Source organism: Cryptomeria japonica, chromosome 1 (genome assembly GCF_030272615.1).
Source record: "Cryptomeria japonica chromosome 1, Sugi_1.0, whole genome shotgun sequence".
Taxonomy (NCBI): domain Eukaryota; kingdom Viridiplantae; phylum Streptophyta; class Pinopsida; order Cupressales; family Cupressaceae; genus Cryptomeria; species Cryptomeria japonica.
Window position 1 is genome coordinate 463,260,892 of NC_081405.1, and position 144,179 is coordinate 463,405,070.

Below are 144,179 nucleotides of genomic sequence, written 5' to 3' on the forward strand. Positions count from 1 at the left end.
TTATTTGAGACCACAATAGTGATGTAAGAAGTAGAAGGAGGGAGAATGGTGATGAGGTCTCCTCTAGGTACACCACCTCATGATAGTTGATCGATGGTCCCATGAGGCCAAGGGGGTGTAGACAAAGTCCACCACTCTTGGGCCTGGAGAGGAAGGACGCTCAAGTAACTTTGTTGTATCTTTCAAAACTCTATCATGGTGGACTATTGAGGGAATTCCAACCACAGAGAGAAAGAGAGGTATGAGATGTAATAGAGGGGTGAGGAGTGGCTCAAAGGTAGGTCGCTCTAGAACAACCCAAGTGACATCTATGACCTTGAGGGCCTTTACCTTAAGGATTCAAGGAACCCAGTTACATTTTCTATAGAAACCCACAAGATATTGTCAACATGGAAGAAATAGGACATGATTAAATTAAGCTAGTACAAGCCGCCAAGTAGAGTGAGAGGATTGTAGAAGGAAATCTCTCTTGGGCTTGGTGTAGGAATGGCTCTAAGTATACATCCATGTCTCTTTCTCTCCAACTCTTATGTATTATAATTTTTGTGTTTTGACTAACCCAAACTTTAAGATGGATATATATTTGTACTTATTCCTATGTTTTATATGCAGGATCTACATGCAAGAGTTCATTATGTCTAGCAATCTATTGATTGGATCTCAACTCTATGGTTGAACCAAATCTTCTCATTTGTCAAGAGTGAGGCCAGTCATGACATCCATTTTGATGGAATGTAGACAATGAACACTCCCATAAAGGTTCAAAGAGGCAACTCCAAGTTAGACAATGAGAATTAAATTACTAAAATCAGAATGGCACAACATCAACATGGTAATTGTTCACAAGTTTAATTTGGAAGCTTGAATCAAGATGTCTTATGAAGAGGATGCTAGAGTATTCGGGTCTTTACTTAATTAATTAAACAATATTTGTTTAATTATTTAAGTTCCATTTATCTCTTTTACATTTAAGCTAACTTTAGGTGCATAATAATTAATTCTTTTATTAATTATCATGTGCAAGTCTAGGTTTTCCTTTTTAGGGTTTCTTGACTTATTAGAGGTTTATTCTTTTCATTGTATTGTAAGGATTATCACATTACACATTTTGTGAATATTGAGGTCTCATCTTTTGAGCATATTTTCTGTGTATTGTTTTTTCTATTATTTGCTTCCTTGCTTCTCCTTGTAACAGGTTATTCAACTTGCAGAGATCTTTAGGCTCCTGTGGTGTTGTATTTCTCAACTCTTACATGGTATCAGAGCTCCAGATCTGCAGCTATCTGTTCTTGTTTTGAGAATTTGTGCATTGGAAGCAGATCTGGGGTTTCAGGAAGTTTTTTTATGCACCTAGGGATAGGCTTTTTTTTTTTTTTTTTTTTTTTTTTTTTTTTTTTTTTTTTCTGAGCACTTTGGGCCTAAACAGACCTCACCATCGTGCTCAGAAGGCCCAAAAACCCGTATGGTCATACAAAACTTGACCATTTTTGGCTCCTGAGCCTCTCGGAGTATTTTTTTTCTCCATTACTAGGTCGTACGGCCTTGATATGCAGTTCGAGAAATTTTTTTCAAAAAAATAAATAAATAATGTCTTTTTACGGCATGTAGGCCGAATGATTGTTTTTTGAAAAAAAAATCAAAAAACAATCAAAAATCATTTAACATCGACAAAGTGTTTTTTTTTTCAAAAGCAAAAATCTTTTTTGGGGGGGTTTCCCCATGGTACGCAGGGTACCATGGGGCCCCCTGGCTCCGCAGGCCCTGCTGCAGGTCTGGCGTCTCCAGCGGTTCTGACACCGCCAACCCTCGGCTCCCCATCGACCCCTGTTGCTGCAACACCCACTAGCCGTCGCAACAACCCACTGGCCGCCGTAGTACCCCACCGACCTCCCTACTGCCGACCACCACAACAACCCTGTCGTCGTCGCCGCCGCTCTTCGTCATCCTCGTCGGAAACAACCCCACCACTGCTGCCCTTTTCGTCGACCACCCCTGTGCTTTTCGACCGCTGCCACGACTCCTCCACCGAAAACCACAACAACACCGCCCGACCACCACATCGCCACCGGAGCACCGCCCACGAGCCACCTCCGACTGACCCTACCCCCGTTGCACCTCCCTCTTGTCTATTTTAGGGGGGGTTTGTTTTTTTGCCATAACTTGGGCAAACGGAGTCATTTTTTCAAAAATGAATAGGCATCGGAAAGCTGGTTCCGAGCTAGACCTAGTGGTGCTGGATTTTTTTTTCCAATTTTTTTGTTTAACTATGTTTTTTTTCCAATCAAAGTGGGGTCTCTTTTTTGCACTTCGGGAGCCATAAAATGAGCATCTGACCTCCGTTTTTTGAAAACTTTATATTTCTGGAAAGCTTGTTTTGTGTACTTTCCAACCATATGGGTTTTCTTTCCAAATTCTGCTCCAGGAATATTTAATTCAGTTTTGTTTTTTTTTCAACACTTTGGTGGATATCTTGGTTGTTTCAGGTCCTGGGATCTCTTCTCTAAGTAGGATGTCTCGGTTTTGGTTCTTCTTTCTGTTTCCAATCTTATTATCATTGTAGCATTTCATTTATGCAAATGCACTGAAATAAAGTGCCATCGTGTATTTTTTACTTGGGATCTTGCACATCTTGTGTCGTATTGTACATGCACTACTTTTAAAGTGCCATGAGGGGGTTGATGTTTGCCTTGTTTGCCATCTACCTTTGTCCAGTGAGTGTTCCTTCCACAACACTATGTACTTTCTTTGCGCCTTCTATGTTCTGGGTTCTTCATCGTGCAATTCTTGTTGGCCATTCTTTTTAGTGTCCCTGTCCTTCTCCTTTTTCAGCATTATGGGGAGGTTGGACCTATTGGTTCTAATGCTTCTGTGGTTTGATTGATCAGCTCTTTAGGCTTTGGTTTCTCATGCCATCTGTATCTTTGAGTTTAGTTGTTTGCCTTTGTTTGCCTTCTAATTCAAGTAGTGTCATTTGAGGGAACTCATACAGATTACAGTCTTCTCTACCTGGCCATGTTTTATTTCAGTGGAGGTTCTTCAGAGCAGCAGTTATTGTTCGACAGTGTTTGCAGGTTCTTCGTGCTTCAGTGATTCTTCTGATCTTCTCTTGTTCCTATCTTTTTGGAACATTCTTGTTTGGAGGTTTTTTCAGACCTTCTTCTTTCCTTTTCCATCTCTGTTTGGAGTAGAGTTTTTCTCCACATGTTTTTTTCTATTTCTCCGATTCATAGAGATTTGGTTGTATTTGGGCACCTGGTCAGGCCTTGTTGTCGGGACCCATCCTTCTTGCTTTTAGTAGTTGTTCTAGGTTTTAGCTTCTCCCTAAGTCTAGCTTAAGGGGGGGTGTTAGAGTATTTGGGTCTTTACTTGATTAATTAAACAATATTTGTTTAATTATTTAAGTTCCCTTTATCTCTTTTACACTTAAGCTAACTTTAGGTGCATAATAATTAATTATTTTATTAATTATTATGTGCAAGCCTAGGTTTTCCTTTTTAGGGTTTCTTGACCTATTAGAGGTTTATTCTTTTGATTGTATTGTAAGGATTATCACATTACACATTTTCTGAATATTGAGCTCTCATCTTTTGAGCATATTTTCTATGTATTGTTTTTTCTGTTATTTGCTTCCTTGCTTCTCCTTGTAATAGGTTATTCAGCTTGCAAAGATCTTGAGGCTTCTATGGTGTTGTATTTCTCAACTCTCACAGAGGATAGTCAGAGTACTCTTACAAGGCTTGAGGTTTTCGATGGGAAATCTCCTAAAGGTTGTATACAATATGACCTAACCCAGAAGATTAATCAAAACTACGTTATGCATAGAGGGCATTACCAAGTTTGGGACCCAAGAATCATGATAGTTTAAGAATGCTTGAGGGCAAGCATTTTTCAAGAGGGGGAGACTACAATGTCCCCATTTTGGACTTGTAGACAACTAGATTCGATAAAAGATTAAATAAGTTTTAATTATTTTAAGTAATCATTATGAGAACTAGCATGATATTTAATACATGGTATTAAATATTATGAACTAGCATGATATTGAGGAACCATCATGATTTTGATATACAACAAATAGTTGAGAAAGCTCCTTGTATTATCTTTACTAAGGATGATAGCTTGTACAATACATGAATAAAGCCAATACAAAGAATGACTCGTGGCTAAGGTAGAGGGTTGAGATCATCATTGGTGGTTAACAATTAACAAGGATAGGCAAGTTAGACAACTATATGGATAAGATCAATGAATACACATTATGGAAAACAACTAGAAGAAGAGACAAAGCAACATTTAACATCAACTAAGTATACAGAAGATAATTTAACACATTTTGCCTATGTCGAGCTTTCAATCAATACAAAGATCAGATGAGTTTGATTAGACTATCAAGAAAGTGATTCAATAAGTGGGTGGATTGAGCCAAATGATTAAAGTGGCCAGCCAACTCATCAAGATGATATACATGATGAACATTATAATAGTGGTGGGGTGATCTCACAATAATGGGTTACACTTTTTGGCCAACTTTGACACTAAAATGAATATTTTGAATGAAACCTTCACTTTTCGACACCTATTACTGCTAAACTGTTAAGAATTTGAAGATGATGTAAACTAGTGATTTGTGACATTTTGTTTTTAGATTCTAAATATATTTTTTTCAAAACTATTTGAATCAATTGTATTCATTTTTCCATCTCCTTCGATAATTAGTTTCTAACAACGAACAACATTTTTAATGAGTGTTATGCATTCTATATAATGCATAACTTTCCTTTTTTTTTCTTCTGCAAATGGTAAAAAATTGTTTCTTTCGAATTCAGGTTTGTAACATTGATATCTAGGGCATGCAATTGGTTTCAAAATGATATGTTAAATATTTTTTTATTTTATCAAGTTTTGAATTCAAACTAATTATAATTTAGACATAGGTATATGTTTGAACTCATAATGTGTTTTGTATGTATCAAATTTTTTGTTGTTGTTGTTGTTGGAAATAGGACATCAATAGCTAGGGCATGAATATTTTTCAATTTTTTTTTAATTAGTTTGCTATTTTTCCATATGTGTTGAATAGGGAATTTGATGTTCGTTGAAAAACATATGTTTAGTAAACTAAAAAAACAAATTCTAAGTACACCCAATATGTAATAAAATTATAGTCATTGGAAAGCTTTCTTCGAGGACTACCACCCTGCATTTTGGGTTATCAAGATTGTTCCATTTGAGCCTTCAACCAAAGATTTGAAGGCTGAAAAACTACATAATTTTTTAGAAAGTTGCAAAGAACTGCAGAAGAGGGGGTTTAGAATGAAGGGGGATTTGAATTAACCCCCCTAAATACCTTCGAATGAAGGGAGGTTCAAATGAAACCCCCCAAAATAATTAAAAATCTAGTCAAAAAGGCCTTCGAATGAACCCCTCCATGTTGAGCTGTGGGGTGTTTGAGTGAACATGAAAAGTTGTTTAAGTAAAGGTTCCCCTTCATTTGATGGGCCTTAAACTTTTTTTTTCAGCAACCGACAAATTTTGTTCATGACAAAAAGTGTAACCCATTATTGTGGGATCACTCGGTGATATTATGTAAAGACAGAGACAATACATAACATTGATTTGTTTATATCAAACGAACAACAATCAAATGGCCATGTGAGATTTGTTAAGATAAGTCAAATAAATGATGATAGCGAATAATATATGGGTAGCAATATGATTAAAGAACAAAACCGATCATTCATATATCAACTAATATCTCGTATGTTTTAGTTGATGTCTAGTGAGAGATGAGGTGTAGCTGATCAATATTATATAATCAACAATTTTTGTTATACTCTTAGGTGAGATGATTCATGTGGAAACATATACGATTTATTTAAGATGTATTGGAAACCATCAACAAAAGATAGAGATGATATAGGAGAAATGTAAGAGAAGCAACCATAATTATGATCGATTCCCACTAAGTCAACAATCACCATAAGTGATTAAGTTCTACAGTGAGATTAAGCTGGTGATAACCGACCAATATAATTGTTGAGAAAATTTATTATGTTGAAATATATTAGTCTCATGAGGTTTTAGAGATAACATAAGTTACATCAAACAGATAAGGAAGTGATTAAAAGAAGATAACAAGACCCACCAACAAGCTATTGGGTTGGGACTAGCCAACACCTTATTTCCCTAAATCTGCAGTTAACCAAAATAAGTAGTAATAAAGAAGTGTGTTTATCAAGTTAATGCAAGTCTCTCACTTTTACCAAAAATCCATGATTAGCTAGAGTTGTGATCATGTTTATATAAAATAATGCAATTAAATAAAGGATACAGTACTCTAAAGAGTCACAACTCTTAATGAAAGAAAACATGGAGATATATAAGGTAGATCTAAACCATTTGAAGGGACATATTGGATTTTTCTTCTATTTTCATTTATATCCATTATTGGATTTCTCAATCGAGCATTAGCCTTTAAAGGCCAATTGGGTTGAATATATTCAAAGTCAGAAATCAAGAACAACATCATCACACTTGCATGTTCCCATAGAAAAATCAGACACACCAATATAGCATCATTGTTACTAGCAATAAGGAGGAGGCCCACAACACATCTTATATCAATATATTAGGAGTAGTAGAGATCATTCCATAATTGCAAATTGGATCAGATTACCATTGCATAATCCCCAAAGCTATACTAGAGACACCAAAGACACTTCATCCAATCAATTAAAGTTCATATCATAGATTGATATACTTGAATATCATATATTGATGGTAATTGTATACCTAATATATCTTTCTAGCATATCATCAATTGTCATCTATTAAGAGGTAACTTATTATCAACAATACAATATTCATAAGGATTTTTTTAAATTTTTGATAAGAAAAAAGTCTCTTGCAATTGATTTACAAGTCAACTGTTCCCTTATTCCTAAGTACTAACATAAGGGGCAATTGCATGGACAAAGCAACCACAAATTTTCGCTTACTCATCCAACTTTTTGCACTACCAAAAGTTGTGAATACATATCCACTAGTGGATCTCTTGTTGTATCAATCAAAATCCACATATCCACAAATACTGAAAGAATGTTGAGGTCTATTAGGAATACCATGAAAACATAGGAAATACTCAAAAGTAACCCAAAAATATCTAAACACTCTCTTCACAACATCCCAATGCACTTGTATAGGATTAGCCATAAACCTACTGAGAACTTCCATTGCTTGGGCATTGTTTGGCCTCGTACATACCATAGTATACATTAACTTGCCAACAACACTCATATAAGGAACTTTGGTCATGTCCTCCATCTCTGCAGGAGACTTTTGGACAATCCTCCATAGAAAGATTCATTCCCTGAACAACTGGAACTACTAACTGTCTGCAAGTTGTCATTTTAAACCTCTCCAACACATCCTGTAATATCCCCATAATTTTTTTTTTATTAATTTCCAATTACTACACATCAAGAACCCGTTAAGGTTAGGAAATCGAAAATACAATAATGCTGAAATTGTAACCCTTCCACTTTTTGATCACCAAGTGCCCAATATGGGAAGGTGAGAGCATACGGTGTTGAGGAGATCGTTAGCTTCAAATAACTAGAAATATTACAATGCTTGGGTGGCAAGCCAACCCCTTCCACTTATACATCGGGTGACAAAAATATTGAAGAAATCACCTGGCGGTAAACCAACCAAGGACAAACCAAGTAACTGAAATAAAAATCACTCAACCGCTTATCCAGCGAAAGGACTGTGAATGAAATTAATAATCAACTCTACCGCTTATGCAACAAGAGGACAATAATATAGAATAAGATATAGGTGGCAAGCCAACCTCTTCAACTTGTTTAGTGGGAAATGAAGAGCAATTCCAAATATACCTTGCTAATAGTACTACTATTCAACATTACAATAATTTTCATGTCTACAACAAAGGTAAATCATTGAACACAACTGCACATATTGCTCAATCAGCGCCACAAGGTATAAGGGACTCTCCACACAATAAAATCTCTCCAAACTCAAAAAATTCTAAATCTGATAAACTTCCAGCACTCTGAAAACACACAGACCAACAACACCAAATCCCACTAAAACACTCACAACTCCCTCAAATATTAACCGGATGACATGAGACTGAAAGCATATGACTCCTAGGAGGTAGGCGATCAAGTCTAGAACAAAAAACTACAACAAACTAACCCAAATACATTACACACACATCCCCAAAGCACTCAGCCACATGGTACGACCAGCTAAGGGGGCGATTTGCAAAGATAAAATCCAAGGAACCAAATTAAGCTCTATAAACTCACCAAAAGTATCACCTAAAAGAAACAAAGAGATAGAGGAAATACCCAAAACAAGAAGAATAACACACTGAGACTTACGAACAAAAACCTTCTTCAACACACCACACAAACAACAACCTAGACACTCTAAAACACTTCCAAAAATCAGAAAACAATACATAAATCTGCGACATTATCTTCAATCCACTCCTCTGAGATGAAGAGAAAGCTCTGGCTCGACTAGTTGCTATATTGCAAGCAATAAATCAAGTAATGGCTAGGAGGTAAGCGTTCCCCGAAGCTTCACTTTGCATTTTGACAACACTTCATTATAATATTTGCAAAATGATAGTCTCAAATGAAGGCCGAGGCACTTATTTATAACCTTCTCCCAAATCGAACTTCCTTTTCCCTCCAATGTGGGACTAAGCAATGGCATTCAAATTCACTTTAATTTGCTTATCATTTCATCTCTTTCACCAAGTCGTCCCATTTTGCCTAGACAAGACACTTTATTAAAATGCAAATAACACATAATGTGAGCGCCCAACATATAATTGAGAAAATGACTTTAATATAACTTAAGCAATCCCTTTAATAAATCGTCCATATTTCCTTAAGTTATAATCCAACTTTAAACAACATCCTCCAACAAATCGACGCCCTCAAGGTAGCAAATATACTTCATAAAAATATCAATAAAGTGTGTTATGATGTCCAGGGTAATAAAGTGAATTATTTCATAAAATTAACTTATTTATTTCTAAAGCGTCTATCATGCCTTATAAGTCATTCACTTATAAAATATTTTTCCTCAACCATGAAGTCGCCCAACATAAGCTCGGACTTGCCAAAATAGCTCAAAAAATGTTGGAAGACCAATTGCTCAAACTAACCTACCAGAAATAGCCATTTGAACTAACTTGCTGAAATCCTGCTAAAAATAACACTACTAAAAATAAAACTTACTAAAAATAGCATGCTGCTAAAAATAGTAAGTGTGCCCAAATGCATTTTAACCACATTTTGAGCAGTTGTCACAACTTACTAAAAATAGTAAGTTTGGAAAAGTCTTCGGATTCATTTGCATGTCACACCATCACGAGGCTCTCTGAAAACCCCAAAAAATAAGTTGTCCTTGCCCCCACTTACTAAAAATAGTAAGTTAGGAAAAGTCCTCAGATTCAGTTGCATGTCACACCATTGTGAAGCTCTTTGAAAACCCAAAAGGAATCCAGAATCAGAACTATGAAATTCCAACATGCAAGCATGTCACACCATTGCAAAGCTCTCTGAAAACCCAAAAGGAATCCAAAATCAAAATTGTGAAATTCCAACATGCAAGTCACCAAAAATGCCAAAACACCCTCCTAGAAAATAGGAAACCCTTATTCTGCCTCTAACTGACCAACGGGTCTTGGAATGGGCCAACAGTTCCCAAAATAAACTAGAGTGGAAAAGGGGACATTACACATCCTAATGCACTAGTCTAGGATTAGCTAGAAACCTATTGAGAACTTCCATTGCTTGGGCAATGTTTGGCCTCGTACATACCATAGTATATATTAAGTTGCCAACAACACTCATATAAGGAACTTTGGTCATGTCCTCCATCTCTATAGGAGACTTTTGGACAATCCTCCATAACAAGATTCATTCCATGAACAACTGGAACTACTATCTGTTTGCAAGTTGTCATTTTAAACTTCTCCAACATAGATTTCACATATTTGCTCGCTAATCCAAAGATTTCAATTAGCTCTATCTCTTTCGATCTCCATTCCTAGCATGTATCTTGTTGCATCTAGATATTTCATCTCAAACTATGCTAACAATAGAGACTTCAAATTTGAAATCATTCTTTTAACATTCCAAATGAGCATCATATCATCCACATACAAGACAATAATGAGAATGTGACCATTCTTGGATTTGAAATAAACACAATGGTCAAATTCAAACCTGAAAAATCTCAAAGACACACATAGGTGTAAAAATTTTGGTACCACATTTTAGGAGGTTTCTTTAAGCCATAAAGAGATTTCTTCAACTTGCATACCAACTTCTCTTTACATTTCTAGATGAAGTGCTCTGCTGTGACATGTAAATCTCTTCCTCCAAGCCACCATGAAGGAAAGTTGTCTTCACATCTATTCGCATGAATTCCAAGTCACAAGCTACTGCAAGTGATAATAAGAACTGAAAGGATGTTAGCTTAGCTAAAAGAGAGAAAATCTCCCCATAATCAATTCTCTTCACCTGAGAATGTCGCTTAGCAACCAACTGTGTTGTATGCTTCTCAACACTGCCATATGGACCTAGTTTCTTCTTGAACACCCATTTACAACCAATGGGTTTCCATCCCTTTGGCAAAGGTACCAAATCCTATGTAGCATTCTTCTTCAATGCAACCATCTATTTGTTCATGGCTCTCATCTAGGAATCTACATCATGCATGCCCGTAGCCTCTTTAACATTCCTAGGCTCATCGGTGTTAGCAATCAAAGCAAACATGCAACTAGAATCTAATAGTGAATAACCAAACCTTTTCGGTTTCTGGCTAACCCGCATAGACCTCAAAGATTGAGGTTGAGGATCTTGTTCCTCTTCAAAACTCTTAGAGCCTCTAGAGCTCTCCTCATCATCCAGTCCAATAGGAGCACACAGTTCATCTTTCGGGAGTGGGTGGAGCCTGAACTACCTCCTTCTTTTGTTTGTCTTCCTTTTATTTTTGCAAATCAATTGTGGAAGGTTTCAACTCATGAAAGATTACACTTCTACTATAGAGCATCTTCTTTACAATTAGATCCCAAAGCTTGTACCCCTTCACATTGACACCAACAAGACCCCGTGTTCTACTTATTATCTCTATGCGAGGATTATGTTTGGGGAGTGGGTAGGCAACCACAAGCCTCAATGAGAGTTGAAAATAGTAGTTCAATAGGATTGATAAACCCTCCCAATCTACTATTCCTATTACTAACCCTTATAACACAATAGCCTATTGCTTTCAAGTTGTTGCTTGTTTTGTCATTTTTGTTTTCATTTTCAAGTTGCTTATTTAGAGGTGTTGTGCCACCCATTGCCAATAGAAGGAATAAAATATGTAAAAAGGATAATAACATAAAAGGTATGAATAAGCCCTAACGATGTTTTGGCCATTGCCCATGACGCAACTGTGGATAATTTTAGGATGTTTAAATGGGCATTCCATGAAATCAAGGATGTTAATATCAAACTCGGGGCAATCACTAGCAAACAAGATATCCAAGGTGCATATTAGTGGACTGTGGACCAAAGGAGATCAATTGTTGATTTAATGTAGAAAACGGTGAGCACAGTGAGTGATTTGAAAAAAGATTATGATTGTAGAATCTCAATTTCGGAAGACAAACTTAAGAAAGAGTATCAAGGCAAACTGATTCAACTGTAGAGTAAATTCTAGAAAGTTAATGAGAACCTAATCTCTCTGGTTAGCCACAATCACAAGGTGGTAAAGAACTCAGTTGAAATCATAAACACCATGGTTGGAAAATTTGAAATTCTCCATTAGGAAGGGGCTATTCTAGATATGGATATCATTTGACATTGAGAAGAAACAGGAGGAGACGGTTAGGCCCTCTAAGAGAACTAGAGCTAACTTGAAGAAGAAATCTTCCAATCAAGATATACAGGAACTAAAGAAGATTGCTCTCTACATGACACAACTAGAAGTTGAGGCTGCAGAGGCCCTAAAAAAAATGTACTAGATCTTCCTTTTTGTTGTCTTTTTGGTGATTTGTGGTTTTTTGCTGGTCTTTTGCCGACTCTTGATTGCTATTTAAAAATGGGTATATCTGTACACAACATTTAGTTTTAGATCTTTGTTAAAGGGTTTTGGGTCCCTTCAAAACCTATTTGTTCCGTAATCAAAAACATAAAAGGTATGCATATGATATCATACATGCTTGGAGGCCCCCACAAGGAAAAAGAGTGGTTGATCACTTGCTATCCTAGGTTTGAGAGAAAACACACCGAGTCCATCTACTTGAATCTACTTGACACACTCTACTGGTTACTATTTCTTTCTGGTCATTGTTTATGCCTCAAAAACCCTACTAGAAGCCTCAAATAATCCAAATTCGTTTGAATGACCTACACTAAAGTCAAACCAGCCTTGAAAACCTTCCAAAGAAATAATAAAAGCGGTATAACAAGATCCTATTAAATAATAGAGTAAAAGGAAGAGATAAAACTGTCATAAATGATTAACTATACATTTAATTTTTCAGTATGAATCGTTGTATGATATTTATAAATTTTATACCAACATTTATTCAATCTTTTTTTAATGAATAGTGCATTATGTATATATAATATATATTAATTGAAATAAAACTGCTCTAAAGAATGATATAAAGGTTTACAAAAGCAGTCATAATAAAAAAGAAAAATAAATATTTTTCAGAAAATCAAAAGCTGAAAACTGAGAACACCGTATAAAATCATCCAAAGTAACACCTAAATGTGTCTTTCCGTCGTTAGCAAACCAGTAAGCAAAACAGGGCTTACTGAAATTCTATGCGGGATGCTAGTAAGTCTGAACAAGCTCAAAGGAGAGTGCTTTGTACTGAAATTATAGGAATGAATTGGTTGAAACGAACATATGGGTAAAAGTTCCACATCTAATACAGAACATTATTCGTTCCAAAAAACAAAATGCAGTTGGTGAGGATGAAGGGGGCTTTAAAGCAAGTGCTAATCAATGGAGGGAGATTCTATATGAATAACCAACAAAGTATTCGTTCATTTTTTGTCTGAAATTCAATCTAAAATGCTGCTCTTTACTTACAGCGTCAAGTCTCAGTCGCAGTCCATTAACGTTTTTCTGTATTGAGTTTGTAGGTTACACTGGTATTTTAAGTACCTGGTCAACAAGTCAAGGATATTCTGTATACGAAGTTAAATTTGAGACGCCCACTACAGCATCGGCTCCCTTTGTGTTGCAACCTCGCGTGGTGGTTTATGATGGAGTCTGCCATCTTTGCAACAGAGGTAACATTATTTTCTTGCTAAACCCATCTTGATTCGTTTGCTCTTCGTATTTGCATTTTAAATTGTACGCACCAGTTCAAAAAATCTTTAAAGAAAAACTTTAGAAAGCCATTTTTAGTTTTGCAGCCTTTTTTCTCTGTAATTTCAATTGCATTCTGGAAATACAAAATTTTCAATAAATAACATCTTTTGATATTGTTGAAAAGTACGAGGAAGACAATTAATTAAACAGATTGTTTATAGTCATGGAAAATTTGGTGGTTTCCGTCTTTTGGTACCTGATTTTTTGGTTTTCGGTTGGGAGGAGGAAGAGGGTATTACGAGATAATGTCACCCTGTGTCAATCTAATATGATAGAGAAGGGAAATGGGATGCGAATGGGGAAGCTCATGTACAGTTAAAGCTTCTAACGCTTGGCGAACTGCATTTTTGTTGGTGTAAATAGGGGTGCAGTGGGTTATTAAAGCAGACAAGAACAAGAAGATTAGGTTCTGTGCTGTTCAATCCAAGGCTGCAGAGCCATACTTGATAGCTTGCGGACTGGACCAGAAAGATGTTTTGCGGCGCTTTTTGTTTGTAGAGGGACCTGGTTTATGCCATCAAGCATCAACAGGTATGTGCATTGCTTAAACTATCCTCATCATTATTTGTTTGGTCCAAATTGATACTAGTGCACTATGTGTGTCTCTTCTCAATAACTTTCTAATAACAGGTTATTCACTACATAAGTTCAGCTCGAAAAAAATAGCTGTTTTGCTAATATAGGAGATTATGAGAAATGAAATAAAATGCAAAAGTTCAAATGGGCTATTCAAAGAATTGCTTGCATTAGGTCCAGTACTTCCAAGGTTTCTACAAAGAAAGGAAAGGTTAGGGATGCTATAATTCAATGCATTAAGGCATTTCAATTAATAATGGCTGAAGTGTTATGTACACGATTCATGAAATTTTTTCTAGTGCTTAAACAAGTTCTATTCATATTGATATTCCCATGATCTCAGTTTAGGGTTTCCTAATCAAATTATAGCTTCATTTTCTTAGAATTTCAACCTTTTAGTTTTCTGCTGTGAATTGAAATACTAGAGTATGAATCAAAATGGAAGAGACTTAATTTGTTTGGCTTGTAGAGGAAATTTTTACCAATTGAAAGATTCAATTATTTTTGTCGATAATTGCTTCCAGTTTAAAAATAACTAGGATTTGTTCCATAATTGGAAAGTCATTTTTCCAAATATTTGTTGAAAAAGTACACCGATTCTTTTTTAACTGTCTTGCATGCTGTAGATAAATTCAATCTTTGGTGTACACTAACCAACATCATATCTCAGAACAAGCATTCACTATCTCTACTTAAGAAAAATTGTCTTAAGTCTTTCAGTAGAAATCTTATTAAATACCCAAGTATTGTCCACAGCACAACTAAGTTCAGAAACAGGTGGGCTCTGATACTTGAATATTTTCATAGTTTCATAGGCCTATTAGTGTAGGAGCCCCTAAGGAAATATCTAATGGTGCTGACAAAACAGGAGACTGGATCTGAGTCTTAGGTATATTTTACATCAGAGAATCCCCCAGTCACGACATCTCAGCTAATTTGCTTTCCTTTTTTTAAGCAAAAGCACAAACTCAAAGGAAAAAACAAGTATTAAAGGCCAGGGAGGTTTTAATTCCTTACATGCAATCAATATAATACATTATCTCACCTAAATTTTCTTAAGATTTTGACACATTGTTTTGGATCTTCAGCTATGGCTATTTTGTTAACATCACTCCGTAACCAGAGATATTATTAGTTAAGTCACCATGGTTAAATGCTAATAGATATTTCCAATGACAACCTGTATTGTCCAAATCACAAATGCAACAAAGAAAGAGATGAAATAGGGCTAGGGTTATATTTTTACCAAAATTAAATATCCTTCTTAACAAGATGATCCCTGATTTAAACCCTGCAACCATAACCAAGGATATGTATACTTTTCAAATCACTAGGGTTAGATGATATCATGCAACAATCTCAAATCAATAAATAGACAAATTCTATTTTACTCCCTACTATTAAAACACATTAGGGTTTGGAGGAAGAAGCATGATAGGTCTGCCTGAAGCCATCCCCACACTAAGCCCAAGAGCAGACACTTGCCCTCTTGGCCCCAGTGGCAGGCAACATGAGCATCCACTTGGGGTGGTCTACCTAGTGGGGTGCTTGTACCTGCTTTCCCTATCCATGCCTCATGCCCTAAGGTCAATATTCATTCATTGTAGGGTTAGGAGAGGAGATCGCAATAGGGGCCATTTAATCTTCCTATCTAAGCCCAAGAGTGGATCTTTGCCCTGTTGGCCCCAGTGGCAGGCAACATGGACATCCACTCAGGGTGGCGTACTTAGATGGAGATCTTATCATTACTCCCCTTCTTACATCTTCTTCCTCCCCTATGTGATTGGGGTTACAAACAGATTCATGATCAGACATATGCATTTAATAATCAACATATATACATGAGAGATTGTATCATAAATGCTGATTAATAGTGCATAGGCTAAATATATACCACAAGTAAATGTTAAGATTATTAGATGTTGGATATAACCGATCTGAATCAGATTAGGGAGAATCTGATCTCAATAGTGTATCTGCTGTTTACACATTTTCTGATCTGGTTATTGTCTCCTTTCGTTGATTGCTATAATTGTTTTGAAGTCGATAGTGATTGATTATGGACTGAAGAAGTCTTCTCTTAAGACTGCCCCTTATACTAAAACAGGTCTGCCCATTGTGTCTGATCTGAAACTTGCTCACGAAGGCTACTTAAGTCTGCTTTTGAGTTCTGCTTATAACTCCCTTTTTAGGAATTATATTCCATCCAATGCCGCCTAATAAAACTAAAAGGATCTTTTATTTATACCCATCCAAGCAACTCTTCAATCAAAGGTTGCATCTCCTCAACCACGTTGGCCAAAGCAGTTTGTATTATGAGGTTGGCTAAGAGAGAAACATACATATTTTATTTTATTTCTTTGTTGACTTGCCCAAGGTGGGCGCTCAAGCCAAGGATGGGTCGGCCAAGAGAACTATATTTTATTGAGTAAATGTATTTGTTAACGATGCGATCTGCCTTGGGTTGGCCCTATTGTGTGGCAATATTCTTATTGGGGGTGTGTATATATATATATATTTTTTTTTTATATTTTGTTTTATTCATTCTATATTGTCTTTTACCCCTTAGGGTCGGCCCCAAGCATTCCTTTATTTGCCTATACTTGATTATATAAAGCAGCAACTAGGGTTTTTGAATGTTGCAACTAGGGTTTATGAATGCCGTGACCTGGATTTTTGAATGTTACAATTAGGGTTTTAGGATGGGGCATGACAGTCCACCCTTCTCAATATTGCTTGTCCTCAAGCAATTTTAAAACTGGAATGACTATGTTGATGTCTTAATAGGAAGATGAAAATTGATCACCTAATTCACTCCTGCTGCGCTATTCTGATTGATTTGTACAGCTTAACCAAGGTATTGAAAGTTTGCAATGTTTTTAATTTTAAGACAAGTTTTCTCTCGTCTTTATTTTCTCATCAATTGAGAACATAACATATATTAAGATGAGGATTAGAAGCATGACACACATCTATGACCCTAAATGCAATGTTCTTTTCTAAACAAGTTCATATTCTTTTGGTTCACTCCCCTTATTCTCATATTCTAGATCAACCAAAATAGAAATCTCATGATGTTAGGAATATGTGTACTGAATCCTAATTGTTTGGGTTGTGAGTTTGTCTGTTTAATATTTATAAACTTGACCTAGTGACAAATCATTGCATACAATTTGGTTCTGATTAAATATTAGTTATTCCTTTGCAGGAACCTATCCTGTCAAACCGTGTTTGGGGGTTGGTTTCCTCTTATTTACTTGAATTATGTTTACATTTATATGGTTGGTTAAGTCTGTTATGTTTGGAGGAATCAAATCCTCTGTTGAACAAAACCTGTACTAGTGAGAGCTATCTCTCTTAATAAGCTGATCCATTCAAAATGATATTGTTCCCTGTCATTCTTGATTGAGTCTTTGACCATGGTGTTTCACCGTCTATTCCCTTTTCAAGTCCAGGATGTATATAGGTTTCCAGCCTATAGATTTTTATAACATATAATTATGTTTACATGATTTTGAGAATTTGATTTGTGGAAGTTGTCACCCTGAGCTCTTGTTCTGTAATTTCAATCAATATCTTTCCATGTAAAAGTTTTACAACTAAAATGTTTTTGAAATGACCCCCTTACTTTTTTTTCAATTTTAAACACCACAATGAACCTGTTAAGGTTAGGAAAGAGAAATACAATACTGCTGAAAGGTAACCCTTCCACTTTCTGATCACCAAGAGCCCAGTGTGGGTGATGTGAGAGCATACGGTGAATAGGGGATCGTTAGCTCCAAAACAAACTGAAGTACAATGTTGGGCTGGCTCTCCAAAACAAACTGAAGTACAATGTTGGGCGACAAGCCAGCCCCTTCCGCTTGTCCAGCGAGCAATAACAACTTAACGTAAAAATCACTCTACCACTTTTCGGCGGAAGGACAATAATTACAATACTGAAAATAAGATCACTCAACCACTTATTCAGTGGGAGGACTGTGAAACCAACTGAAACTAATAAATAGGCGGCTAAGCCAGCCTCTTCCACTTCTTCAGTGGGAATACAAAATATAAAATGCAATAAAACGAAGGCTGATAAGTACTACTGATTTCAGCGTTACAATGAGAGCATTAGCTTACAGATTACAATAGGAAATTGATACCAAAACACACCAAAATGTTAGGAATTGATCCTCTAACAAATATGAGCCATCCAACATATGAAAAGTATCCAAACAGGTAAATAACTTGGGTCTGATATAAAGAACAACAAACTGAAATAATAGACCAGCAAGAAGAGAAATCACCTAGATGCTCATAACTTCGCCCACACAACTCCAAAAGACTTGAAATCAAATGTAAATGATCCCTGAAGAGGAGGCGCTCAAGTCAAGACCAACCACCAGCAGCAAATCTGATCAACACACTAATGCATGCTTCCCAAGGCATTCACATACATGGTACGACCAGGTAAGGAGGGCAATTTTGTTAATAAAATCCAAATCAACACCAAACAGCATGAAACTTAGCAAAAGGAAACGCCTAACCAAGAGGAAAACATAGGAAAAATACCCAGAAGCAGCAATTGAACTCTCAGAGACTTATGAATGAATTTCATGATCAACTCCATAACAAACAACAAACTCTAAAACTGAAAACAACACTCCAAAATTAGAAAGCATCAAATACCTTCATCTTCGTTGAGCTCAATTTGCTCCTCTGAATGAGAAATAGTCACAATGTTCAGTTAGGGGCTATCTTTCAAGCACGAAACTAAAGGAGGCTAGGAGGTATGCATTCCTCGAAGCAAAAGTCTGGAATGATTTCGATAGCACTTCGTTATGATAAGCAATAGATAGTCTCAAATTAAGGCCAAGGCACTTATTTATAACTTTCGCCCAAATCGAACCTCCTTTTCCCTCCAATGTGGGACTTTACAATGGAATTCAAATTTACTTTTTTTTAATTTGCATTTCATTTCATTTCATCCTTCACCAAGTCGTCCCATTTTGCCTAGACAAGACACTTTATTAAAATGCAAATAATTCATAATATGAGCGCCCAACGTATAATTGAGAAAATGACTTTAAATATAACTTAAGCAATCCCTTAATAAATCATCTTTTTTTGACTTAAGTTATAATTCAGCTTTAAACACCATTTTCCATCAAATACTAACACGCCAAAATAAGCTCCAAGAATATGGGAGATCAAACTTAGAGAACTGCCCTGCCAGATATAGCCATTGCACTGAGCTGCAGAAACCCTTCCAAAAATAGGACTGCTATAAATAACACTTACTAAAAATAACATATTGCTAAAAATAGTGTGTCCAAATGCATTTTAACCACATTCTGAGCAGCCGTCGCAACTTACTAAAAATAGTAATTCCGGAAAAGTCTTCAGATTCATTTGCATGTCACACTATCGTGAAGCCCTAAAAAAACCTAGAAAAACCCAAGAAACTGAGCCATCCTCGCCCCCACTTACTAAAAATAGTAAGTTTACTAAACTTTATTGCTTGTTATGCATGTACCATCATTGTGAAGCTTTCTGAAAACCCAAAAGAAATCCAGAATCAAAACTGTAAAAATCCAACATGTAAGCCACCAAAAACACAAAGACATCCCCCTAGAAGTAGGAAACCCTAATTTCTGCTTCCGACTAGCCTACAGGTCTCTGGAATAGGCTAACGACCAATTGAACTGATTATTGCTAAGAAGGGGACATTATAGTCCGCCCTCCCCAAGATTGCTTGTCCTCAAGCAACTACAAGTCTGGATGCTGCAGAATCTCCTCATTCTCCCAAGTAGTATCTTCTATAGGCAAATTCTTCCACTTCACCAAATACTCCTTGATTGCCCTCCTCAAAGAGTGTTCTTTGAAATCAATGATTTCCTCTGGAATCAACACCAACTGTCCTTCCTCATCCAAGGGAGGTAAGTTTGAAGAGACCACAACATTGTGTCCAAGTGCCTTCTTGAGGTGAGACACATGGAAGACATTGTGAACCTTGCTAGTTGCTGCAAGCTCCAACTCGTAAGCCACTGCACCAACTCTCCTGATGACTCTGAACGGCCCATAGAAACGTGGCTTGAGTTTCTCCGCTCCATTCTTCTTGAGAGTGGATTGTCTGAAAGGTTGAAACTTAAGATAGACCATGTTTCCAACCTCACATGTGCGCTCTATACGTTGTTGATTAGCGTACAACTTCTGCAGATTCTGTGCAATCTGGAGGTTATTCTTTAAAGCCTTCAAAATATCCTAACACTGCTGCACCATATCCTTTGCTTGGGGGGCTTTGCTATCACCAAACATCAAATCAGCAAAGCTAGGGGCCTCATAACCATAGAGTGCCATGAAAGGAGACATTTTGATGGACGTGGTAGTGTTGACGTGTATTTTGTACACAGCCTAACACAGAATAAAATACCTAAGGGTATCTTATCCTCTCTTGAGAAAATAGTCTCTAACTGCTGAAGATTCGCGTAAAGGATCAGTTAGGTAGACTCCAAGGTTCTTTTAGTAGGGTCTCTACGTGTGGACAAGCTCCAGTGGTATGATGTGATTTGCTGGGATCACAAGGGGACTTACATGTGATGATTGAACTTCCGATCTGCTTTGCTGGACACAGGCTCTGACTAACTTAGATTAAAAAAAGGGAAAAAGGAAGGGGGTGAAGAGAGGATCTATTCCTAATACTAAGAATGTAGGAGCAATGATTTGATTTTTGATGAAACTCTAACTAGATCTTGTTTTGACATCAATGGAACATCTACACAAGACTAGTGCGATCTTCTAAGGGAGCTTTATGATGTTCAAATCATCACCGCAGGCATAGATACCATCCAAGTTGATGCATATCAATGAAGAGGCAACAATTTGAAATTGAGCTTAAGCTGAACGATTCCAGTTGACTACACAAGGCAAGTCTGCAATCAACAAACTGCTAGTAGTATGGATATACGAATTCCACCATTAATCAATCACATTTCCTCCATTCATCTAATCATCTACCATCTAGGATTGAAGACTCAACAAGAAACCATGCAAATTGCAAGAAAACGACATATTTCACCATTACTTCAATGAAAATGGAGTTTGTTTACAATCAATGGCAACAATTTCTTGCCTTGTCCTCCTATTCTACTCTAATTGCTATTCTATTTCTATCTTCTAACTATTCCAACTATTTACATACTATCTCCAACAATTGCTAATTAATTTTTACAAATGAAATGCCTGGGCTTATATAGTACCCACAATACAATTTGATGGCTTAGATCAATTCAAGATCAATGGCCAAGATTTTACAATGAAAACCCTAATTAGGGTTTGTTACAACCATTACATAACATTTAATGCTCGACCAATGATAAAATTGTATTGCTTGGACACATGTCCCTTCTAGAAAAATCGACCAATGGATAGCCGGGGTAGGTACATCGGAGTTTGTGCCACCTTCCATGAGTTAAGTACATTGAATCTGGACATGCTGAGGTGGACCTCACTGATTGGAGAAATGACGACTAGGATGCCACCTCATTTGACACTTGTAACTTGGTAGATATTCATCTTGATGTTGTTGAGAAACTTGCTTTAATTAATTCATCTGGACCTATTTTGCTTCTTCAACGAGCCCTTGTTCTAACTCCTTGCGTCCTTGATGTGTAGGAAGATGATGTACCTCGCCTTGGAACGTTGGATTGAAAGAGGTTGCCCATGTCCTGGCTAAGACCATCCTGGCGAAGACCGTCCTGGCGAAGACCGTCCTGGATCCAGCTTGATTTTCCTTGAAGAGACCTCCATTTGATGCCTACACAACATTTCAAAATTAGTACCATGATTTTGCAATACATAACATAAATTAGAGAGCAATTTTTTAGGAAACTTAATGATAAGTCCTTTATTAATCATTTCCTAAAAACGATTGAGCTAAGGAAAAACAAAATTTCAAAATTCAAAATTTAAGCTATGACGATCAAAATTCAAAATCAATAAAACAAATATCGCCATACCTCAGTAGAGAGCTAACTCTAAAATGCAAAATGAAGAAAATCGCCTAGGCAAAATTTGAAATTAGATAGTCTTGATGTGATCTTCAAAAGAACGTTCCTCTTATCAACTTTGCCACCCTTCAAGTCTTGGACGTGATCTCTAATGCCTTGGCAAATTCGCTCAAATGTTCATACCTCCTTGGATAGTACTTCACGCCACCTTGCTTTGAAATGAAAGTTCGCACCTCTCAAACACAATTCGCACTATTCCCTTTGTCTTCCTTAAATCGCACTTGAGATGATAAAATGACAATGTGAAAATAATGATCTTCACCACCCTCTTTTATAAGCGCTTACCACCAATTTGCTTAGGCCGACTTTGGTAAAAAAATAAGGCAATTTAAATGATTTTTAAAACAAATAACAAAGGCCGACCTCTAAAATACCAAGCGCTCCCTTTTGATTTTTATTAAATTAATAATTAATTATTAAATGCCTTTATTTTTAATTAATAAATTTCGATTTTTTACAAAGGCAAAAATAATTAATAAATACATACCATGCGCTATTTAAATGCTTTTAATTAAATATCGATTTTTTCCAAGCATTTAAATAAATTCAAAAAATGTGTTTGAGCGCCAAATTTTGAAGATGAAGGATACGTACCTCATCGCCCTGGTCCCTGACTGAGGGACAGGAGCGATCCATTACCTTGGTCATGATCCTTGCATATTTTACGTCCAAGGTCTTCATTTCTACGTTGAATTTGCCATTTTCCTTGGGATCTTCGAACTTGATTGACTTATCCTTGTGATTGAATGTCCTTTTGTGGTGATATCGCCCTAGTCCCTTGAAGAGGGACAGGAGCGATCCATGTGTTCTAGCTAGAATTTGCCATCTTTCAACCTTTGTTCCTCGTTCATTATCTTTCAAATGGCGTCCTCGATCTTGCCCACCCTTGCATTGTCTTGATTTTGAAGGAGCATAAGTGTTTTAATAGAAATCGCTTTGGTCCTTGTCCAAAGGACAGGAGCGATATGAGCTTCTTAGCATGTTTGACAATGTTTGGACGTTCGAAACTTTGGCATGTGATCTTCAAAAAACGCCTTGGACCTTGTATAACCTTTTGAAGTCCTGACTTGGTATGAACTTGAAGCAAAACGAAGAGTCCAAAGCAAATCGCCCTGGTCCCTTGGAGAGGGACAGGAGCGATATGGTCTCCATGTTCAATTTGATGATCATTTTACGTTCAAAATCTTTGTGTATCGTCTTCAAAAGACACCATAGACCCTCTAAGACCTTGCAAAACTTTGACCTTACGTAAACCTTGCATGAGTTGGCCAATATATCTAATATCGCTCTGGTCCCTTCCTGAGGGACAGGAGCGAACTTCATGATTTTGAGCTTGTCATTGCCTCGTTCAACTTGTCATTGCTATCATCGTGCAAAATAAAGTTCCTTGATCCTTCGTGATCACTTGATGCTTGATAAACTTTCAAATTTTATGCCTTTATGCAAATTTCGCTCTGGTCCCTTCCTGAGGGACAGGAGCGAACTTAAGCATTTTGGTCCTTTGTTGACGTTTGATAATCTTCAATTTGTCCTCAACGGGTTCGATTGACCTCCTTTCTTGCCTTCGAACATAAAATTTGCTTGATCTTTGCCCAGATCGTACCTTATGAAGAATTTCGCTCTGGTCCCTTGGTGAGGGACAGGAGCGCATCGCCTTGGTCCTCCAGTGAGGGACGGGAGCGAAACTTGACTTTTCGCACTCTCTATCAGGATAACTTTCATGGAATATAACATTTAAGTATAAGTGACATTTCCTTCTATGTTTCTTCTTTCTTATACTTTAAGTTATATTCCATATATACTTTCAGGATGTTTGAGAGTGGTTTCAGACCTCCAGGAGTTATATTGCAAAATCTAGTTTTTGGAGGTTTTTTCAGTTTCCAGACTTAGTCAAATTTCAGGATCAGGGCATTCCAGACTTAGCCAAATTTCAGGATCAGGACCTCACTCAAGCCGGACTTGCCACCCTGTTGATCTCCCCGACAGCGCTTCAAATTATATTCATTTGATAAAATGCACCTCTTTGGACCTTTTCACATCGTCAAGACGTTAAAATCTTGCAAGGACAAAGCAAAATCTGATTTGTAGCTCCGGTCCTTCACTGAGGGACAGGAGCGATTTTTCTCCTGGAGGCATTTCTGTGCTCATGAAAATCTTCAATTTATATTCAATGGAAAGATCTTGCCTTTCTCCATCACTTCCAATTCGTAATTCATCTTGACCCTGCAGGAATAGTAAAATATTTGAAAACGAGCTCCCGTCCTTCACTGAGGGACAGGAGCGATTTTGCTCCTACAGGCCAAAATATCATGATTTTACACATTTTATCACTTCACAAGGCGAAAACAAATCATTTGAAATGCCTAGGATCAAAATTCAAAAAAGTCAAAATTTGGTCAAAAATATTCAATCGGACAAAAAAATCACATTTCATCTTCAACACTTAGACAAATTTAAGCTCTGCATCAACATTCCAATTGAAAATTAGACCATTCTGGCGAATTCATTGCATTCAAAATTTGCATCCTATGAAAGGAAGCTCAAAAAGCTCTCAAAACTGACTGGATTCTGGCCTGAAAAGACGGTAATTAAAACCCTAGGGCTTGACCCTAAATCCAGACAACTAACAAACTAACAAAATCCTAAAAAAGCAAAGCGAAAATGAACAAAACGAGCAAAAAAACATGGGTCCCCATTTGCAATGGGGCGATGTGTGAAAACGTCACAACAGGTAGGAGGAATTGTAGCAGTACTCTCCTAAGTGTAGCCATCTCACCCAAGCTTTCTGCTGCTCTGAGACATAATTCCTGAGCTAGCCCTCCAACCACTTGGTTACAATCTCGGTTTACCCATCAGTTTGTGGGTGATAGCTAGTGTTTGGAGTGAGCACTGTACCACACAATTTGAAAATCTCTTGCCAAAAAGTACTTAGGAACTTGCTGCCCCTATCACTTACAATGTTCTTTGGCAGCCCATGCAGTGTAAACACCTCGTGAAAGAATACACCAACAACTTGAGCTGTTGTAAATGAGCTAGTAATGGCATAAAAATGAGCAAACTTGGTCAATCTATCCACCACAACATAGATACAATCCTTGCCATGAGCTCTCGGCAACCCCGTGATGAAGTCCATCGAAATATTCTCCCACTTTTGATTGGGAATAGGTAGAGGTTGCAACAAACTAGCTGGAAGAGTATGCTCATTTTTGTTCAGCTGACAAGTGTGACACTCCTTAATGTAGCTCAACACATCATTTTTCAACCCCTTCCAAGAGAACCTCTCATAAATTTGTCTATAGGTCTTGAAATTTCCTTGATGACCTGCAAGAGGAATGTCATGGAAAGTGTGCGAAATCTTCTTCTTGAGCTTAGATTCAGGCAACAAAAAGATTCTTCCTTTGTAGTGTATCAACCCATCAACCACCTTGTACCTTTCATCATGAAAAGTACCCTCAATAATGCTGGTTGCAAACTGATTTTTGGCATAATCAGCAAGCAACAAGTCCTTCCAATTTGCAATAAGCTCACACAGTGAGTTCAAGTGAGGCCTTCTTGAAAGTGCATCTGCCACTATGTTGTTTTTGCCCTTGACATACTTGATGTCAAAATCGTAAGCTTGTAACTTACTCACCCACGTCTGCTGCCTTTCATTCAAATCCTTTTGGTGCATAAAGTGTTTGAGACTATTGTGATCTGTTTTGACAACAAATTTGCTCCCCACCAAGTATTGTCTGAACTTGGCCAATGCATGCATGATCGCAAGCATTTCCTTGTCATAGATGGAGTAAGTCCTTTCAACTCCTCTTAGTTTTTTGCTCTCAAACACAATCGGATGCTTCTCTTGCATCAAAACAACACCAATACCTTCTCCAGATGCATCACATTGCAGCTCAAAGGGCTTGGAGAAATTTGGTATAGCCAAAATAGGGCATGAGCTCATAATCTCCTTGAACTTGTCAAACACACCTTGTGCCTTTTCTGACCAAACAAAAGCTCCCTTTTTAGTGAGATCTGTAAGGGGAGCAACGATCTGAGAGTAGCCCTTCAAAAATCTCCCGTAGAAGCCGCAAAGACCCAAGAACCCCTTCAGTTGTGTCAAGCTCTTAGGTGGTGGCCAATCAACTATTGCCTTGATCTTTTCGGGATCAACCTTTACTCCATCCGCACTGATGATATGACCAAGGTAAAGCAGCTCCTTCATCCCAAACTCACACTTGGATTCTTTGGCAAACAATGATTCTGACTCCAGAATGTTGAGCACTTCATCCAAGTGCTCCCTCCAAGATTTGCTGAAGATGAGGATATCATCAAAGAAGATAAGCACAAACTTCCTGAACTGCTTTTGAAAGATCCTGTTCATATAGGATTGGAAGGTAGCAAGAGCATTAGTCAACCCAAAGGGCATGACTAGTGTTGTGACGCATTCACACATCGCCCCATTGCAAATGGGGACCCCCACTTTTTTTGTGCTTTCTAGGTTAGTTGCCTTAGCTTAGTTGTCTTAGTGTTGTCGTGTCTTTGCTATTAGCCTCTTACATGTAATTGCATCGGGGTCAATCAGGTCTCTCTCTTTAGGATGAAATGAGATACAACCCTATCTTCAAATGGTTTCCCTTGTTCTAGAGCAATTCCAATCGCCATGACTTAGGATGATACTCATGAGTTAAGAGCTATGTAACAAAGGTGGAACTGTCGCAATCTCTTGGCTTAGGTCAATGAGGGTTTGAAAAGAGCAGGAGGAACGTGAATGAAGATTTGTCACAATTACATCAAGATCTAGTACAAAGGAACCTTAGATGGCTGATTTGGTGAGCAAAGATTTTAACAAAGGATGAAGTTTGAATCACGATTTGCCTAAAAGGTGAAATATGGAAAACTTAACCTTAGAATCTTGATGAAGCTTTGGATGCAAATGGATTGCAAAGATCCCCTAATTAGTTGACTAAGAAGTGGATTGTAAAACTAGTCAAGTTGGTTGATCAAGTGTTAACTTGCAAAGATGAGTGCAAAATCCGCCATCCTGATCAAGTTGCAATGGTATCCCAAATTTCCGCCAAGGTGAAGAATTGCAAAGGTAAGTCAAAAGGCCACCTTGATAATTAAGTTGCAGTGGTATCTCAAAAATCCGCCAAGGCCTTAACTTGCAGTGCTCCTTCAAAGAGACGATCCAAGTATTACATGCAAAGGTCATCAAAATTTCCGCCTTGATCTTGAACTTGCAATTGTCTTTCAAAATACTGTCAAAGTGAGGAATTGCAAAGGTGAGTTAAAATTCTGCCATCTTGATCAACTTGCAATGGGGTCTTGATATGTCGCCTAGGTGTTGAGTTGCAATGCCTCTTCAAAAATCCGACTTGATGCTAATCTTGCAATGGTACCTCAATTTGCCGCCTAGGAGATGGAATGCAAAGGTAAGTTAGAAATCCGACCAAGTATTGAAGTTGCAAAGGTGTTAATGAACATCGCCAAGATCAACACTTGCAAAGGTGAGTTAAAATTCCGACGTGATGGCTAACTTGCAATGACCCTAAAATGTCGATTTGATGTCTAGTTGCAAAGGTGGTGTAAAAAGCTGATCTAAGGTTTGATTGCAATGATATTCACAAATGCTGCCTCCATCATATCTTTCAAAGGTGTCAAAGAGAGGTCGCCTTAAACTTGGAGATTGAGATACAAAGCTACTTCAAATCTTCCCCTTCAAGCAAAAGTTGCAATGGTCACTTAGAAGTCCGACTTGATTATAAATTGCAAAGGTATCCTTAAATGCCACCTCTAGGCAAAACATGGAAAGCTACTTCAAAATGTCACCAAGTATAGAAAGTTGCAATGACCTCCTAAAAAGCCTATTTGATATGAAGTTGCAATGATGCCTCCAAATGCCGCCAAGGTATGAAGATACAATGCTCTTTAAAGAAGCCACCAAGATGTTTAAATGCAATGGGGTCATGAAATGCCGCCAAGTATATAAGTTGCAAAGGTCTCCCAAAAGGCCGATCAAAACCAAATGTTGCAAAGGGCTTCAACAAAGCCGATTATACTAAATAATGCAAAGCTATTCAAAATAACCGCCCAACATTCAAATTGCAAAGCTATTCAAAATCACCGATTCAACCATCAATTGCAATGGTCTCCAATTTGGCCGCTCAAGTAATGGATTGCAAAGGGGGTCAAAAAGCTGCCTCCTATCAAAACATGCAAATGAGCATGATAAATGCCGAACTTTTAAACATCATCAAGCAAACAATAATATCAAGCCGACTTAGTGAGGTAATGATGAAAAATGGCGACTCTTAGACATTCAACACATATATAAAGGTCATCTCAACATCATTCGATATGTGATTTTGATCAGACTTAAAACAGTCTTTAATCTGAGCTAAGATATCATTTGATCAGATGAATCAAAGCACGTAAGAGGTGAAAGATAAGTAAAATGAAGTATGAGTTATATATATATTTTGATGCCTTCTTGTTTGATTTGCAAGTGACAACAAGAGGAGTATAATACATTAAAAAATATTTCATTACACCGTGGCGACATGAAGAAGTTGGTTGATCAAGACAAGCTTGAAGACCTTCAAGATATCATCGCAAGACGAGGAAATCAAGGCACTGAAACATGAAGGAAAGATAACTTACATGGTGAAAGAATGTTTTACAATCTTGAATTCCCTTCGAGAATCCAAGAATCAAAGCCAATACATTGAGGAGTCTAATCCCACCAAGTGCACCATTCATCAAGTGTATCATGAACAAGGGAAGATCGATCAAAGTCATCACAAAGCCTATATCGAACATGATCAAGGAAGCAGATAGTTTCAGATGAATTAATCAAAGTTTATTAGATCATAACGATGCTTCTCATCATCATCACATTGAACAAACTGGATAATGTTGAGTATCAAGAGATATTGCTCGACGTTCCTTCATGATGATCTATCAAACAAGTGCAAATTGAGGTGGCGTCCCAGTCATCACTCCACCAATCAAGAAGGTCCCGCATCAGCATGTCTTGATTCAATGAACCAAGCTCATCATATGGAGACACAAACTTCGAGATATCTACCCCAATTTCGTATTGCTTCACATTCAGTATTGAATCTAAATGTAATTGTTTCATTGGCTAAGAGGAGTTTGTTGTAACAAACCCTAATTAGGGTTTCATTGTAAATCTTGGCCATTGATTTCAAATTGATCTTGGCCACTCATTGTAATGAGCTCTCTATATAAAGCTCAAACTCTTCATTTGTAGAGGTTAATAATAGAGAATAGTTAGTAGAAGAGAAATAGCGAATAGTAGATAGCAGCTAGAGTAGAATAGGAGGAGAAGGCAAAATTGCCAAAGTTGTAAATAAACTTCCTTTAAGTTGAAGTTATGGTGGAATGTGTTGTTTCTTTACAAGTGCATGGTTTCTTGTTGGATCTTCATGTTAGATGATGAATAATTGGATGAATGAAAGGAATTGTGAATGATTAATGATCAAATTCATATATCCATACCACTAGCAATTTGCTGATTGTGAGTTTGCCTTGCGTGGTCAACTGGAATTCTTAATGAGCTTAACTTCAACTGCTATTCACACTTTGATATGCATTGCCTTGATGGTGTCTTTGTTATTGATAGTGATTTGAACATCACGTACCTACCTTAGGAGATCACACTAAGCTTTGTAGAGTTGTTTGTTGATGGCGAAGCGAAGCTTAGTTGAATTTCATTCAATCGTTCATTGTCTCTTGCATTCTTAGGAGTAGCGTAGTCTTCCTAAACCTTACATCTTTTTTTTTTCTCCCAACAAATAGTTAGAATCTAAGTTCTAGCAGTTCAAGCATTCAAAAATTCAACGTAAGTCCCCTTGTGAATCCAGCATAATCACATTGACCATTGAGCTTATCCACACGTCGTGACCCGACATACAAGAACCTTGGAGTTATCTTAAGTGATCCTTAAGCGAATCTTCATCATTTGAGAGACTTTGATCAAGAGAGGATAAGATACTTTTGGGCATTTTATTCTGTGTTCGCATGTGCATGAAAAACACAACAACAACTAGGAACTCAAAATGCCCAAAGTGGCATCTGAATGCAGTCTTCTCAATGTCTGACTCCCTCATTCGAATCTGATGGTAGCCTGATCTGAGATCAATCTTAGAGAAGAAAACAACTCCATGTAGCTCATCAACGAGCTCACCGATCCCGAGTATGGGGTAGTGATTCTTGATTGTTTTCTGATTAAGAGCTTGGTAATCCACGCACATGCGCATGGTCCCATTCTTCTTCTTCACTAAAACCACTGCAGAAGCAAAGGGGCTCTTACTTGGCCAGATGTATCCCATATCTAAGAGTTCTTTAATAGCTTTTTCTATCTCATCCTTCTGCTTCTTGGGATACCGGGACAGAGTGGTGATGATCGGCTTAGCTCCTTCTTCCAGTTCAATAATGTGCTCAATCCCTCTCTCAGGAGGTCTCCGAGGGGGTGGGCTATCAAAGACTTTACTCCTCTTGGTGATCAATTCTTGAATATCTGGAGGGTAGTATCTCTTTTCTACTATAGGATCGGATGGCATGATCACACATTCCGTTGCCCATTCCACTTGATCATGACGGATCAGCCTCTCCATCCTCTTCAATTACACAATATGGGGGCCTCCTTTAGACATCCCTCTCAACACCACTTTCTTCCCTTCGGCCATAAACTTCAGCTCCATTGTTTGCAGATTGAGAGTGATCTCACCAAGAGATCGCAGCCATTGTATACCAAGTACTGCATCATCAGTACCTCCAAAGCTAGCAACATAGAAGTCATCCTTGACTTCATAATTTCCCAACCTCAACGACATATTGGAAACCATCCAGTTGCAAGAGATAGTAGACCCATTTGCCACCATTATTTTGAATCCATCAACTACTTCGGTTATAAGGCCTCTCTTTGCAACAATTCTTTCATCTATGAAATTATGAGTTGCTCCTGAGTCAATAAGGGCAATGACCCAGTGCTCTCCAAGCACTCCCCTAACTCCGAATGATTCATTTTTATGGAGACTGGAAAGTTGAGCAACTATACCCCCACCTTGGTCATCTTCAACCTCTTCTGGAACCTCTTCGTACTCACTTTTCCCCATATCAGTCTACTGTTCTGAATTTTCAGATTCTGATCTATCAGTAGAATAGGCCTCCATGCAATGCGCATTGCCTTTTCCATAGCACTTATGACCTGGGGCCCATGGTTCCTTGCAAGAGTAACACAAATTCTTCCTTCGGAGCTCTTTTCGGAGCTCATCATCCATCCTAGAAGGAAACTTCTTGGTCTGATTTGAAAATTTCTTCTTGTCCTTTCGATAAGGGAAAGGCTTGGACTGAAATTTTGACTTAGGGGCAGCCAACTCCATGCTTTTTGATTTTTTAATGGCTTCATTTAGAGTTGGTGGATCAAACGCCCTCACCCAACCCTTCAACGGTTCCTCCAATCCTTCAGTAAAAAGGACTACAAGCCTCTTCTCCGTGATGTTTGGCACCATCACAACGAGTTTTTGGAAATCAGCTATGTAGGTGTCCAATGATCCTTGTTGTTTCAGCTATGCAAGCTCACGGAACTTCACCTCAGGGTCCTTAGTGTCGAACCTTTCAATGAGCTTGTTGGCAAACTCATTGTAGGTGACAATCAAACTATGGCCAAGAGTGACCAAACCATGATATCACCATTCGTGAGCAGCCCCATCCAAGTGCAAAGTAGCAAACTTGATAGCATCTTCCTCCGGCATAGGTCTCAAGGACAAATAATTGTCCAACTTTTGAACTCACGATCTAGCAGAACACTTATCACTCTCGTCAAAGTGGGCTAGAGACACCTTTCCAAGGGCTTGTTGATAGTCTCTTGGAGCATAAGAGCGGTTATCATATCTTCCACCTCTCTTCTTCTTTTGGTTCACGAATTGATCCAAGGTGAGGATATCCCGGATCTCAGTGGGAAGAGAAGCATACTCCATGTAACTATTCCTCATTTCATCAGCAGTGAGTATCTCGATTTCAGCTTGTGGCGCTTCCTTGGGCAGGAAAACAGGTTGCAAAGGTCTAGTGATTGACTCTCCAGGTGCTCCTCCATTGTTATTCCCAAGGTTGCTTCCATTTCCTCCATGGTTGTTTCCATTTCCTCTAGGAGTGTTGGAAGTGCTAGCTTCATGTCCATTAGTGGGTTGATTAGGAGTCCCACCAATATTCTAATTAATCTTGGCCAGCAATTGGGACATCATGTCCATCATGGTATCAAACTTCCTTTCTGCTCTTGCTTCAGCGGACTCATTATGTTCTGCCGTTCTCTCCGCCATAGAGTCAACTATTGTCTCTCTATTTCTAAGAACCTCTGAAAAAGTCTCTTCAACCGGCATTGCTGGAATTTGATACTGCTGTCTCTTCTGCTCTCTGTTGTAGTAACGGACTTCTCTATCGCTCATGGAGATCTCTGATCAATTGAACACACAGGCTGGCAGGAAAACCAACTCTGATTCTATTGAAATGACCCCCTTACTTTTTTTCAATTTTAAACACCACAATGCACTCGTTAAGGTTAGGAAAGAGAAATACAATACTGCTGAAAGGTAACCCTTCCACTTTCTGATCTCCAAGAGCCCAATGTGGGTGAGGTGAGAGCATACAGTGAATAGGGGATCGTTAGCCCCAAAACAAACTGAAGTACAATGCTGGGCGGCAAGCTAGCCCCTTCCGCTTGTCCAACGGGCAAGAACAACTTGATGTAAAAATCACTCTTACCACTTTTCAGCGGGAGGACAATTATTACAATACTGAAAATAAGATCATTCGACCACTTATTCGGCGGGAGGACTGTGAAATCAACTGAAAGTAACAGATAGGTGGCTAAGCCAACCTCTTCCACTTCTTCAATGAGAATACAAAATGTAAAATGTAATAAAATGAAGGCTGATCAGTACGACTGATTTCAGTGTTACAATGAGAGCATTAGCTTGCAGATTACAATACAAAGTTGATACCAAAACACACCAAAATGTTAGGAATTGATCCTCTAACAAATATGAGCCATCCAGCATATGAAAAGTATCCAAACAGGTGAATAACTTGGGTCTGATATAAAGAAAAACAAACTGAAATAATAGACCAGCAAGAAGAGAAATCACCTAGATGCTCATAACTTCGCCCACACAACTCCAAAAGACTTGAAATCAAATGCAAATGATCTCTGAAGAGGATGCGCCCAAGCCAAGACCAACTGCCAGTTGCAAATCTGATCAACACACTAATGCACGCTTCCCAAGGCATTCACATACATGGTACGGCCAGGTAAGGAGGGCGATTTTGTTAATAAAATCCAAATCAACACCAAACACCACAAAACTTAGCAAAAGGAATCGCCTAACCAAGAGGAAAACATAGGAAAATACCTAGAATTTCACGATCAACTCCATACCAAACAGCAAACTCTAAGACTGAAAACAACACTCCAAAATCAGAAAACATCAAATAACTTCATCTTCATTGAGCTCAATCTGCTCCTCTGAATGAGAAACAGTCACAATGTTCAGCTAGGGGCTATCTTTCAAGCACGAAACTGAAGGAGGCTAGGAGGTATGCATTCCTTGAAGCAAGAGTTTGGAATGATTTTGACAGCACTTCGTTATGATAAGCAATAGATAGTCCCAAATGAAGGCCAAGGCACTTATTTATAACTTTCTCCCAAATCAAATCTCCCTTTCCCTCCAATGTTGACGTGTTTTTTATGACGGCGTCCAACACAGAATAAAGTTGCCCAACGGTCACTTCACTCTCTCTTGATCAAAGTACGATTGCATGCTGATATTGTAGGAAGATCAGACAAATCGACTCCAAGGTTCCTTTATGCTACGGGTGTGACTCAGTTGGCGGATGTGATTGCTGGTAATCCAAGGGGCCTTACGTATGTCGGAGAAATTTATGTAAGCTCAAGACTTTGTTGACACGGATGATTTGCAATGAAGTTCTAAGTTTTAGATTTTCAGATTATGAAATATGCAGAAAGTAAATAGGAATAGGGTAGAGGGGAACTAAACTAAAGGTAATCTAATCCTAGGAACAAGGAGATGGGACAAACTTGTGCAAAATCCAACCGCGCTTCTCTTCGCCAGCAAAGCACAACTTACACGAAGGCGGTGCAATCTTCTGGGGGAGTGCTAAAGATTTTCAAATCGTCAAAAGAAACCATCAGATAGAACAATCTCTTCTAACAATCGAAGTTGAACATACACTTATAACGAGGCTCAGACTAACTTTGCACGGTATGCAGCAATCAGCTGCACACCAAAAGTATGAGCACGAATTTGGCAACAAGCGATCCTATCAAATCCAGTTCATTTAATTGCATGAAAACAAATCTAATCTATGAAGAGAACGAGACCATGCGAGTTCCAAAACAACACAAGAACACACCAACAATTGAACAATGTATTAAGTGTTTGCTTCAAAAACTCTTAGCAACAATCTCTGATGATAGTCTCTCCTCCTTACAAATGAGGGGGTCACCCCCTTATATAGGCCTCAAGCCCAGATTACATGCAAAACCCTAATTAGGGTTTGCCCAAAAGATTCTCCACACATGATGCAACAAGGTGGGAATCTGCATTAAATAACCCATTATGCCCACTTACAATAAATTTAAAAGGGCCTAAAATAGCGCCCATGATGATGATCATGCCCGAAATATAACTAACGTCGTCATAAATGCCCATCACTCTCCAAGCAACGGCGGCATGCAAGAAGAATCCGTCATAAAACCATTATGAGAGGACGACATGCAAGAAGATTCCCTTATCCTGTGGTGGCATGCGTTGACCGGTCCCGCGCCTAGTCAATGTTCTCTTCAGCCATAAATACGCCATCATGGTTCAGTCAAAAGACTTTCGTCCAAAAACGGACGACCATTATCTCGCTCATTAATGGTGTAAGTAATGAACCTACCGACGACGGCTTCCAATTCTCTGATGGAGACACTTGGCACATTCTCGATGTTGAATTCCATCAAGGCAATCTCCTCTTCGCTTCTGGAAAAGAAACCTTCCCAATCTGCCATGGCCTCCTGTGTTTTCTTCAATTGTTCGTGCAAGTAGTGGCTGATCAATCTAGCCCAGTCAATCAATGTATTAGAATTCATGATCTCGCCAATGTAGAAGAACATCCAAGGCTCGAAGTTCACCGTGTGTGAGCATCCCATTACTTTGCTCAGCATTTTTATCATGTCCACATATTCCTGCTTGAACTCGAAGATTGTGAGAGTTTTGGGCATCTTGGAAACGTGTACTCTAGGTTTTAGCAACCATTGCTTGTTGATCAAATCAGCACACCTGGTGGGGCCTGCTTCATAGACTGCTTGGGCTCCGCTGCTGGTCCTGTATGTCATGGAGTAATGTGAAGGGATTCTGAAGGCTTCACCAACCGCCTCTGGAGTCAATGTTGCTAGTAACTTGCCGTCTGGCGTTGAGATCGTCTTTCGCTCCAGATTGTAACGTGCTGCACATTCCAAGACTAGATCTGGGCATTGAATGGCGGGAGGAAAGCCAGCTGCTGCAACTATTCCACTTCTCACAATCTTGACAGCTGTCGGAGATGGATTGTGTCCTACAGTTCCGAACATTCTTATCTTGAATGCAACCCAGTTGAACGTGCCGAAGTTGGTATCACTGATCTCTTCCCATCTTGAATTCAACCGAGAATGGGGAAGAAAACCCTTCGTCTCTGCTTTGATCATTGCCTGCCTGGAGATAGTAGCTGTCCTGGTAGGTTCCGCCATCTTGGGAATACTTCAAAATGATGAAATAGAGACTAAGTATAGAAAACTTTTCACTTCTTCACTCTTCCTTTCCTGAATCTCGCACGTGAAAATGAAATGTTTTTTCCAACTTATATAAAATTCTCAAGAGGCATCAAATTAGTAACTGTATTTATGGCGTGTCATACTTTCCTTAATCACTACGACATGCAAGGCAGTTTCCCATGCGTGTGAGTTTCAATTTAGAACCTTCCTTAAATGCTCCCAGTCATGCGTCATACTTGGAAGATTCCTCTTGCCAACTCGTTGTAAAGTTATTTCAATTTTAATTAAAGAACAAGTTATGAACGATGAATGCTATATATGGATATGAGGAATTATGTCAATGTCTAATAAATCTGATTTTTATCTGCAGGTCTGAAGGAGAGAGATCATTTAATATTTTTCTATGTCTTCTCCAAATGAATTCAATTGCCATATATATTATTTAGGTAACCGGTCAATTGGTGTATTGACCGGTCATGCCTTTTAGGCATGACCGATCAATGCACCCATTGATCGGTGCCTTTACAATTATACCATTAACACAATGCTGATTATCGGTTCAAAAACCCCCGATAGCATATTGTAATATCATAATATAATGACTGATCAATTTAATGAATCGGTTCATAAAAACACCGATGATTAAAAGTGCACGATGAATATAATCCAACCGGTGCATTTGTTAACCAATGTTAATGCCAAATGAAGCGGTGTATTCATTAAACCCGATAACAAATATGCTCGATATAATTAAGCCCAATAACAAATGTGAATCGGTGCCAATGTTTATGCATCCGATAGCAAGTATGTATCGGCGAATTTAACCCGATAACTTATAGCATTTAATATAAATTAGACATGAAGCATGTGGATAAATAACAAAACAAGGAAGGTTAGGAAGATCTTATGTTGCATAAGCTACCATGCATTAACACTCCCTCTTAGCTTTGGAAGATAAGGCAACCTGCATCACATTTCCTTTTCATAACTAAGATAATGTCAGTCAGCAAAAATAATTTATACATGAGAATTACCATCAAGACATATGATACAAAATAGAAGAACATCACTTGAGCATGTGACATAAAGTATTATTATTTTATTTTATTTATTTATTTTTAAAATAAGAGAATCATCACCTGATCATGTGAGAAATCACCAAAACATGTGATCTGTAAGATTCATCAAGATATCACCTAACACATGATATCAGTATTGCCTAACACGCAATACTTAAGGATAAGTCTATGAGAAAGGTTAGTTTCTCATCATATCCAAGTTGTGATTAAGTGCAATAACATTTATAAATGTTTATCACAACATAGTCATGGCACATCCATGACTTACCAGAGATCCAACATGATCAATGGTTGAGATATCACCTACACGTGATATCAGTATTGCCTAACACGCAATACAACCATATGAGAAGTGCTTAAGTTCTCTTCATATCCAAGTTGTGATAATGCAATAACATTTGTACAAATGTTGTATCACAACATAGTCATGGCACATCCATGACTTACCAGTGATCCAACACGATTACTGGTTTGACTATCATAAGATCGTCACCTTATGATGTCTACATACAAGTGTTCAGTATCTGAGAGATCGTCACCTCTTAGATATGAACACAGGTGGCAAGAAGCCAAGAGATAGTCCAAACATGACAAAGAAGTTTACACCTTAAACATCTTAAATATATGTAAGTATAGATTACAAAGCAGATTACCTTTCTATCATACCTAAACCCTTTCTGAAGTGATCAACCTTCACTCTGGAAAGTGGTTTGGTCAGAATATCTGCAGTCTGATCTCCTGTACACACATATTCTAACTTTATCACATTCCTGTCAACCATATCTCGTACATAGTGATATTGAATCTCAATATATTTGGACCTGTCATGAAATACTGGATTTACAGAAAGTTTTATACAGCTTTGATTATCACATTGAATGACTGTAGGTTTAATAGGTTCTCCAAATAATCCCACGAGCAATTTCCTTAGCCATACTGCTTCTCGGGCAGTCATTGAAGCTGCAATATATTCAGCCTCTGTGGAACTCTAAGCTACTGAAGATTGTTTTCTGCTGATCCAGGATATCATGGCTGACCCTAAACTGAAGCAGCACCCTGAAGTGCTCTTTCTGTCAGTCACACTGCCAGCCCAATCTGAATCTGTAAATCCATGTAGATCTATGTCAACCTTTTCATATTTAAGACCAAGCTTTAGGGTACCTTGTAGATATCTCATTATATGCTTTACTGCAACCAGGTGTATCTCCTTAGGTTCACACATGAACTGACTTAAGGCATTAACATCATAGCAGATATCTGGCCTTGTATTTACTAGATACATTAGGGACCCAATCATCTGCCTGTATTGAGTGGGGTCAGTAGGTCTTGATTCTGCTGTTGCTTCTTTAAGTTTATAGAAGTTGGTTTCCATAGGAGAGGTCATGGGTCTGCAGTTTAGCATTCCAAATCTTGTCAATATGTCCAAGGTGTACTTCCCTTGGTTCAGTACAATATTATCAGAATTCTGCCATACTTCCAATCCTAGGAAGTAATGAAGAAGCCCCAAGTCTTTCATATCAAATTCTGTGGATAGATCTTTCTTGCATTGATCTATTAGGTGATCATCTCCTGTAATTAATAAGTCATCAACATATAAAATTAATATTAACATATCACCTTTATTTCTTTTGAGGTAGAGATTAGGATTTGCATCATTCTTAGAGAAACCCAGCTTTGAGAGATAGGTGTCAATTCTTTCATACCAAACTCTGGGAGCTTGTTTGAGCCCATAAAGAGCTTTCTTGAGTCTACACACATGAGACTTTGCATCATGAATTTCAAACCCTTCAGGTTGCTCTAAGTAGACTTCTTCCACGATCTCGCCATTTAGGAATGCTGTCTTAACATCCATCTGATGTACCTTCCACCTCTTTGCTGCTGCAATGGCTAGGACAACTCTTACTGATGTGTACCTGGCAACAGGTGCAAATGTTTCTTCGTAATCTATTCCTTCCTTCTGTGAGAACCCTCTAGCTACAAATCTGGCCTTGTGTTTTTCAATACTGCCATCTGCAGCATGCTTGATTTTAAACAACCATTTAGAAGACACGACAGACTTCTTGGTTGGCCTAGGAACAATCTCCCAAACATCATTCTTCATAATGGACTGATATTCTTCAGTCATGGCATCTATCCATACTTGATGTTTGAGTGCATCTGAAACATTGTTAGGTTCAGCTTTAGAGAGATCATTCATAAGTGCAACATAGTTGATGAATTTATTAGGCCTCTTGCTTTCCTTGAAGGTTCCTGAAGGAGCAGCGAACTTCTGAGCTTCTGCTATAGTTTTGGTGGCCCATAGTGGTCTTTTCTTGCGATTATCTATAGGTGGGTCTTGCGTTTCACTTATAGTTTCCTCAAGATACTCCCTCTGAAGCTCAGGAGTAGGTTCTTCTTCTAGGTTAGGAGTAGGATTATGAATTTCAGGTTCTATTGTATTTTGGGCCCTTTTGAAGGCTAAATCTTCTTCGAAGATTACATCCCTACTGAGTTCAATATTTCTCTGCCCTTGTACATAGATTCTGTAGGCTTTAGAAGTGTCACTGTATCCTAGAAGTATTCCCCTTTTTCCAGAGGGTTCTAGTTTTAGTCTTTTCTCTTTAGGTACATGAATATAGACCGGACACCCAGATATCCTAAGATGGCTGATATCTGGTTTTGTCTTGGTAAAGACTTCCTTAGGAGTTTTATCTTCAAGGTGTGAATGAGGACATCTATTTTGTATGTACACAGCAGTGTTAGTTGCTTCTGCCCAAAGGTTCAAGTTTAGATTTTGATCTAGTATCATGGCTTTGGCAGCTTCTACTATGGTCCTATTTTTCCTTTCAGCTACTCCATTTTGTTGTGGATTATAAGGTATTGTCAACTCCCTCTTAATCCCAGAATTTCTACAAAAGTCTTTAAATAGTCCTGATGTGTATTCCCCCCCATTGTCAGTTCTTAAGGTTTTAATTTTGTTTTCAGAGAGATTTTCTATTAATGTTTTAAACTCTTTGAACCTACTTAGGATCTCTTCTGATTCTTTACATTTCAGAAAGTAGATCCACGTCTTCCTAGAGTAGTCATCAACAAAAATTACATAGTACAAAAATCCCCCTAGCGAGGGTACGGACATAGGTCCACATACATCAGAATGAATTAACTCCAAAACTTTGCTAGTTTTCCTAGTACTATTCTGAAATGCATTTTTGGTATTTTTACCTAAAGCACACCCTTTGCATGCCTCTGAATGATATTGCTTCAACTTAGGTAGACCTGTGACAAGGTTTCCCATGGTTGACAAAGCTCTATAATTCAGATGGCCTAATCTCCTGTGCCATACTTCATTTGCATTAGTTGCTTCATGGATCAATGCTAGATTGGGCTCTATACATAGCTCATACAAATAGCCTTGTCTTTGACCAATGACCTTAGCGTCTTTGATGGAGGATCTCTTTGGCCAAGCCAACACCTTGTTTTCCATGAAGGTCACTTTGTATCCTTGATCTTCTAGTGCTGATATGGAGATTAGATTTCTTTTGATGCCTGGAACATATAGTACTTCTTCAAGTCGTAGTGACATGCCTGTCTTCAGTTTGATGGTGCAGGTTCCAATTTCTCTGACTGGATGTGAAGAATCGTCTCCGATGGTTACTTCCTCATCATCTTTCTCTATCATGGAGTCTAGTATTTCTCTAAAGCCGGTGATGTGTTTGGATGAACCACTGTCGATCACCCATGAGTTAGATTTGTTTGAAATATGGCTTGTAAGTGCTGAGTAGAGGACATAGTTCTCGGAGTCATTTTCTTTTCTAGATTTCTTCACTTTTGCAAATGTGGCTTGCTTCCCTTTCTCCGGACAGTTTGCAACATAGTGTCCAAATTTGTCACACCTATAACATTGAACATGTGATAGGTCTTTCTTGGAAGTGTTCTTGCCTTGTTTAGCTTTTCTTTTCCTGAATTGCTTCTTTTTGTACTTCTTATTGATGTTTGTATTTAGGACTTGCAAGTCTTCATCTATATTCTTCTGTTTTATTCCTACCTTGTTCAATCGGAATTCTTCTTGTAGACAGTCATCTCTTAGTCTTTCAAACTTAGGATATTTGGACCTTGCACTGATGCCTTGGACGAATGTGCTCCATCCACTAGGCAACCCATCTAAAGCAATGAGTGTTAGTTCTTTGCCTCGGATCTCGTAGTCCAGAGTTGCAAGTTCATCTTTTAGAACTGATATCCGCATGAAGTAGGCGTTGATTGTCTCCCCTTTGTTCATGGTGATATGATTTATTTCTCGTTTTAGTGCTAGAGTACGACTTGCATTTGATATCTCAAATGTCCTTTCAAGTGCCTTGAACATTTTATAAGCCGTCTCCTGCTTTCTAATGATGGGCATTATATTATTTCTTATCCCATCCACTATTATTTTAATAGCCTTATCATTTCCCTCGATCCATGTGGATTTTTCGGTTTCATCTTCTGGTTGTGCACTTTCAGTTTGGACATATGAATCAACTTTGTTTTCTCTTAAAATCATTTTGATTCTAAACTTCCAAGCTGAAAAATCTTCGCTACCTCCGAGTCTATCTTCGAATCTGATAGCGTTGGCCATTATGGAAATGTGATGTAGTTTGTAACTTAGTCCTTGAATTTTATCAAAATTGAATAGCCTTAGGTTCGATTACCTTGGCTCTGATACCATGTAAAGTTATTTCAATTTTAATTAAAGAACAAGTTATGAACTATGAATGCTATATATGGATATGAGGAATTATGTCAATGTCTAATAAATCTGATTTTTATCTGCAGGTCTGAAGGAGAGAGATCATTTAATATTTTTCTATGTCTTCTCCAAATGAATTCAATTGCCATATATATTATTTAGGTAACCGGTCAATTGGTGTATTGACCGGTCATGCCCTTTAGGCATGACCGATCAATGCACCCATTGATCGGTGCCTTTACAATTATACCATTAACACAATGCTGATTATCGGTTCAAAAACCCCCGATAGCATATTGTAATATCATAATATAATGACTGATCAATTTAATGAATCGGTTCATAAAAACACCGATGATTAAAAGTGCACGATGAATATAATCCAACCGGTGCATTTGTTAACCAATGTTAATGCCAAATGAAGCGGTGTATTCATTAAACCCGATAACAAATATGCTCGATATAATTAAGCCCAATAACAAATGTGAATCGGTGCCAATGTTTATGCATCCGATAGCAAGTATGTATCGGCGAATTTAACCCGATAACTTATAGCATTTAATATAAATTAGACATGAAGCATGTGGATAAATAACAGAACAAGGAAGGTTAGGAAGATCTTATGTTGCATAAGCTACCATGCATTAACACTCGTTGATTCCATACTTTACAATTTTGGAGGGAGATTGCAGGATTTTTCTCGGGATTTGCTCAATTCCACTCCGACTTGTCATTTCGTGCCGTCGAAGGAACTTTCCCGACTTTTCTCCATATCCCTATTTTTTAGGGATCTTCCTAAATTTTAGGAGTCAGGTTCATTGGATGGGGAATTTCGTCCCGATTCGGATCTATAAAAATTTCCACTTGGCCGGGATTTGATGTCTAAAAATAGCATAATTGAAAATTCGCCCGAGGGGAATTTCTACTTTTTATTCTTCCTTGACTCCTTGGAATCCATGCCTTAAGGCAAAATTTCAAATTTTTTGTTTGGGTGAAATTTTACCATGCCAAGAATTTTCCACTTGTGAATGCCTTCATGGATTCAACGCCCCAGATCAGACCTGGGCGCATTTTGGCTCTGTCCATGGAGAGGCGGAAAATTGTACTTATGAATGCCTTCTTGATTTCAGCGCCCTAGGCCTGACCTGGGTGCATTTTTGCCATGTCCATGGAGAGGCAGAAAATTGCTCTTGTGAATGACTCCTTGGTTTCAGCACCCTAGACTTGGCTTGGGCGCATTTTCACCCTATCCATGGAGAGGCGGAAAATTGTACTTATGAATGCCTTCTTGATTTCAGCGCCCCAGGCCTGACCTGGGTGCATTTTTGCCATGTCCATGGAGAGGCAGAAAATTGCTCTTGTGAATGACTCCTTGGTTTCAGCGCCCTAGGCCTGACCTGGGCGCATTTTTGCCATGTCCATGGAGAGGCGGAAAATTGCTCTTGTGAATGACTCCTTGGTTTCAGCACCCCAGACTTGGCTTGGGCGCATTTTCACCCTGTCCATGGAGAGGTGGATTTTCTCACTTGTGAATGACTTCCAGACTTAGCCTATTTTGACCTTCTATGCTTTTGGAGTGTTTTCCTAAGCTTTCCATTTTAGGCATGGATTTCCAGCACTTGACCCATTTCTGGCCACCTTTGTCTGCTATCTGACTTTCCGGAAATAGAAATGCCTGTGAATGCCTGATCCTTGTCACTATGGCTGACTGACCCTGCCTGTAATAACTTTCCAAAAATAGAAACTTTCCAGGTGTCAGCGTTAGATCCGTGAACCGGGTGCAATAATGACTTACTATAAATAGAAACTTACTAAAAATAGAAATTACTAAAAATAGTAAGTTTGATTTTTGGCAAAATGGCGACATTCTGGGACTTGAAAAAATCCCTAAAAAATAGGGACTTTCTAAAAATAGAAAGTTGTTCCGTTTGGGCTCAAATTTTGCTGGGAGGTGCCCTGAAGGGTCCTGACTCTAGTCGTATGCTCAGTTTTCCCGAAACCCTAACAGGAACCCCTAAAATCTAGGACAAAAGGCAAAACCCTAGAAAAAGAACAAAACAGGCTTTAGACCTCACAAAACTCACTTGACAGAGAAGCAAATTAGCACTAACTGACCCCCGAATATCCCAACAGGAGGGATTGAAGAGATTGCCACTAACACACACAAAAACAGAAGCCAAATGACCAAAAGGGCCTAAAAGCAAAGGGGGGGTCCCTATCTGGGATGGGGTGATGTGTGATTAGGTCACAACATCTGGCGACTCGACGGGTGAAGTGTTGAAAAACACTTCGAGTGTTGAGAAACACTTCAGGGTCTGAACCCAGAGTAAAATTCAAGTACGTAGGTATCAACCTTGTTCCAGGAGATCATCAAGAGCCTTTAGAATTAGTCATGGCAGGCTAGTGGTATCCGTACTTCAAAAGCATCCGGGACATTGCCTCACTGCCAGACAGGCGTCCATAGCCCCGACGAGGTTGTCTCTGGAATTCCACGAACATAGCTCCACTGCCGGCCGGGCGTCCATAGCCCCGGTGGAGTTATCCGCATATCCCCATAGCCAATATTTTGGTAATTCTTTTATTTTTTCATCTTTTCTTTTTTGAATCTTTCATTTCATTTCCATCAGTTCCTCTGGCTTGTAAGCAATGAAGCCCACTATAGGTTTGGAGATTCCAGTGGCGCTGAAGTAAGATGTAAAGTTTTCACCAACCACAACTTCTCCTAAAAGATCTGAATGACTCAGGACAAAGGTCTGGGTACCGTGGAAAAGATTGGCCAGACACACCACCACCCCACCAACAGACAGAGACTCCAAAACTTCAAGGTCCAAAGAACCCCTAAACCTAAACAAAACCACACGAGTGGACAAGCTCGAGGGAAATCGGCACCGGAGGCCGAAAACCAAAACCAAAGCAACGCAAACAAAACACACCAAAAGGAAAGAACCCAAAACCCTAAATTAATATGGTACAAAGAAGGCCGCACAGAAAGGCCTATGATTGGAAATAATGCTTGAGGAACTGTCAATTGACGGGCAATGGGATGTCCTCTCCGGTCAAGGCCTTTAATTTGAATGCATTATCCCCGAGGATCTCGGAAATCTGATAAGGACCCATCCATAGCTTGTCGAATTTGTCATGATCACCTCTTCTCTCATGAGCCTTATCCTAGTACAAAACCAAGTCGGAGATCCGGAAACATTTAACCTTGGCTTGTTTGTCAAACCATTGTTTGACCACCCCCTGATGCTTTGCGAAGTTGTCTAATGCTTGGTCTCTCTTCTCCTCCAGGTGCAGCAACTGTGAGAGGCGTGTCTGAATCCCATCTTCACCATCCAGATATTCTTGCAAAAACTGTAGAGTTGGGATTCTTAGCTGGATGGGAAACACTGGGTCCTGCCCGTAGACTAGATGATATGGAGATGTTCCCAAGGAGTTCTTCACTCGCGTTTTGTCCGCCCAAAGAGCAAACCTTAGCTGTGTATGCCAGTCCTTGGGATTTTTGTCTAACAACTTTTTGATAGCACTCAGCAGATTTTTATTTGTTGACTCGGCCAGCCCATTTCCCTAGGGATAGTAATTCGAGGAGAATTTTAGTGTGATTCCGTATTCGAAGGCCCAATTAGAAAACTTTAATGAGGAGAAAGTGGGGCCATTGTCGCACACTAAGGCGTGTGGACACCCAAATCTTGTAATAATATTCTCTTCAAGGAATTTGATCACCACATCAGAGGTGCATAATTTCAGGGCCTGCACCTCGGACCACCTGGTACAATAATCCGTGGCAGTAAGGATGTATTTGTGCTGGGCCGAAGAAGGGGGGTTGATTGCTCCAATAAAATCCAATCCCCATTGAGCAAATGGCCTTACTTCAATAACTGGCTGAAGCGGCATAGTAGGATTCTTCTCCCAAACAGCGGTCGTCTGACATATATGACATGCCCTCACATGTTGGTATGCATCTTTGAATAGTGTGGGCCAATAGTATCTTGCCCGGGCAATCTGATGTGCTGTAGCCAAACTTCCTCCGTGGCTGGTTCCAAATCTACCATGAAATTGTTCCATAATTTGCTTGGCCTCTTCCTTGCCCACGCATCTCAAGTATATTCCTTCGTGGTTCTTCCGGTATAGGACAGCCCCTTGCAACATGTATTTCTGGCTCTTCATTCTTAGTGGCCTCTTCTGGACAGGGTTCAACCGCGGAGGGCATCTGTGGTTTAGTAGATAGAAAACGACTTCATCGTACCACTCTCCGGGAGACACCTCCTCCAGAATATAAGTCTGTTGTATAAGTCCAGGCCTAGTTGTGGCAATTGTCTGTGCTAGTGCTTGTCCTCGGACTATCTTCATTGGTTGTATCTCGATATCATATTCTTGGATCGTGGCGACCCACTTGCCTCTTCGCTCACCCAATTCATTCTGCATTAATAAAGACGTCCCATTTTGCCTAGACAAGACACTTTATTAAAATGCAAATAATACATAATATGAGCCCCCATTGTATAATTGAGAAAATGACTTAAATTATAACTTAAGCAATCCCTTAATAAATCGTCCTTTTTTGCCTTAAGTTTTAATTCAGCTTTAAACACCATTTTCCATCAAATACTAACTCACCAAAATAAGCTCCAAGAATATGAGAGATCAAACTTAGAGAACTGGCTTGCCAGATATAGGCACTACACTGAGTTGAAGAAACCTGTTGATGTGTTTTTTATGCACATGCGAACACATAATAAAATACCAAAGTATCTTATCCTCTCTTGAACAAAGTTTCCCCGAATGTTGATGATTTCACCTAAGGATCAATCGAGGCAACTCCAAGGTTCTTATATGTAGGGTCTCTACGTGTGGATAAGCTTTTGTGTTGTGATGTGATTATGTTGGAATGACAAGGGGACTTACGTTTGATGGCCTGAGTGTTTAATCTGCTGGAACTTGAATCCTATCTACTGGCTGGAAGATAAAGAAACATCAAAAGATACAAGGCTCATAAAGTCTACTCTAAGACCTAGAATGCGAGAAGATGGATGAATGACTAGTTGGATTCCTATTGGGCTGGGTCTCACCATCAGGCTGAACAATTCCACACCAACTCTGTGTGATCTTCTAAGGGATGCTTCGAATATGTTCAAATTGTACACCATCAGACCCTGATCACCATTCAAGATAATGCATGAACAATAGATGTGTAACAACTCTAGATTAAGCTCATTCTATGCTAGTTGACCACGCAGGGCACACTTACAGTCAACAAGAGGCTAGTGGTTTTGACTAGGCGGATTCCACACGAGTGCACTCAATAACTTCCTTCATTCAATCTAATTATTTATCATCTAAGAATGAAGATTCAACAAGAGACCATGCATATCGCAAAGAAACAACACACTTCACCATAACTTCAATGAAAAATGGAGTTCATTTACAAACAAGGCAACAATTCCTTGCCTTCTCTTCCTAATCTCTCCAATTGCTATTCTATTCACTATTTTATTTTACTGACTATTCTCTAACTATTATTAGCTAACTCTTAACTATTAACCCTTACAAATGAAGAGCCAGAGCCTTATATAGAGAGCTCTTTACAATTTGATGGCTCTGATTGATTTAGAATGAATGGCTATGATTACAAGATGGAAACCCTAATTAGGGTTTATTACAACAAACTCCTTTGGCCAATGAAATAATTACATTCAATATTTGTGAACCAATACATGTCAGGGGTAGGTGCCTCGAAGTTTGTGCCATCACTGGTGAGTCAGGTACATTGAATCTGGACATGCTGAGGTGGAGCTATCTAACTGGAGGAATAGTGACTGGGATGCCACCTTGTCTGGCATTTGCTCATATCTCTTTTGATACTCAATTTGACGATGCTGAGAAGCCAACTTTGATTAACTCTTCTGAAACTATCCGCTTCTTGAACGTACCCTTGCACTGACCTTGGTTGATCTTCTTCTGTCCTTGATGTACTTGATGGATGACGTACCTCTCCTTGACCCTCCTATGTTTGATGAGGCCTCTTCACGGTCAAGTCACTCCTCCTCTGGTAGCTCACTTCGCCTTGAAATGTTTGTAAGATCCTTCATCTCTTCTCATGCATATAAGGCGTCCTTAGTGATGATGAAACTTGAATAGGTCCTCCTTGTCCTGGCCTGATCCTCTTCCATCTTGATTTTATTAATCTGCAAAACAAAGAAAGGATGATTAAGTATACATGATATATTCATTCTAACATGATATTTCTCACCTTAAATCATCAACAAGAGGGCATTAGAATGAAATTCGCTCAAGATCCTTTCCAAGGACAGGCCCTATAGTGAAATTCGCTCTGGACCCTTTGGAAGGGTCATGAGCGAAATTGGACAAAGTTGCTCAATTGGACCAAGATCAAATCATTTGCCTCCAAATTTGTTTAAGAATGGGTTCTGCTCAAAGACCTAGTCAAAACATTAGACCTCCTAGGAATTTCGCTCTGGACCCTTTGGAAGGGTCAGGAGCGAAATTAGCATTTTGGTTCAATTTTCACAATTTTTTTGTCTCAAATCACTTTTCAAAGGCAAGTACATATCAATTCTTTCCCAACCATGCCTTAGAAATCAGGATCTTGGCTTGAATAAGGAGGAAATAGAGGTTCAAGGAAATTTCGCTATGGACCCTTTGGAAGGGTCAGGAGTGAAATTTGCATTTTAGGACAAATTCTTCACATTTTGTGACCACCACTTACTCAAATGCATGCCTAAGGATGCCTCTAAGTTCAATCCTCCTCAATCAACACTAGGCTTGATACAAAATTGGGAGCAAAAGGAGTTTTTTGGAATTTCGCTCTGGACCCTTCAGACGGGTCAGGAGCTTGAAAAAATTTCGTTCTAGACCCTTTGGAAGAGTCAGGAGCGAAATTTGCCATTTAGCTTTAATTCCATCATTTCCTTTGCTCCAATCCACCTTGTAAGGCAAATATGCATCAATCATCCCTCAACTACGCCATAGGGGTAAGTTTCTTGGTTTGAACAAGGAGGAAAATAGTGTTTTTAAGAAATTTCGCTTTGGACCCTTTGGAAGGGTCAGGAGCGAAATTCTTCCTTAGGCTCAATTCACACTTCTTTTCTCCTTTCTTTGCCTTGTATTTAACTTGTCAAACCTCCTTCTACCACCATCAAGTCAACTTGCCATCAATTTAGCTTAAAATAAGGTTCTTTTAGTGCATTAGGCAAAATTGGGGAGTCCTTCTAGGAATGTCGCTCTGGACCCTTTGGAAGGGTCAGGAGCGAAATCTACATTTCTAAGCTCAATTCACATCCAATTTGTCTTGGACTTGCCCATTCTCCTTTATCCTATCATATTCAAGCCAACTTGTTCTCAAAGTGGTGTCCATTTCAATGCTTTGGCAAGGATTTAGGCTATACTAGGGATTTCGCTCTGGACCCTTTGGAAGGGTCAGGAGCTTGAAAAAATTTCGCTCTGGACCCTTTGAGAGGGTCAGGAGCAAAATTTGCAATTATGTTTAAATTCCTTACTTTTTATCACTTCACTTTGTTTCACACATCAATTCTCTCTTCACTATGCCATAAAGACAAGGTTTATGAGGCAAATTAAGACCAGAAAGGGAGATATTAGGAAATTCGCTCTGGACCCTTTGGAAGGGTCAGGAGCAAAATTTGACATGTTAGTCTCTCCGCCAGAATTCATATATGGAATATAATATTAAAGTATAAGTGACATTTCCTTATATCTTTCTTCTTTCTTTTACTTTAAGTTATATTCCATATATATTGTCAGGATGTTTGAGAGTGGTTTCGGACCTCCAAGAGTTATAATGCAAAATCTAGTTTTTGGAGGATTCTTCAATTTTCCAGACTTAGTCAAATTTCAGGATTAGGATGACATTCCAGACTTAGCCAAATTTCAGGACATTTGAGGATCAGGATAACATTCCAGACCTCTTAAGACGAATTTGTTCTATCCTTGATGTAAGGGATGGGACCTAGGAGGACATTATGCATTCAACCAAGGTTTGATTTAGCAACTTGAAGTGCGATTGGATAGTACACAAAAAGCACCCTAAGAATGATCTAAATAACCCCTAATCACTCAATTGACCTGACCTCTTGAGGAGATCCAGCTGACTCAATCCCTTCAATGCAAAGGCTAAGACACTAAAACGACTAACAACAAAACCAAAAGGGCTAACCCTAGAAAGCAAAAAGTGGGGGTCCCCATTTGCAATGGGGCGATGTGTGAAAACGTCACAACAAAACTCTGCCAAAAATAGACTGCTATAAATAGCACTTACTAAAAATAGCATACTGCTAAAAATGGTAAGTGTGTCCAAATGCATTTTAATCACATTCTGAGCAGTCGTCACAATTTACTAAAAATAGTAAGTCCGAATTAGTCTTCAGATTCATTTGCATGTCACACCATCGTGAAGCTCTTAGAAAACCCAGAAAGACCCAAAGAAATGAGCTGTCCTCGCCCCCACTTACTAAAAATAGTAAATTTACCAATCTCCACTACTTGCTATGCATGTACCTTCATTACGAAGCTTTTTGAAAACCCAAAAGGAATCCAGAATCAAAACTGTAAAACTCCAATATGCAAGCCACCAAAACCGCAAAGACATCCCCCTAGAAATAGGAAACCCTAATTTCTGCTTCTGACTAGCCTACAGGTCTCCAAAATAGGCTAACGACCAACTGAACTGATTACTGCTGAGAAGGGGACATTACAGTTTTATACAGTGTGTGGTGCACTAGAGATGGATGTCATTTTGTACGCCATAGAAATTGACTTTTGCTAAGGACAAACCTACATACAGGTCATATTTTGCAACTCCACAGGACAATGTTATGATTTGTCAGTTTTGATATACTATTAAAGAGTTGGCAGTCAATATTGTTCACAATAACAACGGACTGAGATGAGCATATGACAGTTTGGAATCAACTTTTTAGACTATGGTAGTCAAAACACATGACAGATTTATGCTAAATGATGGCTCTGATACCAGATGTAATGCCTCGCCAAGGAACCCTAGAGGATATGAGCAAAATACACATGGAATGCTACTAAATTGGATTAGGAATGCACTCTGGAATGTATTTCCTTTCATATTTTGTGGCAATTTATAGATCAACTTACATGCTCATCAAGTTCTTACACTATCACCTTTGGTGTTTGAGCATTTGTATCTTCACACATGTTTCCTTCCCATCCTTTTTCATATCCCTTATAGGTTTTCATGGCATTGTTATATTCAATAATCCCTATGTTGCATTTACGCATGCCTTACCAATGTTATTTAGGGAATTATGAGACTCATGTTTGTAGAAAGCAGGTTCTTGATAATCTAAAACATGTACTTCATTTTAATTTGAATCCAAGAATATTGCTCTTGAAATAGTTGTAAAAACATGCATGGAATAGACTTGCTATCATACATAAGGTATAAGGCATACACACACACATGAAGTAATCATGCTAAAAACATTACATAGATACGCATAATACACATAAATGCCCATAGGCATGGAATATACACATAAGGCATGAAGCTTCCATGTAAGACATGTAGGGCATGAAGTAATACATAAATACATGCAAGGTATGAAGCATACATGTAAGACATGAAGTATAAATACATGTGAGGCATGAAGTATACACATGCACACACATAAGACATGGGGTATACGTGAGTAGAGTACTCATGGAGTAAACATGATGAAAACACATTAGGCATGAAGCAAACCCTTAAAGCATGAAGTGTACACATAAATACAGATAATGCATGGAGCATACACATGAATACACATAAGGCATGATCGCAATGTGAATGCACGTAAGGCATACACATGAATACACACAAGGCATGAATTGCACACTTGAATACACATGAAGCATGAATCATACACATGTATACATGCAAGGCGTAAAGCATGAAGTATAGACATGAATATATGTGAAGCATGAATCATATATACATAATGCATAACGCATGAAGTATACACATGAATACACTTAAAGCATGAAGCATACAAGTACATGAATGCACTTAAGGCATGAAGCATACACGTGAATACACGTAGCACATAAAGTATTAAGTATACACATGAATACACTTGAGGCATGAAGCATACACGTGAATACATGTTGCGCATAAAGCATGAAGTATACACATTAATACACTTAAGGCACAAAGCATACAAGTGGATACATGAAGCATACATTTGAAAGGCACATGCATATAGAATTGTAATGTTTGCCTATTTGATTTTAATTCACTTAAGAAAGGGTTGAATAGTTAATCGCAAGTGTATGGTGATCAAGTAGGTTTGTCCTGCAGGCTGTCAGGATTAAGGCTCTGATACCAATTGTAATGTTCCCTTCTGGACTTATCCTAGAATTTGCCCTAGAAACACAAATGTAATAAAGCAAGTGATGAAACAGGGTTAGGGTTATATCTTTACTAAATAAAATATCCTCCTTAACAAGATGATACCTGATTTAAACCCTGCAACCATAACCCCCCCCCCCCACACACACATTATATTGAAGCAGTCACCGGTGAGGAGGGACCTCAAAGAGATCAATCTGGACCGGTCAGCAAGAATAAACACAAAGATATGATGGAGGCAATGCAAAACAGATTGTTTTATTTCATGAAAATTGATTACAACCAATTGGTAACAATTGGGTTACAGCATAACCGACTCATAGGCCTGGTAGAACATACATAATAGGTCACAATCGGGACCTTGAATCTTAAGATCTATCTTTGACGCACAGTCTTGCTACCTGATTCTTCGATTGATTACATTCTAATTCGCAATTACAATTATATATACAATCCAAAGGATCCGGTCGGCCCAAAAAGGGATCAAAACCCAAAGAAGAAGACCTAACGTGTAAAATCAACAAGGTCGGCCTCCGCTAAGAGATTCCTTCGGACAATCCAAAGGATGAAACGTAGATCGCGGGAAAAGGTCGGCCACATGCCAAGGAACATTGAAATCAACGCCCAAGGCTCCGCAAGCTTCGGAAGGGGTTCCGGTAGATCATCATAATAGGTCCAGGCAACCGGTAACAAGAACTGTCAACCGGTAACAAGAAACTGTCAAGGAAACCGATAGCGATATCTTGCCGGAAAATGATCCAAATGTGATGCGGTCTGGAAATAAGAAAGATGATCAAGTCTTCAAGTAGAATCCAACTCCACAGGATCCGGTGAGCCAAAACCGGAACACAGAAATAAAAGCTTAAACTGCAAACATAAAGCAAAACATAAAGAAATTTTTTTTGGTTGATGCAAGATTGCTATGAACTGGGGATGCTCCTGCATCAGACATCCGGGGTTATTGAAAAAGTGAGCCTCTCACTTTGCTGGGGTTAGAGGAAAACCAAGGCGGTCTACCTCTGCTTGAGAAATCCAAGATGAATCTTCAACTGGTCTGTCCTTCCACTTCACAAGATACTCCTTATACTGACTGCTCCAGGTACTATGCCCAATCCTATTGTCCAAAATCTCTTCAATCTGATCTGGTTCCTTCCGGGGCAACTGTTTCTCCAAGTTTGCAATACTGTCCTCACTGAATTCTGGTTCATGATACTCATGAAGATCTGCAATGTTAAACACAGGTGAAATACTCAGACTATCCGGTAACTTCACTTCATATGCATTTCCAGAACTGAACTTCCTCAAAATCCTGCAAGGTCCAAACTTCTTCATCTGTAATTTGTTATAAGTTCCAACCGAGAATCTCTCTTTTCTCAGATATACCATCACTTCATCGCCAACTTCAAATTCCTTATGTCTTTTCTTCTCATTTGCCTTCTCCTTATATTTGTTGTTCATGTTTTCCAAATGCTGCCTAACCTGAATATGCAAGGCTGCCATGCGATCTGCAAAATCTTCTGCTTCTGAACTTCTTCGGTCTTCATTGCTAATATCCCTTAATTTTGATATACCTCTAGGATGCACTCTGGTAACAATATCAAAAGGTGTTCTTCCGGTACTCCTATTTATTGAATTGTTGTAGGCAAACTCGGCTTGTGCAAGGATTAAATACCAACTTCTGGTTTTATCTCCAACTAAACATCTCAACAAATTTCCCAAACTCCGATTAACTACTTCTGTCTGTCCATCAGTCGGTGGATAAAAAGTAGAACTGAACTTTAAATCTGTCTTCATCTTCTTCCAAAGTGTTCTCCAAAAATAGCCAACAAACTTAGTGTCTCTGTCTGAAACTATGCTCTTAGGCAATCCATGCAATCTCACCACTTCCTTGAAAAATAGGTCCGCTACATGTAATGCATTTGATGTCTTCTTACAAGGTATGAAATGAGCCATCTTCGAGAATCTATCCACTACCACAAATAAAGAATCATTCCCTCTCGGTGTTTTAGGCAATCCCAGTACAAAATCCATGCTTATATCCTCCCAAGGTCCTACCGGTATTGTCAAACGTTTATACAATCCCACATTCTGACTACTACCCTTTGCAACTTGACAAACTCTACAACTTTGCACATATTTCTTAACATCCTTGTGAATTTGGGGCCAAAAGTACTGCTTACTTACCAATGCTACTATTTTGTCAATACCAAAATGTCCAGCTAGTCCTCCACTATGTTTCTCCTTTATTAGATTCTCTCTTATAGAACTCTTAGGTATGCACAACTAAACTCCTTTGAATAACATCCCATCCTGAATGAAGTAATCCAACCACTTGCTTCTATTTACCATAACCGGTTCTCTACATGCTTTCCAAGGTTCTGCAAAATCTGGGTCATCATCATACAAAGTCTTCAAGTCCTCAAATCCTAATACTGTCACTCTCATCTCTGTCAGCAAATTCCTTCTCCTACTCAATGCATCAACAACTTTGTTAGATTTTCCACTTCTATGCTTCAACACAAAGGTGTAACTTTGCAAAAACTCTACCCATCTCATATTTCTCTGATTCAACTTACTTTGATTGTTCAAATACTACAAAGCTTGATAATCTGTATGCAACACAAACTCCTTAGGCAACAAGTAATGTCTCCACTTCTTCAAGGCTTGAACTATGGCATAAAACTCCCGATCATACACTGAATATCTCCTCCGGGCATCATTCAATTTCTCACTGAAATAGGTTACTACTCTCCCTTCTTGACTCAAGACTGCTCCTATTGCTGTTCCACTTGCATCACAATCCACTTGAAATACTTTATTGAAATCCGGTAAAGCTAACACAGGCTGCTCAGTCACTTTCTACTTCAACAGTTCAAAACTTTTGTTTGCTCCGGTGGTCCACTTCAATTCCTTTTGATCTCCCCTCATGGTCTCAGTCATAGGGTTACAAACTAAACTGAAATTTCAGACGAACTTCTCGTAAAAACTAGCCAATCCTTGAAATGATCTTACCTCCAATGCTTTCCAGTGTAGGCCACTCAACAGTTGCTTTTACTTTCTCAAGGTCCATGTAATATTCCCCTTAATTTTTTTTGGTTTTTAGCAATAAGAATTACAAAGCAAACACCATAACCCGTTAAGGTTAGAAATAATCCATACAACTGAAAACAACCCTCCACTTTCTGATCACCGAGAGCCCAACCTAGGAGGGTTAGAGCATACAGTGCTGAGGGGATCGTTAGCACCATAAACCAAACTGAAATTACAATGCATGGGCGGCAAGCCAACCCCTTCTGCTTATCCAACAGGATAGAAACTGAACTCTTGGCGGTAAACCAGCCAAGGGAGATAACAAGAGACTAAAACTCAATCACTCTACCGTGTATTTCAGCGGGAGGACATTACATTAAGCTATCACTCTACCATATTTCAGCGGGAGGACAATGCATATAACTTATCACTCGACCACTTATTCATTGGGAGGACTGAGTACATAAACTGAATTACAAAGCAAGAAGGTGGCTAAGCCAGCCTCTTCCACTTACGCAGTGGGCAAACACCACATCAGAACTGGTTAGTAGTACTATTACTTAACCTTACAATATAGAAATTAGAGAGACTGAATAGAGAAGTAATGTTGTCCAAGCTGATAAATATTCCCAAGCAAGTGCTAACTCCCCAAAAGCCCTTCAACATGAAATTATGAAATTCTAGGAGCAATGACATGCAGACCAACAACTTCAAGAAGCTATGACATACTCACATCTCTTTCCAAACTCACCCAAATCTCTCCAAATCACTCCCAAATCAACTAATCTATTCACACTCCTAAATGCACACCCAAACACTGACTTCTGGAAATCTGTAATTTTTGACAGCAAGCTGGAAACGCACAACCAGCAACACCAAGAGACACTAAAATGCATAAAACTCTCTAACAACTCGCCCAGATCACTCCAAACCAAACCCAAAATGCTAATATATCAGTAATGACCAAGAACAACCAACAAACTGACCACCAAACATCCCATTCGACTCAACTTGCTTCCAAATTCCCACATAGAGAAAAATGCCAAAGCTGGAAATTTCGATTTGCAATATAAAAATGAATTCTCAGAGATTGGTGCTGGAAACTTACAAATACCATCGCCTGGGACATAGAAAAACAAAGAGCCAATACCCAAAAGTAGCAGGCGATCACACAGAGACTTATGAATGAAAGTATGCTTCAGCCATGACTTTCCCAACAGCTTGGAAACACATTGAAACTCTAACTACAGTAGAACCAGCAATCCCACACTTCAATAAACTCACAAGGATCACTGAAAGAACATGGAAAAACAACTAGGTACTGTCTTGCAAGTACGAAACTGCACTTATCTAGGAAGGCTCACTTCAAAGCTCAGATTTCTATTGCCAAACCGGCAGCATAACGATGCAATTTTCAAGATACCAAAAATGAGAGCCCAAGGCTCTTATTTATAACTTCTTGCTCCACCAAATTCAAATGCAAATGGCGCCCAAACTCAATTGAAACTCATTTCATTTCATTTCATGTCCTCACCTAGACATGGCGCCCACTTTCCCATCTTCCTAGGCAAAGTTCGAACTTTACCTTAGGTGACAATTTGCGACATAAAAATAATATAAACATGAAATGTTTTATCATCCCCAACGCCACCTTTTTTAATGCCACTGACTTAGGAAAATAACAATATTGATATCAGATAAATATTTTTCCTTAAGTCGCCCACAATACACTTAATCAGTAAATAAAAATAATTAAATATTAAACCTTAGGATAAGGAAATAATATTTAATTAAATCACTTATGACTCCAATACTGATTATCAACAAAAAACAGGATGAAGTTGAGCAATGAAGACCACTGAACTGTTGCAGGATCAGGACCTTGTCCAAACTACTAAAAATAGAAATGCTCCATACTGCCACTTACTAAAAATAGTAAGTTGTGAAATACTCCTCTGAAAAGCATGATCTTCGCATCCAGAGAAAGAGCTTGGAAAGCTCAGTAAGATAGCATCATCCAAACAGCCAAACCCTAACTTACTAAAAATATTAAGTTCTCACTTCACCAAAGAATCCAATGCATGTTATGCCACCTTGAGTTCATAAAAAACCCAGAAGGAAACCATAGATAGAACTGAAGAATTCTTTCCTGATAAACCCTAAAAAGCTTGTGCAAAACTCCTCCAAAGTTGGAAATCCTAATTCTCCTTTCCACATAGCCTACGGGTCTCCGGAATAGGCCAATGGACCACTGAAAGCACATCATTGAGAAGGGGACATGTTGACGTGTATTTTATACACAATCATACACAGAATAAAATACCAATAGGCATCTTATCCTCTCTTGAGAAAATAGTCTCTAACTGCTGAAGATTCGCGTAAAGGATCAGTTAGGTAGACTCCAAGGTTCTTTTAGTAGGGTCTCTACGTGTGGACAAGCTCCAGTGGTATGATGTGATTTGCTGGGATCACAAGGGGACTTACATGTGATGATTGAACTTCCGATCTGCTTTGCTGGACACAGGCTCTTACTAACTTAGATTTGAAAAAAAATGAAAAAAGGATAAGGGCGAAGAGAGGATCTAATCCTAATACTAAGAATGTAGGAGCAATGATTGATCTTTGACAAAACTCTAACTAGGTCTTGTTTTGATATCAATGGAACATCTACACAAGGCTAGTGCGATCTTCTAAGGGAAGCTTTATGATGTTCAAATCATCACCGCAGGCATAGATACCATCCAAGTTGATGCATATCAATGAAGAAGCGACAAATTGAAATTGAGCTTAGGCTGAACGATTCCAGTTGACTACGCAAGGCAAGTCTGCAATCAACAAACTGCTAGTAGTATGGATGTACGAATTCCACCATTAATCAATCGCATTTCCTCCATTCATCTAATCATCTACCATCTAGGATTGAAGACTCAACAAGAAACCATGCAAATTGCAAGAAAACGACATATTTCACCATTACTTCAATGAAAATGGAGTTTGTTTACAATCAATGGCAACAATTTCTTGCCTTGTCCTCCTATTCTACTCTAATTACTATTCTATCAACTATATTCTAACTCTTCCAACTATTTACATGCTATCTCTCTAGCTATTGCTAATTAGCCCTTTACAAATGAAATGCCTGGGCTTATATAGTGCCCACAATACAATTTGATGGCTTAGATCAATTCAAGATCAATGGCCAAGATTCAACAATGAAAACCCTAATTAGGGTTTGTTACAACCATTACATAACATTTAATGCTTGACCAATGATAAAATTGTATTGCTTGGACACATGTCCCTTCTAGAAAAATCGACCAATGGATAGCCGGGGTAGGTACATCGGAGTTTGTGCCACCTTCCATGAGTTAAGTACATTGAATCTGGACATGCTGAGGTGGACCTCACTGATTGGAGAAATGATGACTAGGACGCCACCTCATTTGACACTTGTAACTTGGTAGATATTCAACTTGATGTTGTTGAGAAGCTTGCTTTAATTAATTCATCTGGAACTATTTACTTCTTCAACGAGCCCTTGTTCTAACTCCATGTGTCCTTGATGTGTAGGATGATGATGTACCTCGCCTTGGAACGCTGGATTGAAAAAGGTCGCCCTTGTCCTGGCTTGATCGTCCCGGCGAAGACCGTCCTTGATCCGGCTTGATTTTTCTTGATGAGATCTTCATTTGATGCCTCTTGTGAGAGCTAACTCTAGAATGCAAAACAAGGAATTTGCCTAGGCAAAATCAAAATTAGATGGCTTCAACGTGATTTCTTCTTCAAAATGTCAACTTCGCCATCTTTGATATGTCCTTGATGTGATCTTTGGCAAGTTCGCCCAACTTGAGACTAAGCTCGCACTCCTTTGATGATGTCTGCGCCCTCCTCTTGAATGACAATTTCGCACCTCCTTTGTATTCTCCAAATCGCATGCTAATGAAGGATGTTAAATGATGATTTGAAATGAATAAACCACCTTCCCTTTATAGGCGCTTACCTTCATATTGATCTTAGGCCAACTTTGGTAAATAAGACAAATTTAAAATAAACTTAAAAGGCCGACCCTTGTAAAATGAAACAAATTTTAAATCAAGCGCCCCATTTGATTTTTTATTAATTAATAATTAATTATTAAATGCCTTTATTATTTAAATTAATAAATTTCGATTTTTATAAAGGCAAAAATAATTAATAAATATCAAGCGCAAAATTTAAATGCCATTTAATTGAATTTTCAAGACATATCGAATTTTAGCATTTAAAATAAATTCAAAAAAACTTGTTTGAACGCCAAATTTTGAAGATGAAAGATACGTACCTCATCGCCCTGGTCCCTGACTGAGGGACAGGAGCGATCCATCATGTTGGCCTTGATTCTTGCATTTTTTACGTCCAAAATCTCTATCCTTACGTTCAAATCGGCATTTTAGCTGGGTCCTTCAAGTTTGATTGACTTGTTTGTGCGAAGGAATGTCTTAGGATGTATTATCGCCCTGGTCCCTTGGAGAGGGACAGGAGCGATCCTCATAATTTCTCCTTAATCTTTGTGACTTCGAACTTTAATCTTTGTTGTGATGGACAAACAATGCTATTCTTTCGTTCCCCTTTCGTTCCACTTGAATTCTACAAGGCGTTTAGACATTGAAAGGATCATCGCCCTTGTCCCTTGGAGAGGGACAGGAGCGATCCATGTGTCTTGGCTCAAATTACTTCGTTCTTGATCTTAACTCTACGTTCATCATCTTCCTAATAGCATCTTTGACGTTGCCTATCCTTGCCTTGTCTTGATTTTGAAGGAGCATGAGTGTTTTAATAGAAATCGCTTTGGTCCTTGTCCAAAGGACAGGAGCGATATAGGCTCCTTGGCTTAATTGATAGCATTTTGACGTTTGGAACTTTTGTAAATCACCTTCAAATGACACCTTAGACCTTGTGTAATCCCGAAAAACCTTGACTTGGCATGAATTTGAAGAAAAATGAAGGATCCTAAGCAAATCGCCCTGGTCCCTTGGAGAGGGACAGGAGCGATATAGCCTCTGTGTTCACTTTGATGATCATTTTACGTTTGAAGTCCTTGTATATCACCCTCTAATCATGCCTTGGACCTCTTACGACCTTGCAAAACCTTGACCCCACGTGATTTTTGCATGAATTGGCCAATATAATAAACATCGCTCTGGTCCCTTGGAGAGGGACAGGAGCGAACTTCGACACTTTGAGCTTATGCTTGCGTTCTCTAACTTGCCATCACTTTCATCGCGTAGAATGAAGTCCCTTTGATCCCCTTGGATACTTGATGTTTGATAAACTTTCAAAATTTAGAGCCTTATACAAATTTCGCTCTGGTCCCTTCCTGAGGGACAGGAGCGAACTGGGGATTTGAGTGCAAATTCCTTCAACGTGACGACCTTTGTAACTTCGTGCTTGATTGAAATGCCTTGAAACGCCTTTGCCACCTTGTTCCTCGTCTTGGAATGCCTTGAACTTGAATAAGAAGCAATATAACCATCATATCGCCCTGGTCCCTTGGAGAGGGACAGGAGCGATTCTAGCTCTGTAGGCCTTATTTCACTTCGTCATCTCCAAAATTTATATTCAACGGATTCGTCATGTTCCATTCCATTCATCTATGCCTTGAGGCCGGTTGCAATTTAGCAAGAAAATCATCTATAACAAAAATTGCTCTGGTCCCTTGGAGAGGGATAGGAGCGAACTAGGCATTTTGGGACCCTTGTTGACGTTTCAAAATCTTCAATTTGTCTTCAATGGGTTCAATTCATCTCCTTTCTTACCTTCAAACATAAAACTTGCTTGATCTTTGCCCAGATCGTACCTTATGAAGAATTTCGCTCTGGTCCTTCAGTGAGGGACAGGAGCGAATTTGACCCTCTAGGCAAAAACTTCATCATTTCATTGTTTTTGATTAAGTCTGGATGTTCTATCATGCTCATTTTGTCCTTCACCATGCCTTTGATGTCTCGATTCGTCCAAACAAGGTCAGGAATGGCTCAACTAAGCATTTTCGCTCTGGACCCTTGGTGAGGGACACGAGCGATTCGCCTTGGTCCCTTGGAGAGGGACAGGAGCGCTTTTCGCTCTGGACCCTTGGAGAAAGACACGAGCGAAATTTGACTTTTCGCACTCTCTATCAGGATAAATGTTATATGGAATTTAAGTATAAGTGACATTTCCTTCTATGTTTCTTCTTTCTTATACTTTAAGTTATATTCCATATATACTTTCAGGATGTTTGAGAGTGGTTTCAGACCTCCAGGAGTCATATTGCAAAATCTAGTTTTTGGAGGTTTTTTCAGTTTCTAGACTTAGTCAAATTCAGGATCAGGACATTCCAGACTTAGCCAAATTTCAGAATCAGGACATCACTCAAGCCGGACTTGCTATCCTATGTGATCCCCTGGGCGACGTTCAAAATGCAAAGGCTAGCTAACAAAACCCTAAAAAACCTAAAGAACAAACCCTAAAAAGCAAAAAAACATGGGTCCCCATTTGCAATGGGGCGATGTGTGAAAACGTCACAACAGGACATTACAGTCCATCTTCAAACCATCCTCACATATCACAAATCCCAAATAGACTAACTTATCCTCCATGAAAGTACACTTGATATTTATCAACAACTTCTCTTCTCTCAACCTCTGCAAAACTTGTCTCAATTGCAACAAATGCTCTTGTTTCATCTTACTGAAAATCAAAATGTCATCCAAATACACAACAACAAACTTATCCAAGAATTTCTTCAATACCTCATTCATTAGCCTCATGAAAGTACTCGGTGCATTAGTTAACCCAAAAGGCATCACCAACCATTCATACAGTCCTTCATTTGTCTTAAATGCTATCTTCCACTCATCACCTTCTCTAATCCTGATCTGATGATATCCACTCTACAAATCTATCTTTGTAAAGTATTTTGCTCCACTCAAACAGTCCATTATGTCATCCATCCTAGGCAAAGGAAATCGGTATGTCACTGTGATCTTGTTTATTGCTCTGGAATCAGCACACATTCTCCACTCTCCATTCTTCTTAGGTACTATTACTGCTAGTATTGCAAGGGCTTAGACTTTCCCTGATCAAACCTTTCTTCAACAGCTCCTGCACTTGTCTATTCAGTTCTTCATTCTCTGCCGGTGTCATCCAGTGTGCAGCTTTGTTAGGCAAACTAGCTCCGGGAACCAAGTCCATGCAATGACTAATACCTCTCACAGGTGGCAATCCATTAGGTACATTATCTGAAATGGTGTCTTCATATTCTGTCAGCAAATCTTTTATCTCTTCCGGTTGTTCTCCTTCCGGTTCCGGTTTCTCAGTCTTTTTAGGAATTAAGGCAAAATACACATTCTCATGTCTCAATCCATCTAGGAATTTCTTTCCATCTACCAAACAAATTCTAGCATTCGTACAGACTTCATTCTTCAAAGGTTCCTCCAAAGGTAACAAGGTTTGCTTCATCCCATTGGCCACAATAGTGTATGTATTCTTCCTCCCATCATGTACTGCCTATTTATCAAACTGCCAAGGTCTATCGAACAAAAGGTGACAAATATCCATAGGCATAAATATCACACAAGACTTCATCATGATAATTCTCAATTTTTAATTTCACCAAACATTGCTCATTTAATAACAACTTATGTTCATCTTGAATCCATGCTATCTGATAAGGTTTAGGGTGTTTCAATCTCTCCAAATTCAACTTATTCACCATCTCTTCTGAAACAAGATTATCTGAACTACTACTATCAATAACAACATTACAACACTTATCGGATACCTTTCATCTGGTCTTGAACAAATTCTTCCTCTGCAAGGGCTCTTCATCTCCTCCGGTATGACACAAAGCTCTCCTCATCATCAACAGTTCTCCATCTTCTGGTTCTTTGTTTGATTCGGTGGGGTTTTCTTCCACTGCTACTGCTCTTCCGGTATTCTCTGTCTACTTACACTTGAAAGCACGATGTCCTTCTCCTCCACACTTATAGCAAGTTCCTCTAAATGCTCTCATCTTGTCTTCCAAAATTCTCTCTCCGATAGCCATCCGGTTCTCTCCTCTGGTAGAAATTTCTATCATCTTTCCGGCATGAATTACCTTCTTTGTTCACTTCCTTGTCCTTTTTCTGATCTGTACAGGTTCCTCTACCTCCAGTATATCCTCTTCCTCCTTGAAATCTTCCTCCGGTAAACCTTCCACCTCTGCCTCTCTGCCTCTGCTCACGTCTTTTGTTTAGCTTCTCTTCAGCTTTTAGGGCATACTGGTAAGCCTCTTCAACACTCTCCAATTTGATCAAACTGAGTTCATCTTGTATAGACATCCGCAAACCATTCAAATATCTTGCAACTCGTTCAACTTCATCATCAACATGTCTGGATTTGATATTCAACTTGTAAAATGCTTCGGTGTATTCCTTCACACTAGATTCCTTCTGCCTCAAATTCTGCAATTTCCGAAACAGGTTCACTTGATAATCAACTGACATAAACTTTGACTTCAACTTAGCAATCATCCGATCCCATGTCTTAATCTTCTCTTTACCTCTTCTCTGTCTATCAACTTGCAAATGCTCCCACCAAGGAGATGCATGAACAAAAGAGATGCATGACCTTTCAACCGGGTATAGGCATAATTCACCTTCCTCTCTTCTGTAGTGTTTTCAAAATCAAAATACTTCTCCATCTTTGAGATCCAATCCATCAATTCATCTGAATCTAACTTCCCATCATATTTCGGCGGGGTAAAATGAGGTTTAGTATTCGCCCTACTAAAAACCCTCAAAAACCTTTCCTCATCCGGATCAACCGCCGGTAGGTTTGCTTGTTCTGTCGGGGCTTCTTCTCCTTCATCTTCACTTACATCTTCAATATGTCGGCCTCTTCTCTGGGCTGTCTCCATGACTTCTAACCGAGCTGCCATTCCTCGCAACATCTCCATCACAGCGGGGTCTGCATTCCCACGCGCTCCACCATTCCTAGCCCTCTTCGTGCCATTGTTAACGCTAGTCCTTTGCAGGTGCAGGTCAGATTTGCAATCTGCCACCTGTTGTGACGTTTTCACACATCGCCCCATTGCAAATAGGGACCCTTGCTTTTTTGCTTTTTAGGGTTTGTTTTCTAGGTCTTTTAGGGTTTTGTCATTTAGCCTTTGCATTTTGAGTGCTGTCGGGGAGATCAATAGGATAGCAAGTCCGGCTTGAGTGATGTCCTGATCTTGAAATTTGGCTAAGTCTGAAAGTCCTGATCCTGAAATTTGGCTAAGTCTGGAATGTCCTGATCCTGAATTTGACTAAGTCTGGAAACTGAAAAACCTCAAAAAACTAGATTTTGCAATATAACTCCTGGAGGTTTGAAACCACTCTCAAACATCCTGAAAGTATATATGGAATATAACTTAAAGTATAAGAAAGAAGAAACATAGAAGGAAATGTTATATTCCATTAAAATTATCCTGATGGAGAGTTCAAAAAGTCAAATTTCGCTCCTGTCCTTCACTGAGGATCCAGGGCGAATTGCGCTCCTGTCCCTCTCCAAGGGTCCAAGGCGAATTGCTCCTGTCCCTCACCAAGGGTCCAGAGCGAAAAGGCTTAGTGGAGTCATTCCTGACCTTGTTTGGACAAATTGAGACATCAAAGGCATGAAGGAGGACGTAATCAACCCATTGAAGATAGTTTTGAAAGTTAATAAGGCATAAATGAGCTCATAAAGGCTAGGGCGCTCCTGTCCCTCTCCAAGGGACCAGAGCGATTTTCCCTCAAGACAAGTTTTTGGCAAAAGGAAGGCAAGTTTCGCGTTTGAGGTGGGTGAAGGAAGACGCAATCGATCCGTTGAAGATAATTTTCGAAGCTAGCAAAACACAAGTGAGCTTATAAATGCAAAATCGCTCCTGTCCCTCTCCCAGGGACCAGGGCGAAAAACACATTAGCTAACCTTCCTCTCCAAATTCGGACGAATCCAAGTCAAGACGCAAGGTCAAAATGATGTTTAAAAGGTTTCACGGAGGAATGAAGTAACAAAGGCCATCAAGTTGATGAAAAATGGCTAGGGCGCTCCTGTCCCTCACCAAGGGACCAGAGCGATTTTCTTTATATACACATTTTTAGACCTTTCTTAGACTTGAACTCTTATTCATGACGTGTAACAAGATGAGATCTTCCTTAGCCAAGACATTTCATGGTGAAAAGTGAAGCATTTTGGCCTTGAGGACAAAAATCGCTCCTGTCCCTCACTGAAGGACCGGAGCTTGATTTTCAAATTTACATTGTTCTTGCAGGATCAGGACAATTTTATGATTGGAAGAGATCAAGGAGGGCATGTTTTGTCCATTGAATATAATTTAAGCAGTCTACAAAGAAGTAAATCAACCCAAATGACAAAAAGTGCTCCCGTCCCTCACTGAAGGACCGTGCCACTTTTTCAAGTTTCTCCTATTTGTTTGATATTTTATGGCAAAACTTGACTTGGATGGGAAGGACGAAGGATGTTTTATGCCTTGGACGCAATTGAGAGATTTAAAGAACAAAAGGGTACGCCAAGATGTCAAAAGTGCTCCCGTCCCTCACTGAAGGACCGTCCCTCTTTTCTAAAAATACAAATTTCTTGCGAAGGCAAAGCAAGTTTTATGTTTGAAATGAATGAAAAGGGGCGTGATTGGTACAATGAAGATAATTTCGAAGGCTAGCAAAACACAAGTAAGCTCATAGTTGCAAAATCGCTCCTGTCCCTCGCTGAAGGACCGGAGCTTGAATTTCAAATTTGCATTATCCTTGTAGGATCAAGACAATTTTATGATTTGAAGAGACCAAGGAAAACATGATTTATCCATTGAATATAATTTGGAAGGCTAACAAAGGACAGATAAGCTTGGATTTGCAAAATCGCTTCTGTCCCTCACCAAGGGACCAGGGCGAAAATGCTTTAAGGCAAGCTCCTTCCAAGGATCGAATAAATCAAACTCAAAGTTCCAAAGTAAAAATGCCATCTTGGACGTCAAAAATGAGGTCTTGGACGTAAAAAAAGGAAGTGTGAGGTCCAAAAGGTATAGGCGCTCCTGTCCCTCTCCAAGGGACCAGAGCGATCTTGTTAATAGCCATTATTTTTCATGATTGGGCGCCAAATATCCTTCAAATTACATTAAATGCCAGATTCGATAAAACCTTGAAATATTTTTGGCATTTAATAAAAGCGCATGGTATTTAATAATTAATTTATGCCTTTAAAAAATCAAAATTTTAATTATAAAGGCATTTAAAATTAATTATTATTAATTTAAAAATAAAATTGGAGCGCTTGGGGTATTATTTAATGTTTTTATCAAGTCGGCCTCTTCTTTTATTAATTTTTATTTATCTTTTGGCCTATTTTTCCAAGTCGGCCCATGGAAATAAAATAGTGAGCACTCTATATATTTGAGGCATGTTTTTCATTATTCAAATCATTCACTCATCATTTCAAGTGCGATTTGGAAGAGCAATTTGAGGAGCGAATTTCTACCAGGAGTGGAGACTAAGAAGGGCGAAATCCATATTGAAGGCTATGGGAGAGGCGAATTTCTTGCTACATTTGAAGGCGAATTTCCTGATCTTGAAGAAGCTAGCTAATGGAGGCGCAATTTTATCCAAGGGAGAGCTTTGATCTACACTTTGCCTAGCCAAAATTCATCTATTTTTTAGAGTTAATTCTCAAGAAGAGGTATGGCAAAATCATCTTGACACCCTTACTCAAGGTTTGATTTTTTTAAGCATTTTTTTGGAAAAATCTAAGTATTACATGGTTAATTAGGAAATGATAATTCAAAGATTTATCATAAAGTTTCCTATTTAAAATCTTGAATCTTCCTTTTAAAGTTTAATTTTTAGATTTCAAGATATATTACTAATTTTGAAATGTTGTGTAGGTATCAAAATGGCGACTCCCAAACTCGAAGGATCTACAAGTCGGAAGACTCCTCAAGGAAAATCAAGCCAGATCAAGGACGATCAAGCAAGGACAAGGACGACCTTCTTCGATCCAGCCTAGCATCGACAAGGACGGCCTTCTTTGGACTAACGTCATCAAGGGCGACCTCTTCCAATCCAGCATTCCAAGGCGAGGTACACCATCATCTTGCAAATCAAGGACACAAGAAGTTAGAACAAGGGTTCGTTGAAGAAGCAGATAATTTCAGAAGAGTTAATTAAAGCTAGCTTCTCAACAACATCAAGTTGAATATTTACCAAGTTACAAGTGTCAGACGAGGTGGCATCCTAGTCATCACTTCTCCAGTCAGTGTGGTCCACCTCAACATGTCCAGATTCAATGTACCTAACTCATGGAAGGTGGCACAAACTCCGATGTACCTACCCCGGCGATCCATTGGTCGATTTTTCCAAAGAGGACATGTGTCCAAGCAATACAATTTTATCATTGGTCAAGCATTAAATGTTATGTAATGGTTGTAACAAACCCTAATTAGGGTTTTCATTGTTGAATCTTGGCCATTGATCTCAAATTGATCTAAGCCATCGAATTGTATTGTGGGCACTATATAAGCCCTGGCATTTCATTTTGTAAAGGAATAATTGGAATTAGTAATAGTTAGAGAGTTGAAAATAGTTAGAATAGTTAGAGAATAGTTGGAAGCAATTAGAGTAGAGTAGAGAGAGAAGGCAAAGATTGTTGCCAAGATGTTGTTGTAAAAGACTTGTAACTTCATTGAAGAAATGGTGAAATTTATGGGTCGATTCGACAATTTGCATGGTCTCTATACTTCTCGTATTTGATTTCATGTTATTAGATGAGTGGAAGAAATGTGCTTGATTGATGGTGAAATTCGTATATCCATACTACTAGCAGTTTGTTGATTGCAGACTTGCCTTGCGTAGTCAACTGGAATCGTTCAGCTTAAGCCTGACTTCAATTATTGCTTCTTCATTGATATGCATCAACCTGATGGTGTCTATGCCTGTAGTGATGATTTGAACATCATAAAAGCTTTCCTTCGAAGATCGCACTAACCTTGTGGAGATGGTCCTGGGATGTCAAAACAAGACTTAGTTAGAATTCCATCAAAGATCATTCGTTGCTCTTACATTCTTAGTGTTAGGATTAGATCCTTTCCTCGCCCTCATCTTTTTTCCTTTTTTTTTTAAGTCAAAGCTAGTAAGATCCTGTGTTCCAGCAATATTCAAAGCAAATCAGAAGTTCAGGCATCAAGTGTAAGTCCCCTTGTGATTCCAGCAAATCACATCATACCACAGAGTGCTTATCCACACGTAGAGACCCTACATACAAGAACCTTGAAGTCATCCCGATTGATCCTTTTCACGACATCTTCAGCATTCAGAGGCTTTACTCAAGAGAGGATAAGGTACCTTTAGGTATTTTATTCTGTGTTTGATAGTGTACAAAATACACGTCAACACCACCCTACAATAAAATTTCAGGACACACAACCTTCGAAACATAACTTCGCTCTGATACCACTTGAAGTAGTCACCAGTGAGGAGGGACCTCAAAGAGATCAATCGGGACCGGTCAGCAACAGTAAACACAATGGAAACACAAAGATATGATAGAGGCAATGCAAAACAGATTGTTTTATTGCATGAAATTTGATTACATCCAACCGGTAACAATCGGGTTACAACATATTGGCTCACAGGCCTGATAGAGTAGGTCACAACCTAGACCTTGAATCTTATGATCTATCTTCTACGCACAGTCTAGCTACTTCATTCTCTGATTGATTGATTGATTGATTGATTACATTCTAATGCATAATTACAAATATATATATCGATCCAAAGGATCTAGTCGGCCCAAAAGGGATCAAAACCCGAAGAACAAGATCTTTCAACTGGGTACAGGCATATTTCACCTTCCTCTCTTCTGCAGTGTTTTTAAAATCAAAATATTTCTCCATCTCCGAGATCCAATCCATCAATTCATTCGAATCCAACTTCCCATCATATTCTGATGGGGCAAAATGAGGTTTAGTATTCGCCCTACTCAAAACCCTCAAATACCTTTCTTCATCCGGATCAACTGCCGGTGGGTTTGCTTGTTTTGCCGGGGCTTCTTCTCCTTCATCTTCACTTACATCTTCAGTATGTCAGTCTCTTCTTTGGGCTGTCTCCATGGCTTCCAACCGGGCTGCTATACCTCGCAACATCTCCATCACAGCAGGGTCTGCATTCCCACGCGCTCCACCATTCCTAGCTCCTCTTTGCGCCATCGTTCACACCGGTTTCCTGCAACTACAAGTCGGATCCACAATCCGCCACCCTACAACAAAATTTCAGGACACGCAACCTTCGGAACAAAACTTCGCTTTGAGACCACTTGAAGTAGTCACCGGTGAGGAGGGACCTCAAAGAGATCAATCCGGACCAGTCAACAAGAGTAAACACAACATAAACACAAAGATATGATGGAGGCAATGCAAAACAGATTGTTTTATTTCATGAAATTTGATTACAACCAACCGGTAACAACCGGGTTACAGCATAACCGACTCACAGGCCTGGTAGAACATACAAAATAGGTCACAATCGAGACCTTGAATCTTAAGATTTATCTTCTACGCACAGTCTAGCTACCTGATTCTTCGATTGATTACATTCTAATGCGCAGTTACAATTATATATACGATCCAAAAGATCCGGTCGGCCCAAAAAGGGATTAAAACCCGAAGAACAAGACCTAATGTGTAAAATCGACAAGGTTGACCTTCGCCAAGAGATTCCTTCGGAAAATCCAAAGGATGAAACGTAGATTGCGGGAAAAGGTCGGCCACACGCCAAGGAACATCGGAATCAATGCCCAAGGCTCCGCAAGCTTTGGAAGGGTTTTCGGTAGATCACCAAAATAGGTCCAGGCAATCGGTAATAAGAACTGTCAATCAGTAACAGGAAACTGTCAAGGAAACCGATAGCGATATCTTGCCGGAAAATGATCCAAATGCGATGTGGTCTGGAAATAAGAAAGATGATCAAGTCTTCAAGTAGAATCCAACTCCACAGGATCCGGTGAGCCAAAACCGGGACACAGAGAAAGAAAAGCTGAAACTGCAAATAGAAAGCAAAACAAAAAGAAAATGTTTTTAGTTGATGCAAGATTACTATGAACTGGGGATGCTCCTGCATCATATATATATACGTACATACATATATATATATGTGTGTGCATATATATATATATATATATGAATATATATATATATATATTATAGGAGTTGAGGAAAAATCAATTCTACAGCTCCCAAGGATTACCTGCATGCAAACCTGTCACAAAAGGAGACAAGCAAAAAAACTATGGAGCCCAGAATTCAAAGATCCAGAAAAGAGGAGTCATTGTTTGTGCAACAAGAATGCAATTCAATAATTACAAATTGTTATGAAATTACAAAGAGAGAATCCTTATAAAAGGATACTCGAAACCCTAAAGGTGAAAACCCTAAAGAATTATAAGATTCCTAAGTTTAGCTTAAGTATAGAGTATAATAGACTAATAATTAAATAAATAATCATTAGCTAATAAAAGATAACTCTAACACCCCCCCCTTAAGATGAACTTAGGGAGTAGGTAAAAACCAACTAAAGACTAAAAAAACATGTAAACAAAAAATGCATGAAAGCAACAATGGGTCTCGACAACTAGGCTTGATGAGGAACCCAAGTACACAAGAGTCTCTGTAAGGTGGAGAAATAGAGAAAACCACATGGGGAAAAAAACTCTACTCCAAAAAGAGATGAAGACTAGTGAAGGTTTGAAGAAGCCTCCAAACAAGAGAATGTCCTAGAAAATAGGAACAAAGGACGATCATGAAGACCACCACTGAAGCATGAAGAAGCTGCAAACATTGTCGAAGAGGAACTGCTGATCTGAAGAACCTCCACTGAAATAGAACATGACCAGGTAGAGAAGACTATAATCTGCATGAGTGCCCCCAAATGACACTACTTGAATTAGATGGCAAACAAAGGCAAACAACTGAACTCGAAGATACAGATGGCATAAAACACCAAAGCTTGAAGAGCTGATCAATCGAACCAAGGAAGCGTTAGAACAACAAGAGAAACCCCCCCATAATGCTGACAAGGGAGAGATGACAGGGACACTAAAAAGGACAACCAACAAGAACTGCATGATGAAGAACTAGGAACATCGAAGGTGCAGAGAAAGTACATAGTGTCATGGAAGGAACACTCACTTGACACACATCATGAGGCTAATGTCGTGAAAGGAACACTCACGTGACAAAGGTAGATGGCAAACAAGGCAAACATCAACCCCCACATGGCACTTTATAATGTAGTGCATGTACAATAAGGCACAAGATGTGCAAGATCCCAAGTAGACAATGCATAGTGACACTTTATCTCAGTGTGTTTGCATAAATAAAATGCTTACAAAAAAAATGTCTACAATGATCAGAAGAGACAGAAGATTGGAAATATAGAAAGAACAACCAAAGACGAGACATCCTACTCAAAGAAAGAGATCCTAGGACCTCAAACATCCAAGATATTCACCAGAGTGCTGAAAAACAAAAAACTGAATAAAATGTACTTGGAGCAGAATCTGGAAATAAAACTCATATGACTGGAAAGTGCATAGAACAAGCTTTCCAACGATATAAAGTTTTCGAAAAGCAAAGTTCGAATGCTCAAGTTATGTCTCTCGGAGTGCAAAAATGAACCTCTGGCTTTGACAGCAAAAAACACCATAAAAAAACAAAATAAAAATTTCAAACCTCCAGATCTAGATAGAGCTCGGAAAGAGCTTTCCGACGATATAAAGTTTTTCAAAAAACGATTTCGTTTGCCCAAGTTATGGCAAAAAAACGAATAGCCTGTCAAAAGCCCTTCAAGTAAAAAAAGGTCCCCTTGTTGGTGGTAGGGAGGTGGGTGTTTGGGTGGCGGGCGGAGCAGCGGTTGGCGGTGACCGGGTGGAGGGCGTTGGCGGCAGGCGGCTCGCAGGGGCGGCGCTGACTGTTGACCGCCACGGTAACTATGAAGCGGGGGGGTAAACCGCGAGGTTGGCCCCAACGGGTTACAAACCGCCAGCAACTCGGCTATGTCCAGATCGGCCTAGGCAAGCCGTAAAACTACCCAAAAAAATATTTAACAAAAAAAAAAAAAAATGCCCTACGTCTGTACAGAGGGCCGTACGACCTGAAAACCAATTTTTTTTTGCCTCTGAGTACACCTTCACCAAAATATATGAAATTTTATATCAAAATTCGTGGAATCGGCCTCCTGAATCCAACCGTGAGGTCCTTTTGGCACCAAAATGTACCAAAAAATCAACTACCCCCTGAAATGGAAAAAAGCAACTGCACAAACCCCCGAGTACACAGATCTAGATAACAAGGCCCAAAATCTCTCATGAAGAGAACAAGGGCATGTAGATTTGGAGCTTTGATACCATATAGGAGTTAAAGAAAAATCAACTCTACATCTCCCAAGGATCACCTGCATGCAAACCTGTCACAGAAAGAGAGAAGCAAAAAAGCTATGGAGGCCAGAATTCAAAGATCCAGAAAAGAGGAGTCATATTGATTGTGCAACAAGAATGCAATTCAATAATTACAAATTGTTATGAAATTACAAAGAGAGAATCCTTATAAAAGGATACTCGAAACCCTAAAGGTGAAAACCCTAAAGAATTATAAGATTCCTAAGTTTAGCTTAAGTATAGAGTATAATAGACTAATAATTAAATAAATAATTATTAGCTAATAAAAGATAACTCTAACATATATGTATATATATACATGTGTATCTATATATGTATATAAATATAAATATGTATATATATATACACATATATACACATGTATATATATATACATACACACACATGTATATATATAAATATAAACATGTATATGTATATATATATATATACATATACATGCAGATGTATCTCTACATGTATATGTATACATCTACATGTATATATATATCCGAGACTTGCTTGAACTCGCCTGGACTCGACAAGTCTCGAGCTGGGTGACCCTTGGCAAGTCCCAAGGGCTTGAACCCGGACTCCGATGAGTCTTGGCAAGACTCGCAGAGTCTCATGAACTTGCAGATTTGGAGTGGACTTGGTGAGTCCCCGATGCCCAGTGTTGGCCAAACTCAATTTTTCTTTTTAAATCTCTGAAAATAACAAAAACATGCATTTTTTGACCTTTTTTTGCATCCAAAAACCCCAAAATGTCCCTAAAAGCATAATTTTGCCCAACACAAAGATCATTTTGCTCTCTTCACTTTCTCTGTTCTCTTTTTCTCTATATTTTTTTCTATTGTTGGGTTTTTCTTACATCTAACACCTTGTATAGCTTATCTTTGCTACCCCTCAAACCCACTAGCGTCTTCACTCCCAAACCCCCACTAGTTAGTGGGACCTACCTTAGATGCCTTCATAGGAGGGATGCAGGCTCTTCTGAGCCATAGACTTCTTGTTATTATTTTGATATTTGTTTGGAACATTTGATATCATGGATTTCATATTTCATGAGTTTTGTATGTATTTGACAATATTTATATATCTAAGTGTGCTATTTCCTTCAACTATAATTTGCATTTATAGTTATGTGGTCGATGTATACTTGTGTATGCGATCAAACTAGCTTCTATTTGATGATGTTATTGTGTCTTTAAGATTTATTAAATAAAGGGTGCATGAAACAAGTTTTAAATGCTTAAAAATCTCTAAATTTCGTGGATTTTTCACTTCCCGAGTCTTTGTCGAGAGTGCGTTGGTTTTTTTTGCCGAGTCCCAAGTTCTGAGTTGAGTCACCCTTGCCAAGTCCGAGTCTTGCTTCTATGACACACACACACACACACACTTACATATATATATATACATACATGTATGTATGTATGTATGTATAAGGTATGTATGTATATATATGTAATGTATGTATATATGTGTATATATGTATGTATGTGTGTATGTATGTATGTATGCATATATATGTAATGTATGTATATATATGTATGTATGTATGTATGTATGTATATGTTTTTGTATATATATGTATATGTATGTGTGTATATATATACATACAAATATATGTATATATATTTGTATGTGTGCACACACACACATAAACACACACACATACATATACATACATAAACATATATACATATATATATACACATACATATACACACACATACACATACATACATATACATACATATATATACACATACATATACATATACACACACACACACACATATACACACACACACACACACATACACATATATATACATACATAATACATACATATACATACATATATGTATGTATATATATTTCAAATCATTAGGGTTAGATGATATCATCCAATAGTCTCAAATCAATAAATAGACATTCCATTTTACTCCCTAATATTCAAACACATTAGGGTTTGGAGGAAGAAGCATGATAGGTCCACTCGAAGCCATTTGTGCTCTAAGCCCAAGAGTGGACACTTGCCCTCTTGGCCCTAGTTGCAGGCAACAGGGACATCCAATCGGGGTGGTCTTCCTAGTGGGGTGCTTGTACTTGCTTTCCCTATCCATGCCTCATCCCCTAACCTGGTCAATATTCAATCATTGTAGGGTTAGGAGAGGGGATCATAATAGGGGCCGTTTAATCTCCCTATCTAAGCCCAAGAGCAGATTTTTGCCCTCTTGGCCCCAATGGCAGGCAACATGGACATCCACTCAGGGTGGTGTACTTAAATGTGGATCTTATCATTACTCCCCTTCTTACATCTTCTTCCCTCCCTATGTGATTGGGGTTACAAACAGATTCATGATCAGAGATATGCATTTCATATTCAACATATATACATGAGAGATTGTATCATAAATGCTGATTAATAGTGCATAGGCTAAATATATACCACATGTAAATGTTAAGATTATTAGATGTTGGATATAACCGATCTGAATCGGATTAGGGAGAATCTGATCTCAATAGTGTATCTGCTGTTTACACGTTTTCTGATCTGGTTGTTGTCTCCTTTTGCTGATTGCTGTAATTGTTTTGAAGTCGATGATGATTGACTATGAATTGAAGAAGTCTGCTCTTAAGACTGTTCCTTATACTTAAACAGGTTTGCCCATTGTGTCTGAAATGAAACCTGCTTACAAAGGCTCCTTAAGTCTGTTTTGGAGTTCTGCTTATAACTCCCTTTTCAGGAATTATATTCCATCCAATGCTCCCTAATGAAACTAAAAGGATTTTATTTATACCCATCTAAGCAACTCTTCAATCAAAAAGGATTTTATTTATACCCATCTAAGCAACTCTTCAATCAAATTTTGCATCCCCTCGACGACGACAACTGAAGCAGTTTGCATTATGAGGTCGGCTAAGAGAGAAACATACATATTTATTTTATTTCTTTGTTGACTTGCCCAAGGTGGGCACTCAAGCAAAGGATGGGTCGACCAAGAGAACTATATTTTTCTCCTTAAATGTATTTGTTAAAGCTGCTATCTGCCTTGGGTCGGTCCTATTATGTGGCAATATTCTTATCAAGGGTGTATATATATATATATTATGTATATTTTGTTTTATTCATTCTATATTGTCTTTTCCCCCTTAGGGTCGACCCCAAGCATTCCTTTATTCGCCTGTACTTGATTACATGAAGCAGCGACTAGGGTTTTTGAATGCTGCAACTAGGGTTTATGAATGTTGTGACCTAGGTTTTTGAATGTTGCAACTAGGGTTTTAGGATGGGGCATGACGCAACCATAGTTTGTTGGTTACACTCCTACATTTAAGTTAATGTTGCTATTTTATGACACCCTTGGTCTATTAGCGAGAACCAATCAAAGATATGTTCCATGGACCAGCGCTGCCCCAGTTGATCAAGTACATAACCAATGGAATCATGAAATGTTAATTGTTATCTTGTCAGGAGGTGGCTTTGGGCCTTCCCCTTTGCGTCTTGGCTGGAACCCTAAAATTCTGGACCTCCCTTCCTCTGTTTCCTCCTTTCCTTCCAAACCCTAGAATCCCAGAACCCTAGAATTCCGGACTTCCTTTCTTTTCGGACCCCAGAATTTTGGAACCTCTGAATTCAATACCTCCTTTCCGGACCTTTCCTTGGTCCCTCTCGGATCCCGGGACCCCGAAATTCCGGACCTCCTTTCCTCCCTTTCCTTGGTCCCCTGCGAAATTCCAGATCTCCTTTCCTCCCTTTCCTTGGTCCCCTGCGGAATTCCAGAGCTCCTTTCCTCCCTTTCCTTGGTCCCTCCTGGACCTCAAAATCTCGAAATTCTGGACCTCCTTTCGTCTCTTTCCTTTGTCCCCCTCGGACCTTGGAATTTTGGACTCTGGAACCCTGAAACCCCAGAATCCCGAAACCCTGAAATTCCGAACCTCCTTTCCTCCCTTTCCTTGGTCCCTCTCGGACCTTCGAATCTCAGGAACCTCGGAATTCCAGACCTTCTTTCCTCCCTTTCCTCTTTTGCTTATGGACCTCTAAATCTTGAAATTCTGGACTTCCTTTCCTCCCTTTCCTTGGTCCCACCCGGACCTCGAAATCTCAGAACCGCGACATTTCAGACCAGCTTTCCTCCCTTTCCTTGGTCCCCTCGGACCCCAAAATCTTGAAACCTCGGAATCGTGGAACCTCGGAATTCCGGACCTCCTTTCCTCTCTTTCATCTCATTTCCCTGGACCCTGGAATTCCAAAACCTCGGAATTCCGAATCTCCTTTCCTCCCTTTCCTTGGCCCCTCTTGGACCCCGGAATCTCGGAACCCCAAAATTTTGGACCTCCTTTCCTCCCTTTCCTCTCATTCCTCCAGACTCCGGGGTTCTCGACTCCTCTCCCCTTGCAGCGTTTTCTTGAGGGTCTAATGTTTGACTTTTGACAACTTGCGACACTTCCAGATGATGTGATCAATACTCAAGGCTCTTAATGCTCTACCAACCCTTGTGACTTGTCTACTTTCATTCATGAAGCTACATGGGCACATTTAATTTTCTTTTGCAGGATTGCCATCAAGTGGAGTCCAAGGCCATGCTTATTTATGGTTACTTGATGGCCTTCATGTCAGGTCTGCATGCTTTGACTTTGAAATGTTAGGTAACTTACCTTCTAGAAGTGCTTTCCTTCTTGGGATTGCCTTGTCAGGGTATGGAGGGGTGCCTTGCACGCCTCCGTGTTAGATCTATGCACTTCCCTACCTTCCCGGAATGACATCCTCCCGTGCACGCCATGGTCAAGGTTTCCCGTCTTTGACCATTGGTCTCTTCTTTGCAACCAGTTTGCTATATATAGGTTGTTAAGCCTCATTGTAAAGGGTTCTCTCCCTGCTGGCTTGAGCTACTCTTTGCTCTTTCACTTCTCTTGAAGATTTGTGTATTTTCTTGCATGTCTGCAACTATAAGTTTGGCCATTGGCCTGAGAATGAATGAAAATATCATTCTTGCATCCCTTCAACTTATGCATATTGTGTATGTTTTCTTACCTTCTCGGATTGACATCCTCTTGTGCACACCAGGGTCAAGGTTTCCCCTCTTTGACCATTGATCTCTTCTCTGCAACCAGTTGCTATATATAGGCTATTAAGCCTCATTGTAAAGGGTTCTCTCCTTGCTGGCTTGAGCCAGTCTTTGCCCTTTCATTTCTCTTGAAAATTTGTGTATTTTCTTGCATTTCTGCAACTATAAGTTTGGCCATTGGCCTGCGAATGAATTGAAATTATCATTCTTGCCTCCCTTCAACTTATGCATGTTGTGTATGTTTTCTTACCTTCACTGTAAGTGTATGTTTTGTGGCTTTCCCTCACGTATATGCTGTGTTAACTTGTTTCTAAGTGTGACTTGTGGGAAACCTTCCCCCTTTTTGACATTCAGAAAATTTTAACCTCCATACATGTGTTTGGGGTCATTCATGCAACTAAAGTTCATGCATCTCTAGGGTATTTCGATTGATTCTTTTTGTCATTTTGGGGTGGGGAGAGGAACATCTCTTATCTTGGTGCATCACCTCCTTTTATTTCAGCATTTCTTTCTTCTCTTTTTCTCTGCAAGTTGTTAGGATAGGTTTAGGGAGTTTTGAGTTAGTTCAACACCTACACTTGGATTGAGAAAGAAGCTGGCCTTCTCCGGAGATTCAACCCCTTTGTGCAAGGTCCCACACTTTGGGGTTGTTTCCATGTTTCACAAGGTTGCTGAGTTGATAGCTCAACAAGGGTGCAAACTTTTGCGACAACAGTTACATCCTTTAATTCAATAGGGATTTCTGTTTGACATATTTATTAATTTATTTATGACCTCAAAGAATAGAATAAAATGGCCCTTCATTATAGGTATCCCATTCCAGAAATAGATGAAATGCTTGTTGAATTGCATAATGCAACAATATTCACAAAGATTAAATTGCAATTTAGTTATTGTACGATAAGGGTGAAGGGAAGAGATCACTACAAGATGACTTTTGAAACTCATCTTGATGATCATGAATTCTGATTATTTGCCTTTTGTGCCAACTAATGCTTTGGCTGCTTTTCAAGGTACACAATCAAATTTTCAAGCCTTGTGAGAAATCTTATTGTGGTTTTTTTGATGATGCCCATGTTTAGAGCAAGACGTAGAATGATTATTTGAACTACTAGAGAATTGTTTTACAACTCTTGTAGTTAAATTCTTATTTGTCAAGGAATGAAAATCTGATGTTGCAAAGAGTAAGATTGTGTATTGGGATACATAATTGATAAGGTGAGAGTCAAAGTTTGAACATTTAATTGTACAACAAAGGGCAAAATCGTTTACATTCCATTCTTCATTTCACCCAAGTTAGAAGTTCAAATTTACACAAGATATTTGCAATCTAACACATCACATACTTTTTTTAAGTCTAAGATTCAGTCATGGACAAAGGGTTCAGTTAAGAATTATCCAACCATGCAGCCAACACAACAATCAAACACAAAACTCTTATAATAGAATTAAAATACACATGAGATCTGTAGAACAACGATTTTATTGATTCACAGTCTGAATTATATCAATAGTTTTTGCTTCAAGATCTTACAATCAGAGTAAGACCTCAATCTTTGTTTACAATGAAATACGAGCACAGTCAGTTTGTGGTTCCTCAATACAATGTCCTTTGAGCTGATATACAATAAATGGTGCTTATTGAACTTCTCTTCATCTGCTACAGAACTTCCTTCACCTAGTGATACGCTAACTCATTTGTCCTTCCTCCTGCAATGTGGAATGAGTTATCTTTTATAACTAGCAAGAATGAAATGTCTAGGCACTGACCAGAAATGGTGTAAACTGCCTTATGCACATGTAATGGGAATCTTGGGTCCAATCTTGTACGGTCTCACATTTGATCTTCGTAAGGAAACATGTCGATGTTTCCCCCTAAGATAAGCATGGCAATATATATGCATTAGAGTTCAATACGCTCCTGATAATGAAAATGGGCCAATAATCTCAAGAATGATTTTATCAATTGGTGTGAGATTCAAATGTGTGGCACATTGTAGAACTAGACCTCCTTTTAGTGAATTTGACAAGACATATCTCATTAGCCAATCAGAAAACACTTTTATTGACGTGGTGTGATATAATATGACATGTTGAAGCTTTGCTATCAATTTGAAGGTTCCCTAATACAAATGCATTACCACACAGTGATATTGCTATATAGATTTCAGTTGTGTTGCAATGTTGATTGTAGCAAAGATAAATCATTATGGTATGAATTTACCTTTATGATAAGAAGAAAATCTCCGTGACACTCCTAGATACTTGCGAAAAAAAAAAAATGTGAAAGAAAATGTTGTTGGTTGATGCAAGATTGTTCTTACACCCTAGATGCTCTTGCATTAGACATTTTGGGTAACGAAAAAATGAGTGTCTCACTTTGAGACAGTTAAAGGAAAACCATAACAGTTCACCTCAGTTGTGGATATCCATGGTCTTCACTCCGTCTTCCCTTCCATTTTATCAAATAATTTTGCTACTTCTTGCTCCTTGTGGTCTTCCCAATTCTGCTGTCGAAAATTTCTTCAAACTCTTAAACTCGCTACTCTAGCATTTGCTTTCTCCGATTCATTTCTATGCTTTCTTCTTCCATTTCTCCTTTATGATATTTATACAAATTTGTAAATTTTAAATACTAGTGATATCCAATATCTTAAGGTAACTCTAGTTCATATGCATCACTTGAATTAAACTTCTTTAGTTTTTGATGATCCTGCATGGCCCAAACTTCTTTATCATCAGTTTATTTTATGTACTTTATCCTTTTTTTCCCTAGATATACCATAACCTCATCTCCAATTTTATACTCGCTATTTCTCTTTTTCGTATCCACCGTCTTTTATACTTAATATTCATCTTCTCTAACTGATTTTCACGTCCTCATATAATCCCTTATATGATTTGCATATTCTTCTGCCTTAGCACTCCTTGTCTTTATTACTGATATCTCTTAATTCTGATTCATTCCTTGGATTATTTCCACACTCCACTTCAAATGATATTTTTTTTGTATTGGAAAATAGTTTACAAATATGTCTCAAAGAACAGCTATAATACCGAGGATACAAAATCTTATGCCCAAACTAATACCAAAAGAGTAGCTAGGCTATAAGCCATCATAGTACCAACCTAAGAAGTATTTAAAACAGTTACATATTCATAAACTATAGCAACAAGACTAGAAAAACTCAGATAATCTTCAAAAGCATAACAATTATTAAAAACTAAATAGCAGCATCCTTCTTATCTTTCTCTGCCAACTCCCCAGCTCCAATGATTTTATTGATCTTCTTAGCAAGGTCAACCATAGCGTACTTGAGGCATTTCCTGACCTACCATTCTGGAAAGGCAGATATAGGGACATGATCAAAATTACCAAGCTCATCAATGTCAATCACATCATCAGAATTTGCTTCAACTGCACCACCCCCATTAAATTTACCTTTGTTGACCAAATGACTACCAGCGTCAGGCTTGATCTTATTCTCAGACAGATCCACCTGCTCACATACTTGCAAGTAAATTAAAAAAAAATGTGACTTTTGGAGATTAGTCAGTATCCACTCTGCTCTTTCCTTTGAAAACATGTGTTTTCCTATTACACCACAGAAACCATAAGACTTGAGTAGACATAACAACTAGATCTTTTTGAACAAATTACTCAGTTTAATGATAGATTTCTCAAAACAACAAAATAAATATTAAAATAATGTAATGTTTCTCTAATGGTCATCTTAGTTAGTTTAGGTAGTTTCTAATTCTAGCTTTTGTTTACATTTGTTTCGTTTAGAAATATTGTAATGTAGTTGCTTATATATGTAAACCCTGTTTTCATTATTGAATATACAATTACCATTACATGGTATTAGAGTGGGTCGGTGGGGGTTTATAAAGTTTGGCGAATTTAAAAAAAATAAAAATTCGTGACCTCTTACCTGAAATTTATTCTAGAATCTTTTTTAATTGACTCTGCAATTTTTGAGGGTTTCATAGAATAAACATGGGTCTCTCTTGCTGCAAGTTAGTGAGTTTGATAAATATTTTCGTGGGATCGTCTCACCTGAAGGTCGCGTATGCGATTTTCGTCAAGCTATGTAAATGTTTATTTTTGTTGTGATTTGTTCATTCCATGTCGTCTTTCCTACCGCATGAAGGACGTTTCTACTCGCGTGACGATTGTCTCAGTGCGTTCCCATCAGGCCATCTTTTCTTCTGTCGTGAACAAGTCTGCTCGAAGTTTTTTTGCACATTTCGGTTCATGTGACGGGTTGTGATGACAAGTCCGTGGTCTCTGCAAAGGCGGCATTTCAAATCGAGCGTTTTTTAACTCTCGTGACGGGAGATGGGTTTGTTGGTGACGATTCTCTGTATTTTTTTGATTTTTTGTTTTGATGGTTTTTAACAAAAAATGTGGGTTTCCGCTCTTCGACAACAGCTAGGGTTTTTTAGAGCAATGGGTTTTCACGATTTTCCAAAAAATTGTGGTGTTTTTATCTAGGTTTTGTGTGATTTTTTCCCAAAAGTCATAATTTTGTTTGTAAAAAGGTTTTGCTCAATTTTTCCCAAAAATTAGGGTCATGGGTTTTATAATTTTTTCCAAAAAAATTACTGTTGGGTTTTTATAATTTTTTTCTCAAAAATTATATTTGTGTTTTACTTGATTTTCTCCTAAAAATCATGGTTGTTTTTTCGTTTTTGCACAATTTTTTCTCACCAAAATCGTGGGATCTTTCTCTGCAAGAGAGTTTTATGATCTTTCCCACAAAAAATCATGATTGATGTTTCAATTTTTGGGTTACAATCAGTGTTTGCTTTTTTTCGATTTTCTCCTCAAAAATCATTTCTGGGTTTTTTCAATTTTCTCCTTAAAAATCCTTTTTGGCTTTTTATAATTTTTTCCTCAAAAAATTACTGTTAGGTTTTATAATTTTTTCCTCAAATTAATTATTGTTGGGTTTTCTAATTCTTCTTGTAAAAAAAAAAGATCAGGTAGTTTTTCGTGGGTGATCTTAGTATCACATCAAGGGTTTGGCAATTTTCTTCTCAAAATCGTGGTTTCAGCTTGAGAAGCTATTCTCAGTATCTCTGGCTTCAGGGAGGGATAGTTTTGTTTCCCAACATTGAGTTGGCAGGATTTTGGTTATCTTGGTCATTTCTAGATTTTTTGCAGCATTAGGGAGGGTCTCAGTAGCAGGTTCATTTTGCAGTGCGTTTTGAAGAGAAGGGGGCAGGTTCTATGGATTCGTGACCATTGTCTTCTATAGGGTAGTTAGAATGATGACCATTAAGGGAGGGTATTAAAATAATGTAATGTTTCTCTAATGGTCATCTTAGTTAGTTTAGGTAGTTTCTAATTCTGGCTTCTGTTTACGTTTGTTTTGTTTAGAAACATCGTAATGTAATTGCCTATATATGTAAACTCCATTTTCATTATTGAATATACAATTACCATTACACTAAAATATCCCACCAAGATACGTATTGAACCCCAACCCATTTAGCCCATAGAGGCAAAAACAACTCCAAACAACTTTGGCAAAAGGAAACTCAACGAAATGGTTCACAAATGATTCATAAGAGACATAAACAAGACACAAAATTCTACCAGACCCAAGAATTTCACCCACATCCAACCTCTTCCTAATTAAAAACCATTTAAAGGACTTTTTTTGGCTCAATGACACTAGATCAAATAATGCTAAGCTTGGTTATCCATCTAGCCTCAAAATCACCCACCTCCAAAGGGAGTTGATGTGAACATGAAACGTATCGACATTGGAGAGTATTTCATATACATTCTTAATTGTAGCATCTAATATTTTCTCACCACAACTCTAAGAGAAATTATCCCAGAGTCTCAGATTATAATTTCTTCTAGCATGGGATGATCAACGTCAATAGCAAATGAATAAACTAAAAATAGCATCAAATCAAGACTAATTTAAATCAAATACATGCAAATTTTAGAATGATCTTTGTGATGCATTTCTCTTCATGATGCGTTGATAGATGAAATGCGGTTGCTCATAAAACCAGCAGCATGATAGTAAGATTGAGATGATAGATTGATAAAATGGCAGCATAATGGTATCATAATGAAAGATTCATAAATCAAATGAATAGCATGAGGGTATGATGAAAGTGGATTACCAAATGGGATGAGAGGTCTTCAATTTATAGAATTTCCAAGAGGGAAATCAAGAGCCAAGATGCATTGGCTATGTACTGCCCCCCTTTTGAAATGGGATTTAATAATAAATAAAAATAAAAAATAATAAAAAAAAGATTAAATATAATTAAAATTTATTAAATTTAATGAATGGTCAAAAGGCATGAAATGAAGAGTTGTGACTACCTCAAACATGAGATAAAAGGGAGATCATTTCATTGAGAAGGACATCCATCCATCAATTAATAATCAATCAAAGAAGGAAGCAATCAATCATTTTGGAAATAAATAACTATTTTCAAAAGACAACAATTAGGACGAATAGTTTTGACTTGTGCAAAGGGTAGAAATCATGAAAGGTTGTGACTCCCTCAAGAATAAGATCTAAAAGGGAGATCATTTCCTTGGGAGGAGAGTATAAAGCAAGGAAAGAAGAAACAATTGAGCATATGAATTAAGGAAGGATTAATAGAAAGGAATGGGAAGAAAATAAGGAAGTTACTATTTCATGTAGAAGTGATGATCAATCAAAGGAGCCAAGATTCATTTGCTAGCAAAACACTTATCATACAAAAGAGATTAAGCAAAGATTGTATGCTTTTGAAAACCAAAGAATTCTTTATTATAGCACAAAGAATAATTGGAGATACAATTACAATGAATGAATGAATCCTTATAAAATTATAAAAGGATGAATGAAACCCTAGGTGCAAAACCCTAATGCTAAATTAGGAGAGCTAAAGCAATGCAAAGTAGGAGCTAAATTAAGCTCCACTACAACTAGAAAAGCAAACTCTAGATAACAAAAAGCATCTAAGTTTAGCTTAAGTGAAAAAGTAATAAATGACCTAATTAATAATAATTAGATAAAGGTCCTAATTACTCCAACACCTCCTTTTAAGATTAACTTAGGGATAAGCTAAAGAGCTAATTATGAATGAAAAATGCATGCATGAATGGGTCCCAACAACAAAGGCTTGATTAGGTACTCATGTACAAAGCAATGCAAATTAATGCAACTGTCAAAAATGGAGAAAAGGAGAAAAACTCAGTGGGAGAAACCTCCTCTCCAAAAGAGAGAAAATAAAATAACAAGATGAGGCATGGATGACTCAACGATACCCCCAAGAACTACATACATCATGTATATACAATCAAGTATCTCTCCATATGAAGGAAAGAGAGACACTACATAGCTCCCCTGTACTGTATAATATCTTGTAGAAATGGTGAGTGCTTGAAGACAAAACATAGTCCAATGTCTACAAACAACATTTCCCCCCTTGGGAGGGAGATAAACCAAGTACAAATGTAGGAATGCTTCCTATTTTAGATAAGAATTGGTAGGAAGCGAAATCCAAATATAGGATGATGATATCTTTGAAATTTTGCTCATGTGTCGGCAAGACCTTGGAAGATGATGCCACAAACCAATCAGGTGGATACCCAATCACAATAGAAGGTGACAAACAAGGAACTACTAGAAATTCATCTTGAACAAGCTCCAAAGACAAATAAGATATGACAATAGGTGCATCACAACTATCATCAAATAGGAGAGAAACCCTCAAATGTGTCTCTCAAATCTGAAATGTGAGACTCCACAAACAATGGAGCAATGTCTGTCAATAGGAATCCCAATTAGGAAGACAAATAGATGAATTATCTTGCTTAATAGTAATAAAGAGTCTCAATCAATGAAGGTACAACAACTGTCTTTGTAGGTGGAGGAGCAACTAGAGATTTTAATGCACCAAGAGTTGAAAAGCAGTATGTGAGAAATTAGGACAAAATTCATGCCCATGTTGATTGCTCCCACAATATTTACACCTACAACCCTTATACATGATCAACTCAAAATGATTTCCAAAAAAGATACAAAAACAGAAACCCTCAGTACAAATAGAGACCCGATTTGCATGTAGCCCAAAAGGACAAGCTTGAGATCTCTTAGTACCTGATGAAAATTATGCAAAAAGGTACTTGAGATCTAAATAGGGGATTTTGAGAGCTTTCCGACGATGCTTGGTTTTCGAAAAACAAAGTTCGGATGTGCAAGATATGGCCCTAGAAGCGCAAAATTGAAGTCTGACTTTGGAGGCTTGGTATGGAGGCTTGGTATAGAATTTGATCAAACCACCCCAATTAGTAGATCGACGTTGGAACTAGATTTTAGATGATATTTTGTTTGCTCAATTTCAACTCCATATGTCCAAGTTATGGCCAAAACATTGAAGGTAGGTCTTTAGGGAAAAAGAGGCAAAAAATAGTTGCAACCAAAATTAGTTAAGTGGCACTAAATATAGAGAAACCTGTAATATCCCCAACAATTTCTTCAATTTGTTTCCAGTTACAATCACAACAAGAACCCGTTAAGGTTAGGAAATCAAGATACAATAATGCTGAAGTTGTAACCCTTCCACTTTCTGATCACCAAGTGCCCAATATGGGAAGGTGAGAGCATACGGTGTTTAGGGGATCGTTAGCTTCAAATAACTGGAAATAATACAATGCTCGGGCGGCAAACTAGCCCCTTCCACTTTTCAGCGGGATATGGCGAATATTGAAGATCACTTTGCGGTGAACCAACCAAGGATAATACAAGAAACTGAAGAACAATCACTCTACCGCTTATGCAGCGGGAGGACTAGAAATGAAATTCACTATCAACTCCACTGCTTATTCAGCGGGAGGACAACATTACAAAATATTCAAAATAGGCGGCTAAGCTAGCCTCTTCCACTTATGCAGTGGGGCTACAAGCAATGATCCAAAAGATAGCTGTTAGTACTACTAACTAGCTTTACAATGCACATTATGGATTATCAATACATGAAATATCACTATCCCAAAGATAGGCGGCATAGCCAGCCTCTTCCACTTATGCAGTGGGACTAACAAATAACATAACTTTGCTGTTAGTACTACTAACCAGCATTACAAATCATATAGAATGAAGAATCAAGTGCTGATAACAAGTCCAACAGCTGCAACAATTATAGATAATCACTCCCAAACCAACTTAGACTACTCACACCAAAAAACTCTTCTAACACACAACTATGAAATTCTGAAAATCAATAACACGCACAGAAAACATGCAGACCAGCAAGCTACGGACACCCCAAAATGTTCATAACTTCTCCAAATCAACTCCGAAAGACACAAAAACGGAAGCAAATGAAAGCTATGATTAAGGCGATGCAACCAGAGACTCAAACTTGCATTGCGAACACCACAAACAGCCAACACGCAACCCAAGGCAGCCAAGAGATGGTACAACCCAGCTAGAAAGTTCGATTTGCTGCCAAAAATCAGAAAGAACACCAAATGAAAAGCCAAGGTGGAAGAAAGATCACCCTCCAGATACGCTTCCAACGAGCTATTACCCAGAATAATCGATTGCACAGGCAAGGAGATACGATCGAATCTTCGCTTTAGCCACACCAAAAACCAGCAACACTGAAATCCACACCACACTAAAAATCTGAAAATGCACGCTAAAATCGAACCACACATTCAGAAGATCCAATCACAGCTAGGAGTGATGTCTCGCGCTAGGAGTGATGTCAAGAGCCCTAGGAGGTATTCACCCTCGAAGATTGTCTGGAGTTAATCCGACGGCATAACAGTGTAAATTGTCTGAGATACCGAATGAGAAGCCCAACACTTTCATTTATAGATTTTGAGGGCTCAAATTCAAATTCACATTCCCTCCAAATGAAAGGCAAATCCAAATGCACATTCACTTCACATTATTTTGAAATTACATCTCATTTCTCCTTTCTCCAAATCGACCTTCTCATAGGAACAAATACCCTTTTTAAAAATGACAATAAAATCATAATGTGGCATCCAAGGTAGATAAGTGAAATATATTATAAAATTAACTTATTTCTCCATAAGGCGTCCATCTTGTCGTATTAATATTTCACTTTATAAAGTATTTTTCCTCAACAATAAATCACCCAATATATAATTAAGGAAATGACTTATATATCAATATAACTTAAGCAATCCCTTTTAAATAAATCGTCCAACCTTTGCCTTAAGTTATAATTTAATTTAAAACACCATTTTTCATCAAATACTGAACCTGCCAAAACAAGCTCCAAGGATATGGGGAAACTAGTTGAGAGAATTGCCCTGCCAGAAATAGTCACTTAACTGAGCTGAGGAACCCTTGCCAAGAATAGCACCAAAAAATGAGGGAAGACCAACTGCTCAAACTGATCTGTCGGAAGCCATCTAAACAAACCTGCTGACATCTTGCTAAAAATAGAACTGCTAAAAATAGTACTTACTAAAAATAGCATACTGCTAAAAATAGTAAGTGTTTCCAAATTGATTTTAACCACATTCTTAGCAGCCATCACACTTGCTAAAAATTGTAAGTCCAGAAAAAGTAACCCGATGCAGATGCATGTCGAACCATCCTGAAGCTCTCTGAAAACCCAGAAGGAATCCAAAATCCAACTGTCAAACTCCCACATACACCCCCTGAAAACACCAAAGAATTCCCCCAAAAATAGGAAAGCCTAATTTTTGCACCTGACTAGCCTACAGGCCTTCGTAACAGGCTAACGGCCAGCTGAACTAATCATTGCGGAGAAGGGGACATTACAAAACCCCACAAATTTAGCAAGTCTACCAAAATTTGCTGATGTCATGCCTGTGCAGTATATTTTTTTTGACTTGCAATGGTGTTGAAGCTGTTGCATTAGGGTATGGTCTCATACGATCGTATGGATTTCTGTGCCCCCCCAAATTTTTTTTGCCTTAGATTTGTCCGACTTTGATTTTGATGATTTGGTAGGTGATCTTAGGGTTTTTGGGCCTTCTAAGTGCATTGGTGACCTCCGTTTGGCGCCAAAGTGGCCAAATTTTTTAGTTACCCCTAGATTTTGTCTTGATTTTGTGCCCTCAACAGATTTGACCTGATTTTTCAATTGCTCGGATTTTTATGAAACTACAGATGATCTTAGGGTTTTTTGATGCTACGAATGTGATGGCAACCTTCATTTGAGCCCAATGTGCACAAAAAATCCACTCTAGGTCAGATCCCTCAAGCATGTGGGCAGGAACTTGACATGTCAGCTTTGATACCATGTAGAAGTTGATGATCAACCACAAGAGCCAAGATTCATCTGCAAGCAAAACACCTATCACACAAAAGAGATCAAGCAAATATTTTACGTTGTATAGAAACCAAAGAGTTTGTATTATTACGTAAAGAATGATTGGAGATACAATTACAATGAATGAATGAATTTTTATAAAAGGATGAATGAAACCCTAGGTGCAAAACCCTAATGCTAAAATTAGGAGAATTAAAGCAATGCAAAGTAGGAGCTAAATTAAGCTCAATTACAGCTTGAAAAGCAAACTCTAGATAACAAAAGGCACCTAAGTTTAGCTTAAGTGAAAATTAATAAAGGACCTAATTAATAAATAATTAGATAAATGGTCCTTATTACTCCAACATTTGAAAGGGCAAAATTTTTGAGAGGTTGTACTCTTTCAAAGGGTGGTAATTGTAAAAGGTTGTGACTCTTGCAAATGGCAGACATGATGAGGAGGTGTGACTTCTCCCTCACATTGGAAGATATAAAGGGAAGAAGGTCTCATTTGAGCACATGCAAGGGAGATTAAATTTGGAAAATATTTTATTATCCTTAAAATGGAGCAATGGAGGGTGGTGACTCAATTCTTATGAAAGGTGGCGATCCTTTCACCAATAAAGTATAAAGGAGAAATCATTTCAAGCATTCAAGGGTCACTTATCAATTATCACTCACCAAAACATCAAATCAGCACTCATTCATTTATTACTCATGAATCCATCAAAAGAGATCATCAATTATCAAATCAAGCAAGCAATCAATCATCAAATCATCATCATAGATTATCAATTCATTCAATCAATCAAACATACAACATCCATCATTCCATCATCAACTATTCAAGCATCAACCATTCTAGTATCAAATCATTCAAATATCAATCACTAAGACATCAATCATCCAAGACGTCAATCAGAAACTGGTTTAGAAGTATTGCTAGAGGAATATATTGAGCAGCAGACCCACAATTTAGAGCACGAAATCAGAAATATATCTAATAACACATATAACTTCAAAAATTCATTCAAGTATCATTCATAATAACATTCAAATATTATTCAAGGGAATGATTGCCAATCCATCAAGAAATACCAATCAGTATGAGTCAAGCAAATTCATTAAACAATCAGTTTGAACTTGAAGTGTCTTGTAGGAGTTGGAAGGACGTAATCTTTTCGTGCTCTAGGTCTAGGAGTTGAAAGGAGGGAAACCCTTTCATGCTCTGGAGCTAGGAGTTGGAAGGTAATGTGGACCCTTTCATGCTCTAGACAAGTTAATTCCCAAAGAATCCATGATTTGATTAATTTTGAGGATTGTGCTATGATTGGTTGATCTGATTATTATCTTGAATTTCTGATGTTTGATTAAGTTATTATCATTTTTGTAGTAAAATTATTGTTTAAGGTAAAGAAATCAGGAATATCCCAAAAAGGGACATTACAAATTAATGGATGGCTAGGATTTGAAAAAGATGAAGGCATGGATTGAAGTTGTAGTCACGTGACAAGAGTCACATGAGGTGTAAGAGCCGGGTGTAAGGAATAGAGGGCTCACAATTTATGAGAGCTCTCAATCAAGGGGGATTGAACAAGTTTCAAAAGGGAATTAATTGGAAGGGGTGGCTAGGAGGTCAATGGTGAGGATTGGACATTGGAAATAGTGGATGGATAAGATTTGGTGGGATATTTAAAAAAGTATCTTGGGAGAAAGATTTGACTTTTAGAAAGACAAGATTTGTCTTGTTGCACATTCCCAAGGAGGTGGAAAATTTAAGATTAAGATTTATTAAAAAGGGGATTTGTTGATGTGTTTTTTAGGCACATGCGAGCATAGAGTAAAATACCTAAAAGTATCTTATCTTCTCTTGAACAAATCTTCTCAAATGTTGAAGATTGGCTTAAGGATCACTTGAGACAATTCCAAGTTTCATAAATGTCAGGTCTTGACGTGTGGATAAGAACGAGTGGTCGTTGTGATTGCTGTTTCATCAAGGGGCCTTTAACTTGAGAAGAGACTTATGAAGTACCTTGCGGATGATATGCAGTGAAGTCTTTCCTACTACTACGAGATGTTTATAAAAAAAAATGGCAAGAGATGAGGGTTGAGAGATTCTAAGCTATCCTAAGAATGAATGGATGAAAGACGACATAAGTGAAACTCTACTAGTCTTAGTATCGCCATGCAAGAACAACTCCACTAAAACTAGTGCAATCTTCTAAGGATACTTAAAGATTTTCAAATTGTTACTAAACATAGACACCATCACTTGAATGCATACCCATGATTGAGCAACAATTGAACTTGAGCACTTTCAATGATTCCAGTTGACCACACAAGGCGCACTTACAATCAACAAGAGGCTAGTGGTATGGATTACGAGCTTCACAATAAATCAAGTAAAACATTCCATCATTCAATCTAAATACTAATATCAAAGACTGATTTGAGAAGGTGAAAAACCATGCAATATGCTTCAAAGATTGAATAGAAACACCATAACTTCAATGTTTTATTAATCCAAAAGCCAAATATCAACAATTCTTCAAGTCCTCTTATCACTCTTGAACTCTATCTCTAATATCTAATCTTTCTAGCTGATATCTAACTTTCTCTCTCTAACTCACTTACTTACTCTTTACAAATGAAATGAGTGGAGTTTATATAGTACTCCAAATACAATGAAGGGCTGAGATCAAATGAAGATCAAGGGCCAAGATTTTGCCACATAAACCCTAATTAGGGTTTGATACAAATGAGCCCTATCTAGATAAACATCATCATGGAATCAACCAATGAGAAAATAACATGTGCTAGCACAAAAATCGAGGAAACATCCTCCATTGAGAAAATGAACTGCCAAGTAGGATCATAACAAACTGTCTTCTAGAATCTTGTTTCCTTTCTCTCCTTCCCTTCTGGCATATTCAATGAATCTGGTCACTATGCCATCTATCTGAGTCATCGGAACTTCAGGTAGATACTTCAATTGTTCCTCCATGTGCATGACTTCATCGAAGGCTTTGACGATGGGATTCTCCCATTCAGGTTCGAGCTCTTGAGTCTTGCTGGCTAATATTACGAGTTCAAGCATATCATCCAACTGTTTTTTGGTGATCATTCCATCAGTTCTATGAAAGATAACTCTTATCTTTCCTCCAATTCTCTAGCTTCTATAATCGTCCCAGGATCAATCTTCCCCTCCAAAATGATCTGTGCTACTTCTACTATCTTATCATGAATATGATGCATATCATCTTGAACTTGACTGCATCTGTTTCCAATTTCTTCAAAAATGATCTTCTTTGTGTGAAGTAGACTACTCCATTGTAGAAAGCTGGGTGTAGATCCTTCTCTTCTTGTCTTCTCTCTTGATAAGACTTCCTTGGGTGTTTCCCTTATTACTTGCAATATTGGAATGATAACATCTCTAGCATGAGCAAATGCTTCGAAAGCCTCTATGAGAACATGAGTTCTTCCAAGGACTCTTATGACAGTGTCGAGTGTCTTCATTATGCTCTTCATGAACTTGCTAACTTTGGTATATGAGTCTTCTATACATGTGTCCATCAATTGTGCCGAATTCCTTATCTTCTCCATATGATCAATTGATTCCGCAGGAAGCAAGGGTGGTGGTGTTGCTGTTGGACTTTGATGTCTCAATGGTTCCGGGAATTGTTGGAAGTAGTTCCTCCACACACTTATCTCTTTCTCTAACCTTTTATTCTTTTCTACTTCAGCTCTTAGCATATCATTAACTGCCTTCAAGGAGACATTTGCATCACCTATGGCTTGCTCGGAGGTGAGTGGACCCAAACCAATAGTCTCCATGTCATACTCATCTGCTGTGATTTCACCTTCATACTTATCAACCATTGGAGTAGCTATTTGCAACTTCCTAGATCATGAATCATATCTGATCACCTTAGACATCTTTGCAGCTTTCCTTTTCTCGGTGACTTCTCGAGTTTGGCTTAGAAGGCTCTCTATGTCGTATGTTGGTTCCTGATCAACTACTATCACTTCTTGGGCTAGTCTTTCCTTAAGCCATTCAGGAATGGAGGATCTCCCTTCTTGAACCTGTGTTTCTTCACGCACTTGCTCATCTCTAGGTGGTGAAGTAGTCTCATCATTGTCTTCTTCTTCATCCTTTTCGATCTCTTGAATGTGATGGGTGAGATCTTCTTGTCCTTGTGATGATTTCTCTTTGCCTTTATCATTGTGAACTGTGGATTCCATTGATTCATTTGCTCCTTGACTCAATTCTTTCTCTACCCTTTGTTCTTTGTGTCTTTCATCCTGGTTCATCTCTTCTTCACACCTGGAGGAAGGATGACTGAAACTTGATTTATGCTTTTTCCTTGATGACTCTTTTTCTCCACGATCATCCTTTCTCTTCGAACCTCTTGAGTGAGATGGCTGAGGAGCACTCCCACTTGCGCTTGCTTCATCTTCATCGTCTTTCCTTGCTCCTGAGTGGAATGTCATTGTTATGTTCTGCTCTTTCAATTTCTGATGCTGTATGTCTATCCATAGGTGAGTGTATTCCAAGACTTGTTTTATCAACTCGTTCAAATCTACGACCTCCATGTCAACCCAATTGATGTTGATCTCCTTGCTTTCTTTGGCATAGGCTGATTGGAGATATTTGCTGCTATCTTGAACTTGGTCAACAACATGAAACAACTTACATTTCTTGATGAAATCGAGAGGTAGTCTGAAATACATCTTTTTCTTCACTTCCACATCATCTTGAATGTTCATCCAATAGTCCTCCAATTGCCATTGGTGTCCATACTTCTTTCCCAAAATTCCTTTTACACTATCATATGGATCAAATTGATCTCTGGGAGTGAATGGCTTGAGTGAGTAGAGTGCTAACTCTTTCTCAGCATCCTCAGCTACTTGAAAGGGAGGACACACTTCAATAGAATCTCCAATTGTAATAGGAAAAGAAACACTGGTTCCATGCTTATGTCTATATGCCTTGACATATGCCACCAATTGTCTCACCACCTCAAGTAGTACCACTCTGTCTGTCGGGTAGCGTGGCAACATGTAGGGAGGAGAAGGACATCCTTGAACTCTGATATAAGCGAACTTCGGGCATTGGATGAACCATGCACTAGGCTGTTGAACCAATGGTTGTGCCTTTGGAGAGAGTCTTTGCTGAAGTCCTCCTCGAAGCATCCTTGTGATATGCATAGTGAATGCATCATTCACTCTCCTATAGTGTTGTTTAGGCAGATGATGAAGCTGCGTATAACACTCATGCACTTTTATCTCTCCGGGTCTTCTTCCGATTATACCCCTATACATTAGTCCTGGGTACTCATAATTTCTTGCGAGAGAGTATATGACATAGGAACTCATGTAGAATGTTCTAGTGCACATCAATCTTCTTAACTGCAAATCGATACTATTGCTGATGAGCCTCGCCTGATTAATTGCATCCTTGCCATGAGTGATAGTCTCTATGAAGTAGAACATCCAGTCCTCGAAATATGAAGCCTCGGGTGCACCAACTGCTCGATGAAGTAGGGTGATGATGTCTCTGAATTCATCTTTGAAATCCACCCTATGTAATCTGTCGGGCCACCTACTCTTACCACCTCTACTCTTCTTTAACCAAAACTTGTCGATGATCTTTGAACAAGCTTCTGGATCATCGTCATAGGTGGACTTAGCTCCTTCCATACTTATGTAGACCATGTCCTTAGGCTCAGGTAGATGAAATGCTTCGCTAATTGCTATCTCCGAGAGATATGCAAGTACTGTTCCATCCTTAACCATTATTTTTCTTGAAGGAGAATCGTAGTGTTGAGCACATTCGACGATTAATACATAGCATTGCACTGCGGGAGGGAGGCCAGCTGCATTTATGATCCCACTATCAATCATCTTCTTTGCTGTAGCAGTAGGTTCACTTGTGTACGACGGGTGTCGGAACTTCTTGGTGTTGAATTTCCCGAGATTGGTGTCTCCTATTTTGTTCCAATGAGACGCGATCCTGGTTTCTAATGCACCGCTCCTCGAGTCTTCCATGACGGGTCATGGTTTTATTCGGTTTAGGAGCCGCCATCTTTCACCTATAAGAGATATGTGAGTTAGGATAATGGTGAAAGGTATGTGAAATGTTGATACAATGAAGCCTATTCACTTAGTAGGCAACCAATGATATTGATCTAAATCAATCTTACATCTAAATGAATATGAAATTGATTGCTAAATAAGACTGATTTTTACACCTATTTGCACTTTTAATGAATTGACAGCGATAAGAGAGATCTAATTCAATAAAATTTATCAATATTTGACACCAATCAGACCTACATCTAATCTTCTATGTTATACTTACCTCTGATTTTTACTGATTTCACCTTTGAATTGATGCCTTTAATCAAATGATATGACCGAGAATACTCAGCTGGTCTGCTGGTATTTGGAGGCAAGTGAACAAATTCGCTCTTCTTATGATTGAAATCGCTGCATTTCGGGGACAAATTCGCCAATGACACTGATTGTAATTACTGGTTTGCTCTTGAAATTCGTTGTTTAGAGAGGGAACTCACTGATGATATACTGAAATATGATTTCTTATTGAATAGATTCACTGTCCTCTTGATGGATTTCGTTGCTCCTATTGATCAAATTCGCTGATCTTAGTGAACTTTGTTGCTTTCTGATGAAATTTGCCACTTGCTGATGATTAAATTCGCTCAAGAGATAGAGAAGCTTGTTTGATTTGATGGTTTGAAATGAAGGTTCGAATTCCCTCTTATAGGCGATCAAGGCAAAAGTTGTGTCTTTTCCAATAAAGGCCGGCCGATTTGGTTTTGATAGAAATAAAAAATTACAAATCACCTCTTAATGCTGGCTGACTTACCTCTTTTTATTTAAATTTGAATGTTGCTTAGGGGTGCCAAAGTAATGTTTGATTAGTCTTTAAAGTGCATTAGAATATTAAGGAAATTCGCTCCCCTCTCTCAGTTTGTGAAGTTCGCTCCCCTCTCTCAATTTGTGTAGTTCACTCCCTTTTCTCAATTTGTGAACTTCGGTCCCCTCTCTCAATTTGTGAAGTTCGCTCTCATGTGTTTGAAGGTGAAGTTCGCTCCCCACCTTCGATTCTTGAAGTTCACTCTCCTCCTTTGATTCCTGAAGTTCGCTCCTGTGGGCTTAAACATGAAGTTTGCTTTCAACTTAAAATCGGATCGGCAGGTAAATACTCTCACATCTTCTCTCAGGCATATGAAATAAATTCGCGCTCACTTAGGAATAAGCCGTTGTCATTATACAGAATCTAGATTGGCGAGAATCATAATTTAATTAGGAAATTACTATTATCCCGCTCTTTATAAGGCAAAGCTATATTCATGTCACCTACATAGGTTTAAAAATTTATAATTTTCTGACTTCTTTCATCAGCATTTATCAGTTTTCAAAACACAATCTCCAACGTCATATACATATATACAGAAAGCTTTCCAGGTTAATCCAAATCTTGTCCTTTACAAAATTGGGGAACAATGGGGTATTACAGTTCACATAAAAGAGTCTCACCTTAATATTTGCTATATAGTTAGGGCCATCGAGTGGTTTGCTGTGCATTAATCTTTCCATGGAAACCACCATTGTCTTTCCTTTCAAATTGTGCAATTTCATGATAATGTATGTCTGCATTTTAGGTTTGAAATTGAATCAAAAGTCTGTGTAAATTGACTGACAACACTCTTTATTTGGAGTGAGCCTTTTATTGGATATTTAGATTTACTATTTTTTGAATATCAATATTTTTTATGAAGTCTTCTTTTTGATCGTGAATGTTTTCTGATTTTATTGTGTACTTGTGTTACAAATATTGTTCATAGACCTTAAGGAAAAGCTAGTAAAAAATGGTTAACTTTATTTCTACTCATTTTGTTTTCATTGCAAAAGATTTATACATCACACACATTTTAGTGTTTCATTAAGCTCTACCTGAAAGGGAGAAGCATGCACGTTTTTGTGGCTCTAATGTATTTTTTGGCAAAGAGTGTGCCTTCGCTGCCAACAAGAGACCACTCACTTTCATTTTATTTAACTTCTGCAGCGGCATTAAAAATCTTGTCATATTTGCCAGTACCATATTCCATTCTCAGCTCTTTCCTTATTATTCCAACTCCATTAAGGGATGCTGTCTATGACTATGTTGCAAAGCACCGTTATGATTGGTTTGGTAAATCAGTGGAGTGCATCGTACCAGACAATGAAGTGTTTGACCGATTCATAGATAGAGATGAGATGTTGGAGAGGCAAAAAAAAATATAAGCACTGGAACAGAGAAGTACTTTTCATAATCAAATATGTGTTAAAGATTTCTTATATCTGCTTGGATTTTGCCAAATGAGGATCAGGGTTTCCTAATTTTATTTTGGGTTACACCTGAGAGCTCTCAGAATTGCACCTTTTTCATTTTCTCACTTGAATTCAATTTCATTGATAGTGAACATTTCTTCTCTATCACACCATAACTTGAAAGTGAAGATATCAAGAGGTTCCCTATAGAGACCCATCATTGATAATTTGTTTTAAGCCATTGATAGGAATATTGCTTTGAAATTTACCCTCAAGAGTTGGTTCAATTGCTATGTTTTATACATTGACTCAGATGATTCTCCTGGCTTTGTATATAATTTACGACACAGGATTCTTAACTGGTTTGACATTGTTGATATTTTGTAGAGTGGAAAGTGCCGCTTACGGTCAAGGAAAATGTACATGAAAACACACTTACTTTGCTCAAAAAAGTATAAGGGAACAGTAAAGAGGGCAATGGTTTATGGATGTCTCTATGTTTTTAATTGACAGTGTTATGTTTTATTTATATTCATAAGTCAGGAACACAAAATAACTGAGAAAAGGACCAAATGTGTAAAATAAGATTATATGGAGCAGATCTGAAAAGCTTGGCTGCATAATCATTTTCTAAAAACTTCCTACCATCAAAACAAGCAAGCATTCCCAACCAAGGATAATCCAACCAAACTGACGTGTACATCTCAGTTCCCAGAGGCCACAAAAAGCTGATTAATTATAACAATCACCAATTATAAACAGTCAAAAAGGGAATTAGGCCTGATCTCCAATCTAGAAATTTGTCGCCAAAAATTGCCCTTATCCATTCTTTATAACTTCCTTTGCCCCCGTTCTGTATTGACTAATATTTTTACGAATAGTTGGGCATTTTCTAATTCTGATCATCTTCCATTTTAGGCTTAAGCTGCCATTCTCTCAACTTTGACTTTCTTGAATACCCAGTATGTAAGGATTCTCCTTCAACTTGTTGCTTTGCTTATGTTACCTATTCATTCTTAATCAAAATTCAGTGTATTTCTTCTTGATGCTGGAATTCATTCTTATGTTCTGAAGAAAATATGCAACGAATTTTAATCTGATGGGCTAAATTTTTAGTTAAACTGATAGATATCTTAAATATATTTGTCTTTTATCTCAGCATACCCATATACACACAAATAGATAAATGATTAGATGAAAAAAGAAAAGATTATTTGATTTACTTATGAATTATTTTATTTTACTTCAAAATTGTTATATATATTATGTATATATATGGACACATAAATTTTAATTTTATTTAAGAATTATTTCATTTTATCGTCATTATTTACCAAGAGCTTTTTTTTGGACACTTGTTTTTCTTTTTACATGTAATTTTTATTTTATTTTAAAAACAACCATCATTCTTTAGCTAATTATGTTGTTTTTTTTCAAAAAATTAATAAATATTATAATTTATATGTTACTTGTGATAGTTTCATTTATAAGTATTAATACATATTTTAAAAAAATAAATAAATGCCCACTCTAAGTAATTTTTCTTTCACTTAATGACATCAAATGCTTTCCCCCTTACTCCACTATAAGGTACACCTTGATATAATAATTAATGTTTTGAATCAAGGCAAAAAGGTTATTTGCTTGGATATGGACAATGGTATGGGTCTAACTAGAGCCATGCTAACACCATTCGAATTTATAAAGCTGTCTTGGACTTGAAAAAAAATTGTCATAATCTTTTTTTTTTAATAAGTAAATAGTTGCAGAGGGGCAACACCCTTGTATTAAACAAAAAAGAGAATACAAGGCCTGATTCAATAAGAGTGGTAGGGGGAAAGAATCAGAAGAAAACCCCCTACCTTAGCTCTAGTCACAAGATAAGAAAGACCAGCCCTGAAGGCCGGATGAGTACAAACATAGACCAACCTCTTAAAGAAATAGAGATTTTAAGACAAAAAAAGACAATCTAAAAAAACAGAGACCGGAGGGCCTAAAGACAACCGAAGTCAAAGAGAGTCTTCAGAAGCATCATCCACAAGTGCATTAGTCGCATCCATGACAATGGGACATTCCGTGCCACAGTTCAAATGAGTTGCCAATTCTGCCTTCTCCTTTGGAAGTCAGTAGTCGTTTGGGAACCACTCTTCGCCCAACCCAAAACCCCAATCATTTCCATCCACCAGATCTCCTTTCTCCAAAATCCCAAAGTAATCAGTACCCGCTAGATCTTCATCACAGAGAAATTTTGCCCGCCATTCCAACGTGAAACCGCTTTGTATGCCAGCCGCTTTAAGCAGGAAATCAATGTTCCTGGAGATGACAGGCTAGGTTGCTTGGAGAGACTCGAAATCCAGAGAATTAACAATCACAAGCTTCTTCACCTCCTCTCCGTTGCTTAGTAACATATAGTAATTTTGGGGAAGCAGAATTCTAAGATTGGCATCAATATTGTCCAATACAACATCTATTTCCTCCAACAAGCGATGCTTAAACATCATTTGCGTTAACAGTTTTGCTTTCTGCTTACTAGTACCCATGTAAATCATCATTGCAAGAAAAAAAGTTGGGATATCGACATTGGCTTTGTACTTGTCGTAAGCCATAAGGAATTCCTTTCCTAGGATCCTCTTAAGGCTGTGGAGAATAAGAGGATGTTGAGAGAAGAGGACCTCTTGCAAACGTCTGTCCGTGATTTCGCCCAGGAAAGCCATCTGGCGACAAGTAATTTCAAGGAGGATTGGGGTCTCCATAGCGAGTTGCCAAGAAAGGAAAGCAATTGTTTGATGGAAAGAAAGGGTATACTATTGTTAAATAGCACGACATCAAACCAGAGAATACGACACCCTGCAAGCAATTCATACCCAATAAATACCCACACGCGTGAGCTGCCAGTATCCAAAAAACCATTTGCGCCAAAGCTCCTCAACTTGGTGTCGATCGACTTTAAGCATCAAGTGATCATAAACAAATCTTGAGAGGATCTAGTCGTAACTAGATATTAATAAAGTACCCTTATATTTAATTGCCACAAGGCCAAAAACTGACACTAATCAATGCTGCCAGCAATGCGTCACATCTTGATGGTAAGAAGAAACCTTAACAGGTTAACAGGGCAGACGGTCGATCTCTCCACCAGAAACCATGACCATAAAGTGGTACCGAGGAGCAAAGCGTCGTTTTGCTCCACAACCGGAAGTTGCAGAAGGAACCGGAGAGCGCGCAACCATCAATAGACCCAACTAGAGAGCGTCCCCCTCAATGGAAAATGAGGATAGCATGTCAACCGGTGGAACCAATGCCACATCACCAACCGACCCAACAAAAAATCATCATCGGTGGATATTCAGGTGGGGTCACCCACGGCTAATGCCAATTTAGAAAGTCTATCAGCTTCACCATTACCTTCCCTGTAGATGTGGCTAACCCGAAATTCATCAAAGGTAGCTAGCAGCGCCAGGATTGGTTGAAGCCACTGGTTAAGGTGCCAACTAGGGATGCTATTACAGGGGATTGCATTAATAACATTTAACGAGTCTCCCTCCAAATGAATTCTCTGCACCCCTAGCTCCTTCCCTAACTGAAGACCTCTTAAAGCCGCTCTGAATTCCACTTCATTATTAGTAGCCACACCAATCTTTTCAGAGATTTCTTTTATACAGAGACCGTCAGAGTCCCTCAGAATACAACCAATACCACTTTGACTCGGATTTCTTGTAGAAGCACCATCAAAGTTTACCTTGCTCCACCCATCCTTTGGTGCATCCCATTTCACCCCCACTCTTGGACTGGTCTGATCCACCGAGGTGCCTCGTCCGAAGATCGGTGGAATGAGTAGGTTCGGAAGAACCAACTTAATCTTACAATCCCAGTCCGTGAACAAATTTTTCTTTAATGTTTTGGATTGGGCAGCCTCATTTAGGAGCTCAGTTAGGTGGTTCTCAATTTTCCCACAAAGAGACAAAGGCTCATTTCTTTACCCTGGAAGATTCTGCGGTTCCTTTCTTTCCAAATTTTCCAAATCAGAAGTGATGGGAGGATAAAAAGCAAATCAGCAAAAATAGCCTTACCTATCGGTTTAGGCCATTGCAAAAACCACTTATCCAGCCCTGCTGGGAAGGGGCCGAAGATTCTCAATTTTCCCATGAAATGCCACCAGCAGTGACTAGAGAATTTGCAGTGGAGAAGAAGATGATCTGCAGTCTCTTCCTGTTCTAGACATAAGGTACATCTGCTGGGTCCATTGATATCCATTAACTGGAGTCTTTCTTGAGTTAAGATTTTTCTTTGACAAGCCAACCAGGCAAAGGAGCCCGCTTTGGGAAGGAGGTGTTGATGCCAAAAAAGATTAAAAGGCTAGTCTTTTTTATCAATAGCCGCTTCTTTCAGTTTGTAACCAAAACATACTTTGTATTTACCATCGGAGGAACCACAACACCTAATAATGTCCTTATCAGGGGAAGGGAAAATAATCCTTTTGTTAAGAATGTCAGTAAACAAGTCCTTCTGAAGCTGATTCAAGTCCAGCTGATCTAAAGAGTTCCATTTCCAATTAGCAATACCATTTTCTTGGATCAGATAGTTCCATAATCACAGATATTGTGCCCCCAAAGGCAACAGGTTTCTGCCATGATAGGTTGCAGAGAGGGGTTGTGACATAGGGCATCTTCACTAGACCAAGAATCAAACCAAAAGGAGGCATCCCTGCCATTCCTGACATCCCAGGTAACTTGATCGCTTATGATTTCCCTGCTGTCCATAATGAAATTCCAGATAGCCGAGCCTCTGGGAGGATTGCTGATAGTCAAAATCCTTTTAGGCTCCAGGGAGTCCAGGTATTTATGTTTTAGGAGCCTTGCCCATTTTTGCTTCCTGCCGCTACATATTTCCCAAACCAGTTTAGCACCCATTGCTAAATTCATAATCGAGATTTGGCCAATGCCAACACCTCTTGCCTTTTTTTGGTTGGCAGATCTTTTTCCAAGCTATCAAAGTGAATTTACCTTTGTCATCCGAACCATTCCAAAGGAAATTTCTCATTAGCAAAATCAATTCATCTTCAATTGCCACCGGTAATCTTAGGCAAGCCATGGAAAAAACCGGTAGCGCTGAAAAAACCGACTTTATCATAGTAAGCTTCCCAGCAGAGGATAACCACTTGCCTTTCCAAGTTGCAAGTTTGGATTTGCACTTATCAATAAGATGGTTCTAGTAGTGAGTTCTGTTACTGCCAATGAAGAGCGGGGTATCAAGAAACATCCCTGGGAAGTTTGCGACTCTGAGATCAAGAATCCTTGATAATACAGCTTGTAAGTTAAGCGAAGTGTTGACAAAAAACACTTCAGATTTGTGCTAGTTGATTTTCTGCCCGGAAGCCATATAGTAATCATCAAGGCATGTTTTAATAGTTCTACCTTCCCTCCTACAAGCCGAACCAAACAAAATGGTGTCATCAACAAACTGAAGATGGGTCGTTTTTTCAACCCCTGTTGCCACATTAACTCCAACCCAACAATCATCTTGCTGAAGAGCTCTTATAGATCGTCCTAAAGCTTCAACCATTATGATAAACAAAAATGGTGATAATGGATCACCTTGTCTGATTCCTCTTGTCGAAGAGAAGAAACCATGGGATGAGCCATTAACCAGAACAAAGAATTTGGGGGAAGAGAGACAACTCTTGACCCAAGTGAGCCATTCCTTGCAAAAGCCAAATTTATTAAGAACATCAAATAAGAAATCTCTGTCCACCATGTCATAAGCTTTCAAGATGTCCAGTTTTAAAATCATACAGGAGTCCTTGGTCTTCTTGGCTGTGTGAAGCGTTTCATGAGCAACGATAACACCTTCCACAATGGATCTTCCAGGGGCAAAACCGCTTTGTTCATTTGATATGATGTGTTTAAGGAGGGGCTTCAATCTGTTAGCTATGATCTTTGTTACAATCTTATATACAATGTTGCGTAGAGCAATGGGCCTAAAGTCACTCATCTGTTGTGGATTTTGCTTCTTCGGAATTAGAGTCAAAAAGGTGTGATTGATAGCCCCTAACATAGTCATCTTCTTTCTTAATTCTTTTACTGCAAGATGTAGATCTTGAGCAATGATATCCCAGAAATGATGGAAGAAAGCAGTAGGGAAGCCATCCGGGCCAGGAGTCTTATCCGGTTTCAGCTGGAAGGTAGTATTCCTTACTTCATCAATTGAAATAGGAGTACAGAGAGCTGTATTTTGATTAACAGATATAACGGATGGGATTGAGTTCAGAATTCTGGCTCTTGCTTCATGGTTGATCTAATGGTCACCATTCAACAAAGAGTCAAAAAATCTTACAGCTTCCTGCGCAATGTCCTCATAATTCCTGACAGTGACTCCATCCGGTCTCATAATCTCCGATATTCTATTTCTATTTCGATTGGCAATGGTCGACCGATGGAAGAATTTGGTGTTTTTATCACCTTCCTTTAGCCATAATTCCCTTGATTTTTGATGCCAGTGGATTTCCTCACACCGAAGGATTTTGTTTAGGTAAGATATGAGAGAATTTTCTTTGATAAATAGATCCTCAGTCATTCCTGAGGTGATAATAGAGCTGGTTGAGTCTGCCAGTTCAGCCTTAATTCCTAATTTCTCCATATGAATATTCTTGAAATGGCTCTTATTCCATTCTTTGATCTTGACCTTAATATACTTGAGCTTTTTATTGAGAATGAGTAGTCTCGAATGATTCCCAAATACCAGTTCATTCCACCAAGCAGCTATAAGGTCATATAGTTCAAGCACTCTAAACCACATTTTCTCAAACCGGAACGAGGTACCTCCCTCCGCTTGACCCAAGGCGACCTCCAGACAGATCAGGTAGTGATCTAATCCAATAAGTGGCAGAATCGACGATTCTAAGGCTAGATTTTGTCCTAACCACTCACCAGTAACAAGAAACCGGTCAAGCCTTTCAACAATATTAGTGAAACCCACTCTCCAGTTCGTCCATGTGAAAATTCCATTTTTCAGAACAATGTCTAAAAGGTGATTCTTCTCAACAAAATCCAAAAAGTCCTTCTGGGACGTACCAGTCCTCTGAATACCCCCACTTTTCTCAGTGCCAGAAAGGATCGTATTGAAGTCCTCGGCTACCACACAACTACCTTCGGTAATACTGTTTAGTTTGCTGGATAAGAGATACCAGAGAGCCCGTTTATCACCAGCAGTAGATAGTCTGTACACATTGAAAGGATTGAAATTCTCATTCCGTTCAAGAATAGTAATCGAGCAATGTTGCCAATACTTATCTTCCCCAACAAGTGAGATCTTGACATTCATGGGGTTCCAAATGATACCCAAGCCACCATAGGCTCCATCCGATTGCCTAAAAAGCCCATTCCACTGTTTCCAAACTCTCATTTTAGTAGTAGTCTCAGCCTTGCTCCATTTAGTTTCCTGTAGTAGCCAAATATCTCCTTTGGTCTCATCAATCTGGCGCTTAATCAAGCACCATTTGTCAGGGGCATTGATGCCCCTGACATTCAAAGATAGGAGTTTCATTGCTCTTGGGGAAGGGCATTGCCCTTCCCTAAATTAAGTTTGGTTTGACCACTGCTAGCATAACTTTTTTGGACTTGCGCCCCTGCACACCTTTTTCCTTAAATTTTGGTTTGTCAATAGTTGAATCCGACTTACCAAAACCTTTTGAAGTACCCTCCAATATAAGATCTGAGTCAGGTTCAAAGTCTTCCTCCCCTTCCGAGGAGGTTTCAATTTTACCATCTTCCAGTTCAATGCCTATCGAGGAGCAGATCTGCCCTCCCATCTCCCTCATAGTGCCAGTCTCCATAGCCTGAGAGTGAAGATTGCCATCTTCAATTACCAGTTGATTCCTGGACACAAAAGGGGAGGGTGGAAGTGAATCCGCTAACTTGGATTCAATGTCTGCCTGTAGGGTTTTTGGTCTTCTCCAAAAGTGTGAGAAGATCTTGTTGGCTCTTGCTTTGACCAGAGGAGGGAGGAACTGTGATCAAAGGGGTTGCCTCCGTTAGTGGAACATTCTCCTTGTCAAGAGTATCGTTGCAAAAAACTTCCCCAGTGTCAAAGGCAATAGGAGGTTCCGGTTGCAGTTTTACCTCAATAGGAGATTGCATACAAGACTAACTTCGCTGTATCGTAGCCGAAACATCACAACTAATACCGGTATGATCTAAGGAGAAGCATTAAGGACAAATATGTAGTTGATCTTCTCTATCAATCTTTTGGATCCAGATCTTCCCTGCCCAATAATTCTGACTTCGTTGGGGATCTTGGTGACTTGATCTGTGCTAATACAAATTTTGAGGAAGCTTCCCCATAATTTATCCTCCAAGATGTCATCTGTCGATATAAAGGTGTCAAGGTCTTTGCATATATCCTTAATGACATCAATGTGCCAATAATCCGAGGGACAATTATACAGTCTTATCCATACCTTGCTGTTCGGCAATACATGCGTTCGGGGGTTGAAATTGGGCTGCCAATCAATGGTGTGAACTTCAATGCCATCTAATATGTATGGACCTTTATTTTTAGCTTGCCATTTCTCCTTATTGCTCATAAATTCAATCATATAGAAATCATTCGGGAGAATATTAATGTTAATATCCTTTCCCCACTGCACTCTACACCAGGATTCAAAGTTGTCCTTAACCCGCTTTCCACCACCCCACTTGATGAAAAGGCAAGACTCAAGTAAATTTGACCTAGCAGAATTAATTTTATTCTCGTCCAAAAAGATTGTGGGTCTTGAATGAGGTTTTTCTTACCAGTTTATGAAAGCAGGGTCGCTGAGAGAGGGAGGCAGCTCTTCGAAGTCAGGGCATCTTTCTTGGTTCAAGGGTTCCAATTTTTAGGACGGAAGTTAGATCTCCAAAACTTGGCTTGGTTCGCCCTTGAGATATCTTGCCTGAAGCACCCATTCCGCTTTTGGAGATTACCATGAACAATCGGGGGAACCAAAAAAGAGTCAGTGTGAGGATTGCCTCTCTCGAGTGCCGCATTGGAAATGCTAGGTTCAGGCGGTGGATACCAGTTTCAGGGGGCCTCGGATGCGAGATGCTTAGCCTTGCGAAACCAGCCTTTGTTATTCCAAATGAAACCATTCTCCTTCCACTTATGCGGGTCAATAGGGCACTGGTTACCACTTGAACAAGGGTTTCCATAGTTTAACCGCGGTCTGGAATGTCTGTTGCCTTGGACTATATCTGCTTTCCCAGCATTAACCGGTTTCTGAACAACATGCAATCTACTTGATTCGACGGGGAAGACAATGTTCGCTTCATTGCTCCAAGATTCAACCTTCGTAGACTGAGCGCCAGAACAACACACATCGTTAATCCTGCTCCTATCGCCAGTGCCGATCTTGCTGCCATCCAGTGCCGCCATTTCGCTCCGGGTAAAATTGTCATAATCTTCAAAGTTACATATTTCGTCTAAACTTTGTTTAATTTGGAAGATTAAGTACACTTATAAATATATATACCAACAAAAGATCATTTTTAGCAATAACTTTAAGTGCCTTAAATGCTCAAAAGTAAAAATTTAGCATTTATTTTTCCAATCTTGTATTTTTAAAGATTTAATATTTATGAATATATATTTTTCATTATAAAATGTTTTTTATATATACCATTTTTTTAGAAATTTTAAAAAAATTAAGTTTCATTAAATATGTTAAATATTTTTTAATTCTGACTAGCCTAAACAAGTTCAATATTCCTTACTATAAGTCAAAGGTTTATGTCTTTCTATAATTGATATTGAGCACTGTGAAGTGCAAAATTTAATCTCGATAACTAACATCTAAATAATGATGTTTTGTAGGATATAGAGGCCTTTATTATCTGAATAGTATCTTTCTATAAGGGATCCAAAATCTACTTTTGATTAAGCATGCACAATGTCTAAGGTTTGCCTACATGAAAATGGATTAAGACAGTCATTACTTATTTAATGTGGTATATGACTTTTATCTAATTTTATTTCATATTTTTTTTAATCATAAATCTTTAAAGCATGATAAAATATTTAAAAATCATTTATTAAATTTTGTCATTAAAAGCAAGTCTTATACCAAGAAAAATAGGTGAAGTGCTATTGTATCCCAAGACACTAAAGGACACAAAGTATTTCAATGAAAGTTATAATATTGCAAAATGCCAATAATCACAAATAGCAGTTTGCAAATGAATAACAAAATGCAAGTTAAATTAGATGGCATTTAAAAAATGTTCACTCCTTAGAATGTGTGGTATGCTAATCACCTATGAGATTAAACACAAATAATGGCTAAACCAAGTTGGTCATCATTATCTATTGGCTTGGTGGAAATGTCTTGGGTAGTGAAATTTTATAATGACTATCTTATCTCTTTCCATCCCCTTTGCACTCCTCTACTTGTGTTAGTATTATATTTCTTTTCTTTTTCTTATGCTACTTAATTAACTAAATTTGTCTAACAATCCCATTCATCAATACAAATTCACAACTAGTAATCATAATCATGTATGTAGTCATAAAGATTCATGTTATATTACTCGATTCTTTTTATTATATTTATCTTTAAGATAAATGTTCATCTTACAATTGTTACAATTCAAATAGTATAAAGCTTGTATGATTAATTGGCTAGTGAAACAACATAAATTAATTTGAATTGTGAATAAATTTTCACACATCTTAGAAGAATGAATAATGACTATAGGGTTATGCACTATCAAATTGAGTGCACTACAACAAACATGTGCACCACCAAAAACAACATAGGGATATGGATGGAACACAAGAATTGATTTTGAATTAGAAAATTCACTTCATTATGAAGGGTGCAAAGTTGAACAATTAAAGAAACAAAGTTGAACAATTAAAGAAACAATATTGATATCTACCAAAATTTGTGGACTTGCAAGCTTTTCTTGATAAAGAAATCTTTGGCAATACAAATGAATGTATATTATACATATTTTGGTTTTCAACAAAACCCATTACACTGTACCATGATGAGGAATGGCCTTTTGAATCCGATGCCTTGTTTAAATTGCAACTTATTTGTTTAACATAGATCAATATTCAAGTTAAATATTTGAGACACTAACATGTACTATGGGCAATATGTTTTCCTTCAATGCCAAACTCACACTATCTTTTGATTGGTTCAACTAGGCTTGAGTAGATTGTGGAATTCAAATATCTGCTAAGTTTGAATCCAACTATCTAGGGTTTCTTAACACATTATCCAATTAAGCATGAAATTTCTAGAATTTAAATTCAAAAGGAAAGGAAAAATAAGTATTCATTTCTTAGATGAGAGCTTGAAACACTTAAGAAATCCTTAAGTGAGCTAATATATAAAAGAGAAAACATGTAGATCCATGGTACACAAAGTACCATATAAGTTTGGTGATGAGAACATGACTAGGTCGTTCACACAAAATTCAAATTGTTTATAGGGTGTAGAGAATGTGTTAAACCCTTGGTGAACAATTGCAACAAGAATGGCACAACCTATTCTTTTTGTTTTACTTAAATATAGCATCTCAAAACCTATAACAACATACACATAAGATACCAAACTCTAACTCTAAATATAGAAAACGGACATGCATTTCAAAGAAATAATGAAAATAATAAAATTGTGGTTGATACAAGATTCCTTGTGACCATGGATGGTCTTGCATTAGACATCCTTACTAAATAACTATATAGATGGACTACAATGAAAATCGATGAGACAACTAATTTGTAAATTAGGGTGGCTATGCCACACACAATCATCAATGAATGGATTTTCGATGCTAAGATCTCCTAACACACTTTGACAATTGCTTGTCCCACCTAGAATGGTTCACCATAATCGGAAGTTAAGAACATCACAACAAAAACTTAAACATCAAAATAATGCAGAAATAGCATAACAAATCCAGCTCATATCATTTCTCTCTCATCAACATTACAAGTTAATGCAAAGAAGAAAATGGCTCTCTTGTCCTCAACCTCCACCAATAAAGTTCTTTAAAAACCATCATCCCCCTTTTTGTAATTGTTGGCTCATTTTTTTCTCTTGTCCATGATGCACTTGTTGGTGACTTCTTCTTGCTTCCCATGGGTTGTTGTGCTCTTTCTTAGGATGGGTTAGGGTTTTTCCTGTAGGTGAATGCTATGATATTGCTCCAATTCAACTTAATCGACACATAGCATCAGAGTGGGCTTCCTTTCTTCATCGTGGATGTCCTAATCCTAACCTTGATGTGGGGGTTTCCAGCAATGGTTGCATCTCTCATGAGAATATTGTTCTTTCTAATGCTATACTCATTAGTGTTGCTAAGATTTTTGTTAAAAGTTATAGGCAATCCTTTGCAAATGTTATGGGTGTTGGAGGTATTTCTCACCCTCTGAGGGAGAAAATACAACCCATCGCTTTTGACAAATCTTCCTCAATGGTGATTTGTGGTCAAGATGTGTTGGAAAATGAAGACTAATATTAATGAAGGGGCTTGGTGTGTTAATTCTATGATCTTTGGACTTCTCTTATTATCTTTGGACTTCTCTTCTTGATATACACAAATGGGTATTGGATTCTTTGATGCCTATTGTTGAGGGAAAAGATCAAGCTCTCCCCCAGCACAAGTGGTTTCTTCATCCCATCTTTTGACTCTTCAAAGGACATGGATTTGGTGCTTGACGGTTAGTTGTGGTTATTGGGCAAGCACTCTCTCTCCATCAAACGTTGGTCTGCCTCCTTCGACCCCCTTCCTAAAACAAACATGTGTGGGTTAGACATCTGAATCTCCCTCTCAAGTTTTGGGAGGATTTATTGAAGAGCACACAGGAAATACTGAAAGGAAGGAGGGGCGGGGTGAGGGCAGCGGAGGAGGGGGGTGGGAGGGCGGCAACGAATCAGTATTTCAAAACTTCTTAAATTACAACTGAAAGAAACCACATGAATCATGAAAAGAGAAACCGTAAGGGCATAAACACCATATTTCTCAGGAAAATTCTTTCGGATTAAAAACCATGACATCAAAGCTTTAATTAACAAAAATAGGCACCAACTCAGATTACAAATGTGAGCACCAACCCACAGAACATCAACCATCCTTGAAGCACCAACTTTATTCAATAGAAGCAGCAACCCCAAATTTAGAGAAGATTCAAAGTGCAAAAACTAATCACACTTAGAGTACATACACAATCATACTGAAAACGAGAAAACCACACACAATACTTTCCAGTAATTCTAAAACATCAATAGATCCCATTGTGCATTCAATGTCCTTGAGAGCTTCACACAGCTAAAAATAAACTTCAGCGGATATATTCACTAACTCAAGAGCTATTGTGTTTCTGTCCGCTTTCTGTGTTTCTGCAATTATATTTGTATATACTATCTCAATATAAACCTAGAATACAAGAAATCAAATAAGCTTGAAATTTTTGTTATCTCGTAGTTTTTTAACTTCAAAGGCATGATTTTACGTCCGCATACAAAAACTCTGTCATTAGAGTAAATGTCCATTCCATAAATCTTGACATCATATCAACTCAGTCATAAGGCAAAAGACACTCCCCATTTCTGTCACATACATACAGGCAGTGTATACACATTTATCCTCTTTTTACCAAATAACTTTAAAAAAAAAAAAAACCGTTTCCAATCATTAAGAGATCATTCTAAAAAGAACCACCAAAAAACACTATCAAAACGAACACTGCTACCAACCCCCAAAAAATGATGAAAAAAGAATAATTACACTATCATTATCGCACCCCAGTCCATCACATCACCTGTTCTTAATTACTGTCAGTGTATATAATCACAATCTTTGCACTTGCAAAATACACCCACAATGCAGTTACATTAAGCTTCAATGAATCAACTAAAAACACAATACATTTCACCGCCTCACTTCTAGACAATGCACCAAAAGAAAAATAAATGAAATTTCAATATTAGACAAAATAAATGCGCTGCACTTCAGACATTTTTCAAAAGTTGACACACCACTTCACAAAAACAAACGTAGCAACCTAAATCAAAAGATATAAAACCAAAAGATAAGAAGAGAGAATAACTGAATTTGTTTCAAGTAGAAACGACCAAACTTTTTCTGACTCATCTAGAAAATATTTAACGCAGCCCACAAATCCAATATAGATATCGACAAATATTTTTTATAACAAACACCCAAGATGATTCCATGAATAATCAAAACTATATTAGATGATTCCATGAATGATCAAAACTATATTTCTTAGCTGATATGCATAAAAATTCTATATCAAGCAAACAACTGGACAAGCAAGCATCCTAGGCAGACACCCAACCAGCTCAAGTAGACAGCCAAGAAGCTAAACCAAACATCCAGACCAGATCAAGCAAGCAACTAGGCAACTCATTTCAAATTGTCAATACTTTAAGTCATCCTTTGACATTAATGACAAACTATGCAACATTTATGCTATGTGGCCATAGCCAACTCTATTGGGCGTTTCTTGAAGGTCAACTCAACCACTTCGTACATGGGGCACTCTATTTTTGCTTGCATTCAGGTGGACATTGATATCTCCAAGTCTCTTCACATGGATTTGGTTTTGATGGTGACAGAGTGGTCTTGGACACAACTATTTGACTATGGGGGTCTCCCCTTAAGATACAAATGATGCTTTACCATGAGGAACCTAGCCATTGATTGTCCTCCCTCTTAGCACAAGGGTGCGGCGTTATGGCAGAAAAATGCCAATGAAGGTCACTTGAATAATCATGCTCTTGACTCTCCACCTGATGACTCAACTTGGGACGCTGAGTCTTCTTAGGAGTTTGGTTCTCTTACACTTGGTGAGGCTTTGACTTGCCCCCTTCCTATCGTTCAATTGACTCCAATTTGGAGAACCTACTTCGATCACTTAGCATTGTATGTCTTTGGCTATGAATCAACTCCAACCTACTCATGTGGTGGTAGCTCATCATTTGTCTACTTTGCTTCATCAAGTGGCTCATTTGTAGTTAGATGTGCACTTTGGAGAGGAACCTTCCCATTTCTTCCTTTTTTTGAGGACTTGGATAATATCTCTTGGACTTTTGTTTTTGACTAATAAACAGTGTTAACTAGGGTGCTGACCCTTTAACATAGTTAGAGACTATCAAAAAGAAAGAAAACAACAATACATGTGGGCAAGCCCCAAACAAACTAGGTCGGACAAAAGAAAGAGAAACCTTCAACAACCTTGACTCAACTCAAGGGGGAGTATGGGCACCTGAGCCTTAACAAGGAGGGGTTAGGGGGTGGGGAGGAATTCCCCTTCTGCCTACGACAAACAACAATCTAGGCAATACAATCATTTGGACCATCAAGAGAATGATCAAGCGGTAAGAATTCCACTTGGAAGCCATCACTAGAGCCAACAGAGTGCTATTGTAGGACAACAATTGATTGCTATAGAATAGGAGGGGGCTGTTGTAGAACAACAATAGGCTGCTACAAAGTAGCGACATCAAGAGCAAAACCAGCAGGTGTAGAGAAAAGCTGCAAGTCAAATGCGAGAGGAGTTGAATCCACCAAAGCAGGAGAAGCCAAAATAGTGGAATCGTCCATAGCATCATCGACAATAAGAGGCACCTCAACCTCTCGAGAGGAGCAATCCAAATCAGGATCAGCAACATGGATGGTCAAATGATCAACAACAACATCTTTCCACCAAGTAGCAACACCTTCACGACGTGAAATAGAGCAGTCAAAAGCAAGATGACTTGTAGAGAAACATTTCCGACAGCAAAAGGGGAGGCCCTCAAAATCCAGCGGTTGTTTCCAAGGCCGATCCCCAACCATGAGAACCACATCTCTCGGGAGAGGCGAGGAGATGTCAATATCAAGTAAGATGCAGACAAAGGTAGTGTGGTCCATTGTGGACGCAACATTATCAACCTTTAAGAAATGACCAATAGAGTTACCGATAGCCTCATAGCAAGAATGCTCCCAAAAATGAAGAGAGAGATTTGGAAGGCAAACCCAAACTAGAATGTGAACCCAATCTGAACCAAATCTCTTGAACTATTGTTATGAGGAAGAATGGCCTTCCTAAATCTATCTCCCAAAATCAAGCTCGAGTGTGGTATGAGGCTAAACAAAGTCAAGTTTGGTATTATCTATGTGGGGCCTTAGGGGTCCAAGCTTTAGCATTTTTGGTTGTGGTTGTATGATGAAACTTAGTTATAATTGCATCTTGTAGACATTGAAAAATGAGTAATGCATTTCCTATCATTTATTCTAATTAAATTAATTTTAATTAATTAAGCTAAGAATCTTTCTTCTTTCATAATTCAAATTAAAAATTTTCCTCCATGTCCACTTTAAATAAATAATTTTTAATTATTTAATTATTTTACTAATTATTATTCTTTTCCTATAATATTAACTAATGAAATGATGTGAAATAGAATCGTAACCTAGAGACATAAGCTAAGATCCCAGATTAATGTCACTTTTATGAGGAGAAATAGCCACCAAGATCCAACTTCAGTCCTAAAGGAGAATTGGATGTTGTGTATAAATATTTCCTCTTTTTGTGTTTGATATGAAGATGTAGGAGCTAGGTAAAATGTGTTGGACACTATTGAAGGTTGAGAAGGGGGGGGGAGTGAATCAACATTCACAAAATGTTACCAAATTATAGTGATTCTCTCTTCATCTTTCATCAACTTTAATGAGCTGAAAGTAAATTGCAATAATAGCAAAAACATCCACACAATGGCACCAGATTTTTATGTGGAAAACCCAAATTAAGAAAAACTATGGCGAGAATTAAACTCACAATATATAGTAACAATTTTACAATATACAAGGCTTCCTGCCAAAAAGAGCTTACTGCTCCAAAATTGCAGATTGAGATGTACAACCTCAGGCAAGATAAAAAAGAGAGACTTGCACAACTGAAGATCATTTCTCTAGAGAAAGATACAAAATTGATCTCATAAAGCAATATGAATAATAGATTGTACTGTATACAAAAAGCATCTCTTAAAATGCGGATAACAGTTATCTGAATATACTAATCTATCTGCTTTGTACACCTCCAAATCATTGTTCTTACTAACTTCGCATCTACCGATCATCTATCCATCTCACACTTGCATCAATTCTTCTTCTTTTCTTATTCCACAATTATATCCATATCTATCATAGCCAATATATACCAATTGGATCCAAATACCACCACCACTAGGTCAACTAAAGATGTATGTAACGTGTATATAACATCGACCCAAAAATATATTATTTGGAAGGTAAAAAGGATACGTACCAAGTTGACATTCCTTCCAACTACTATAAAAAATGTTTTACACCCAACCACTCAAACCAAAAAGCATATATCGGTACAAAAACTTGTTCTGCACAACACATTGTTTATTCCAGACCAAAAACAAATAGAGTGGTTCATCCAAGGGAACCATGACATATGTTTTATCAGAATAGCAACTTATAATCTCTTGAGACATATTCGGTAGAAATACTTATTTTGGTCCACGATAAGTTTCTCTAGAGCAATCAACAAAAGTACTTCCAGACTAGGTGAAGAACACCAAACCTCCAGAAAGATACTAACACATCATTTCATATCTTCTTATTGACATAATGTGAACTTGTAAATAATTCTGTATCATAATATCAAGAGAGAAAATGTCCGGACCACCATTTGCACATCAACTGATACTATCCAAAAATATGGATCACCAATAACAACTAGGGCAATATGAGATTGACAAAGGTTTGACATCAATAACAATAATGATATCCATATGTGTAACAAAATGCTAGGAAGTTGACAATAATCAACATAAACAAACACATACATAATTGAAAATCAACTCAAAAGTACAAATATGGAAATAAGATGCAGAAAGAAACCCATTATTGAAATATGGGCTTGAAACAATCAGACTATGGAGCTAGGTGCCATAGTCCAAAAAGGTGTCTTGCAAGATGAGGCTTGAGATATTAGATCAGACTATGAAGATAACTAGATTAGTCTTGAGGTTTTTGCCTATTCGAAATCTAGAACTATGTGTTTCAGTCAGGTGTGCACAAATATGCAACTTTCTACTATCGGATCTATAACCTGCACAGAAAAAAGAGGGAAAATGTTGTACTGTATAGGAGTTTGCCTAAGTCAAACCCCACGTAGGAATTAACCTCCACTACAACTATGATGAATGAGAAAGAAAGCTTACCCTTGGTAGGGTAGAGGCTAAATCTAAAAGGAAATGCTAAATTGAAATGATTATATATTTGGATTGGTGATACAATACTCTTTAGATAAGTCCTCCAAGTGTTGATGTAATAACATGATAAATCATAACAAAACCCGTCATGAAAACATACTTGAAGATAAGTTGGCGTATCTTGATGATCTTTGTACTCATATCTGCTCTTGAGTGAAGGAATTAGGACTTGAAATGGAATTGCAAGATTATGAAAAGATTGTCAAATGAATTTGAGACAAAGCCTAAATACATAGGGTTCTCAAGGTATATCCACTTTTAGGCCGACTTCCAATAGTCATATCAAAATATTGGGATTAGATCACAAATGGTGGGAACCAATACTCCAAAATATCCAAATTTGGGCCCGTTTTGGGGGGGATTATGGAGCTAGGCGCCATAGTCAACCTAGAAAAGGGAAAACTACAGGTGATTGCATAGTGCATAGGCCCATGATTGTATTAGGTCACCTCATGAGCATATGACAACAATTTGGATGAGAGGAGACCAAAATAGGTTGAGAATGACCTAGAAGGAGGCACATTAAAGCAAGGGCCCAAAAAGGAGTGTGAAATTGTAAGGGGTAACAATTTACAACACTGCATTTAGCCCCCACTTTAGCGTGAGTATGAACTTACACTCATACTTGCGGTAAAGTAGAGACAAAGAGATAGAGAAACTAAGAGTAAGACAAGCTAGGGATAGGATGACACTAAGATTGAGGGATGCACAATCCTCTAAGCATATGATCCTATGAATCCGTGCAAAAACCTTCAAATATACACAAAGAAAACAATACTAGTAATAAAGCAAACAAAAGATTCCAAGTCAACAAGTTGAAGAGACCTCGATGTCAAAAATGTTATTGGAAGAGAAGAATTGGACTTATATAAAGAGATAAGAACATACACTGATTGATGAGACATGAAGCCATGGTCCAACAACTAGCAATGTATGTTATGGTAGGGGTCCATGGAAAAATTTGAACCATGAATTCCACTAGCCAACAAGGTATTTTATGTTTTGTGATCCATGTTATGGAAGATTTCAAAATAAAACTTTTGTTTGCTTATAGGTAATCTGAAAATATGATTGAAAAATGGGTGCTACAATGTGCACCAAGATATGAGACTACAAATGGGTGTTGTAGTGTGCACTAAGAAAAAATTTGGTATGAGACTACAAAATGGGTGTTGCAGTGGTTCCAAACACAAGAAACAAGGAGGCCTTATATGCCCCCCCTAAAGATGTCAACATATAGTCATGTTGATATCTTAAGGAAGATAGAGATCCACATCAAGGATAAAACACCTTCAACACTAAGGAGATATCCTCAACAAAAATACACACATTCCAAGCTACAAAGAAGATCCATATAAAGGAATGCAATTTATTAAGCAAGGAGGAGATAGTTGTAAAGGAAAAATATTGCAACAAGTGTAAAGAAATACTTATGAAGGATACATGACTCTCAAAAGGGGAGGAAGAGATCTTTTCTTTAAGATATCTACCTCCAAAAAGAGAGATCCTTAATAAAGATGACATCTTCAACATTAAAAAAGGAGGAGATTGTGATTACACACATTCCAAATTGCTAAGAGAGGGGATTCTTGATGAAGGATTGCACACTTTCAACACCAAGGAGAGATCACTTAAAATATATACATTTTCAAGGAAGAGGTCCTAATCAAGGATACAAAAATCCAAGCAAGGATAAGATCCTCATGTAAGACAAACAATTCTATGCAACATAGATAAATTGTTAGAAAAGATACAACTTAACAAAGGGAAAGTGGATCTTAATGAAGGAGAAATGTTTGAAAACTATTATTTCCCTTAGCATAGAGATAAGATTAATCACGCTATTCTGTTGCTACCCAAGTATGTTTGCACATGAAATTGGACCACTGTGAATGACAATAAGCACTTAAAAGGTAAGCTACTAATTTCACATAGTGAGGAGCAATGTACTAGGACATAAATGTTATTTAGAAGGGACATGGCAAAGGTGCCACTTATTGTCACTTGTCATTTGAATGATACCATAATTTATAAATTGTTGAGTTTCACATTCCAAAGCTTAACATTCATTAGTGGAATGGCCATGGATTTGATGATACACACAAACAAAAATATTTTGATATTCTATTTATGTTTTCTCCTTCATTTTAGCCAAGAGAGAGTAATCAAGTTGGCTTGAAGAAGGCCAAATAAAATACACTCTTATTTAGATGAAAAGTTAGGAGAAGAAGAAATAGATATATTAGACAATGAGGGAGGAGATGATGACAAACGAGAAGGTTGGAAACCTAAACCTTCTTTAGAAAAGTGTGATGTAAATTTCTCATGAGCCTCAATACTTTGTTTCATACATCCTAAACCATGTCCATTTTATCCATGATAGAATTAAATGTAGGATCCTTAGTGGGTGTTGAAATGTCAAGAGGAGAGGGAACACTCTTAGTTTTAATTGAATTGAAGTCTAAAAAGCCCCAATCATCATCAATACGTGTTAGACGAAGAAGTTGGAATGGATTTAGAAGAAGCTTGGATAAATGAAACACAAGGCTCCTTCAAGGATTCCCATTTTAATTGGGAGATTGTGTATTCTCCTTTAAATGGGGGTGTAAAGTCTAATGGATCCCAATTTATCTCTAACAAAGCATCATCAATAGGAGACTATGTTGTAGAAGGAATCATAGTGTTAAAGAAAGATATGCATCCTACTTCGTATCGAACTAAGGATTTGAATCAATCTTGATTGTGTAATGTTTATTGTCATGTATGAAATTAATTGTGCAGTGAAGAGTAGAAGGGACTGCTTGCATAGCATGGATTGACGATCTACCTAGAATAAGATTGTATGGGAGGGTATCAAACATGACATGGATAGGCATGAGTAAAGTCATGTGTCCTACCATAATAGCTAATGTGATTATGCTAATGATTGTCTACCAACATTATCAAAGCCACAATTAGAGAGAGAATCAGGTTGAATGAGGCAGGTCTTCATATTGATCCTTTGTAACAAGTTTATGCTACAAACAGTAAGACTTGATCCATTATTAATTAAGGTATACTTGATAATATTTCATTAATGTCAGGTAGGATCATTAGGGGATCATGTTGATTATTAACTTCTAAAGATGACAATTCATCTCATGAGAGCACAATATCTATCTTTGTTTCATGTAAAAAATCAAACGAAGTTTATATATCATTTGGTCTAGTTGAAGGAGAGACAACTACCTTTTGTAAAGCTTCTTGGATCAACCCATGGTATGTAAGTGAAGTTTGAATCAAATACTAAAGGGAGATATTAGCTAGAGTAGCATGAAGCTTCTCAACAAGATCATGCTCCCTACCAACATGTTGAGGAAGATGAGGTGGATGAAGAAAAGGTTGAGAAGTAGGAAGAACATTGTTATGAGTATGATATGTGTGAGAAACTACACGATAACTAGGTTGTTGTGATATTTGTTGATTCATCGTATCTCTTTGGGTGAGTTGTCTTGCATAATTTAAGATGCATTCAGGAGGTAATTGAGTTGGATTCTTAGCACCTTTAACAAAAATCATAGTTTATTTTGAGGATGAGGGACATCTTGATGAAGATGAACAACAATTTTAGGCTTTACAATTTCATTTGTATGATTAGAAACATGAATTGTATTAGATTGAATTTGATCAGGCTCTTTGTTCTCCAAGGATTCATCTTTGGAAGAGAAAGCATTAAGAAAAGTGCTAATGATATCATCCTATTGCTCAAGGTATCCTCATGAGTATTAAAAAATTGGGAGAGGGATTAACAAGATTTATCAATGCTTCATCTCTAGAAGAAATGTCATTTAGGTGCATGGAAGGTAAATTTACATTAAGGAAGGTGTTTATGATATCATTATCTTGCACTAAATTATCCTCATGGGTGGGATCAATTTTGGGAGAGGGACAAACATGATTCATTAATTATTTATCCTTAGAAGGGAGAAGGTTCTAGTGTTATCATCTTCTTGCCTCAAAATATATTTATGTATAGGAGGATCTTCAGGAGAGTGGTATAGTGATACAAGGGAGGCTAGGCAACTATCACATCTATGAAATATATGCATCATGAAACTAACTAATTGACCACACAATGAAACCAATTTTCTTATTTTAAATTACAACACATGCTAAATAGATGATATAAGCAATAACAATGTAGAATTTTTATGACTATTTAACGAATGTAAGAACAAACAATTTTTTTCAATATTGAATGCAATCAAATTTAAAAAAAGATGCAAAAATCAGATTTTTTTAGTTAATTAATTTCAATTAACTAAGATAATTACCTCATTCCTACAAATTACCCTTATTAATCCTATCATATAGCCTAATTAATCCTATCCTTATCCTACTTATCATTTCCTCCAATTTTATATTACTTCAGTCATTCTCTCTCCTCATGTCACATCCTCCTAACTTTCCCACTTGCATTCTAATACATCATTAAGCCTCCTAATCACTTGCACATTCCTAATCACTTTTATTAGGGACGAGTCAACTCTTTTCCATAAATAGCTTTCTTCTCTCACCCTCCAAACCTTAAATGCACCAACTTTGCCTCTTCCAAGGAATGTCAAATCCTTCCACATTCCCATGCCTCATATTCCCAAGGAATTTTTAATTCCTTTCTCCCTTTATTCTTCCTACACAATCTTCTATTTTGAAAATTTTAATTCCTTTGTCATCCTCCAAGGAATTTTATATTCCTTTCTCTCTTCCCAATGTACTTGGGCAACTCTTCCCCATGTATTTGAGAAGTGTGGAGGCAAGAAATGCCTTTATGGAAAATCTCTTGGGTCTCCCACTTTGTCCTCTCAATCTTCTTCCACCTTCTTTCAATCCTAACCCTTCATTCCCAATCAATCTTGACCCTGAATTTTTGCCCCCTCCAATCTATGAATTGGACTCTCCACTCCTCACAAATCATCCTTCATGCAATCTTATGCTATCCATTTGAGCTCCAAAATCCATCATCATACCCTCATAATGCTCATTTGTTGCCTCATGCAATTCATATCATTCACAGTCATCACTTGAATCCAATCCATCTTCTTGTGTTGTGGAGAGCAATCCACATATCTCCTTCAAAAGAGAGAATCAAGTGGAGCAATAGGGTGTCTCTACTTCATCAAGCTCATTTAGAGGAAGAGTGTGAAACTAAGGTATGATGATCATTGGTTTTATTTGAACGCTTTCATTAGTGTTTTATTTGGTTTATGCATTTGATCATTGGGCTTAGGATTTTCCTCTTCACTTTTGTCACTTCAATATTGTTGACTACTACACACCAAATCGAAAGAATTTGGATAACGATTAATTATGTGTAGACATACTCTCCTTTCAAACCATAGGACATCACTCCCAAACACGTATCACAACAAGTTATCAGAATAAGCACACTGTCTAGGTAACTTACACCAAACACTCCAAAACACACTTCTAGATCACTTTTGCCATCATAAGTAGATGCAACATGGTATTACAAATATATTCCGACTTATTTCATCTTCATAGTAATCCACTAAACTGTCACAATTCAAAATTCTTAGATATGACATGACAATAATAAATTTTATTCAACCTTCCAAATGCTACAAAAGTATCATATCTAATACACATATGACATTAAGGACAACAATATTTTGACATCAATGACAACATGTGTCCAATAAAGAGAACCAATAAGATCAATGTCAAAGTACAACTGTAGAATCAAGAAGATAAACGTGACAACATGAACTCACATATCCTAAAACAAGGAAGAGCATATGATCTTAATGAACATATCATGTAAAAAATCTAAACTAGTAATTGGGAGTAAACCCTAACATTATAACAATCATCCTATCAAACAAGAATAACATGTCAAATGACAAAGCATAAAAAAAACCTCTACTAGAGACTCCAAGAGTACTCCATGGCTCCAAGATGTCAATCTCCAAATCACCTGAAGGTAATCATCTCTTGTCAATGAAACCAAAGATTTCAAAGAAACCTCACTGCACACAAGAAACACAATCCAAGAGTCCATCCATGACACTAACAAACATTGAATAAGATCATCCACCATACGATGGTGAATCCACATTCACTACCACAAGCTTGCATTTAACCATGATACAAACCACCCTCTAATTTAAGATCATTCGTTGCCCCAACCCAATCAAACTATAATCTCCAAACCAAGAAATACAACACCACCAAATATCACTATCACAAGCTCCCATTAAAATGTATAATCAAGCTATCCATGAAATCAAGATAATAATCTCCTAATTGAGAATCAACCAAGGCCCTTACATAATCAACAAAATGAAAAATAAAACCACGATCCTCAAACAAGAAGATGCACCACCATAATCAATTAGGAACCAATCCAACACCACAAAAAAATAACCTAAAAATATAGTCATGTCATGCCAAATTTCCAAAGAACAAGGAACATCCATGACACCATTATCACCACCAATTGAACAAGCATCTAATTCCCACTATGTCACACTTATGTACATCACATAGTCAACAACATAGTCAACAACATAGGTACCTCAACATGACTATACCTGGTAATACCATCTCTTCTCTTCAATGTGACAAATAAACCAAAAAATCAAGTGACTAAATGAAGCTACCAATCTAAATATGCATCAATGCTAAAATGTCTATGTGCAAACACAATCCACATAAAATTTATACATGCATCTTGTAGGCATAGATTTCCTGCAACACTGCACAACTTGTAGAACCAATAATGCAACATACAAATCCAAACAAATATTGATAACCATGTCAAAATGAGAGTAATTTGAGATGAACAATTGAGTATACAATGACACAAGCACCAAATCACCAAGATTTGACTTGCCATAAACTCAAAATCATCATAGTCACATGAACAAGAGGCCCCAAGAAATTTCTCTAATATTAAATATCTCATAGAATCACTCATGAGTTGTTTTGGCATGATTATTTTATTTTTATTATTAAATAACTTTATCTAATATTAAATAAATACAATTACAACTTACATTCAACATATAAATGCCCCTAATAATGTTAACTCCTAGTGATGCACGTACTTCTAGGTTCCCCTAGGCGCACCACACAAATAGTAATAAATTAAATATTATAAACTTTATGCAATGTGTACACCGACTAATTCCTAACTATGTTCATATTGAGAACATAACATCGAACAAATACACAACAAATAAAATAGACAAGATATGAATGGAACACAAGATTTAATTTTTAAATATAAAATTAACTTCCTTACACAAGTTGTAGAGCCAACCAATTATAGAAACAATGTTTATTTCTAACTAAATTTGTAACCCTTTCTTGATCAAGACATTTTACAATGCAAAGTGAATGCATATTTATACACATCATGGTACTCCATAGATCTTGTTACAATCTTCCATGAAGTAAGACAATATTTTAAATTGAGTGAATAGTTACAATTCTATCTTATTTGCACAATATGCATCAATATTCATGCAATGTTCTTGGGGAATGCTATCACATGCCACAATTTGTATTAGGTGATACATTTTCTTTTAGAATAAATCTCGCTTTATCTTTTAATTGGTCCAAATAGGATTGCATAGATTGTGGGATCCAAATTTGATCTATCTAATCTAGAATTCATATATCCAAGAACTCCTTGACTTATGATCCAACGTTGCAAATCCATCATATGAAATATTTAGAATTAGAATTCAAAAGTTTGGCATAAAAGAAAACATTATATCCTTGGATAAGAAAGTGAAATACTTAAATAATCTTTCGAGAACTATTTTTTAATTATCAAATATGTAGATCCATGTCATGCAAAGTTTGTTGAATAATTGGAATACAAAGAAGTGGAGGGGGGGGGGGGGGGTGAATCCATATTCCCTGAATCTTATAACAATCTAGAACACCAATTTTTTGTGTGGAATCCTATTAGGGAAAAACCACAAAGAGGGTTAACTCCCAATATAATATAACTAGTTATAGAATATTACAAATGCTCACTTCCCAAAAGAGAACAAATAAACAAAATGAACTGCTAAAGTTGCATCTCACATATGCATGGAATATAGTTCTAATTGAGCTTAGTAGATAGACTTCACACACTTCATTCACTCTTCAACTATCTACTTCAATCACATATCACGTCTGATCACTTCATTCACTTTTGTCTCTATATCCTTCTATTTCTCTATTTCCCTTGTCTCTTCTATATGTCGTATCAAAGGAATACACCACACATATATACTGATCAATGTCTCAAGTGGGCCTTACAAAGAAAAACTATCATACATGGTACCACAATATACTTCATACATTTCATTTACATAGGTTGGCCTAACAAAATTTAATGCCAACTGGAATACACACATTATCCACAATGCTTAATCATGTCCCAAAACCGCAAGATACAAAACAATCAACTTAAGAAATGTGGATGTCTAGACTAACTATTCTATTTCAAAGGAACAGAGCAATTGATAGACTCAATTGTCGAACCATGTAACACTCCTTCCAGAGATCCATAACATGTACAATCTGGAATATAGGTACATCTAATATTCATGAGTGTACTATCTAAACCACAAACCCATATCTGCAAACGCAAAGCAATGCGAAGCAAAAAATGATGGAGATAATTACCAAAATACCAAAGCAACAATAGTATGAGTCAATGAAAGTATGTTGACATCAATGACAACCGGTAACCTATACAACATTCTCCTGCATCAATGAAAAAACTCCAACAAAGTCCCATATAAGTTATGAGATAAAAACATGATTTGGTGGTTACCACATAACTCAAGATTATTTAATAGGGTGTAGACAATGTGTTTGAACCTTGCATGAATAAGTCGATAAAAAATACCACAAATCAATTCTTTTATGTTACAAAAATAAAATATATAAATATATAACAACATATAAACAAAATTGCAAAATTATATAAGGTAAATGTAAGAAAAGAACCTACATAAAAAGGAAATAGAGAAATTAAAAACAACTCATTTTGGCTGATTCATTAATGCTTGTTGACTAGTGATGCTAGTACAACACAAGGTATATAAGAGCACAAGATACATCTATAAAATTTGAAATACATATAATTATCCTAGTACATAATCATGATCCATAAATATGTCAAATAATTCTCTAATAATATACATTATTCTTAATCTATAATCAAGTTTATACAATTAATCTCATTCTTAGTTTCTATGATACAACATGTATAGAGTAAAAATCGCATACTTCACAAACTTCACTCTATGTTTTATACTCATTTAAGTTTACATTCCTTTATATATGTTTAGGAATGATTTACACTATTTTTGAACTTAAATACCCTTTCATAAATTGTCATGGAAGTCTAAACATAATCCCCATCTATTCCCCATCTCTTCACATCTTCCTACAATATCTATCCATAGGGACACTACTGTGGCTGCAATAGTGTCTAGCTCACATTTAGATCTATAGCACACTACAAACCTTAACACTTAACATTAGTATGTCTTTCAAACAACTAGTTCATGAGATAAATATAATATTTAAAAGTAGGTTAAAACTCCACTTTGAACTCTCTAGATTTTATTTGGCCTCTTTAACATTTTTCTTGTATTTTATTCACTTTCATGCAAAACTCTTGGTATTCTTCGACCAAATATTTGCCACACTTTCTCCTTAGCCACAACTTGTCAAAAATGTCTTGCAAGTATTTTTATTCTTATAGTCATTATACCTTGTTAAGTTCATCCCCATAATTTCCGTTATTAGAAGGCATTGAACATAATTTAGCAAAAATTATAGAGTTTTTCCTTGACACCTCTTGCACACACCACCATTATACCTATAGCCTAGGTATCACACATTCCTAAAAGATACTAATGTTGCTATTGAGGTCCAAATTTAAAATTCTAGTGATTGATTGAGGTAGTATACCCAACAAATATAATCCTTTTTCTTGTCCAAGTTATATAACTTTTTAATTGAATATTTCTACACAATTGAATCAAATATTGATTTTGTAAGTATTATAAATATTAAAAAATAATGGAACTATCCTTTGAAAATTTTACATTGTAGTGACCAAAAGGCATGGAATACCATTTCATTTTGGAGATTGGAAGCTATATTTATATATTTGAGACCATGAATTATATAAATTACACACCTCAAACACAAGCATGATTTGCAAGGTCACTAGAATGGTGTCCTAGGTCATGATAATCTATTGCAGAATTTTAGTTCCAAATACTTCTTCTAGGGTATTTGCCAACATTCTTTGACATATTTCCTTCATCAATCAATGAATCAAGGCCACATATTTATAACCTTATCATATTTCCTTTACTATCTCTACTTTTATTTCAATTCTTGGCTTTCATTACTTATCTTACTTGGATTAAATATTGAATTACTCATGTTGTTATCTTTAGGAATAATCAAGTTTAGTGATAAAATGAATCAATAATAATTAATATACACATCTTAATATAGTTGTTTCTTTATTTGTTACAACATAAACATGTCCTTTGAGAGTTTGCAACATGTTTCAAATTCTCGAGGAATAGTGCAAGATGATCCCAACCAATGTTAGTAAGAAATATCTTCCCACTCCAACATATAAATATTGTTAGTATATATAGGAGGGGGTTCCTAATGGCATTATCTAGTTTGAACAAGGTTAAAAATTTAGACTCAAGTAGATATAAATCCACCAAATTACACCACATCACATATCACATACACACATAAAGAACACTTATAAATTGGACAATAATGCAACCCACCTACATTAAACACTTACCATAACCCACTCCATCAACTAGTATGCCCATTTTGAATATGTAAGTAACTAGAAGGTACCAAGACCATACATTCCATACTGCATCTCTCTTTCCCTTTCTCAATTCACCATTTTTACACATGATGATGTGACAAGCATCTCATACTAGTCATTGCTAGACAATGAAACTATCGCTTAATCAATAACACACACATATAAAAGAATGCAAAATTATTCATGGAGTTGGGATAATATTCATCACCCAAAAAACATTTGTATTTACTTTAGTGACTTTTGACATGCAAGATTAACTTATGCGTGCATGTTGTCTTGTATGGTAGTTTGTTGCAGACAAGTTAAGTTATGCATGCATCTATTTTGGAAGTTAGGTAGTTTTAAGATATTTTCACACCCATTGCTTGAAACAATATTGTTGATTGAGTTTGCATAGACCTTGTTAGCATTGATAGAAATATGGCCGAGTGCATCTCAATCTATAGATAAGTTTTCTCTTATGTAGATCACGGTGCAAACTTGTCCAAGGTTTTGCAAAACCTACAAAATTTTGCCTACAAACATCTCACATCACTTAATTGAATTATAAATTAGTCGAAAAGGTTAATAGATGCCAAAATATTGCAACACATTGTAAATGCTAGGATGAAATCTATAAAATGATAACAATTAACCTTTCTAATGATTTGTTATGTTTGAAATGACAGGGAGCTATTACTATTGGGTTTATTAGAGAGTGCCATGAATGCTCTATTTGTAGAGTGCACATATTTTACCTTTGTGAATTAAATATCCTCTTCGACTCACATTAATGCTGGGATGGATTGCATCGATCATTAAACTGTAAAATATTAAATATATTTTGATGTTGACATTATTTATATATTATTTTTGCTCATTTTTCAGGGTTGTTATTGTAGAAACCTAAAATTAATATTTAATTAATTCAAGCTTGTCAACATAATTAATTGATTTAATTGTGTTATCCTTATTCTTCTCAGTGTTAATTAAATCTAATTTAATTAATCCTATCACTATTGTCTATTAGTCAATTTATTAAATAAATTAATTATTGCCTTATATTTCTAAAGTCCCCCCAATAATTATTTCCTATACTCACCCAGTTAATTAATTTTAATCAATTAACCTAGTCATGTGATTCCTACAAATCACTTTTCCTAATCCATCATTAACCTAATTAATCCTTCTAGAATCTCTCATAATCATGCTTATCATTATCCTTCATTTTTATATTCCCCACTCATGTCACATCAACATTGAGCCTCTCAAAGAAATTTAAATTTCTTTGAATCTCTCCATGCATCCTTTATTTTGGAATTTTTAATTCCTTATTTTGAAATTCAAATTTCCTTTCCCCCTCTTCTCACGGAATTTTATATTCCTGTTTATTTTCCCAAGGCACCCTTGATCCATGCCCACCATTTCAAATCAATCTCAACCCTCCATAACAAAATCAATCTTGGCCCTTCAGTGGCCTCTTCCAATCTATAAATGGGAAGATCATTTCCTCACAAAAGATCCCATTTCTCATAGCATTCTCATGTTGCCCATTTCTCTTCTATCTTCCTCCTATCACACCCTTATCATGTTCTCATGATCCTTCAATCTTCCAATCCAAATCCTATCAAATCCAATCCCTCTTGTTGAGCAAATGAGAGCAATCCACATCCCCATCAAGGACCAATCCACTCAAGTGAGGAAGGGGCACATTCCTCACTTCACCGAAGGTCTAATCCGAAGGAGAAGGAAAGATAGAAAGGTATAAATGGTTTATTATATGTTTGCATGTTTTATTTGAATACTAACCACTAAATCTCACATTTGCTCATTTTCTCCTCTTCAGGTATTCCATAAATTTGACTTATTGTCTAGGTTCAATCTTTGGTGGGTCTACCCAAAATTTGAGAGTTATGTATAATTAATTGTATCGTAGAATAAATTTTTAAGGTTTGAGTAGAGTATCATATGTTATATTTTCAGATGTAGATGACCCAATGCTATTTCTTTCATTTCTATAAGATAAATATAAGTGTTCTTGTGAGATATCCATTATCTTTTGTTGTTTAGCTTCTGTTTACGTACAATTCATATCTATTTGCAACTTTTTCATTTGAAAATGTTCAAACACTACATCAATTGGTATCAAAGTGAGTATTCTAAGTCCTAGAGATTAACTTGTGAGATTTGCCTAAGATAATGCTTTATATGAGTTGTCATCATATTACAAGTGGAATAAAGAAGCTGGTGAAAGATAGAGAATTTGATTTGTCTAAGATCGTTACTTTAAACTAACCAAGAGAATTTGATTTTGTCTGAGATCATTACTTTAAACTAACCAACCCCTATATTAACTCCAAAAAGTAGAATGCTATTGCATTTGCATAGAAATAAAGAGCATACTAAAGATAAATGATAAAAGTGCTCTAAAATAAAATAAAATTCTTTTTGTAAGTTACAAATATAAATGAGATTGAAGAAATATTATATCACAAAAAATAATAGAGATAAATAAAATCTATTTTCTATTGAAAATAAAAGAGTAGATGAAGAGAAACCTAGCACTAGAGATGACAATTCATTGCTTAGGACATTGGTGTATAGTGTGAATGTCTCGTAGCATTGTCATCCTTCACTAGTCAGCTCAAAATCTTATAATCAAACTCAAAATCTTCGAGAAATCTAATCCTATGTGTTTTCATGCTTGAAATCATGTAAATTAATATGCTTAATCAGGAAATAAGGATGATCACATATCCTTAAACTAATTAAACAAAATCAAACATAAACCAATAGAATAGATATAAATATGAAAGAATTAAACAATTAAATAATTGAAAAACCCCCTCAATCGCATTGTAGCTTCCATTGTTCTTCTCCAAATTGTGTGTAGGTGGCTCTCAAGTATTGCATTGGGATTCCTGCATAAGATGACAATTGTTTTGAAGAGTGTGATCTAGTTTGATTTGAGAAAATGATGCTGTTTATATAGGTTTTTATGAGAGATGGGAAGGGATTTTGAACTCAAGTCCTGATTGGGAGTGAATTGATTTAGATTGATCAGCTAATAGAGTTGATTGATTTGTTAACTAAGATTGATTGATTTGTTAAATCATACGATTGAGTAGTCAACTAGATTGATTGGATAGTGATTTGAATAGATTATCGAGTTGATTGAATTGATTGAGGAGATGACCAAATGGATTGGAGAGATAAGTGGATTGATTGATCAGTCAGAAAAGGTGATTTGGAGTGAAAAGGGGTGATTGGTGAGTTAACTGATTTAATCAACCAGTCCTAATTTCAACATGTGCTGTAGGATTTTGAAGTTGAATTTGATTTTCATTTTCAATTTGCATTTGAATTTGAATTTGGATTTTCAAATGTTGAAATACACAAGAAATTTACCGAAATTCATTGAAATTCAGATTTGGTGAAATGTAAATTTGACGATTTGGAATTAGATGAAATTAATTGAAATTCAAATTTGGGGAATTGGAGGAATAAGTTAATTAATTTAAATAATTAAAATAAAATTATTTTAATTATTAGAAATAGGATTAATTAAATAATAAATATTATTTAATTAAGAGATAAATCATAATTAATTAAATAGTTAATATTTAATTAATATATGAGAAAGGGGTTTGATGATGAATTGATTAATAAAAGAATAGATAGAAATTGGATAATTAGTAAGAAAAAAGAATAATGATGATTAGGTCAGTTGAGAAGAATTAATTAGCTTGATTAAATAATTAAAGAATTATTAAATTAATAAGATGAATAAATAGCAATGATTGAAGAGACATTTTTAGGTGTCTACACCATGTGATACAACTATTTGGACATGCATCTCCATAGATAGGAAAATGTTGGGGGTTGTTTAGGGATTTACCTTGGCGAAACCCTCATTTTGGTCTTTCAGCTCCCCTAATAGACAAGAAGAAAATTATAAATAAAATCTTTTAAGTACTAATTGCTTTAAGGATTAAAAGAAAATTATAAAAGTAATTGATAATGGTATTGACCTTGGTCTATAAAGAGAGTCACTATTGCATACAAATAGATTCGATAACAAATATTAAAAGATATTTTTTTATATTAAAGATATTACTCTATAATAAATGAATAAAAACCAAAACACAATGAAGATTTTCACCAAAAACCAAGACTTTTCTTGATGTTTATGAATGATATGAAAAAGAAAGATATAGCTTTGGAACCTTCAGCTATTGCAAGAGAGCCAAATAATAGTTGAAAGAACTTGATAGAAAATAGCAATAGTGGTTGTGAATATTGTGGTAGAGTCTCCCTCAAGTGGGAAACATACCAAGTGTCTTTTCAAGTTCTCAAAGATGTCTGCAAATGGTAAAAAAGAGGAGTTTTGTTTGCTTGAACAAAAGGGAAGAGAAAATACTTGTGTAGGTGTTATGACATGTGTTGTAAATGGTTCATGTTGAAAGTGCACTTTTAAATTAAAAAAAATCACTAGATGGCAGTGTTGACCATAGCATTAGCACAACCAACGAAAGGTGAATTAGGGACGAGTCACCTCTCTTGAAAAGTAACTAAGTCACTCCAAGATCCCTTTTGAGTCAGGTCTTGACTATGTGAAAGGATCAATTAGTCTATCTGATTATTGTGCAGAAGACATTTTCTTGTAGTAACAAGTATTTAGCTGAAAGCAAAGAACACACAATATCTAAATATGCTAGATTTATGATACTGAAATTCAACTACAAGCACATTTATAAGTAGACTGGAAAATTTAATTGTTTCTTTAACTTAAATCCTATCATATGAATGGTAAAGAAATGTCAAACGAGAGTAGAGCAATGAGAAGTGAAATGAAAATCTACTTTAATGGATGATGATAACTATAAATTCACCTTAGCACACTGAAAGGTTAGATTATATCTTTCAAACACACATTGTACTAACTATAATTCTCACAATTAATATCAGCACTAATGTTATCACCCAATGAAAACATGAAATTCAAAAGATTTTCAGATTTCATCGATTAGAATACCATATGAAATTATATGAACGAAAATCAAAACATAGATCTAACCAATTTATCCAAATCATGCAAAGAATGCTTGTTTGTGTGGTGGACACTTGGGTGTATATTCTAGAACTGGATTTGACTCCCATGTGGTGCTATTCGGATGGTACGAAACTAGAGATGGGTTTGGAAATTTGACTTAATGTCTAGAGATGTGAGAAGCAAAGCAAGATGTCAAAACTACACTTGAATTGCTACTTCATCCCTGAGCGTATGAGTAAACTCATGGATGCAATGAAGACACTTAGAAACATTTAGAATCTTCAATCTGAACCTATTATTTGATGCCAAACATTGGAAAACTCTTGCAATACCCAAATCACATAGAAAACACAAATGTTCATCTCACAAATCAGCAATAGGATCAGGGAAAGCTTCATTGTAAGTATTAACAGCTTCATTCAAATCCTCCAAGTCTGGAGTCTTGGTATATTTGATCATCATGGTCTGAGAATCTCTAGCTTTTTCTTAATCTCCTTATGCTCAGCAAGCTCTAACTACATTTTTTCCAACTTGTCCTTGATTAATGCCATGTGATCAATGCTCTCTTTGGTGCACTATTGATTTAGGTTATTCTTGAATTCTTGGATGATAGTTGCTAATAGATAAACTTTCACTTCTATTTCCTAGAATGGACACAACAGAGTCCAATAAACTCTTCTATTCTTTTCAAAAAAATTCTCACAGCCTCATGGTTCTGTATTATTTTGCCCTTTGACTTGAATATTTACATAATCATTTTGATTGCCTTTAACTAATCCCTTGGCATATCTTTATTTTCACCATCAACTACAGTAGCTTGAAGCAAATCCTATTCACTGGTATCCTTTATTTTGTTCAAAATGGGGATTTCATCTTCCCACATAAGAATGATTTCCTCAATGCTCGTCTCTCCCGACAATGTTTGTTGTATAAAAATTAATTCATCACTAATTGAATGGTAAATCTTAATGGATTATTTGATTACCTCTTCCCCCAAAACTTTTAGATTTTCTCTCTATTTCATAATGGATATCGATAAACAATTTGTATCTTGTAATCTGGTATCGTTGGATAGAGCAACTTGTAGGCTCATGGCAGGTGTGGTTGAATCTATTGGACTGACAAGATGATTTATATAAGTTTTAAGCTCATCAATTTGAGCATTTAAATCTTATTTGGTGGTCTCGTCCTTCTGCATCCTTCTGAAGATAGTGTCTATTGTCTACTGTAGTGATTGCTTTTCTCCAACTCTGGTCTAGACTGCAAGATCATCATCTTGTAACTGATTGGTGCAGGAGCACCAAATGTGTTTAATGCCTCTATGAGGCTAGTTGAGTCTTTTTATGTTTTATGTCATGTAAGGTCTTATGGACCATTTGTAATGGTTTGAATTCCACTGTAAAGTCACGTGGATCAGTAGGTCTATATAGGCAAATATTGTCACCATGTTGTCAAAATGTGAAAAAATGTCAAATGTGATATGTAATCATTTAGCAAGGCCCATTTGGCCTGATGAGATATTTTTTTGGTGGTTAGAAGTCTTTTAGGGTGTTTTTACAAAGTCTTGTAAGCAATAAGCAAAAAACAATTGCAAAAGTTGCTAAGCAACTTAGTAACTTTGCAAAGTTGTCAAGTAGTCATATTGAACCAATGAGAAGTCCAACGGTCACTAGTTTGAAAAGTGGTTAAGGACCGTTGGAATTCTATGTGAACATGTTTATAAAGCCTCTAAAACACCAAGGCATGTTGTTTGTTGTTGGTTGGAGCAATTTGAATAAGAATTACACTGTTTTCTTATGCATTTTAACTATTTTTTTTGTTGTTACAATCCCCGGTATGGTTCAGTACTACACTTTTTGTGATTCAAGTCTTACATGGACGGAAAGTAGAGTGAATCCACTTTAATTTGGTGGTGGCTAGGTGGAATTTCATTCAGGAATAAAGAATTTTGAAGCATTTTTGTAAAAATTTTCACAAAACCCTAGGAGACAAGGGTTTTGACAGAAAAAATGCAAGTAATTCCCCATTCCATTGTGGGAAAATTATGAAACCTGGTGGGGTGGAAGTCTTGAGAGTCCTTTTTAATATTTTGGAGGTTAGAGAGCAGGAGGTTGATTGCGGCGAGTTTAAGTGGGACCCCTAGGCCTGACATCCTTATGTGACAAGCCTAAAACTTAAGACTGTTTAGTGAAATTTACAAACTTGTTGAAATTTATTAAGTTTGGGCATCCAAGACTTGTTGATTTATCAGTTTGGTGTGGAGTAGAAAATAATAGAATAGTTGGTTGTGAAGTTAAGTGGGTATTTGGAGGGGTTGCTTTGGAAAATAGGGCTAATTGAGCCCCCAAATGAGTAGCAGTCCTTATTTGGTAATTGTTTCCTAAAACAACCTAGGGTGAATTTCACATATACTAATAAAATCCCAAATGGGTATTCAAAAATATCTTTATTTTATGTCAACAATCACTGTGTAGAGAGTTACGTACCAGAAACTCATAATGGAGGGCTACTAGGAATTGGCCATGGTTGTGAAGGAACCCCTGTTGAACAAAGTTAGAAGGTCAATGCCAGTGGTGGAGAGTGTTATCTTGATGTCTTAAAACAATCTGGAAGTAGTTTGAAGCCTATTCCAAAGTTGTGACCAAGTTGCCTATGTGTTGGAGACTAGGGAAAGGTCAAGTGAGTTGGGAGAAAGATCTCCCCTTGGTGGTCTGAAGTGCCTTCATAGGTCATTGGATTGTGTTGATTAAGAAAATTTTGGCCTACTCTACATAATTTGGTATCAAAACCTAGGTTCTGATTGAAGGAGAAGAAAATTTGAAGTGTGAAAAGGAGACAGTTGAAATTGTGAAGATAAGATGCCTCTAAAAGGTGGGACGATGGTTGCTAGGGAGTTGAAAGCCTTGAGAGAGAAGGTAGAAGCATTAGAAGCCAAAGATAGAAGGAGTAGGGGGATTGAAGAAGAGAGTAACCTCGAAGAAGGGGAAGAGGGTGAAAGTGGGGACCCTCGGGAAAGACCTTAAGAAGAGGAGATTGATCCTGAAGAGAGAAGGTTTATAAATGCTTTGAGGATTGTGAGAGGAGAGACCTTTGATGTGAAGATAGACCTACCTATGTATAGGGGAAAAATGGATGCTGAAGAAGTGATAGAATGGGTGGATGCTTTGAACAATTATTTTGAATACAAGGAGGTAGCAGAGGACAAGAAAGTCAAGTTTGAAAAAACCAAGTTGAAGGGATCTACTTTGACATGGTGGAATTACAACCAAGAAGAGAGGGTAAGACAAACAAACTAAAGATAAACTCATGGGACCGGATGGTGGCCAAGTTGAAGGCACAATTATTACCCGCAGACTATGAAACACAAGTGCTTAGGAAGTTGCAGAATCTGAAGCAAAGGGATTTGGATGTTGTATTCTATATAGAGGAATTCCATTGGCTTAGTATACGGTCTAGTCATGTGTAGAATGAGAAGGAAAAGGTGACCAGGTACTTGAATGGCCTAAGATTTAATATCCAAGATGAGATCAACCTAGTCACTCCTAGGACAGTGGAGGAATGCTTCCAAATGGCATCCAAGGCAGAGGAGAGGATAAAAAGAAGGCAAGAAAGATAAGGAAGAGGTAGAGGTAGCACTAGTAGATGAAGAGGAACAAAACTATCTTTTGAAGACCAAGAAGAGACAAACAAAAGCAGGAACCAAGGTGCAGATTCAAGAGGTGGATTCAAAGGTTCTAGAGGTATTTGGTGGGGGTAGAAGTTCCAGCAAGTTCTTAGGAAGGTGCTACAATTTTAATCAGTTTGGACACCCAACATTCAAGTGTCTTGAAAAACAAGTTTCTACTTCAAGTGGAGATGAGAGGAGAAGTGAAAAGAGAGTGCAATTGGTGCAAGAAGATGAACATGAGAGTGTAAAATCTCCAATGCAATATGCTGCTCCTAAAATTGGAGAATCATTGATGGTGAGAAGGCAACTACTAAATGTCTCCAAGGAGAAAGAGATTACCCAAAGAAGAACATTATTCAAGACCACCTACAAATGCAAAGGCAAGGTATGTAAGGTAGCAATAGATTCAAGTTCTATTGATAATATGGCGTCTAATGAAATGGTAGACAAACTGAAGTTAGAGAAAATTCCTCATGAAACACCATATAGAGTGTCTTGGTTGAATGATGATCAATCCATTTTTGTGAATGAACAAGTTTTGGTTGAATTTAATATTGGTGGATATAGAGACAAGGTTCTTTGTGATGTACTACCCATGGATTGTTGTCATTTACTCCTTGGAAGGCCATGGAAGTTTGATAGACATGCCATTTTTGATGGAAGAGCTAATAAATATTAGATTGAAATGGATGGGATTACTTTCACACTAGCCCCATTGCAGGAAGATGCCAAGGAGAAGACTAAGGCAACTAAGGTATTCATGTTGGGTAAAAAAGAATTTGTCAAGATTGTGGAGGATAACCATGAAAAGTATGCAACCATTTCAAGGCATGAAGATGCTAGGACAATGAGTGTGGTGAGTGATCCAATATGGAAGAGAAAAATAAGGTGAAGTGATGTCAAAACCAGGTAAAGAGAAGGTAAGAAATGAGGTTCAAGATTGGTTAGAAAAACATGATCAAATTTTAGTAGGGGCAGTGTATTATCCTTTAATTCCTAAGGAGGTTAGTGGGAAGTTGAGATCTGCTAGTGCAGTGGTATATGGGTCTGGTAATATAGGGGTTCATAAGTTTAATAAGGCAGTGAACTTGGAAGATAAAGGTAAAGGCAAGAGATTATATGATTGAAGGTGAATGACAAAGTGAGTTCAACTTCTCATCAAGAGTGAAAAATAAGGTAGTCTAAGAAAGGAATGAAAAGGGCTTGTTTGCAGGTGTCAAGGTCTCTTCTACATTCATTTGTGACAAGAGAAAGATGGGAAGAGAGGCAGTAGGTCAGTTTGTGGAGAAGGGGCAATGTCTAGGTGCCACCCAACTAAAGAGTGCCATGAATGCCCAAAGAATTCAACATCTGATCCAATGGAATGATATGCCAGTTGGGGACAACAATTGGAGGCCAGAACATGATGACATCTAGTGGGCTTCAGTGCAACATACTCCTCAAGGAGACTTGTGTCAACATTCTACTCGGGGTGTATGGTGCAGGGGCACCCAATGTGTTTCATGCCTCTATGAGGCTAGTTGATTCTTTTTTATATTTTATGTAATGTTAAGATTTAATAAGGTTCTATGGACCATTTGTAATGGTTTGAACTCCATTGTAAAGTCATGTGGATCAATAGGCCTATATGGGAAAATATTTTCACCTTGTTATCAAAATGTGATAAAATGTCAAATGTGATATGTAATCATGTAGAAAGGCCCATTTGACCTCATGAGATATGTTTTTGTTGATCAGGTTGAAAGCACCGAAATACTAAGAGGGGGGGATGGACCGGTATTCCCACTTATTTAAAACAATAAACTTTATACCAATTGAAGTTGTCCTAAAAAATATAAAACAGACTTGACTGAAGTAAAATAGTTAATACAAAATAAACAAGAACACAACCACAAGATAAACACCAAAATTTGTACGTGGAAAACCGAAATGGGAAAAACTACAAACAATGTTAACTCTTAGGAAAATATAACTAGTTATAGTTGTGTTTACAAACAGGTGGCTCACTATCGAGTGGTTCATTGCCAGATTACAAAAATGACTCACTGTCAGACTGCTCACTGCAGATACAAAAAGAAATGGATAACTACCGGAATGTTCACTGCAACTGAAAAGGTTCAACTGAGAAGGTTAGCATCTCCAAATGATGAGATCAGTTCTAGGTTTAAGCTTAAATTACAAATCTAATATTTTACAAAAGATCCGGTTAGAGATCTCTGTACCATTATTCTGCAACAGGTCCAGTATAGGACTATTGCATTACTATGGCATTGATTACCTTCGATGTCTGCAACTCTCACATACACTGTTTCTTTCATTGCCAACTATTTTCCGCACATCGCACATACTCTCTCTTGATTGATGTCTTCATTCACCACTCATGTACATGTATATATATACTGGAGGGTAAAATCATATAATAGTGTGTCGACCAAGCCCAACATGTTATCAATAAGCTCATGTTGGCCTCCGTAGTACTTTTACACAATTCCTTTACATACTTCCAATTACCAATGCATATACCAAGATTAATGGAAAAAGGGAAAGGGTCATCCGGACCCAAGAGAATGAACCTATCGTCACAAGATTAAGCCCAATATATCCAAAATGTAGACTCCACATGTACCAAGAAAACCACAATCACAAAACTCAAAGAGATACTTCTGATAACCATAACAAACACAAACTTTGGGATACATAACTGATATCGAGATACCAGGGTCAATGAGAACTCAATGGGACCACAAAAGGTCATCATCCAAAGCTGACCATGCTGCATAATAACTTCTAACCAAAAACCGCAACACTTTAACTACTCATACATACTGTCTGCATACAATCCTTGCATAACTATATCCATATAACATCCATGACATCCAAATTAATATCCGGGCCTGTATACACTATCCGGTAGAAAATCAGATGACTGGTTTGACATCAATGACAACATTATCCACACAAGTCTAACAATCTCCCCCTTTGTCATTGATGGAAAAACATATTCAAAACATGACTGCACCAACTCTCCCTTACTCATGCAATTCCTCAAAATCACATTCCTTGAACTCATATTCCTTTCTCCCCCTTTTGACATCAAGGACAAAGGATGACTTTGATGAAAAATAAAAGAACAAATATATACAACAAAAAATGTGAATCTTACACAAATAAACTTTCAATTGCTCTTCTTCGGAAACATAAGCTTGTATTTTTCCTTCAGTTTCAGAAGAAAAACTTCCCAAGAACGTATAGCCAATTTGATACTTACTGAAAGGCTTCTACACTCAACCAACAAATAAACCAAATTTGAAAGGTTATCCGAAGCAGTTGGATTCTGCTCATACTCTACTGCGTCTTCAAGTAGAACTAAAAAGTGTTCTAGCTCACCCTCAACAATTTCCTTAACTTTCTAAAACATGCTCATAAAGTCTTCTTTCTACCTTTGCAGTAGAAGAAGACCAACTTGAAGAGAATTAACTCTTTTCCTCTACTCACCCTCCTTATCATTCAAAAAACCAAAAGATTTACATAGACTTGTCAATTCGATTTCAATAGCATCAATTTTACCTTTGTGCTTCACAACTGCTACCGACCAAGAGATACAATATCTATAGATTTTGCTAGCACTGCAGATACAATCTCTTAATTCTTCTATGCAGATTGACAAGTTCTTTTGAGAAATAGTACATTCATTCAACAGACTTTGGATATCCAGGCCTTTTTGTTCAATTGACTACTCAAACATTCTTTCTTTTAGGATATCAATCAAGGATTTCAGAAGTAGATTAATGATATTTTCTATACTAATGTTGTTTCGGATTAGATGCTTCATCAAAATGCTCTCAATTCTATCTGACTTGATCGAGGTTAGCCATTTCACACTAATCTTTTAAATTCCATCTGTACTGACAACCAACTTTAATAGATTAGACACATCATCTGCATCTCAAACTTCCTACTCATTCACTTCTGAAACTTCTCTACCTGTAGGGGATTCTAGATCCTCAATTATCACATCATTTTCTATCTTGCTTCTCTTTGATTTTGAAGCACCAATAGGAATATACTATCTCCTTTTCTTCTTTTCGAAAGATGAATCTCCAGAACTAAAAGAGAAAGAAACAGAAATCAAGCCAACTCTCCACATATCCATAAATGATTTAAAATAATTATTGCAAATTTCCTCTCTATTATCCAAACTGTTCAGATATCTGAATATTTGTCTTGCAATGGACACATCCGATCCCCAAATGGCATTGTATTTTGTCGGAAGGGATTCTAATTAGTACATGACTAAAATCACAAGCAATGACCCATATTGGAAAGCATAATTTTTCTCTTTTGTCATCTCGATATTTTATAACAACAATTCTTTTAGTAATTCACACAAGTCAAATGATCTGTTCTCCATCACAAGCATATATGCCATATACACTGCAATTGCCAAGGTGTCTCCTTCCCTATTTCTAAAATATACTTTGTAAGAGATACCATAGGCAACATACCTCACTACAGGGTTGATGATCGTATTGATGATTAGAGCTCGCTCATCACCCTTTATGCCGGTTAGGGATTCCACTTCCCTATTAAAAATTGATTTCTTTGCTGGAACTTCTCCATTGTTGCATGATCCGGTGGCTATATAAATGATTTCCTTCATAATTGGATAGGGTTTCTCCAACACGATGCAATTATCTCGCACACATGGCTAAGAATTAATCCGATTACCTCTGGATTGTCGAACCAAGGGAATTTGGTCCATAGATTCAGACCTTTGATTTCTAATTCTTTGACCCTCTACAATTCATCATCCTTCAAACCTGCTTCAACAACTCTGATCTTCTCCAGGCTAAACTCATCCAGGAGCACTTTGTCTACAATCTGAAATTCTTCGGTGCTAGATTCTTCGACGATCATTTTTCTTTCATGATTGCTCCTAGTGCTCACTTTACTACTGCTCTACTATTCTCAACGATCTCAAGCAAATGCAACTGATATAAAAGAAATGAACTGAAGAACTGATACTTATCTTACTAAAGATGCTTCATTAGGGTTTTGCTACTGAGAACTATCTTTTTTATGATGTCATCATTATTCCTCTAATTACCAGATACCACTCAATCACTGTCATGCCGAATTAGTGACATGATCCATTCAGATGGGGAGGCTACATGATTTTTTAGATCAAAACTCCCCCTGACCCAAAGATCTAAACTTAATTTTCAGAGGAAGGGGTGCCTGCATCGGATTCCAGTACTTCAGGCTCACTTCCTTTGTTCTCATTCTTCTTTCTCCAGACCAAGTTTTATTTCCTCTTTGATTCATCATTGTTTATTGCACTCTTCTCAACAAATTTTTCTTCAGTTCCTTTCTTGCATTGGTTAGCATAATTTCAGGGCTAATTGCACTTGAAAAAACTAGCAATTTTTTTCTCAAATCTTACCAAATGAGTTTTGTATTTGCATTGACTGACCTTGGGTCCATTGTTATTGCAATTGTGACAGTGTCCTTGAAAGTTATAACTCTTTTGGTTTGCAACAACCAGGATATAATTTTGATTCACAACACGATTCCTATAAAGATATTCTTTATGTCCAAACATCTTGCAACCATAACATTGAATGCGTCTATAGTTCACTACCTTGTGTCCAAATTATTGCATTTAAAACAATAGCCATTAAAAGATGGGTACCTTTGTGCATTGGGTTGTTGGATTGATGGTATTCTTGCATTTGATTTCCAATTCTAGGATTTCTTCTCATCTTTTGACTTCTTCTCTATATCATCTTTTACTTCCTTATTTTCTTCTTTAACATTCTGATGTAGGCACACACTGGTTTGGAAACCAAGTCTAGTTTTATTTGACTTAACTTGTTGCATGCTGATCAAATCTTCTAGGAGTTTGCTGCTGTCAAGAATCATGTTCTCTTTCCTTTAAATTCTCCACTTCTTGTTCAAGTTTTTCACATTCTTCAGATTTTAGCTTTAATGTCTCTTTCAAGAACTGCTCTGTCTTATCCTTTTCCTCTATCTTTTGCATTAGGTCTTTGATGGTCTCATTCGCTTGATTCAAGTGTTTGTTAACCTCCTTATGTCTCAACTTGAATTTTTGGATTTTCTCTCTCACCTTCTGTACACATTCATTTGCTATCTTCACATTCTCCTCCAGTTATTCATTCTTTGATTCAACGCTTTCCTAATCTTCAAGGGTTGTGTTCAATTCTTCATCCAAGTATATAGGTTCCATGGCTCAACCAACACAGATCTCCCTCAAGCGGTTTTAAGATTTGCAAGCAAGGGATCAAAGCTCTAATACCAATTGTTGATTAGGTTGAAAGCATTGGAATACTGAGAGGGGGGTGGATGAATTAGTATTACCACCTATTTAAAACAATACAAATTTTACCAATTGAAGTTGTCCTAAACAATATAAAATAGACTTGACTTAAGTAAAATAGTTAATGCAAAATAAACAAGAAGAACACAACCACAAGATAAACACTGAAATTTGTACGTGGAAAACCCAAATGGGAAAAAACGCGAAGAGTGTTAACTCTTAGGAAAATATAACTAGTTATAGTTATGTTTACAAATAGGTGGCTCACTGCCAAATTACAAAAAGGGCTCACTGCCAAACTGCTCACTACAGATACAAAAAGAAATGGCCAACTGCCAAAATGCTCACTGCAACTAAAAATGTTGAACTAAAAAGGTTTGCACGTCCAAATGCATGAGATTAGTTCCAAGTTTAAGCTTAAATTATAAATCTCAGATTTTAAAGAAGATCCGGTTAGAGATATCTACACCACTGTTCTACAATAGGTATGATAAAGGACTACTACAATACTGTGACATTGATTACCTTCATTGTCTGCAACTCTCGCATACATTGCTTCTTTTTTTGCCAACTATATTCCACACATCACACACTCTCTCTCTTGATCGATGTCTTTATTTACCACTCATGTACATGTATACATATCAAAGAGTAAAATCATAGAATAGTGTGTCGGCCATGCCCAATATGTTATCAATAAGATCATGTTAGCCTCCGCAGTACTTCTACACAATTCCTTTACATACTTCTAATTGCCAATGCATATACTGAGATTACTGGAAAAAGGGCAAGGGTCATCCAAACCCAAGAGAATAGACCTACCATCACAAGATTAAGCCCAATATCTCCAAAATATAGACCACACATGTACCAAGGAAATCGTAATCATATAACTTGAAGAGATACTTCTGATAGCCATAAAAAACACAAACTCTAGGATACATAACTGATATCGGGATCAACAAGAATTCCTAACATCGAGATACAGGGGTCAATGAGAACTCAATGGGACCTCAAAAGGTCATCATCCAAAGTTGTCCATGCTGCATAATAAATTCTAACCAAAAACCTCAACACCTGAACGACACATACATACTGACCACATACAATCCTTGTATAGCTATATCCATATAACATCCATAACATCCATGATATTTGGACTGATATCTGGGCCTGCATACATTGTTCGTTATAGATCTGGATGACTGGTTTGACATACAATGACAATATTATTCATAGAAGTCTAACAATTTTTGGTGGTTAGAAGTCCTTTAGGGTGTTTTTACAAAGTTTTTTAAGCAATAAGCAAAAAACAATTGCAAAAGTTGCTAAGTAACAAGTAACAACTTTATAAAGTTGTCAAGTTGTCATATTGAATCAATGAGAAGTCCAACAATCACCAATTTGAAAAGTGGTTATGGAATATTGGCATTCTATGTGAAACTTTTTATAAAGCCTCTAGAACATCGAGGCATGTTGGTTTTTGTTGGTTGGAGTAATTGAATAAGAATTTCATTGATTTCCTGTGCATTTTCACTGGATTTTTTGCTGTTAGAGTCCCTGGTACAGTTTCGTACTGCACTTTTTGTGATTCAAGTCTTACATGGGTGGAAAGTAGAGTGAATCCAGTTTAATTTGGGGGTAGTTGGGTAGAATTTCATTCAGGAATAAGAAAGTTTTAAGTGTTTTTGTAAAAACTATCATAAAACCCTAGGAAAAAAGGGTTTTGACAGAAAAAATGCAAATAATTCCCCATTCCACTGTGGGAAAATTATGAAACCTGGTGAGGTGGAATTCCTAAGAGTCCTTCTTAATATTTTGGAGGTTAGAGAGTAGGAGGTTGAGTGTGGAAAGTTTAAATGGGAGCCTAGCATCCCTATGTGATAGGCCTAAAACTTAAGATTGTTTAGTTAAATTTACAAACTTGTTAAAATTTATTGAGTTTGGGCACCCAAGTTTTGTTTATTTGTCAGTTTCGTGTGGAATAGAAACTGATAGAATAGTTTGTTGTGAAGTTGAGTGGGTATTTGGAGGGGTTGCTTTGGAAAATAGGGCTAATTGAGCCCCTAAAAGCAATAGTAGTCCTTATTTAGTCATTTTTTCCCAAAACAACCAAGGGTAAATTTCACATATGTTAATAAAATTTCAAATGGGTATATGAAAATGTCCTTTTGTGTCAACAGTCACTATGTTGAGAGTTGCGTGCCAGAAACTCATAATGGCGGGCTACTAGGAATTGGACATGGTTGTGAAGGAACCCCTGTTGAACAAAGTCAGAAGGTCAATGCCAGTGGTGGGGAGTTTTATCTTGATGTCTTAAAACAATCTAGAAGCCTTCCCATGAATCTAAAAGTAGTTTGAAGCCTATGCCAAAGTTGTGACCAAGTTGCCTATGTGTTGGAGACTAGGGAAAAGTCAGGTGAGTTGGGAGAAAGATCTCCCCTTGGTGGTTTGAAGCGCTTCATAGGTGGTTGGATTGTATTGATTGAGAACCTTTGGCCTGCTCTACATCACTGATAGTACCCTAGTTACATATATTCTTCTAGTTTGTCTATGAGGGGATATCTATTTAATCTTTTTGATGCCCTTGCTCATCAACCATTATAAAAGACACCTTCCTTGCTATTTTTATTTTTCCTTTAGGAGTCTTGATTGCTTCCAAAATCATGAAGTCCTCCTCTTTGAGTTCTGATCTCTATGTGCTTGCTTCCTCTTTTGTATGGTTTGTCTCAACCATAT

The 144,179-nt window shown here is 37.5% G+C and overlaps 1 protein-coding gene across 2 annotated transcripts; it reads left to right on the plus strand.

Moving 5' to 3' along the window:
- The first annotated feature begins 12,813 nt into the window (after positions 1–12,813).
- LOC131064147 (uncharacterized) lies at positions 12,814–97,725 on the plus strand. 2 transcript variants are annotated; one of them, XM_057998180.2, is made up of 5 exons: positions 12,814–12,958; positions 13,014–13,086; positions 13,194–13,343; positions 13,789–13,956; positions 96,977–97,725. In XM_057998180.2, exons 2-5 carry the CDS (start codon positions 13,023–13,025, stop codon positions 97,192–97,194), a joined length of 600 nt encoding a protein of 199 aa, XP_057854163.2. In that variant the 5' UTR covers positions 12,814–12,958; positions 13,014–13,022; the 3' UTR covers positions 97,195–97,725. The 2 variants fall into 2 exon arrangements, with proteins under 2 accessions (XP_057854163.2, XP_057854167.2); XM_057998184.2 differs by having other exon boundaries at positions 12,814–13,086.
- Positions 97,726–144,179: the final 46,454 nt, after the last annotated feature.

Excerpts from the sequence above, each read along its gene's own strand:
- LOC131064147 (XM_057998184.2), top strand. The coding sequence starts at position 13,008 with ATGCAGTTGGTGAGGATGAAGGGGGCTTTAAAGCAAGTGCTAATCAAT. Across the intron at positions 13,087-13,193 it reads CTATATGAATAACCAACAAA|GTTACACTGGTATTTTAAGT; the intron begins GTATTCGTTCAT and ends TTGAGTTTGTAG. Across the intron at positions 13,957-96,976 it reads ATGCCATCAAGCATCAACAG|CGGCATTAAAAATCTTGTCA; the intron begins GTATGTGCATTG and ends TAACTTCTGCAG.